This window comes from Trachurus trachurus (assembly GCF_905171665.1).
Source record: "Trachurus trachurus genome assembly, chromosome: 10".
In the NCBI taxonomy this organism is placed as follows: Eukaryota; Metazoa; Chordata; class Actinopteri; order Carangiformes; family Carangidae; genus Trachurus; species Trachurus trachurus.
In genome coordinates, this window is record NC_139894.1 from 6,136,416 (window position 1) to 6,280,594 (window position 144,179).

The window sequence follows — 144,179 nt, forward strand, 5'->3', positions numbered from 1 at the left end:
AATAATACAATTAAAAACCATGACATTTCAACAGAGTAGAACTTTATCAAGTTTTAATTCTTGTATGAACAATTAATTATTCTACTGAACAACAAAAACATGAATGTTGAGTAAAATATTACTAATTACTTATTAAGGGCCAACCTTCAATTTTGTAAATTTCGGATTTATTCCCATATATTCCAGTTAATTCCCATGGAAAGTTACTAACTTTGAAAATTCCCGGATTTTTGCAACCCTATTTCTGTGTCATCGTGTAAGGGAGTGTGTCAAAATGCACTGTAGAAATAATTCAGATGTAAAATTATCATGTAAAAGGTTTAATGCAGGTTTAATTAAGATTTTTTTCTATTTATTGTTTTGGTTCATTTGACCACACAGCAGATATTCATATTGAAGAAGTGAGGTTCTCATTTCACTCTCTCATACTAATAATGTCACTTTGTGCTCTACTGACATTCATTCATTCATTCATTCAGATGATGATGATGATGATGATGATGCGTATATTATTTTTTAGATGTAGATATTTAGCCGACTGACTGGTGCCATAGCTTTTGATTCTTACTAAAGAGAAGCAGAGATTTAAAGAAGCTGTTTGATGATGATGATGATGATGAGAGGTTTCCTCAGCCAACATTTCATCTGTCCACTATCTTCCAAAAAAAAAAAAAAAGATCAGACAAAACTGGACACAACAACCTGCTGTCGTTTCTAACAAAAAACAACAACCTCTGACTGAGAAGTATATAAAATACTTTAAAAAAAAAAGGACTGTACTGTTGTGTCGTTGTGTTGTGTGGGTGTGAGTGTTTGGTCGATTCACCCATGTCACAAAATCATACATTTTTATAATTTGAGCTTCTTCTTAAAGGGATAGTTCAACATTTTGGCAAATTGGCCCATTGCCATAATCCCTATAGTCATTATAGCAGTAGGTTCGTTACCTTTAATTGTCGGTGCAAGGTGTTTTTAGAACGGCGGAGCAGAGCCGTGAGCTGCTCAGAGCTACGCTACGGAGGTTAATGGGATTTCTTGGTTTCCCTCATCAAACTCATCAAATACACAATCCAACAACTCCAAAACGCTCTGGTGGACAAGTTGTGACCTGCACATTCACCACGCTATGAGATAATAACACAACATTACCAGACAGAGTTGTTTTAGAGGTAAATACAGAGACTGATTGATGAAAAACTGTCCCTGAAGGCAACGTGCATCAGCGGTTTTGCATGTATTTCCCTCTAAAACAACTCTGTGTGGTAACGTTGTGTTATTATCTCATAGCGTGGTGAATGTGCAGGTCACAACTTGTCCACCAGAGCGTTGTGGAGTTGTTGGATTGTGTATTTGATGAGTTTGATGAGGGAAACCAAGAAATCCCATAATGAGCCTCCGTAGCGTAGCTCTGAGCAGCTCACGGCTCTGCTCCGCCGTTCTAAAAATAGCTTGCACCGACAAATAAAGGTAACGAACCTACTGCTATGACTATAGGGATCATGGCAATGGGCCAATTTGCCAAAAATGTTGAACTATCCCTTTAAGGAAACATGTAGGCAGGACATTAGCTGCTGCTCTTTTTTTTACTGACAAGCTTAGTTTTTTTGTTCCCAAGTTCCCAGAGCTGCACTCCCGATGCTGTTTTTTTTTATTTTTTACAATTTTTTGTTGGAAGCCATCATGTCGTAGTTATGCAGGTAAAGAGCACGGAGTGTGTGTGTGTGTGTGTGTGTGTGAGAGAGAGAGAGAGAGATGAGTTCATGTATCTGCAGGTGGGAAGTGCACTTCAGCGTTGCAGTATTATGCATCTCTTAAAAGCTTAATGTGAATAACGGACATGGACCTGGTTGAAGCTACTTAATGAGGTGAGGCTGCTCTGTGATAAATGATAATATAGCTACATATATATTTTTTAAAATATAAACAGTGGGTATTGTGAACTAAACGATGACATATTGTGAGGTTGTGTTTTTTGTGAAGGTTGGACTTGTGTACGTTCATAGTTTTTTTTTTTTTTTTTTAAATAAGCTAAAATACTAAGCAGAGTTACTTCATAAACTGACTAGTAGCCTACTCCTTTTGTCTGAAATTGTAACATCATGATGCATTTAGCACTTTAGGATGTTTTGTATAAAAATGAACTTACTATACTATGGAGCTAAATCGGGGTCAAATGTTTTGTTCTTGAAAAAGTTAAATTTGAAACTGAAATTTCAAGTTTTGATCTTGAATTTTGATAAATACATCAACATATTTAAAATAAAAGTAAATGTACATAAAGTTTTTTCAGGTTAAATCAGTTCAGTTGCATGTTTTATCCTTTCAGATTCAGATCTTAGTTTTTTTTTTTTTTACAGTTTCAAATCTTTTTTTCAGTTTCAGATCTTTCTTTTTCAGTTTACCCGATTTAGCTCCATACTGTCCCTGTTAACACTTTTCTTTATTATTATTTTGGGCTGAACAGACAAAAAATACATGAACACAGGGATTTTCCTTCAGCAGCACAACCGAGACTACAGCGTTTTTTTTTTTTTTTTTTAATTCAGCTGAACAGACTTTCTTCTGTCAAGTTGTTTCTTTTTCTTTCTTTTTTTTTTTTAAGCAGACAGAAGTTTGAACAGGTCCACCGACTGTGTTGTTCATTTTCCATCCAGTCTGGAGTGAGCATGCAGTGGCTTCTCAGTTCACATGTTGGTTTGATGAAGAAACATGTAACTTAACCTTAGAAAAGTTTTATCATTATACAAAGTAACATCTGCCATTAACTGAAAAACAAACAAACATCTGGTTTGTCAAATAAATATTAGCACAAAAATAAGAAATAAAACATGATATATTTTAAGGGCAGTGGGAAACTTTCTTTCTAACCGTGCACACTGTAGCCTACATCCGACCTACAGCATCCCATAACTATGATATTGACTTAAATTAATTATTATTTCACACTAGTTTGATGATCAATATCTAAATAATAATTCCAGGCATGATGTCAGTTTTGTGGGACGTGTTTCCATTTACTTCACCTCCTCTTGTTATCTCTTCCTTTGTGGATTCAGATCAATAAGACAAAACGTCAATGAATGAATTGGCTTGTTATTATATCTAGAAGACTTTATTGGTCCCTAGGAGGAAATTGACTTGCTATAGTGTATAAAGTCAATTACATTTAGCTCCATCTTGAGCAGCTGCAACAATAGTGATGATGTTGCATCAAATGAATTCATCAGCAATCAATTAAAGGAGAATTCCGGTCATTTTTAACCCGTAAATCGTTGTCCTGATGGTCACCCAGTGTTGCGGGGAGAAAAAAACCAGATGCAACCATCTTTCAACCACAACAAACACTCAAAAAACAATCAAATATCTATGGTACATGACTCGAATCCTTAGAGACACCACTGAACTCATATAGTGTACAGTATAAACAGTATAAACGTTGTGTTTTTAGCTAACGATAGCCGAACTCTGAAACATCCTGGAAAGGCATTACTATCCGATCGCAGAGCGCCTGCTCTCCCCGCCACAGAAACTAACACTTTTTCCTTGTTGTGATGATTTCTTTACTAAAATAAACGGTGGAGCAGTGCAGTGGTAATGTCCAAAATATCTCAGACCGTTTATTTTTCATCACAACAAGGAAAAAGTGTGTGTTTCTGTGGCGGGGAGAGCAGACGCTCTGCGATCGAATAGTAATGTCTTTCCAGGATGTTTCAGAGTTCGGCTGAGGTGAGTGACTACATGCAAAAACACAAAGTTTATACTGTTTATACTGAATATTTACCCCATATACATTTAATTTGGTAAATAAAGTGGAATATACAAGGTTATGTAGGTCTACAGTATATTTAACCCAAGTATACATGACAATGCCGGTGGTGTCCACTAGAGGGCGGTAACCACTCTGAGATCACATTTCCTTAGACCTACTGGGACAGTCTATGACTGGGACAGAATAAAACAAACAAAACACTAAAACCCTAATGCACTGAATTTTACTTCTGATTATCAGCAGTGTTTTTGCGTTGTAGGATTTTTATTTTTTTATTTTTCAGGTGAAAGATAAACCAGTGTACTGGCAAACACAAATAATGGCTACAGCAGGTTAAAAGAAACTTTAAATCCGTCTGCACACTGGCACTACATTACCAGTTTCTATTACTCACCATTACACAAGTGTTATCAATGTTTTTTTTTCTTTTTCTGTTTTACAGTTTATTTATTTAAAGGGCCAATGCAATTTAACATACACTGCTGCCCATAAAGTTGGAATAATTTTTATTCCTATTATAAAGGTTAATTGTGGAAGAGATTTTCCCTTATTAAGAGAGTGCCCTTATTGTGTTCTAACGACAGTCGTACTGTCGTTAGAACACAATAGGGCACTAACGAAGTCGAAACCAACTTCCCACCAACGACTGTCACTCCAACGACTGTCGTTGGCACTTGGAGCACAAAAGGGAACTAGTGACATCATCACCCTTGTGAAACGCCCACACAAGAGGTTAAATAGTGAGTCTCCACACCAGATAGTTGGACCAGTCCCAGCCTGGTCAGCTGCGTACATGAACTGATGAAGCCTCTTGGATGAGAGGTGAAACGTCTTCCTAGACAAATAACTAAGTCCAGTTGCTTTCAATTTAACCTCCTTTGAAATTGCTGGTCAATGTTCAGTCGATTGATTAGATGTTGCAGTTTCTCTTCCGTCTCTGGTTGACTGTGGTTTTTATTGGACTCAAGAACAAGGAGAAATGATGTGGCAAGCTTGTCAATTTTATTTTCATGTGTAAATGTTTGTTACTGATTGTATTTTCTCATCCTTTTTTGTTAATGAAGGAATAACAGAAAAAAGCATTCACAAAGTATGAAAACATTTACAGATACATACAATATATCGATGTGATAAAACACAGACCACCTGGTGGAAAAAAGCAGGAGGAGGAAACAGTTCACAACCCGTTCCCTCTCCTGAAATCCTCCGACGATTCACGGTAAAAAAAATTCAGTGTCAAAGACGTCGTGGGAAAAACGTCGATTCATTCTGCGACTGGAGTTTGTGATTAGAACAGAAATCTAAACACTTGTCGTCGCCACAAAAAATCTGCTTCCTCAGCCCCTGACTTGACTTTACATCAAACTGCTTCCCTCCTGAACAAGTCTTTACAGAAACAAGACCATTATCTCCTTAAAATCTCAAGGCTTATTTATATATTTACTCAAAAATCCCTTCACAGAATTGTAAGATATATCTTTTTCGATCTCTTCTGTCGCTGTTTTGACCAAAAAAACTGATCATTTTTTCCTTCCAGGAGGAGCCGTGTTGACCTACGACGTCTCTGACACTGTGTCTTCATTCACCTGCCTTTGTGAATCCCCCAGGTGTGTGACACCACCATGCAGGTCGGATGGGTTAGAAGTGTGAGATGAAACATACTGTACACCGACAGAAGACAGAACACATTTACAGTTTTACAACGCGTGAACCACATGTGACATTTTACCACTCTGTTGCTGGCACAATGTAAAAACAAAACAAAACAAAAAAAAAACTGAGGCGCAAAACAAATGAAATGTAAAAAAAGAAAAAAAAAGAAAAAACTCAAAAGAAAAGCCCTTCAGAGACCGATGATAGATTATTTCCACTTTTTAAAAGATGATTAAAAACTGGAATGTTTTCTGGTTACGACTCATCCGTCGCTGGCTTTTCAATCCCTGTTCACCTTCTTCGCGTTCAGTTCAACAGATTTATTCATTTATTCATATTTATTTTGGTTTTTCAGCAGCGCCAACATGAACATTATGCTGACAACAGTGGTAAAGAACACAACGTCTGTGTGTCAGGCTGAAAACTGTTCAACTATAGACTTAAAAACAAACAAAAAAAAACAAAAACAACTGTTGTACCTTAAATATTCACACAGTTGATCCAACCCATCATTTATTTATTTACCCATGACCGGATACTGTAAAAACCTCCACGCAAAGTTTTATTATTGCTGCTTCCTCATGGCACAAATAACAGAAACATTACATTATGTTTTCTTTTTTTTGTACTAGTATGTTCTTGTTTTGCCATGCAAGCTCACTACAGTGCTGCTTCTATTTCAACTTATATTACACAGAGCAACAAAAGAAATCGGGTTCATGTTCGATTAGCCACACACAGTGCCAGACTAACTTCTACAGCTGGTTTTACAGTTAGTGAGTAGATACAAAATGATTATTATTATCGTTATTATCACACAAAATAATTGTTATGATAGTAATAGTAATATTTATAATGATAATAAAAAAAAACTAAACAAAAACACATTCTCAGGGCATCACAAATATAATGAACCAAAGGGGGCCAAACGTTATGTTTGAAATAATTTAACATTTCTGACATTCATTCCTTCGGGTGTTTTTTTTTTCTCTTTTTATGTACAGTATATATTTATATTTGTATAGAAGTAGTGCTTCATTTTTAGAAATACAAATGAAAAAACACAAAAGGGCTGCATTCTGTGAATGCTGTGCAAATAACATCTTTTTACATCAAATAACCTCCTTTACCGTCCAGACAGACACGCTGCGCCCCCCTCCCTCCCCCCTCCCTCCCCTCGTTTTGTTCACAAACACAAAAAGTTCAACTTTTAGTCTCATTCAAACCTCGGACCGTCACCTCTGCTGTCCACTGACAGACAAAAAACTGCAGCCAACTGTGATTCTGGCAGGTAAATGTACATCGATACAGTAAGAAAAGCACTTTTTTTTTGTCGTATCTGCCTTCGATAGCTACAACATGCCACGATTTCACCAGGTACTGAGGTTGTGATCACAGAACTTCACCTCCCGATCGGCCGGTTCAATAACTCACCAGCTAAAGCAGAAAATTCAACAACTGAAATTTCTTCATCCCACATTTTTTAAAATCACACTGTGATATCTTTGAATCCGATCTTATACAAGACAACATGGCCTCTGAGAAGAAGAAGAAGAAGAGGAGGAAGAGGAAGAGGAGGAAACATAAAGAGGACAAACTCGTTGGCATGCATCAAACCTCAAAGTGGACTTTCTCCTCCTCTCATTTGACCTGCCAGCAGGAAATGAAACTTCACTGGAGCTGGAGACAGAAACGCAGCTGAGGTTGCTCTTGTGTTCACCTTCTTTGCTGTAAAACATCGACCTCCCTGTGTGGCGGACATGATGCTAAAGCACTTATCAGACGTCCAGCACCGACTCTGTGAAAACACGACTATGAAGAATATGAACTAACCGCAGGCGGAGCTGCTGCTGCTGCTGCTGCGTCTCTGCGTTTATGAATCAGTGCTGGCAGTGTCGGTGGTTGATCGATTTACAAAACAGCCTTTAAAGCTACAAACTTCAACCAGGAACCACAGATTGCAGCTGCACAGCAACTGTCTAAACTGCTCTTCCTTAACCTGATAACCTTGAACTGGTCAGACCACCACCTTCACCTGTAACTAAAATGCTTTTGGTTTTCACAGAAGAGGCAACGTGGAACAGATACTGGCTCATCTCCTCAGCGTTCATCCCTCACCCCCATAATAATCCCTCTCAACCTGACGCAACTAGTGCAGAGTTTTCAAGCCGATTCCTGCAACAAAACTGAATCCACACACACACATCGTCAAGTCTCTAAATCTAAGAAGGTGCTGTTTCCTATGAGCGTCTGCCGTCTAATGCCGCCTTGCCTTCAAGCACTGTCAGAGATGTCAAAAACCACACGCATATGATTTCAAAACACAAGACGTCGGAGCTTTTCAGCGACTTAAAAAGCTGCTGCATTGAGAGTCTCATAGGAAACAAAGTTTTCTTATATTGTAAAGAAGAAAAACACGTAGCGTCACCATGTGCCAACCTGCTGTGCATCTTCCTGACAAAGTTTTGCCAAAATAGAAACAAAAAAAGGAGGGAAAATGGCTGCCGAAGAACAACAGAAACAAATGAAAATGAGAATCGGTCTTTGACAACAGCTCCGGGGGTTTTGCACGGGGAAGAAACTGGATAATGTTTTTTTTTGTCATTTTCTCCTTGGAATACAACAGATAACTCTTTATCATTCAACATGAACAGCAGTGTCTCTCAAACACGAATGAGTACAGTTTCTTTTTTAACAAGAATACACACACACACACACACACGCACAAACTTGTTTTTAAACTTTGTGAATTAATTAATAAAATCGGTCAGAAGCTTTCGGGGACATGAAGACGTTATTTGAAGGTCGACTACGGACTGAATTAAAAATAATCAATCACTTCGCACCAAAGGAGGCGGGAGGCAGAGAGAGAGAGGGGAAACTATTCACACTGGACTGATGTCAACTAAACAAACGTGTGTGTGTGTTGAATGAAGAGCGTCTAAAATGCCAGTCCTCGAGCTGTCCAATCAGATTCCTCATCATGGAGGAAAAAAAGAAAATAAAAAGTGAAGAACAGAAAAGTTCCTGAAATTAAAGTCAATGTTTTTTTTTTTTTTTTTTTAACGTTTCCTCAGAAGTTGAGGAAAATAAACACGAGAAGACGTGTGCAGAGTCTTGGGTCGTGTTGGATGTTGATGATGATGATGATGATGATGAAGCTGAACATTGATGATTCATTTTCTCTGATTTTAACCTGCGGCCACGTCGTTTTTTCGATGATATGAGATTCTGCCGCTGCAGTCATGTCGCGGGGGGAAAATATAAATACCATTTAGATAACGTACAAACCACTGTCACATTTAAGGTCGTCAGTCGTCAAAACTGAGCTTTGGCAAAACACAATCTCGTCCTGATTACTGAATTCAACAATGAAGACAGCCGTTCTCTCCTATAGATTATTATATATATTCTGCTAAATTAACAAAAGTTAAGTTTTAGGTGTTTTTTTTTATTTTTTATCATTGAACGCTAAGAAGGTTTTTTTTTTTTTTAGCTGTAGCACCTGAAACTAATTATATTTACTTTTTGCCACAAGACTCACAAAGATTTGGCAGATCTGAGCGACTTAAGAATTAAAAGCATTTCAAAATGTTTTTGATAAATATTTTACTTGCTACTATTTCTTGTTTTGTCAGGAAGAAGTGAAATTTTCTTTCCATCTTTCTAATACTGATATCATCAAATAACCAGCGTTTGGTTACAACAGTCTGGTGGATGAGCGTCGTCATACAGTACGCCGACGACACGTTTCATCAGAGGAAAAAACCACCACTGTGGTTTTTGTCAGCGGACAGAAACTGCGACTCGATGAGAAGAAAAAGCTTCACCTTGGTTCCCGTCGTCGTCGTGGACGAACAGAAGGCGAGGCGTGGAGGAAGTCGTTCAAAATGTTACTGGGAAGTTTCCTGCGTTCAGGAAGGAAAGTAAAAACTAAAGTGGACTGTAACTCGGAGCCAACACGACGTCTTCTCTCTCTGGGGTTTAAAAAAAAAAGTTTTTCTCCGTGACACGACTGCAGCCGTGGTTACCGGTACTGTTGTTTAGCTGGAGTGTTTGTGAAACCCTCCCAGGTGACGATGATGACGATGGAGTGACAGACAGGTGGACGTCCTGGGCGGGTCGGGGCCTCTCAGCAGCGATGACGGTTCATGTGTGCGTTGTTAGCGGGTGAGTTGAGGGGGTCGGGGGGGTCGGGGGGTCTAGATGGATTTGGAGGAATCCTGTTTGCTGATGAGGACTTCCAGCAGGCGGAGTTTGGCCTTGATCCTCTTGTACTCTCTGTACTCCTCCATCATGGGCACCCGGTCCTCCTTCTGAACGTTTCTGCAGCAGAGAGACAGAGAGAGAGAGAGAGAGAGAGACGACATTCAGACGGTTTTATTTTCAACTGTACTAGCATATTGTAACTTTGTTAAAGGGATAGTTCAACATTTTGGCAAATTGGCCCATTGCCATAATCGCTATAGTCATAGCAGTAGGTTTGTTACCTTTAATTGTTGGTGCAAGCTGTTTTTTAGAACGGTGGAACAGAGCCGTGAGCTGCTCAGAGCTACGCTACGGAGGCTCATGGGATTTCTTGGTTTCTCTCATCAAACTCATCAAATACACAATCCAACAACTCCAAAAGTTGTGACCTGCACATTCACCACGCTATGAGATAATAACAGAACGTTACGAGTTGTTTTCGAGGTAAGTTCATGCAAAACCGCTGATGCACGTTCCCGTTTTTCATCAAGCAGTCTCTGCATTTACCTCTAAAACAACTCTGTCTGGTAACGTTGTGTTATTATCTCATAGTGTGGTGGATGTGCAGGTCACAACTTGTCCACCAGAGCGTTTTGGAGTTGTTGGATTGTGTATTTGATGAGTTTGATGAGGGAAACCAAGAATTCCCATGAGCCTCCGTAGCGTAGCTCTGAGCAGCTCACGGCTCTGCTCCGCTGTTCTAAAGATAGCTTGCACCGACAATTAAAGGTAACGAACCTACTTCTAAACTCATCAAATACACAATCCAACAACTCCAAAACGCTCTGGTGGACAAGTTGTGACCTGCACATTCACCACGCTATGAGATAATAACAGAACGTTACGAGACAGAGTTGTTTTAGAGGGAAATTCATGCAAAACCGCTGATGTGCGTTCCCGTCGAGGGCAGTTTTTCAGCAAGCAGTCTCTGTATTTACCTCTAAAACAATTCAACTAAAAACTCTGGCCTAAAATAAAGTTTATTATTATTTTAAGTATACTCTGGAGCTACTCAGGGGATATTTGGTTTATTTTTTTTTACAAGAAATGGACAATTCAATTCACATACACACAATAATAATAATGATCAGACATGCTTTCGCCCGTCCCTCCCGCCTACCTTCCATTATGCTGATAGAAATCTTCCTCAAACTCTCTGATGGTCTTCCTCAGTTTCTTCTTTTCTGCTCGGGCCTTCCACAGCTGTTCCAGCAGCTCTGGCCTGAAAGGATGAAAGGATGAGAAACATTTAACACTTATATATCACATCTAATCTAACTTCAATCCACATCACAAAGTCAGAGAAAAGGTTTTGGGGCCAAAAGATCTGAGATTATTTAACACAGATCACATTTGTTTTCTCAAGTCTGTGTGAATCAACAGGAACCATTTGCATCTTGACCCTTAAAAAAGTCCATAGGGGAGAGAAGCAGGAAGTGAACTGAGGGATCAGTTGTCTGGATTATTTCCAGGTACAAGACCTGAATGTACAAGCCTGATCTGATAAAGGAGATTAAAGGTGTGTGTGTATGTATGTGTGTATGTATGCGTGTGTGTATGTATGTGTGTGTGTGTGTGTGTGTGTGTGTTAGCTTCGGCTATGAGCTCGGTGACATGTTAAACAGATTACAACCTGTGTTCTCCGCTCGTCTTACATTGTTCCTGCTGCCGTCTGCAAAGTTAAAGATAATCAGAGCGTCCCTCACTCCCACGAGAACAAGGCTGCTGCTAAAACTATATAGTGTGTCTCTGTGTGTGTGTGTGTGTGTGCACAAAAAACAAAGAACACAAACCCGTCCAAACTGGATAACTTAATCACAACGAACACAAAGCCTTTTTTTTCTTTTTGTTTTGTTTTTTAAAGTTGTGCCTCAGCTACACAGTACTGTGTGTATTGTGTTAGACTTGCTGTCAATCACCTGACACCCACAGGAAAAAACAGATGTCTGTCAGAAATAATTTCTTAAATAGCAGTCACCATGGAAACCTCACCATATGCACTGCTTTGTATTTGTGCTGTTGTTCCCCCCCCCCCGAGATTACGTTTTGACATTTTTTGGACAGTTTAATTAAACAGACACTGCAGTTATGAGGTGAATGTCTCTCTCTCTCTCACACACACACACACAGGCTATTTATGAAAAACTTAAAATAGTAAATGCAGCGGATGTGAGGTGGTAAAAATGGTGAAGTCTATTTTTAAGGAGCAGCCCACTATTTTTTTTTTTTTTTTTTTTAAATTCATCTCTATTTGTGGCTTTTTTAAATTCCCCCCTCAACATTTCTGTCGGTTCCCTCGTGTTAGGAAACGTGAATTAAAACAAAGTCTCAGTGTAAGAGAAGCACGAGCCTCGTACTTTTGTAAATCTATATTAATCTTTTCAGAGGGAATTGCCACAGCCAATCAGACAAGCTGCTTGTTCAGTTTATGTTGGTTTGTGTGAAGCTTTATGAATGATCGCTGTTGGTTCAGCCTGACGACGTTATGGTCTTCTAAAAATATATTATTAATAATAATAATAAAAATGAGAATGAGTGCGAAAGATTTCAATTGACCTATGGCTAAGCCACGCCCCCAAACGCGATGAGCCAATCACAGTGCGCAAAGCTAGCCCATACACTCGGACATTCTCTGCTTCCACGTCCATTGAAATGCATTGCAGTTAGTCAGTTTTCATTCGTTTTTATATGTTTTATCTTGACATTTTAAGTTTAAAATTGTCAAACGGTGTTCATGGGGTACATGCAACTCTGACAATAGGTATCCTGAGAGGCTGGGCGACGGGGTGTATTTTTTTAACCCTTTCCCAAGCCACATCTCAACCAAGAGAAGTGTCTGCTCTGGATAAAGTTATGCAGTAGACCACAACACCAACTAAACGTGGATAAACTTAACAAGGATGTCTACATCTGTTCTAAGTTAAGTCAACAACGTATTTGAGGCAACATATTGTCAGAGATGTTTGGATGTTAGCCAGCATCACAACTAAGCATAAAGCCCGCTAGCTTAATGCTAACGTATAATGCAAAACTCCATAGACAGGCTAACAGAAGTTAGCCCGTCGCTATCGGCGTTTCGCGGCAAACGACAGCCATAGCAGTAAAGTTAAGTGAAGTTTTGGTGACTTCCAGATGATATTTAATCTTTCTGTCTCCAAAAACCATCAATTGCCTCCTGTGAAATGTCTGCTACTGTGACAGCTGTTGCCATAGCAACTGTCACCGAATGTTGACTGTTTGTCCGAGTGAGTGGAGGGGGCGGGGCTTAGCCATAGGTCAATTGTTCGCTGAAAGATGTTTGAAATAAATCTTGTAAAAAAAGAGCTGCTCTGTGTGGCGTTGAGCTCTTACATGGACGAGGCGTTGGAGCTGGAGAGTCGCAGGTCGAGCGCCAGCCTCCCCGACCCCTCCTCCATCTTGGCTCTCATCGGACAGTCGCTCTGCCTGTCGGCTTGGCTCCTCATTTGCCTGTCGGTCGGGGTCACGAGGTCGACGGCCATGATGACCTCGGGGCTCTGCATCTCGCCGCCGCTGCTCTCCGCCTCCTCTTCCTCGTCGTCCTCCTCCTCGTCCCTCTCCTCCTCTCTCTCGTCTTCTTCTCCTCCTCCTCCTCCTCCTCCTCCTCCTCCACCTCCTCCCCCTCCTACTCCTCCTCCACCTTTCCGCTCGTCCTCCTCCTCCTCTTTGATCTCCTCCCAGAAATGAGCGGTTTCGCCCTCTATGATTGGCTGGAGGGTCTGACTCCGCCTCTTACTGGAGGGCGACACCTGAGGTAAAACATTAAAGCAGGAAAGACGTTTACAAGAGGTTCACAAACGTTATTTTATGTTGCTTTATTTGCCAGTTTAAGTGCACCTCAATAAAACCGATGCAGTTTAATTTACCCACCACAGTTAATGAGGGTATTAAACACAGAACACACACACACACGCACACATAAACACACACACCTTTCACTACCACAAACTAGACCGTCCAAAATGACGACGCAGCTGAATCAGCACCTCTGAAACAATTTCACCAAAGACTAAACGATGGACTGTTTATTATTCACTCAATTCAATTCACTTAGTTTAATTTAAATTAAAGCGATACTTCACCCAAAATCGATAATTCACCAACTTTCTACTCAAGGAAGGGTTCCTTGGCATGACGGTGAGTAGAAAATTGGTGAATTATCGATTTTGGGAGAAGTATCCCTTTAATTAATTAGTTAATTTAGAGGGAGTATGTAAATTTTAAAGGGAAATGAATGTAAAAAATGTTCCTGTGCACTTACTGTGATGGGTGTGATGCTGACTCTGGTGAGCATCTGTTTGACCAATCTGTAGCGATCGTAGAGAGGCTTCACCACCAGACGCTCCTCTCTGGTCACCTGAGAGACGGAGAGAGAGAGAAAACTGGTTAGAAAAGGTGTGAACTTGTGTTTTTTGATGAAGTGAAAACAGGATGCGTGTTGCTGGCCACTCACCGGTCGGCCATGCAGACCCTCATAGTGCAGCAGGTTCTTCTGCAGGACCGTCTTCTCACAGGACAACTGCTCCTTCGTCATCTTCTACAGAGAGACAGAGACGGACGGTCAATCATGGGACAGTGGAATAAAACTGTGAGCATCATGTAGATGCACAGGGTATATACAGGAATCTTGAAGTTAATTTTAATACCTTTTTAAGACTTTTTCTCAATATTTTTCAATACCTCACCGCCACTTCAAGCTGTAACCATTTACATCAGCGACACTTTCAACTGAACAGTTCTAGTTTGTGATAAAGACTGTAGACCACTATGATACAACATAATTCAAAATAGGCTGGGATAATAAATCAAAAGGCAAAAAAACAAAACAACACATTGCATAAAATGAATAAATTCACACACTTTCACAATGTTTTTTAGGACTCAAACTCTTGGACAGCTAATTTAGAAAAAATACCTTCAAAATTTAAGACTTTATAAAGTCGTGAAAAGACTTTTTAATACTTTTTAAGGGTCTTAATTTTCCCAAAATTGATTTATCACCTTTTAATACTTTTCAAGACCGCGCGGATACCCTGATGCAGATAGACACCATCCTTTCGACTGTGCGTGCAGTAACAAGGGAGATAGAGCTGTATCGCCCGTAATTAGCTTAGCTCAAACACTGAAAGTGTATAGTTAGTGTTAGCCTGACTCCTACCTGAGCCGAAATCAGCAGTCAGAAGCTGATTTCATTTTAGCTCTAAACTCTGTAAATATATCACTTTATCAACATTTCAAACATGTTTAGGTGAGAAAGTAGCCGTTTAGATCAGCAGTGTGTCGTTAATTTGTCTAAATACCAGCTGTTTACAATTTTGTTCGGACGAATTCGCCGCCACTCAAGCTAGCTGTTGTGACCAACGCACTTCCGGTTACTTTCACAAAATAAAACACCCGTTGCCCTTTACATACAGAAAACCATGACGATAGAATTTGTGCTTTTACTTTGAAATAGGAAGCTAACCTACCCTCGATGTAGCTAGCTTGAACCAAAATAAACCGTCTTTGCTTGAACCCTCCGTTTTGACCGATCTCGTCCCGTTACCGGCATTTGACCGCTCAAGATGCCTTACCGGAGAGTTTTGTCAGCTCTGAGACGAAGATCGGTCTGTTTAGAGTTGCTGAAAAGTGTCTCTGGTGACTTTAGGTGGAGGCAGGCTACCATTACCCGTTTCAGCTAAGCTAATTACGGGCGATACAGCTCTATCTCCCTTGTTACTGCACGCACAGTCGAAAGGATGGTGTCTATCTGCTGGTCATGGACTCAGGAGTGAGGCAAGACACGTAAAAAAAAAAAGAAAAAATTGGCGTATCCCTTTAAATGTTTCATGCAAAAAAGAAAAAAAAAATCAACAAGAGTTAATATTGTATGAACTTTGCTACACATATCTGCCTCTCACCTTGATGTCGTCCGGCCAGCCGTCCTCCTGTCTCTTCCCTTTGACCCGGCGCTGGATCAGCTCCAGTGTTTCCTCTCTGGTGGCACGTGGACCTTTGGCGTCGCCCGCTGTGTCGCAGGCGCCTTGGTCCAGCGTGGAGCCGAAGCTCTTGGGCAAGGTGTTGCTCCGGGGACGAGTCTGGGGGCCGAGCTCGCTCTCTGCGCGGTGTTTGGCATCTGAGGACGGGGAGGGACAAAGTGATGAGGACGGAGACGAGGGGGGAAAAAAGGAGCAGATAGAGAAAAAGTAAAGTATAAAAGAAGAAAAAAAAAAGACAGTAGTGCGACAATGCGGAGGAAACCTGAGCACATTAAACATCTCTGATTGGATCGTCAGCCATGCAGGAGTTTTTCTAGACAGATGTGGTTTGTTAAGGCGAGATAATCACAATATGAGGAGGAAGACAAGCACACGCACACACACACAAACACAAACACACACCCTGGACAAAAACACACACCAACGAACAGCCCAAACACAGCAAGCATAAATCAATTCCCTGACGTTTTTCTAACAACATCTGGTGATAAACTTCAAGTCCTGTAGCGTTACACGACACCAGTGCTCTCGCCCTTAAGTGACGACGTAATACAACTTAATACGTTTTATCACAATCAAATCAATACTGTATCTTTTGATCCACATCTAAACACATCATTATCTTGTATTATTATCTATAAACTCCTCAAATACAGTATGTTCTTATTTTGAAATGAAAATCCTCGTTTTCCTCTTCACTGCTTCTCTCACACACACACACGCACACACACACCTGTGGTTAACTATCGGTGCCAACATGCTGATTCAACAGGACAAAACAAAGAAGCAAGATGCTCTGAGTGCCGCCTCATTGTGACTTGTCAGTGATGTATGTAATGTCTACTTACTGAGGGGTTGGTACTTACTGAGGTGAAACGGTCTAGAGCTCAGGCCTGAGTACGGGTGGAGCGGGGGGGTGAGTGTGTGATGGGGAGGTGAGCAGATAGAGGAGGAGGAGGAGGGGGAGGAGGAGGAGGAGGAGGAGGAGGAGGAGGAGGAGGAGGGAGCATGGTGGCGTCTGTGTGAATGGAGCAAAGCCTGGTGCCTCAGCGTGCTTCTGGGTAAAAGGTGGTGCTGGCGTCCTGGGTGGCCGATCGGTCAGTCAATCAATCAATCAATCGGGTCGTTGGGCGATAGGAGGACGAGGACGAGGAGGAGGAGGAGGAGGAGGGAGGAAAGTGGAGAGCGGTTGCTCGCGTTATTGTTGTTTTTTTATTCAATTTTGAATTGAAACAGAGAGAAATGTTTCGGCCACTTGCGTTCTCCAAAAAGGAGAAGCGTCACCTCACAGAGAGGAGGTGGACGAGTGTCGATCAGTACGGTGAAACAATGGAGCGTGTTAGAGGATAAACCACAGAGTAGATTCATATTCATTGTATTAATTCATGTGTTTGGCCTCAGTTTAGAAGAATTAACACCAAGTGGTAAAAAAAAACTTGACAACTTTTGCTTTTACTGAGTGAAAAAAAAAAAATAACTGAAGATTATTTTGTAATTCTGTTATTCATAAATCATATTTTCCACAGTTTCACCTTACTGAGCTCTGCTCAGGTAATGGATGTGGGTTCACAAGGACGCACCAGCACATTGGAGGATGGGAGCCACGCATTATGAGAGCCACGTCAACCCCTGGCATGTGCACGTCTGCTTTATGTGTGTTAAACCAGCAAATACATGCGGTGCCGTTACAAAGGGTCAAAGGTTAGGAGTGGGGAGGGTCAAGCTGTCCAGCGTGGAACAGGATGGCACAACACGGACACTCTAACCCCGACACACACGCACGCACACGCACGAATACACACCAACGCACAAACACACGCACAAACATTAACAGGAGAAAGCGGGTGTGTGGTTCTACCTTTAATCTGCCTGCGGATCTTGGTGAGGTCGGTCATCCACTTGAGGACTTTGGGGTTAGCTGCCTTGTCTCCATGAGAGGGCTGAGGAGAGAGAACGAATAGTTTCAGCAGGTAGTTTTGTTTTTCACAGAAAGATGCAAAATATTTAAAGGTCCAGTGTGTATAAGTGTATAATCGCTATAAAATAAAATTTGTTTGGTTTTCATAGCCTTATAATTATTCTTTTATATTTATAGCAAGGGTCTGGCTTTAGTGAGTGTTGCCGTCTTGCGCCGCCATGTTTGTACAGCGGCCCGAACGGAAAATCCAGCCAGCGAGAGAGCACGTTTCGTGAGTTTCACATTCATAAATGAAACGAAGAAGAAGAAGGCAGAAGGAAAGAAGGAGGAGGAGGAAACAGCAGAGAGAGTGAGTTGGTAGAGAAGTTTTTTTGTCCTCGGAGGCCACCGTCACTTTGCCGATGGGAGGGGTAGAAGCTGAACGCTAGATGTCACGGTTTTCTCCCCATTTTTACACACTGGACCTTTAATTGTTAGGATATACAGTAGAAAACCAATAGACATCAACCTCAGTGTCACCTCAGATGTTCACAGTTGTTTCAAAGCCACTGAGGCACCGCAATTTACTTTTTCAACTATTTTCAGTCCGATTGGAAGTTTATAAAGAGCTAATCATGATTTCTCTAAATCGTTTTACTATTCAGAGATACAAACGATCAATAAACATGTTCCTCAGTTCAGACGTAGTATATATGTATTTTTCACCTTATAGTTCCTCTCCTTCTCAAACTGCTCTTCAAACTGTTTGATTTTCTTCTTCAGGTGTTGTAGCTTCTTTGTGAGTTGGTGAGTCACTGAATCTCCTCCTCTCATCGCCTCTTTGGAGCCAAACGATGCTCGCCGCGGCCTGTTCACAGAGCGCCACAAACAAATTTGATTTGATTTTTATTTGTCTCAAACAAGCACATCAAAAGACAAACAATCTATGTAACAAGAAACAAAACAACAATGATACTGTGCAAGTTTGAGAAGGGGCTGAAAGAAGCAAAGCTTATCAAGTTCAGCCCTCCCTTACATTGTGATTCATGTCATACATCTGTAGTTCCATACAATTCAGAAGATTAAAAACATATTGCTTTAATATGAAATAAGATCATGATTATAAATAAAAAGAGTAAAATTAGCAGTCCAGTTCTTCACCTAAAGACGTAGGTGAGATTACAACATACGTTCAAAAAACACCAAAACCCCACAAACACAAACAGAACCCGCTTCACCACCGTACCTCTGTGCTTTGGTGGGTGAGGTGGCGTCCAGGTCCTGCTGGAGGAACCGCTGGGCGCCGTGCGCTCCGAAGTCGAGGAAGCGTCGAGCCAGGAGGTGAGGGTGGGAGCGAGAAGAGGAAGGGGAGGCTTCTTGCCCTCCCTCCCCCCCCTCCTCGTCCTCGCCTTCCTCCTCCAGGGGCAGCGGGGGGAGAGGGACCATGCGACCAGCCAGCGGGGAGAGCTGCGCCTCGCCGCTCTCGCTGTCGTCCTGCCAGGACTTGAAGGCCGGGATCGGGTCTGGAGAGAGAGGAGGAGAGACACAGAGAGAGAGAGGACGTTAGTCAGAGCAGGTCGATGGAGGTGAGTGGGGGGAGGGGGGGGGGGGCTAATTTAATCCCTGAGTATCAAGAGTGGGTGGTGTACATATCAACACACAAAAGCTGAAGCTGATACATTCAACAACAAATTAATTTTCCTCTTCAGTGCCCTGCTGAGTCACGCACTCATTGCCGGTGCTATGTTATCAAGCTGAGTCGAGGGGAAAAAGAGGGTGAAGGAGGAGAGGGGGGGGGGGGGGGGTCAGAAAGATAACGAGACAGAGAAGCAGAGTCAGGGGGGAAACATGTTTTCATGGAGGAAGTGCGTCCTGATCAGTCTGCCCTGTGAGCCTGCAGCTGGAGGGAAGAGCAAAGTAAAAGCAGCCGGCTCGTCTCAGCTCTGATGGAAGGAAGAGTGTTTTTACATGCAGGGGTTTTAAAGGACAATTCCTGGCAAATTCAAACCTGGGGCTCTAGTTTTGTAATATTTTAGGTCTAAAAGAATGAATCTGAAGATTTTCTTTTTAATTGCTCCTGTTATACAGTAGTTCAGTCTGTCCCTGCTGTTTAGAGAGAGTCTGTTTCCCTTCGAATAAACAATAGCCAGATTTACTAACTGCTACGAAAACGTCATGCCTCCGAGTTGATAAAAACAAAATAAAACAAACGAGAGTGTTTCAGACGAGCTGTAAACATAGTGAGCACGACAACTTGACTCTTTTGTATTTCAGCTCCATTTACAAACCCTTGAGGTAAACAAACCCCTTGGTGCATGTTTGAATAGCCATCCGACATTGTCAAAAAATGCAGTTTTGTGGGATGTAAACAGCGTAAGATCCATCTGCTTCTATTATACACTGCTGTGGTGAATGATGCGGGGACAGACAGAATAAATTAAAAAGAAAATCTTCAAATTAATTCTTTTAGACCTAAAATATTAGGAACCTATATAGCCCCAGGTTGAATTTATCTGGAATTGTCCTTTAATTCAACATCAGTATCACACAAACACACATATACATACACGTATGTTAAGTTAAAACTGTGACAGACTGTGTCCACACCAGCAAGCAACCGTCAGCAAAAGAGGATGAAGGGAGGGATGAGTGGACGGGTGGATGGTCAGGTCGGAGTGAAACTACTTACCTTGACCTTCTTTTTGCAGATGCATACATGAGAAGTCTATGGGAGGGAGGTGGAGATGGGAGGGAGGTGACGCTGTGTGGATGGAGGGAAGAAAGGAGGAGGAGGAGGAGGAGGAAGAGGGAAAGTAGAAGAAGAGGAGGAGGAAGAAGAGGAAGAAGAAGAAGAGGAAGAGGAGGGTAGAGAGAGAGAGAGGCAGCAGAGGAGAAGAGCTGTGAGGTCGATCATTTCTGACAACTTCGCTCACCAACATTCATTCAGTGTGTGTGTGTGTGTGTGTTCGACTGCAAAAAAGTGGTCGAGTGTTTTCCTCACTCATAACAAACATTTAACTGAATTATGGAGAAATGGTGAAGAGTGACAGACCGAAGAGTTTCCTGATGGACTGAAGCTAACAGCTCTTTTTGTCATTGATTAACCTGCCTTGATTCACTGATCAATCATTTAGTCGATATACAGGTAAAAGCCAGTGAATTAGAATATTTTGAAAAACTTGATTTATTTCAGTAATTGCATTCAAAAGGTGTAACTTGTACATTATATTTATTCATTGCACACAGACTGATGCATTCAAATGTTTATTTCATTTAATTTTGATGATTTGAAGTGGCAACAAATGAAAATCCAAAATTCCGTGTGTCACAAAATTAGAATATTACTTAAGGCTAATACAAAAAAGGGATTTTTAGAAATGTTGGCCAACTGAAAAGTATGAAAATGAAAAATATGAGCATGTACAATACTCAATACTTGGTTGGAGCTCCTTTTGCCTCAATTACTGCGTTAATGCGGCTTGGCATGGAGTCTATGAGTTTCTGGCACTGCTCAGGTGTTATGAGAGCCCAGGTTGCTCTGATAGTGGCCTTCAACTCTTCTGCGTTTTTGGGTCTGGCATTCTGCATCTTCCTTTTCACAATACCCCACAGATTTTCTATGGGGCTAAGGTCAGGGGAGTTGGCTGGCCAATTTAGAACAGAAATACCATGGTCCGTAAACCAGGCACGGGTAGATTTTGCGCTGTGTACAGGCGCCAAGTCCTGTTGGAACTTGAAATCTCCATCTCCATAGAGCAGGTCAGCAGCAGGAAGCATGAAGTGCTCTAAAACTTGCTGGTATACGGCTGCGTTGACCCTGGATCTCAGGAAACAGAGTGGGCCGACACCAGCAGATGACATGGCACCCCAAACCATCACTGATGGTGGAAACTTTACACTTTACTTTACACTTTACACTTTCCTGAGATCCAGGGTCAACGCAGCCGTATACCAGCAAGTTTTAGAGCACTTCATGCTTCCTGCTGCTGACCTGCTCTATGGAGATGGAGATTTCAAGTTCCAACAGGACTTGGCGCCTGTACACAGCGCAAAATCTACCCGTGCCTGGTTTACGGACCATGGTATTTCTGTTCTAAATTGGCCAGCCAACTCCCCTGACCTTAGCCCCATAGAAAATCTGTGGGGTATTGTGAAAAGGAAGATGCAGAATGCCAGACCCAAAAACGCAGAAGAGTTGAAGGCCACTATCAGAGCAACCTGGGCTCTCATAAGACCTGAGCAGTGCCAGAAACTCATAGACTCCATGCCAAGCCGCATTAACGCAGTAATTGAGGCAAAAGGAGCTCCAACCAAGTATTGAGTATTGTACATGCTCATATTTTTCATTTTCATACTTTTCAGTTGGCCAACATTTCTAAAAATCCCTTTTTTGTATTAGCCTTAAGTAATATTCTAATTTTGTGACACACGGAATTTTGGATTTTCATTTGTTGCCACTTCAAATCATCAAAATTAAATGAAATAAACATTTGAATGCATCAGTCTGTGTGCAATGAATAAATATAATGTACAAGTTACACCTTTTGAATGCAATTACTGAAATAAATCAAGTTTTTCAAAATATTCTAATTCACTGGCTTTTACCTGTAATTATGAAAACCTTCTACATTGGAAAGTGAGAGTCAGAAACAATATTCACATTACAACAGCTACTGAAGAAGAAAAGCATTCAAATTTAAGTCTCCTGTGAGAAACTGGACAATTTGAAAAGTTTCTTTTTAAATTAAAGCAGAAGTAAGTGATGTATTTGTGTTAATATAAGTCTTAAATAGTTATATCTTCCGACAGCAATCACTTACATAGAGTGTTTGGACTGAAACACGGGTCTCTCAGTCCCTCTGCTCTGCTCTGAGCCGAAGAGAAAACATTTATCGTATCCTACAGTTTTTATCCAATGAGGAGAGAGAACGGCATGCAGGGCTGTGTGTGCAGCCAAGGGACGCCGTGAATGTGGTGACGTAGGGACGAGGACTATTATGGTGCGTTCAAGGCAGCCCGTAACTCGTGTTTTTCCGACCTGTGAAGCCGTACCAGTTCGATCTGGTACGAGTTCACCGGTCGGAAGTTACGAGTGGCCGTTATAGAGACTTTCACCGGTAAAACAGGTCGGAAAAACACGAGTGGGTTGCCTGGAACGCTACTAAGTCGTAAGTCGTGACTTGAAGCTGTAATTTACGGTTTCAAAAGCCTGCCTGGAACGCAGCATTAGCCAAAACGACCGGATCGCTTACTTCTGCTTTAACTAAACTAACTTAAATTAACGAAATTTTGGGATTCGTAAATTGACGATTGTATAAAGCAAAATTATAAAACATTGACAACCACGAGAAATAATTTGTATTATTTTTTTGTTTTTCCCAGTCACACAAGAGAGCGTTGCTGGAGATTCATACCTTCCCACTGGCTGTCAGGAAAGAGTTGGAGGTGGGGGTTGTGGCCAGAGTTTGGTTGGCATGGCGACAGGTGATTCCTGTTGTTGGTCTCGCTGGTGTTGGCGTTCTGATCACAGCGGCAGGAGCTCAAGTCCTGGAGGGAGAAACAGGAAGAAGGAGAGGGATTAAAGGGACGAATCAGAAGAAGAAAATAAGACGATAACTAACTGAAGATATTGATAGAACAGTAGGAAGAAAGAAAGAAAGAGAGAGAGAAAAATGAAAGAAAGAAGGTAGAGAGATGGCGTAGCAGACTGATTTAGTAGTTTTGTCCCCACATGTTGACACTTACACAGCTTATAGTGTCGGTCTGCTCCATGGTGTCACAGGGTTGATTGTCCTGCCTGAAATCACAGATAAGAAACATTAGGATTAGGGATGTCACAATTACTTGTTTTCACAATTAATCGCGGTATTAAAACACCACAATTAATTGATCGTAAAGATTCCTAAATATCGTCACTTTCCAAAAAAAGATTATGTACTATGAACCGTATTGGCAGATGTGCGCCAAAGTAAAGGTAAATGCTCAGATACTGGTCCATACGTAACATCGAATTGGTAGGAATTTAGATGCTAGAGTCAGTGTCATTTGTAATAATAATAAAAAAAGATTAAAATTAACTTAATGACTTATATATTTCAAACACTTAAATAATTGGCCATATTTTAATAGATACTTTGTGTAAATAATTAGTTATGTAATTATATTTGGACTATATTTGATTTTACACATTAACTCATTGAGTGCCAACCACGTAATTTCTCGTTTTTCGTTCCCATGCGTTGAGTGCCGAAAACGTAATTTTACGTTTTTTGCTTTTTTTTTAAATTATGAAAATAGACACTTTAATACACATTATATGTAAATTTGGGGACTCTACGACGAGGAGAACTGAAATAGATGACGATCAAAGTCACATGACAGCTCATGATCTGGAAGTTTTTATCATAACTCGGCTTCTGCAAACGAGTTCTGCATGCAGATGCAGCAGCTGCTCCGCAGCTGCTCTGCTCTCACCCGCGCTGCTGCTCCAGCTGCTCCAGCTGCTCGGAGCTGAACCAGGAAGCTCTCAGCCGACAGTCCGCCCGGTCTTCAGCTGGAGCAACACCGTGTCCTCCCCAAAGTCCTCCCGCGGTAAAATCTGATGGTCTCTGGGCCAAAGCAGACCGGCATCACCGACCCGAACCACAGAAGGACCGCGACCACCGGCGGGACCGGTCTTCCCGAGCCGCGGTGGCCGACTGACCCTCACGCTCCGCGGGGAGAAGCTGTGACACGGCACGGTGCGTCTGTGTTATTGTTGTTTAGTGGCGCCCCCCCCGCCCCCGATGGTGGTTTTGTGAATAGAACAACAACTGTTGTATATATTTATCTTATACGAGCCCTTTGATCCAGAAATGCGAGTGTGAGAAGAGCAACAGACACAAACAGAGCACCTTTCATAAAAGACGCTCTATCTCCTTTTCTAGAAAAAAGGAGGGATTTTGGTGAAACCCAGCCATGTTTAGCTTGACTTTTCTCAGGAACAGAGGCACGTAGAAACAAACGGTTTGTGGCCACTTGAAGCATTAAGGTAAACCTTTCAATTGAGCCACAATATGTGTTGGTGGCAATAATATAGAATACACTGTGGCTCTACATAAAAAGTCAAAAATGGTCTAAATTGCCGGTACACTTGACTAAAACTTTGGAAAGGAGCGCGACCTTTTATAAAATGGTCAGTGCCATGTGCCAGCGTTTTGGGGCATTTTGAGTAATATGTCAAGACCCAGAGAATATTTTGTACTATGACTCTGAAAACACCAAACAGCTCAAAGGAAAGAGGAGACTCTCTATTTAACTAGGGAAAAACCATTTGTTTGTACCTTGTTCCATTCTTGATATATCTTAAGTTGAATAGAGCCTGGTTGCACCAAAAAGACCACTTTTTTTCTAGAAAGCTGAGAAAAATGCATTTTTGTGAAAGAGAGTCTCTCAAGAAAAATAGTGATTTATCCGTTTTAATTTTGGCTTCAAAAACATGTAAGACATCTGAAAATTTCATTTCACATGTTTTTTCAACCCCCCCCCCCCCCCCCCCCCCCACACACACACACACACACACACAAAAGACAAAACAACAACAACTAAAATACAACACTCGTGTGGCAGTTGCTGCCCCCTCAGCCTCTCCTACGCCCCCCTCCACCCCCTCCCCTCCCCTCCCCTCCCCTCTCCTGCTTCTCCTCCTGCTGCATCGTCTCTGAAGTAGGGAGGGAGACGTCGTGGCGTCTTCAGCCTCTCTGCTGGACGCGGCCGCGGCAGCGACGCACCGCGCTGATCTCTCGGTTCGTCGTCACGTCGGTTTACAGCAACTGGTGAATCTCCGCGATCCGCTTTCGCTTCGGCATTTTGGTGCTGATCATCTAGATCAGTTTACCTTTCCTGCCTCCTCCGATCACTTCATGCTGGAGCTATGCTAATAGCATCCGTAGCTAAGCTTTCCTCCAGCTCCACGTTACACTTGTTCCAGGCTCTGCCCGTCGTTTTTCTCTAGAAATAGAAACTTTTTCCGACTTTGTTATCTCTGTACCGATCGCGCTCGTCTTCTCCTCCTTCTTCACTTCTTGCTCTGATCTACAGTCTTCTTCGTTCTACACATCCCAGAAGCCCCAAAATTACTCACAGTGTGCGCGAGAGCGTCCCCATTTACCAGCCGCAGAAAAGTGCATTTGACGTCTATGGACGTCAATGGCACTCAAGCGTTGGATTTTGATTGACGTCCATAGACGTCAATGGCACTCAATGAGTTAATAGTGTTTGAAATTAATGAATGCATAATAATCATGATAATCGTAATACCGTGATTATTTCTCTGACAATAATCCTACCTAGAAAATCTGTAATCGTGACATCCCTAATCAGGATACACTATAAAAAAATAATAATCATGGATCCAAGCTGTCACTACCAATTTTGGAACTTATTACTGTGTGTAGCTGAAATGTTAATTTATCAAGAGTTGAGCAGCGTTCACCAATCTTTGGCTTAGAGATCTTTAAATGAGCTGATGAAGAGTCACACTACAGTCACAGAGAAAAAGCTTCGCCCCGTTATAAATGATTTGTTACGGTGAACGTCAGCTCTCTGTTGTGTCCTGTGATCGATCGCTTTGTCCTGCGCATTAACTTTTGTCTGTTTTTACGTTGAGTGGGAGTGACTCAGGATTAAAACACTTGGCAGCCTGAACCAGTTTTTTTTTTTTTTTTTTTTCTTCAGTTGTGCATTTTCTCTGCTTGTCACAAGCTGGAAGGATCTCACAGTACGACATATGATGTAGCGTCAGGAGGAGCTCGGCCTCAGACGGCATGTCCAAGCGATTTGGGAACGTGAGGTGTCAAGTGATCAGTGCATGACAAAAAAATATTTCACTCTGGGAAATAAGAAAACGCCTCTCTTTATCTTTTCTCTAATCTTGAAAAATGAATCCCGGTATGCATAAAAAACAATCTCTTATACAGAATACTCAGAATAGCAGCTCTGAAGCAAATAACAAGAAATTGGCAAAAATCCATCTCACCTTCTTTTAATAACTGGAAATTAAATGTAAATAATATTTTGGAAATGGAAAAAAATTACATATAGAATCAGAAGTGGATTGATTATATAAATAGATAAAACTGATGAGTCCAGCCCTGAAGAAATGTTTACTAGATCTCCGAAGAGAATACATTTGTGTATGTATGTATATTCTTTCTTTTATTTATTTGTATATACTGTATTTTTGTTCTATCTTATGCTTTTTTTCCCCAACTGTCTTTGTCCCATCTCTTTTCCCTCCCTTTATTATTATTAATATTCCTTTTTATTATTATTATTATTATTTTTTAATTTCTTTTGATATTTTTCACTACAAATATGTAGCATAAATGTTGTAGGAATGCTCCAATGACTAAAAAGATCTGTACTAGAGCATGAACTTGTGCAATCCTGCAATAAAGTATAAAACAAAACAAAACAAAACCAAAACAATCTCACTCTAATGAACTTATTTGCTGGTTTGAGTTACGGCTGAATTCACCGAAGGCTTGAACATTAAAACTTTATGTGTCCTCCCACCTGGCAGTGTTGATGTTGTTCTCAGCATCTCGGACAGCCTCAGCATCCAGGTCCATTCCTAAACTCTCCTCCAGGGCGGCGCCAGAGTCCAGTGAATCCTGGGAGAATCGTCACAAAAAAGAGTTTTTAGATGAAATTTCTCTGCTGTTATAAATGAGAATCTAAATGAAACAAAACTAGCAGAGCATGACTTATAAATAAATAGAAAAAAAGAACAGAAACTGTGTTAATTTTGGATTTTGACCTTAACAGGTGCTTTCCTGTTCTGAGGAACCACATGTAACCTATGAGTGGTTTCATTTCTTTAACATTTTAAAATAGAAAGAACTGGCACAAATAAATAAAACATAAATTTGCCTGACAGAGAGCTGACACTAGATCCATAAAGTCGGGCGCAATAATCGTCCTATTTGTCTTGATTATATGACCCATGTCACTTTGGTGCTGTTACGTAAAGAAAGTCAATGGTGCAGCTGTCCTTCTCGCCGTCTATTTAAAGAATTGGACCCAGGTTTCCCAGGTTTCCCATCAGTCCCAGCAGGACACAGCTCTCCCTGACCGCCACATTAACCGCTGCTGCTCGTCACCGCTCTCCTGTCATCAGGTCACCAAAGTGCTACTTGGGACAAGAGCCACCGTGGCTCAAGGAGGGCAGAGAGGCAACGAGAGGGTTTTTAAATTCCACAGCGACGGACGGACTTACTAAAAATGTTAAGCGATGATCTCTGAGCAGGATTAAGAGGCGCTTCGTTGCCTAATCATATTAGATTCAGACCTGAGTTTGCACCTTTCATCACTGACAAATACTCCCAGACTCACAGACCAGTTGTCCAGACACAGAAAGGTTGATTCATGATTTCCAGTCGGTTTTAGATTCACTTTGACAAACGACTTGTTTTTAAATCAATCAATGGGTTCGGCCCTAAATGAACCTAATAAACCCCCTCAGCTCACTGGGAGTCTGTCTGTGTAATAACAGTCGTGATATTATCAGCGTGTACATGTGCATTTTTAATTCCTATCAAGTTTTAGTTTTCAGATTTAATCAAATTGTAATATTTAATTAGTTTAGTTTGGTTTATTATTTAATTGTACTAGTTTGTCATCATTAATACCATTTTTAACCTAATCATCTAATATTTAGTCAGATCATTTGCTCTACATGAGATAGTTTCAGCTCTGGATTATTCCTGAGTTTATAGGAAAAATCTGCCAATTGGATAATTCATGGTGAGAAAAACATCTTTGGGAACATTTTTGGATGTTTACTATCCCTGGTATCTTTTTTGAACCTTTAGCTTTAAGTGTTTGGGAGTTGCAGCTGTTTCTGGACGGGTCAGTGCTCCCTCTGTGACGCCAGCATGACGACACAACATCTCACAGACCCTGTACCATAAGAGCAGGACATGAAATGTGCCCAAATGTGGACAGTGCGGGGTCAAGAATGTGCAGAGGAGCAGGGACGCCCATTTTTAAGCCTATGTAGTGTATGTACCTCTTGGGAAAACTATGGATTTCACAGAGTTGTGTGAGGAGTTGCCACAGTGCCTCTTAAAAACCTTAAACCTCTTATTTTCATTTTGCCCTTTAGTTAGAACAAAACACAGCCTGTGTTTTCACTGACAATCTGTGTGTTGTTGTTGTTGTTGCTGCTGCTGCTGTCCCGGTAGACTTCTGGCTATTGTGGCAATCAGAGCAGAACAAAGATGGACTGTGCTGATAGTAACAAACATTCAGTCATCGAATGAACCGACACACTGAGACTGGAAGGAGGTCGGTTGTGGCAATTATGCTGCCAGCCCACACAGCAACTGGTCACAGTCTGTGTATTGTGTGTCTGTGTGTGTTTGTGTGTGTGTGTGTGTTTTAGAGAGAAATCTCAATGGTGTGTGTGTGTGTGTGTGTGTGTGCACAATATGCAGGTGTCTGTGTGTCATGCACAAACCTGTGTGTCCGTCTGGCTTTGCTGTAGGTGTTGCTCATTCTCCGACAGCGGGGTCTCCCCCTCTGTGTCGCAGGGACTGTCCTCGGGGTCTGTTTGTTGCTCCTCGTCTCCATGGCAACCCTCTTCAGCTGTCTCACTGGGACTCACCCTGGGAACATAATAGGGGTGGGAGAAAAAATCGATTCACATAGATATCGCGATATCTTTTTTGACGATTTTTAAATCGATTTATTTTTTCAAAAATCGATATTTTTTTTGAATTTTTTTTTTTTTTTTTTGAATTTTTTAAAATATTGTGCAATGTGTATTTGTTAGCCTCTTTTACATACAGAGAGTACAGGCTTTGAAAAGGGTTTAAGTTCACTTTATAATGGAGTATGTTAATTTATAGGCTCCTACAGTATTTGTGTGCAGATAAATGTTAAAAATGCGACAAAAAATCGAGAGAATCGGCAATATCATAGAATCGCAATTTAAATCGAATCGCCATCCAAAAAATCGTAGAAGAATCGAATCGGGAGAAAAGCATATCGTCCCAGCCCTAGAACATAACATTCAAAAAGTGAATGAAACGAGGGAAGTACCTGGATTTTTAAAGCACACACTAATAACGTTGCTATGCAGGCGCGGCTGCAGCAGCTTATTCTAGCGGTTTGGTGTAAAAACCTTCACGGTGTCACGTCTCCTTGATGCTGGAGACAAATTCCTTTACATCTTGTTTTGTCTTGGAGGTGACTGACCGGTGAACAGCTGCAGCTGCTCTCGACAAGAGGCTGTTTGCTTATTAACATCACTGCTCCGTCAACATGTTTACTGGCAACCTGAGCCGTCAGTTTGGCTTCGTGCCTTTGTACACAGTGTTCGCTATGACAAATATGTTTCTCTTTGGTCACCTGATGCCGCTTTTGGCCACTGAGGAATCTGTGTAACGCGCGTTTGTACCGGCAGGTGCAACCTCAAAGTATTTCCAAAGGTGTGTAAGAAGGTGACAAGTGTTGATTCTTGAGTTTAAAGGTCTCAAATAGTACAGAGTGAGATTTCCATGATGATAAAGCAGGTCACACTGTGAAAATATCTAAACTTCAAATAAAACACTGGAAAACTATAAAGGGCTTTTAGCTTCTTCTGTCTGTGTTTGTGTGCACGGCTGCACGCTCACCCCTGGCTGTCGTAGTTGCTGAGGTCTTGGTCGATGGAGGTTTTCAGCTCGAAGAAGTGCTGCTCCACTGCAGCTCTGATGGTTCGCTGGATTATCCTGAGAAAACACATAAAGAATACAAGAACATTAATTTTTTACAGAAATCCCTGTGCTCATTTACTCTCATAGTTTGTTTATTTTTTAGATTTCGTAGTGTTTTCTAACTTCTACACCTTTTTTTTTTTTAGGTGACTGCTAAAAAAGAACATTTATTTAGTTCATATGGGTGTTACCTTTGTACTGTGTGTCCTGTTTCTCTAGTTTGTCGAGTGTTGTCCTGTCCATGTGTGTATTTTGATGATGACCTGATAATCATCTTCACGCTCTGTTTAAAATCATGTTTTATAATAAGTAACAGCGTGAAGATGAACAGCCACAGTTTACTAATGACAAAAGATTCACCTTTACTGGTTGTTCAGTTGTGGGAAAACACAAAAGTTCACTTTTGTTTGGGTTTAATTTTGGGCGCCTGGTTGTACTATATACATCGCAGACACCAGGCTGGTTAATACAGACCTCTGTAAACTCTGCCCAGTTCCATTCAATAAAAGTCTGTAAAACTATTCTGATAAACACGTTGGTAAATGTTGCAAACCCTGAAGCTTAAACTAAATGTGAAATTCAGTGCTAGAAAATTAAAAACAAATTTGGCCTGTAAAATATGTGCCTGCCTCCAGTAATGCTATGAAATTAATATTTTTGACAAAAATATTAATTTGCACAAGTTCTTTGCAAGTGTAACTGGCAGTGTTACCTTATCTGGGGGCAAAAAAACACTAAGTTATATACCCAAAACTAAAATACAGCTACATAACTGTAACAGCAGCAGGAATTGATTTATATTACAGTATAATGTTGAAAACAACTTTCCTCTTGTGTGTTTTGAAAGGTGTTGCATGAGCAAAGCTTATTCTTCTTGAACAACGCCTGATCACTGTAATGTTTGAGCATTAATGTTCAATTATGTGTAATGCTCTGTTGCTAAGTAGCTGAATTGTCTCTACATGAGATAACTTCTTCTTCTGTTCACTTGCGGTGAACACAATAAGCTCAGAGGATTATTCAACCATTTAATTAAGATCTTTAATTTCAGAGTAAGGTTTGCCAGTGCTATTAATGATGTGCAGGTGAACACCTTCACCTCTGTAACCGCATGTAATCCTCCTCACATAATCCTGCCTGTCATCAACCTCTGTTAATGAATAGAAAGAACTCCACCAATCAATTAACAGACAACTGGCTGCAGCTTTCAGTGCCAAACCGGTGTGTTGAGTTTGTTGCCAAATACAGGAAAACATCAGTATGAGACATGTACTTAAGGATTGTAATCTATCAAACATTTATAGCGGCTGATATGTTTTCTTTTCTTCCATTCTGGGCTTTGACGAGTCCTTATTAAGTCAATAACCTGGTCCAGTTGTAAAGGGATTAATAATGATTAAAGTGGAGCTGCAGAGGACATTACAGCCTTTAAAAGGTAACGGCAGCACACACAGTCTGACCTCTGCTGCAACGGTTGATCCACGGGCTCTACTGAGATTTTATTTAGCTTACTTTATTTACTGTACCAAGTGTGTGTATGTGTGTGTGTGTTCATCGTGTCTTCCTTCGTCATTAACTCTGGCTTCTTACGGGCTGTGAGCTTCGTCTCTCCTCCAGCTTGGACAGCAGTGAAGAAGTGGGAAAAGTCTCGGCTCTCACCAACTCCTCATGGACTCTGCTCCATCTGTTGTGATCTAGTTTTTTATTTTTTTCCCCCTGCACATCTCTGTTATGTAATGTTTCTACTCTTTTGTTAAATTTGCTCCATGCCACTTGTACGGTACACTGTCACCAAGGGAGTGACATGATTTTTATATAGAGCCTCGGAGCTGGACCGTAACTGTATTTGGGTTTCACAACTGTGTCCATTTAAGGCAAAAACTCATAAAGGTGCTGGACCCAGCTCAAATAAATGTGTGTGAGAGGTGGACACACACACACACACACACCAGATGACTACATGCCCACTTTCGCCTGCAGCAGCACCGCTGGCTGCAAAAGGCTCCACTAATAATGACTATCCATCACACAGACACACACACGCATGCATGCACACAAGTACAAGTGCAAGTACACACACTGGCCAGAGAAGCATCATGTTTTATTGCTGCTATTGTTGGAGGTTTTGACGAGATACCTCCACACCTCTGCACGCAGGACACATCCTGGACACTGAGACCAGTCCAGACAACCCGAGGTCCTCGCAGCTCAAACTAATGCACTTCTGGAAATGCGCCAACATTTAATGCGCTCGCATGAAACAGAGACGGCGGCGTCGGACATCTGGTGAATGAAACTAAAATAGCACGTCTCCCAATACCGGCTTTTGATTTATGGTGAAAAGCGTCTTGTCTTTTCATGACGTGCTTCATTAGAGTAATGAACCACAGTGTGCACCAGTCACTTTACTGCACTACATCACGTAGGCGTGGGCAACATCTTCAGATATCTTGTCATATAAATCTGTTCAGCGTATGACTGTGATGTTACAAAGAAAGACAGGGGAAAAAAAAAAAAAAATCTGCCATTTTTTTAGTGAAACTTCACTAAAACCAAAAACACAAAATACTTCAGAGTTATTTTTCTGCTTAATCCTTTCAGCTTTAAACTGTTTATCCATTTTCTTAGAATTTCATCTTGCAAAGGCTTTTGTTTATTTAGATGAAATCTGACCATGAAACGTTTATTTTTTAAACACACAAAGAAAAGTGAGCCAGATGTTGAAAAAATATGAAAAAGCCACCGTGATAGAGCGAGGACGTGCTACTGGGCTGGAACAATCAATCAGCAGAATATCAATTTGACAACTGATTATTTAAGAAATTTTTAAAGCAAAAACAATTCCTACGTACATTGAATATCTTGTAATGTATGACTGTCGGTCGAAACAAACTATTTGAAGATGTTACACTGGGCTTTTAAAGATTGCACTGACCATTTTCTTCACTGGCATCTAAGAAACAAAGAGTCTGATCTTATCTCTCAGCACTGAAGGAGCATGTGCTCCCGCCCTGCAGCCTCCAGGTCACTTAACTCACATAAATGTACAGCACCATAGAAAATTATTTTATTCCGTTTGCATGTCATGCAGCAAAGGGGCCGAGTCATGTGATTGTCGAGTGCATGTCCTTGGGGCAGTGAAAGCACCGAGCCATGCAGAACGCTTTAGTTTAGCTTCATAATCAAAACACAAGGTCAGCTCTCCTCCTTATTACTTCCTCTTTAGCTCTTAACTCCTCTCCGCTCAGCGCTGCCTGCTCTTCATCCCTCTTCATTCCTGTTGTTTTATCTGCTTGTGGTGCAGATCGGCCTTTTGTCCAACCTCACACTTCAATAAGTCGATTGTTCTCTCTTTTATTATGTTTTTTTTCCTATCAATCTCGTAATAAAACTTGCATGAGATAATTACTTGCTTTAGGAGATTTTTTCAGATCAGTTTCCTAAGAGGAATTTCAGTTGTGTGTGCATGAGTGTGTATAAACAGAGGATAACCTTTTATGTCGTCTTGAGTGGATACAATTACAGGACTGTGTATGTGTGTGTGTGAACTTACTCAGCAGAGTCAGCGGGCAGGATGGATATAGGGGAGAGGTGGGAGCTGTAGAGACAGAGAGAGGAAGAGAGAGGGAGAGACAGGGAGACAGGGAAAGGACAACGTGGTGAGAACATCGTGTACTCCTCATCTCACTTCCCTCCTGACATGAAGTGACCTTGGAGGATGTGGGTGTCGGACAGAGAGACAGACTAAACAGTGAAGACCGTAACGACAATAACGACGGTGTTACAGCAAAAAAAAACGCAGATCTGTGAATATTATGAGTCACAGAGACAAAGAGAAGATCAAGTCCTGGGTAATACAAGAGAAAGAGAATGAAATCTCCTGGGTCAAATGACAATCTCAAGAAATAAACACACACACACACACACACACACACACACACACACACACACACACACACACACACACACACACACACACACACACAAGTACACAAAGTTTCAGTCGGTGGCGCCACTCTGGGTGGGCAGATTGTTATTTAGGCTACAGAGCTTTGCTAAACCCTGCTGATCAGATAGAAGGGTGTGTGTCATCTCATATTTGTTCTTCGATGTTCCCCTACAGGCAACTGTGTGTTTGTGTGTATCTGTGTGTATGTGTGCGTGCCAGTTACACACATCGCACATTTTTTTTTTACTTTGCACTAAAATCAACACTGCCAATTCTGTTGTATATACCTTTGTACATTACATTCTATTTTATTTGCTATTGCTATTTTATTATGTATAGTTTGTTTTTATAATCTTATTCTTTATATTCTTATACTATATGTTATGTTATCATCACTGTGTGTCTGTGTAATGCTGCTGCTGCACTGTAATTTCCCAGCTTGGGATCAATAAAGTATATCTATCTATCTATCTATCTATCTGTGTGTGTACGAGACTAGGAGATGTGCCCGTGGATTGAGCATGCTGCCGCTGGACTTAGAAACACTCTCAGTGACGGACATACAAGGACTCCAGATTTATATAACACCCCTTCTCTCACAGACACACACACACACACACACACACACACACACACACACACACACACACACACACACACACACACACACACACACACACACACAGAGCAAGGTCATCCAGACTGTGCACAAGAGCACCGGTAAGTCTCTGTGAGCATAAAGTGTGTGTGTGTGTGGTCAAACTCGTCTCATTAGAAAAACAGCAGCTGAGGTTATGCAACTTTAATATGCGCATGTGTGCGTTGACTCTTTGACACAATTACACACACACACAGACAGCTAATGCAGAAAGTCTTCAGGTAGGTCGATACAGACTGAATTATTAACGGCAGATAAAAACGATAATGCCCGCCATCTTTATTCTTCTTCATCCATCTTTTTCCTCTAATTCCTTCTGGTGTTTCGTGCTTTTCAGCTCTCTCTGTCCTCCACGTGGTTTCTGCTCTCCTCTCTCTCTTCATTAGCGTTGTTTACTTTAATCATGCTTGCTCTCTGCACACTCTCACTTCATTGATAACTCTCACCTGCCTCTTTAACTTGATCTCCCCTGTTTTTCACCATCTCTTTCCCTTTTTTTTTGTCATTCCACCTCATCGTCCTTCACACAAAAAATCTTTGTTCATATCATCTCAACCCTTTTTCTTATCCTCGTCTCGGCCTCTCCCCTTCTCTCCCTCATGTTTCTTTCCCCTTGAATCTCCTCCACCTCCGACTCTGCTTCAAACTGGTAACAAGTATTTCACATTCCCTTTCTCACACTGTTATCTTGACCATGGCTTGTGTGTGTGTGTTCGACAAAGAGAGTTACTAGTGTTGCAAAGATCAAACAACAAACTTGTTTAAACCAAATGCTGAAGCTGTTGGAGCAGAAGAGGAGAATTGAAAAGACAAGCACTAAATAAACACTCGTTTGTTCTCTTGTTCTCCCCAGTTAATTCAACTGGATCATTTTGTGATGGCATCTGCAGTTATTTTGTCTCTCTCCAAAGAGACATACGTATACTTTTGTAGTTTAATGTTAGATCCTTTGTCATTTGAGGTTCTCCTCTTTCTTCTACTCCTCGTTAGTTAGTTAAAATGTGCCTTTAAACGGCAACACCCTGCAGGCTCCCTACAGCAGAGACGGTCTCTTTGAAGGCACAGATAACAGCGTATGACAGCGCGCTCCCCTGCTGGGTCCTACAGTGAAGGAACCATGCTGGGTGGCTGCATCACTAACAATAGATGCTTGATAGGACCCTCAAGGACGTTACGTAACATCCATGGGCCTAAAGCAGCGAACATAATATCTGATCTTACACCATTTGGCCCCCGAGGACAAGAACTAAAACCGTTGCTGGGCCCTCTGGGATGTTCTTGCCCTCCTCAAGCTCCCTAAGCAACAAAGATAACATTTCTGTCAGTGTCAGTAGAGGCCTGCAGCACCATGAAAAGACGCCCTTTGTAGAGCCCTTCAGGGTATTTCTCCACTGCCTCGTACTCAATGGAGGGCAGATAGACTCACAGAGAGTTGGAAGCCCCTGATGTAGTGTAGATGTGTTTTTTTTTTTATTTATGTGTCTAAAAATATGGCAACATTCATCATTTTAATGAAGGTCCAAGTTGGATGCATGGTTGAACCATTTAATGGCATTTAAATGTTAAGAATTAATATCTGTTGTAATTTTTGGCCTAAAGCTGCTGCCTGCAGAGCAGCCAATAAAGGCTCGGCTTTCAAAAGTTCTCCAAGTAGGTCGGATTAGATCGGCTCCTGTCCCACAGGCACGGTGGCCAAACACCCAGATAAGAGTGTGTGGCAACGTCTTAAGGAGTCACACACCTGAGGTCGACAGTGTGCTGGCAGTCATACGGTCAAACAAAGTCAACCGCTGCTTGTTGTAATAACGTCACTGACGCTAACAAATACGCAAACTTTTATTCAGCCAATAATAATAATAATAGAGACGATTGATGCCACATTTCACCGAGTTGATTTCTATATAAAGTCAGCCTAAAACATATCAGCTATTTTCATTGCACTAATTACTTAATAATGATCAACTACACCTGGACATCTGAGGTTCTGCCAGCTTCACTCTAATCTAATCTGCTGCTTGCTAACCAGAGCACAGCAGTAAAGATCTCTGCTGCAGCAGGTAACCGGAGGCACATGTGAACCACCCGAGGGATGAATATTGCACCTTTGATTCCAGCTGAACAAAAACAAGACCTCCATAAAAATATCTAGCATCAAAACTCTTGTCTATCTAACCACTCCAGGGTTTTTCCTGGATTAAAATGAGTTGGCAGTGGTTTGAAAAACCTCACTGACTCTTAAAATACTTGTGTTTATTTTGTGTACCGCCCTCAGTTTATTAGGTGGCCAAAATAATCATGTCAGTTCTAGCTGTTGTGCAACCAACCAGTCTAAACAGATGGCCGTACAGTCTGCCTGTCACGAATATAGAGCAAGAGTATCAGTTGCACGTAGCTAAGAGTATAATATACTGCAGAGTTGAAATACTATGCTGTTTATCAGCGGCCTCGTGTCAGCTGACTGAGTGACTAAACAAAAACACTTCTCAGCATGAGCATGGTCCAGTCTGCTGCACTGAAAACAAAGTAGGCGAAGACAGCAGAGACACTTCAGTGCTGATGGTTGAGAGGAAACTAACAGACGGATCAATAAGTCTACAGTACGATCATCACATGACTTACAACAATGGTTCAGACACAGAGGGTGAGGGGTTAGAAGGTGTGTGTAAGGTGAGTTTGAGGTTAGTAATGACTCCGCTGAGATGCTGTTGTCAGCAAATCCAAGTCTGGGAGGTACAGACTGCTGCAGTCTACGCATCCACTCTCTCAAACACACACACACACACACACCAGGCGGCACAAGGAGACACGTTTCACCGCTTTGGCTTGCAAATAACACCAGACACACTTTCTCTCATCCCTCACACACACATACACACACACATAGAAAGCCACTGCAATTCATATAAACACTAATACGAGCACACAGAATCATAAGCGTGGCTTTCCATGTCATAAACAGCTCTTCTTGCTGCCTCTGAAACAGTAAACATTTATAGTCCTTCATGTCGGGGCCAAGAAACTCTCACAGACTCTTGGAGCAGATGTCTGCATTCAAAACATCCACGACTTCAACACAGAGCTGCTGTTTAGTTTTCTGCCTGGATACTGTTCATTGGTTTATTTCCATCAGCTGCTTTGCACTTGGGACTATAAATGACCAACACTGTGCTCCTTCATCTGTTTTCTCTTAATTACCCCCACAGACATTGGCCCATCTGAGTTTAATGATGTGTTTTGTTTAGGTGACTCAACAAATCTACCTCCCCAGCCTCCATTTAATCCATCATTCCTCCGCAGATGACACAAAACTGCTGATGACTTGCATTAAAACTGTGAGACTTTCCAGCGCACGTCGAGTGTGTGTATAACTGCATGGACCTTATAAATAAACCACGTGTGTGCAAAAGATATCACATTCTCTGGTGTCACATAAAGTTCCTGCCATAGTGATAAAAGCTGTACATCTTTTACAAACTCCAGATTGCTGCAATTTAAGATTGTTTTCAATAACGATAAATCAGTGGCTCATCATTTTGACTTGTTCTTTAATTGTTCAAGTCAATAAAATGTAAAAAAAATAAATAATGGTGTTCACTTCAATACTCAGGAATATTTAGAAAAATCTGTTATTTGCCATTGATTTAATGTACAATCTATCATCTTTTTCTGGCACTAGGGGTCTGAAAACCTTAAAAAACCTTTGATTCTCTCATATTGTTCTGTGGAGACACAAACACGTCCCAACTAACTGATCCTCTCAGCTATTTCCTTTAGATAACTTATGATCCATATGTTGAGGTATGTAATAAAATAAAATAAAAGATTTAATAATTATATTGTGAAAATGTTAACACTGGATAAAGACGATGCTGACGCATGCACAAGGGGATATGACACAATTAATACGCAAGCACCAAAACGCAGCAAACCATTAGCATGTCATGATCAAATTCATTCATTTCTCTAGGTTTGAAAACTATTGAAATATTTTCAATAATGTGAGCATGTAATTCAAAAATATATGTTACATAAGTCCAGACATTTCAATACAGAAAGGTTACACAACCTAAATCTAATAAAGCCTTAATTTGAGAATGTGTTTATTTAAGGGGACAACTGCCCAGGTCTTAACCCTCTGTATTTTAAAATGCTGACTAATCCCCCCCTTTGCACGCTTTCTTTACACTTTGATTGCGTAACATGACATCAGCTGTTCAGTAATTTTACGACCCTTTTCTTTTCATCTTCTCCTGCTACTTCTACCTCCCATGTTTCCTGTGAAAAGAAAAGACAGAGATATCCTCTCATCTGTCTCCTGTCTTTCATCTCTCCCTGGCAACAAAGCAGATGAGCAAGACAGACAATCCAACCTCATTTCTTTCCATTCTTATATGATAATAAAAAAGTGGGAGGATAAAATGTTTCGCTACCTTTCACAACTTAATCCTATCTTTTAGCTCTCTCTTTCCTGTTCCTTTTTGTTTTTTTTTGTTAATCACGTCATTTCATTCATTCAATTTGTTGCCCTTTCAAGAGTTTTTCCATGCACTTCTTTCTCCCAACATTCTTCTATTCATATATAACCAACCACATATTTGCCTTCCTCTCCATCCATCCATTCAGCCACCCAATCATTTATTCCAGTCAGACTAGATGGGTTACATAACCCTGATGTTTACCTCTGCAGCAGGATGTCACAGGCCATTCTCATTTTTCCAGCTGTGTTTTTCTCTCTCACTGTGATGATGTGTCCTTTTTGTTGTGTTTTGATTTGGTTTTTGCTGGTTTTGTGTCAGTGGCTCCAGCCTGCAGGTGTGACAGTGTGAGGGATGACTCTTTATGTCTGGTAGGATGTTTCTGTCAGTTTCTCTGTTTGGTCTCTTCTTTTTTTTTTTGCTCTGCGCCGTCAGCGAAGCTTACATGCAGGTAATTCGAGCCGAGTCTGTTATTTTTCTATCGATCATCCAGCAGAGAAGTCGGTCACGTCGACTTTTAACTGAACTCCGTGTGATGATTACTGCCTCTTTCTTCTTTCCTGCCTGTTACCAACTTGACACATTTGTCTCAAGCAGGAGCGGTAGGTATCCAGCTGTTAAACTTGCTCTGTCTGAACTCGGAGTCTCTCCTCTGCTCAGATTTCTTCTCTCTCTCTCAGTATGTGGTCGGTCTTCCTGTCGGCCTCGTATCTATCCACTGTGTGCAGGTTTATCCCAGTTGAGCACTTTGAGGATTCAGCGTCAGCACCAGCAGGTCGAGCAGCAGAGCCAGGGTATCGCCTGGGTGCATTCTGTGTTGTCCTTCCTGAATGTGTGTGTGTGTGTGTGTGTGCTGTTGAAGGAGTGTGTGACAGCGCGTGTGTGTGCCTGTGCCTGTCTGCGCGTGTGTGTGTGTGTGTTTGTATGTGTGAGCGAGTGAGGCTGCCTCACTCTGCACTCTGTCTGTAAAAGTGCTGCAGTAAACATCCAGAGCTCTGCTAAAATATATGAGCTTCTGATGTAACCAGGCAACAACCCCTGGAGGACCAATAGGAGGGGAGGGGCTGAAGTTGCGGGGCCAATCGTAAAGAAGGAATGGCTTCTGTGAGCCAATCAGGAGGCAGAAAGTGGGAGGGCATTTTGATTTTTCTGGTCCACTCAGGACTGATGATAAACTCAGCAGTTATTACAGCCGACCCAGTGGGCTGCGTAATGGCGTGTACACACACACACACAGACATAAATGTACACACACAAGGCCATTAGCACAGTAACACACACACCTCTTTGTCTTTTGTAACAGGAGCCTATCAATAACATTACAATATTTGATATATAATCAAGCGAGAAGGGATAAGAAGTGTTTATAGAGTAACAATGAGGAAGCAGCGTGTGATGATGACAAACAGGGAGAAATGAGGCAGATGTAACAAATGCATTTTAAATGTGTTTGCACTTAGATCTGTGTCTACACTCTCGGTAGACTAAAAAAAACAACACAGATAATCACATCAGTATCAAGGAAACTGGCTCGTTCCTTTTTCATCCTCATCCTCAAAAAACGGTGCATTTCAAACAGGAGCAGACTTCAGATCAACTCCTTTCAAGACAAATCAATCACCAGCTGAGGAAGCCTAAGAACATCTATGCAGCATGTTGTGTCATGGCAGATACTACGTAGATATCATATCATATCAATTCTACACAATGTGACTCATTTTTAAGCAAAACAAAAATGACTTCACTCACAATAAGTAGTATTTTAGATTGCTGGAAGCTCTTGTCTGATCAGGAGCCAGAGTGAGAGCAGGATAATGTGCAGTTCTTTTGTCAGTGAAAGATCAAACTGTAAGGTACTTGAGATAAATAAATAAATAAATAAATAAATAAATAATAAAAATGAAGTGGAAATGGGTCCTGAAGAATAGTTTTTTTGGGGGGGGGGACTGTGGACTTTTGATCAGATGAGATCAGTGAGTTCAGTTTGGGCTCTGACTAAATCCACTGACTATTTCCTGATGTTTTCTTTTACTGAAGACAGAATTAATTTCCTGCGGTTCAGTGACTAAATGGATATATAAAGTGTGCTGTTACTTGACACCTGCACAGCTGTGTCAGACATGCTAATTTACTTCCATCATGGAACAATTTTAAATGAGTCTGACATTGCAATACAAATAAAATTCGCTGTGGTATGTGCATCATATTTCCCGGAAGTCTGTGATATTTCAGAAATTCATCTTGGGAGGAAAATAGGTAACGAAAGAACAAATGTTACGCAACTTTTGGTCACAAACCATTAACACTTAATGCTTTTGCAGTTTGGTGTGAGCTCAAGCCGCCTGGAGCTCTAATCTCCAACTTGAACTTTATCTTCTACAACCAACACAAAGCGACGACAGTGGCAACGTGTGGACACAAAGAGACCTAAGCAGCAGCAGCAGTTTGTGCCGCGACAATCACAGTCAATATTTTTCCGTGATGATTTCGGCACACACACACACACACACACACACACATACACACACACAAGTGCTACTCAGAAAAGCCAGATCTGACAGCTGTCCCAGAACTGAGGGTGAGAACTGATAGCACATGCAGACGAGTGTTGATATCTAGGTCAGTTAGTAAATCAGACACTGTGCCCAGTGCTTGAACGCAGACCTCGACAACTGGGAGGTGAGAGGTGAGGTTGTTCTACTTAAACATTAACTTCTAATGAGTCCAACGGTTACAAAAATGTACATGACATGTCACATCTAAATGTATACGAACGGATGCTTTTCAGGCCATGGGAAAGGTTATGTATCAAGTTATACGGTTTGTTTATGTGCACTGTATTTCCATTGTAATGTATAGTGAAGGCAAGGCCTGTGTTCAAACCTCTGCCTGCAGCTGCATTTGAGACAACCAACCAATATCATCCAAGAATCAATTAAAATCCCACTTTACTTTAAACCACAAGTTTGGGGATTTTTCACAAAAGTTTAAGTTTGATTCAAGGTTTGATTATATTTTCCTTCCTCTGAGCATAAAGATACTTACAAAAATTAATTTAAAGAGGAGGAAATTCAATTTCAATGATCTCATAAATGACACTCACTTTTGTGCATCTTTGATCTGTATTATTGTTGGAATAGAAAAAACAAACCCAAAGATAAGATGATGTGTAAATCTTGTTTTGTTTTTTTGAGTGTCATGTGAGAGTACTGTATGTGATCCATCTGTGAACTAGGTCAAAAGGCCTAAAACAAACAGTTGACACCCATCTACTGACCTATATACTGTATATATGTCTATGTATAGGCCACATAGACATACTGCATTCAACACTAAAGGAAATCCAAACTGAGAACAGGGTCAACAGAGGGAAAACGTACTGTACAACATGATGATCATCAGTACTATGAACTGTGTCAGTACAGGGTGGAATATTATGTAGCATAGGTTGATTTCTACCATCATGTCCCATATACTGTACTACAGTAGTAGAGAAGTGCTGTAAAGCAAAGCAAAGACTGCTGCTGCTTCCAAGAAACTGAAGAGACCACGACTGAACTCTGAGTGATGTCCAGCAACAGCTGATTTGGAGCTCGGACAACGAATCAAACAGGAAGACGTGACATGAAATAAAATACACTTAGTGCCGTCACACTTTTTAAGGCATCATTTTTCGGATTGTAGAAAAAAGAAAACCACATAGAGGCACCAACCTTCCCTCTCTAGAGATCTAAAGACGTATAGTCAGTATCAGCACTGTGACCAAAGCCTATGAATTATTTCACTGCATAACAAAACATAAGATTGGGTGAATGGATGATGCAAACTGATGACGTGCCTCCGCTCTTTCGGGGCTCCAGACTCACTTTTTTTTTTTACTAGGACCACAGTGGCCCATAACTTAAAATTTTAAGAGTGAACACACTGTAAAGTAAATATTCTCATTTCCTTTTGATTCATGATGCTCACACACATTGGCCTGACACCTGTAATGACAAATTTGAGATAATTTGAATCGCCCCTTCCACATTTCCCCAGTGTTAACACAAAAAAAGAATTTTTAAAAATCCAGAAATGTTACTGGTTGCACATATGCAAGTAGATGAAAAAGTTATTTGCACTGTCTTAAAATTTAGGGGCAAAATGCCCCAATTTATGGGCAGTCTGGAGCCCTGTCTGTCATACTTTTCTTATTTACACACATTCATCACATAATCTGACATGCTCCAAATTGATTCTGTGCAGTCTGAAGCTGATTACGACCAAGATTTAGTCAGACAGACTCATCAGATCACTCATCTCATCACGGTGTCATTATTAATAATACACTGGATTTATGTGTCTGTGTGTGTGAAGGTCTGCACGTGCTCCCCATGAAAACAGCTTGTACCTGACTGAAATAGATAGGTGCACGTGTATCTGTGACTATGTATTTTTGTGGTCGTGCACGTGCACATTGTTGACACAAACAAGAGGAACAGAGGGGCATAAATCACAGAAATGACAGGACGATACTCTCGTGAGGGGATTCAGCTTTAAGAGGTACAAAGCTGGTCGTGTGACGCTCCGTGTGACGGTATGACGGTCGTTACTGTGAGGAATGGAAATCGGGAATGGAGTCAAATTGAAGACAAGTGTTTCAGTAATGTGTTTAAATGCTTTCTTCTGGCCTGACCTTTTCCCTCTTCAGGTCTGATATTGCATTTGCACCCAGACTGAAAATCAATAAATCGTTCACAAGTGGGGACGCTCTCCAATTCTCGCAGCCTCTCGTTGGCCCCCCTCCTGACCTTCTCTGACCCGATTCTCAGTTCCCTCCATTTACTCTCCGACCCTCCTTCTTGCCCTTCTCCCGCTCGCCCCGGGGCCAGGAGTGAATCCCGAGCGTCCTCTCTGCCAGTCTGCCAGGACGTTTTCAGCCCCCTCATCAAAAAATACTTTCCATACACAGGGAGAATATAAGCAGCGTGGAGAGGGAAGGAGGGAGGGAAGTAGTGATGGGGGAAGAAGAGAGATCAGAGGAGAAATACCAGGGATTATATATAGATTTGAAATGAGCAGAGGCTGTCAGCAAGGTGTGTGTCTCTGTGTCTGTGTGTGTGCGTTGCCTGTCAGAGTCTATTAAGGGAACAGTGCAACGCAGAGGGCAGACTTCCCTATCTGTCAAGTGCAAGACAAACAACTCCTCCACAGTTGATGTTGAGTCACTAGATGGGAACTTTCTCTGTATTTCTGAGCTGTCACAAGCAGTTACATGTCAAAGACGATCGGACACACACATCCTCAGAAACACACACATACAGTACTATAATGACTCATCAAAAACCTCCAGACACAACTCGAGTTATAATCTCATCGGCAGCATATTGAAGCAGTGAAGGTAAGAAACACTGCGGTGCTGCTGTGTGGGACTGAATTGAAGAACAAATGAAACAAAACGCATCCTTCTATTCTCACTGTTTGTGTGGCTGCGTCGTGTTGGATATTTTTAGCACTTTTTTTAAAACGGAGGCATTGTGTAAAGTTCTGGGTCAACATTGTTTTAAATGGTTTTGTGGCGTGGGCTGTCGACACCATGGGCTAGAAATACAACAATAATCCCCCCCAGACTAGACAGACACTCAGGTTAAACAAGGTCACGGGGATGATGGCTGTGGGTTAACGGAGAATTAAAACTGAAACAGTCAGATAAGACTTTAAGATCAACGGTCTGGCCGGCTTCGATCATTTTAAATAATTTGCTGCACGAGACCCTCCTCCTCTTCATCAGTGATGATTAAAGGGATAGTTCACCCAAAATTCAAATTTCACTCATTATGTACTCGCCCTTGTGTCGACTAAGGGCTGGGAGAAGTTTCAGAGTCCTCCGTGCCTTCTCTGAGTTACAGCGGGGCTCCGTGCAGCACTGCATGTCCATATGACGGTAGCGAACGGAGCTCACTTTTCTTCGTCCAATTGTTCCGAAAAAATTAAATGAGTATATGTTTTAAGCTTTTCTGTAGTGGAAGCTCCCAGCACTGCTCTTCCTGGTCCGTCCAAATCTCGCGCGATTTGCATTGACACCCAGTTCACAGCTCTGCAAATCGCGCAAGATTCCGGCAGAGCAACACTGGGAGCTTTCACTACAAACAAGCTTAAAACATATACTTACTTAATTTTTTTCTGAACAATTTCTCATGTTGGGGCTTCATTACAAGAGGGACATTACAGACGAGCAGCATGGAGGTATTTGGATGTTTTTTCGTGTGTCTTTTTGGACGAAGAAAAGTGAGCTCCGTTCGCAACCGTCATATGGACATGCAGTGCTGCACGGAGCCCCGCTGTAACTCAGAGAAGGCACGGAGGACTCTGAAACTTCTCCCAGCCCTTAGTCCACATGAGGGTGAGTAGATAATGAGTGAAATTTGAATTTTGGGTGAACTATCCCTTTAAAGCTCTGAGCGCAGCATGAACACCTCTGTACAACAGCTGCCACCGAAAATCCTCCATCCTACCAAAGCCACGCACACACACACACACACACACACACACACACACACACACACACACACACACACACACACACACACACACACACACACACACACACACACACACACACACACACACACACACACACACACACACACAAAGAGGATCCGTTGGTGTTGTCCCACAAACAGCATGAACACAAATGACCAACACATGCACAGCAGCCTGAACACGTCCGTTATCCGTAACCTCACGCATCGACACACAACTGTTTACGACCCAAACCTGCAAGTCTGTGAACATTGTATGGTTGGGTTGAAGTCAAGTGAACATGGGTGTGTGTGTGTGTGTGTGTGTGTGCAGTGTAAGAAACTGTGTGTATGTGGATTATGGATTACTGTCTGTAATCATCTTAAAGGCCAGGACGACGAGACTAGCTGGCAGCACGATCCCTACACACACACAGAAACAGCCGTTTAAACGTATGGGATCCACCAGTGTGTTCCCCACAAATACTGTATAGTAAAACAAAGCAACACACACACACACACACACTACCAGTCAGACACAGGAAGGAAGGAAGCTGACCGATGTAATGCAGGACAAACACAACACAAGTCACTGGTTTACACAACCGTGACTCAGGATCTAAACGTGTGACAGAACATGCGGCAAATTTTGAGGAGTTGAAAAAGTTTCAACATGAAACTGTTTTATAAATAAACAGAGACAAGAAGAAGAAGAAGAAAATGAAAGTGGAGGGAGAAGAAATATAATTGGAGTTCCTGCTGAGCTCTGGCATCAGTCAGAGGCTGCCTGAAATATAAACACACACACACACAAACACACACACACACACATCTCGTCTCTCTCTAGCCAGCTAACTGCTAACGTACTGCTGTTTGGGGGCCAACAATACAGACTCCACAAACGGTGCCTGGGGTCAGGTTTGTGTGAAGTAAGTGGGGAGAACAAACATGTGTGTTGTTTTCTGTCTGAACCAATTAAGAGCGACAGAGGTCTGCACATCACGACAATGTTTCTTATATCATGGATGAAACCCGGTTGGATCAAATGTCTGCAATCGAACTCACAACTGTCAAACACAGCTGACATCTAACAGCAATTCAAACAAACTCGACGGTTAAAAATCCACTTACAGAATAAAATGATAACTCTGTGTTTATCGATTGTGGTCTGTCTCTGTCAGCAGTTTTGGCCTTTCAGATCAACCAATTTAATTTACACTGTAAAAAAAAAAAATCAATACTTTCTTATATTAACTTGATTTCATGGAGCTGATGCGTTGCTCTTTGTTTATGTCTTCAAATGTGAATAACTTGGTAAATGTTATTCTCTAAATTAATCTCTGCTCTCTTACTTTGTGTTTTGTGCTGATATGAGTTTGTATGTACAGCAAAAAACACTGTCTCTGAACTGGAGACATACTGAGACAATAATAACTAGAGTCAAACTTTTAAGACTTGAAAAATGCTTCACTCTTCCCACATGTTTTTATTTTTTTCCTATTCACTTTAGATATATACATACTATAGATGAAGAGTCCGTCTATATAATGTGTAGGTGCCTGTATTCAGTGGTCTAGGTGTAGTGCTCAGTAATCAACTTAAAGGAGATCAGCAGATCAGAAGACCCAGAGAAGATTTCCATGTTGCAGCCGGGGGATTGAACTCCGGTCCCTCAGTCTGGAGGGAGGGTCATTATCCTGCGTACGTGAGCGTCTGCATGTGTGTGTCAGATGTTTGGCTGCTGGTTGGTGCATAGCTAATTGTCATCAGCAGGTCATCATCACACGAGCCCCTGGACCTCTCTACATGTTGCGGTGAATGTAAACCGATGCAGAAGCCGTGATATAATTAAAGGGATAGTTCACCCAAAATTGAAATTTCACTCATTATCTACTCACCCTCATGTGGACTAAGGGCTGGGAGAAGTTTCAGAGTCCTCCGTGCAGCTTCTCTGAGTTACAGGGGGTCTCGGCGTAGCAGTGCATGTCCATATGACGGTTGCAAATGGATACCAACTGTCTTCGTAACAAAAAGACACACCAAAAAACATCCAAATACCTCCATGCTGCTCGTATGTAATGTCTGTCTTGTATTGAAGCCCCGAAATGCGAAATTGTCCCGAAAAAAATTAAATAAGTCTATATTTCAAGCTTGTTTGTAACGGAAGCTTCTCTTCCCAGTTCGCCCAAATTTGACGAACCGGGAAGAGGAGCTTCGAGAAGCTTCCGCTACAAAACAAGCTTGAAAAATAGACTCATTTAATTTTTTTCGGAACAATTTCTCATGTTGGGGCTTCAATACAAGACGGACATTACATACGAGCAGCATGGAGGTATTTGGATGTTTTTTGGTGTGTCTTTTTGTTACGAAGACAGTTGGTATCCATTTGCAACCGTTATATGGACATGCACTGCTACGCCGATACCCCCTGTAACTCAGAGAAGCCACGGAGGACTCTGAAACTTCTCCCAGCCCTTAGTCGACATGAGGGTGAGTAGATAATGAGTGAAATTTCAATTTTGGGTGAACTATCCCTTTAAGCAGCAAATGATGTTGAAGCGTGAGCGGCTCAGTCTTTCACATCAGACTCATTTCAAGTGTGGAGACCCTGTTCTGGGGTTGATTTTCTGAGACAATTGATGATGTCTCTCAGCAACAATGACCAATCAGTTTTCAGCCATCATTAACATCTTGTGATCAGTGTGCCAGTAGTTGAACCCAGTCTGGGACATTTGTCACGTGTCAAATCCTACTCTAAACTTTGTAAAATAATTATCTGGTCTAATAATATAGAAAACAGTAGCTTATGTCTCACCTGGCTGCGGGGCTGTCATCGGTGTGTGTGTGTTGTGGTGAGTCGGAGGAGACGGGACCCTCCTCCCCGTCCTGAGGCAGCTCTTCACATTCTGGCTCGCACTTGTCGTCATCCAACAGCTCTGTGATCTGAAGGCAGAGAAACAAAAGGACATGAAAGGTCATGACTAAAAGACTGCACGTTGTTTGTTTATTTGTGGCGCCACAGTTCATAAACATGGATTTCTCTGAAGTCGCTATTTTGGGGATTGCAGCCAAAAATCCTGCATTTGGATTTTGAAGAAAGAAAAACAAAAAAACAAACAAAAAAGAACAGACTCATGCCTCTGCCTAATCGCCATGTTCAGTTTTTCCTTTTAATTACCTCGGCTCTGATGGTCTGCCACAGTTTCCTAATGAAACCGAAATTAACTGAAAAACTTTGCACTTCATAAAAAAATGTGTAACATGGTGTTTTACAGGCTTCAGAGTCGCGTGCAATAGATGTAACAATGGACCGTCTTCTTCTACCGTCATCAGAAACACTGCGAGACACCCAAACACATCAATGAGCTAGTAGTGGTCCTTCACATAACAATTTATAAAGCTTTTACTACTTGATTTGCAGGCCCAACTGCACTGAGTGACCCTCTCTGTACAGTTATTGATCACAATAATGAACCCCCACGGTCCTGACTCAACTCTAAAGCTACGTTAAAAGTTGTGTAGTAATCATAGTGCGTGTATTCTTGAGTTATTGCCAAAAAAAAAAAAAGTTTTATGAGGTCACAGTGACAGTGACCTTTTGACCACCAAATTCTCATCATTACACCCATGAGTCCAAGTGAGAGTTTGTGCCAGATGTAACGATATGACGTCAAAGCTCTCCTGATATATCATGTTCACAAGAATGTGTGGTCTCCACAACCTTGACCGCTGACCAAAATCTAATCAGTTCATCCTTGAGTCCAAGTGTGAGAGTTAAGAGAGTCTTTCAAAGTGGGACTGAGATGTCCTTGAAAACAGAAAACAGGCATAAAAGTTCCCTTATTAGAAGATTTCTGAGATTTGAGCCCATCTAACATCTAGAAAGCCTCTGTGACGTTGGCAGTTGATTCCGACCTTCTATATTTGCAAGGATTATATAACTTGTGGCTAAATATTAATAACTCCTCTTCCCTGTCTTATGTTAATGCATACAGAGGATCATCCAAAGGATAAAAAAAAAAGCAAAGTAAAAAATAAAACTCTCCCTTTTAGTGCGACTTAGTGTCCGGAGATGACCTGTCCAGAACAGACTTTATCAGCAAAAAAAAAATAATAATAATCTGGCAAGAGAGATTCAAAGAAAGGTGTTGATAGTGTGTTTTCAATATCAAATACTCTGTGAACAAGACATCACAGCTTGTTCCATAAGACATCTAAATATAGATGGAGCTAATGAGTGAGACACTGACACCATAGATACAGTAGAAAGGAGTGAGATAAAAAAAAAAAGAAAAAAGAAAAAGAAAGAATGAATATGTCGTATGTTCTTGGAAGGGATGGAAGAGGTGAGCTTGATGATGAGGAGGAGGAAGAGGGAGGGATGGAGGATCTTAAGTAGAGCTCAGTGTCAGAATATCGTTTTCATGTTGACTTTGCAATGTACCAGTGTGTGGCAGTCACATTACAAATTATGCAAGAGGCAAAGCAGCAGATGCTTCATGATACATTAAAAGCTTTGACTTGACACACATTTAAAAATTGATATTACAGAATGACAAAAAATTACGTGACTAATCTTCAAAAAAACTTCCTGGTCCTCAACTGGAGCTGGAAGTTAAAAGGTACTAAAGGACATTTTGTGATGTAACATTGCTCAAAATGTCACAGTATTAGTATCAGCCTAATGTAGTTTAGTCCTGATGTTAAAAGCAGAGGTAAAGGCTTTGGATAAAGAGAGGAGAGAGGGAGTGACAGAAAGTAATGAGTCAGACAGTAAACGTCTAAAAGAAGGAAATAAAAGGAAGATGGAAGGCAATAAATGTTGAAGAGATGAAGGAAGGGGGGGGATATGTGTACAAAAATAACTCATCATAATACAGATAGTTGACAGCGTGTGAACCAACAAACAGGAATCACTGGGCAATAATAAAGTGCTCCTTTGTTTCTTTTTTCTACCAACGTTATTTCAAGAGAAAAACTGATGTTTGCTGTACTGGTTTTACCTCCCACACCCCCATCACAAAGTTATTTTCATGTGCTTCCTTGTGCACCTGACTCAGGAAAACCCTGTTAGACAGACACACGGGGCTGAAAGGTCACGAACCAGATTCATCATCGTGACACCTTCTTTTCCCTCCATGTGACTCTTGTTTGTCGTCTCCCTCCCGCCCGCTCTCCCCCCTTTTTTTTTTCTTCGCCTCTCTAACTCTTCTCAACAGCAACCCCATCTGCTGCTGTCACTGTATCGTCGCTATGGAAACATCTCTTCTCCAAGAGCTACGATTGGCTGTCGGGGAATTCTTGCATCGTCACATGTGCAGATCAGGGAGGATGACTCACACAGGACTCCTCTGTGTGTGTGTGTGTGTGTGTGTGTGTGTGTGTGTGTGTGTGAGAGAGGGAAAGAGATTAGGTAAATAAATCCTACTTCCAGACGGCTTCAGTAATATTTCACAGCTCTTCCTTATTAACCAGAACATTAAAAGCTTCTTGTGGTTCGACGTAGCAGTGAAAATGTTATTTGTGTCGCTGTGCAGTCGAGCAAAACTCATCAGGGGTGTCTATCTCTATGTGTTTGGATGTGGGGAAAAAAAAAAGGAAATATGACAAAATGATTAATAAACACTTACAGACTCCAACTCAAACGGTCTTTTTACAGTTAGTGAATATGGCTTTAAAAACAAGTGCTCTCTCATTACACTCCAGTTGTTTCAGTTAGATTTTAATACAGTAGCTCCCCCTATATTTAGTATATGGGCATTTAATGATGGTTTATAACCCACTTACTGTATAATGTGCTTTAAGGACCATTTTTACATGACACAAATTGCAACATCCCCTCGTTTCCAGCAGTGTGTCACTACATTTCCATATTATTATGCTGTGGGTCACATCAATAGCCCTTAAATCACTATGCAGTGTCCTCCTGTTTTTTTAAACTGTGTAAAACCAAATTAACCCCAGCAGTTTCAAATCTTTAAAGAAGAAAAATAAAAAAGGAAAACATCAATTTGCATTTACAGTTTCAAACTGTAATCCAGATGAGATTGTGATAGAAGCAGCTGGGGATATAACCTTCCCATTCAATCCTACCGACCAATCACTGAAACAACCTCATCATTATCTAAAACAGTCATTAAACAAACAGCTTCACACCATCATCACCTAAATCAGTGTTCTTTGTGTGTGAAATTGTTCCAGGTTCAAATGGTCAGAATAAAAAATCTGCAGGATTTGAGAACATACCAGCACAGAGACTGAAAGCCTGATCTACATTATCATCACATCCCCGTGTGTGCAGAGCCATTAAAATGCAAAGGGGCGGGTGACATAATGAACAATAGACTACAGGTATTTATTCAAACTGCACTGACAGAGAGCAGTGAATATGCTGAAAGCTCTGCTGAGTGAGTTATCACAGAGCCTCGGAGGTGATGTAACAATATTAGGGGATAAGGGTTGTTAAATCCCCCATCAGGATGACCTGGCATGGTCATTCATAGCCCTGGAAATATTATCCCCTTATTCAAGACTGTGGAAAATTTTAATCACATTAAGTCACAAACCAGTGAATTTAAAAAAAGAAAAAAAAAAGGTTGCAGTGGCTCAGCGTGACGATGTCAGCGAGCACATATACACAAGTACATTTCTGTATGGATGGAGTGTGTGTATGTGAGAACCAGTGTGGGTGAAAAGACCCGGGAACAAAGGGTCGCGACCTTGGCCCTAGTTTAAGGGTCCGGTCCAGAGTCTCGGGAACGGATAGCGCCGGAACATTTCAGTGGCGTCGTTTGTTCGGCCGCTGAACTGTTTGTGCGCCAAGAACATAGAACAATCACAACTGATATTAGTCAGTCAAGTCTCAACCTGGTTTTCAAGGCTCCTTTGTGCATCACCTTCATTCTGCCACCAGTTCAGGCAACAACAACAACATTCAACATTCAACACAACAATGGGAGTTTCTGCTTTCTCACAGGTTTGACCATGAATGAATATGAGACCAAGATCACAAAGATAAAACAATTCGATCTCATTTGAAACCTTTTCATCTTGAGTCGATTTCTCTAATTGTGGAGCACAAGCAGAAATTGATTGAAGGCTAGAGTCACAATCTGATAATTCAATTCAACTCTCTGCTTCCATCTTTTTAAAAGAAATGAATGGATCTGAGTGCGACTGAATTATCCAGTGTCCTTGAATGTGTAAAGTGCTGGATTTTGCAGTTTTTGCATTACAAATCCATGTCAATATTATATTCAATCTGCATCTCTTTCATTGTAAAATTATTTGTCAGATATTCAGTCCAGTTCAATCTCCAGATGGACCTGCAACATTAGACATGCTGTGTTTGGTTGATGGAGGAATGTCACTGAAGATGCCCGACAACAAATACAGAAAGAGGCTTGAGATTTACCACATAAACACTGGATAACAGCTGGAGGAGAGATCATGTTTTAAACTAAAGGGTACATGCAAAACAACAAGGCGTCCAATTGCCCGAATATTCGTATTAAAAAAAAACATGTTAGTTACTGTAGTTGTCAAGTTGCAGCATTGAAACACTAAAATATAAAAAGTGTGAAGCTTCAAACTGTTTTTTTTCTTCTTCTCGTCTCAGTGTTTTCTTGACTGTACTGTTTATTTGCACAAGTACCAGTGGAGAAAAGTCCTCTGGCCTAACGTTCCTGCAGTGAGTGGGCCGGGCCGTCTGATGCAGCTTCCACCCTAACCTCCAAATGTACTGGCAACCGATGTACAGACGCTCAGATTCTCTCTGACTACTCATAACATGAAGTCAAAGTAAATACATCAACAGTCTGGGTATGTGTTTGATGGAAAAAAAGAAAAGAAAAAAAAAAGATGTGTGGGAGTGTGTGTTCATGTTATTATTATGTCCCCTTAGAGAGACATTATACATCTCCTCTGCGGTCCAACTAGGCCATCACCTCCTCCTTAAATAACTCCATGTTCCAACTTAAATGGGTTATTGCTCAACAGCTTCTCGCTTTGACACCGGATCATGTAGGTTTATATACACTTCAGCCTATACGAGAATGTCCTCTGCTGCTGAGCATTGTGAAATCTGGTATCTGTAACGTTAGTGCATTCACCCACTTCCCTAATTATGTCAACAGTCCAGGGTACAGTGGTACATTCGCTGTGACATCTGTAACATGGCTCATGTCCAGAAGCACTTGACTAAGTTGGCACAGGCGCAGTTATAGGGCACATCCTGATTCATTTATCCGCTAATGTTAAACTAACAGACCTGGAAAATAAGGCTTTCATTAAGAGACTAATTCATTAAGCAGGCAGACCACAGACAGTCGTGTGTTAACAGGACACTGAAGCTGCGACTGAAGCCCTTTCCAGACATGACATACATAACACTGCAGGCTTCATCTAGCTGTTAGAGCGACAGCTTTTCATCCAGGTAAAGGTGGCTGCAGCATCAGGTTTTTTAAAAATCGTATTCATGTTTGACAGGACATTTACTGAACAAGTTGTGTGATGTTTGGTACCTGTTGTGTGAGAACGTGCAACATCACTGCTTGAAAACAGTAATAAAATTTAAGAAAACAATCCTTCTTTTTCTCACAGGCTGCATCACTGATGTATTTTAAAACTCGCTGTGCACTTGGATTGAATTAATTACTGTATGCACATGGGACACAATCCCTATTTCCACAAAAACCTAATAAATTTCCAGTTAAATGTTCTCATCAGTTTTATAATTTATTTACAGAATTTGAGAACGTGTGCCTGTTTTTTATTATACAATGAGAACAAAATAACAAGAGGTCAGGGCTGTTTTCATTCCTAATTATTACTCACATGTTGCACGTCAACTGTTGGATATTCAGTTTCTGGTTAATGTTCATTTGGCTGTATGTTATACAGAATATGAGCTGAGCTGTTCAGATCACCACTATGACTCTCTCTCTTAGTCAGATGTGACTGACATGTAAAATTGTCATCAAAGTTATGTAAAAAGGCGGAGGGTCATTCAGCGGCCAAATCAAACCTCCAAGTCAAGCTTTGTTATAACACAAGGATACAACCTCAGTCTGCTCACTTTTCATGTTCACTACACACTGGTACTGTTCTGTGGATGGAGGTGGAGTTGTCTGTCAGGGTGGGGGCATTGGAAAGTAAAAAAAAACACTACTTAATAAGTGTACAACATGAACTGACTATGTGCCACGTTGCAGGCAGACAATCATGAGAGGACTTGATGAAGTGCAAAGCATTCCCTGTGGTAAACCTAAAAACAGAAAGGGCAGGTCACACAAAGACAAAAAGAACGAGTCCTGCAGCAAAGACCTCTGGACTGCCAACAGGAAAATAGCCCTGATGATGATGATGATTTCACTGCTGAGGGACGCAGCAGGATAAAAGCAGACTTTGAAAGATGCTTTCTGAGCTCTGATTCAGCCAAAAGGCATCAAAACCCAATGAGCTGCCTTCCATCACATAACAGGGCAACGATCCTAAACAAACAGCTGAAGAGCTTTTGTGGAGAGGTGTGATATCTTCAACCTGCTGAAAACCAAATTAAAGACAAAAGAGACTCCACAGCAACAAAGAACTGAAGTGGTGGCTGCACTCAGCATCCATTACTGTATTCAAGCAGAGCCTGAAGGGGAACAATATCGAACTGTCCAGATACTTACAGTCTGGACTGTATAATGAATGAGAACATAATCGCATGAACATAATGTTGCAAGTCCAAATGTGGCTGATTACAACAACTACACTGTGTTTTCTGCCTGGAGTGCATCCTAAAAAAATGTGTGCCGAGGAATCAGAACTGACTCTCTTGACACTTCAGTCCTTGTTCAGAGCTTTAGCCAAAAACATCCCAGCCGGTCTCATCGCTGAGCGCACAAAGACGGTGAAAGTTTATACTCGTATCTAAAACAAACAACGCAAATTTTCAATTTTAATTTTTTCTTTTTCCCCCATTCAGCAGTGAAAAGACTTTTCAGGCACAGAATCAAAACAAACACACTCACTGGGTCATGATAGCAGCAGCAGCAACAAGCTTCAGCTAAGTTTCACTCTCTCACCTAAACAATAATCCCACTGACTTTCATTTTGGCAACAAACAAGCCAAATTCCAGGTTGGCGCTTCACACCGTTCACTGCTCCATGCCAGCTTTATTGAGTTTCAATGTTTTGCCCAGACACGCCACAAAACGATGCCTGTCCTTAATTTTCACACTCCCTCCGTTTTCACACCATTCTGTGTTAAGAAAACCTTCCCCCCTTCACAGCGTCTCTCCATCTCTTAAAATGTGAATTGTCCATTTCCTGATGTAGTTTATATGAATTTTTCTGACCTCTGCGAGGCGTTTTTTAACTCTTCAGTCTGATTCAAGGCTTAACTCGAAGCATGGAGCGTGTGTGTGTGTGTATGTGGGAGATAATCCCCATCATGAGCGTTTGTTCGCACACAGAGAGCCATTCCCAGTGTAGTCCAGGGGCTGTAGGTGTGAGTTGCATGGTTACATCATCATCGCTGGCTTCTTTTCTTATCCCTCCCCTCCCTCGCCATCTCTCCCTTTTCACTTCTTTCTTCCTCTTCTCCCTCTGCTCTCTCGCCATTTCTCCTCCATCTTCCTGTCTGCTTTTTTCTGCTCTCCCTCTACCTCTCTAAAAGAACCACCTACTTTTTTTGCCCTCTCTCTTACATAAGACAGCAGAGATCTTGCTGCACAGATGATTCGTCTTCACAGATTTTTCCCTCTCTCTCCTCGTTCTGTCTCTGGGTAATGTTATACTCTCGTTCGTTTGACAGGCCAGACGCTGAAATTTACGACGGGGGGGAGACAACCAAGAGAGATAAGGAAATTTAATTTGGAAAATAAGAATGAAATTCAATGAGTTGCATGGAAGAAATTTCTACTTTGGCTTATTTTTGTACTGAACTCTATTTCAATCAATCAACATTAGCAAACCAGAGCTTTTATAAGAGCTTAGATTTTTTAAAGGAGGAAAGAAGACTGACTGAAGTTTATTGCAGTGCTGCAGTACTGAATACAAAAGGAAGAAATCAACAAAGCAGGCAGTCGGACATTAATGAATAGCTGACCTACTGTAGATACTTCCTCTTTCTGACCAGACTTTCACAATGACTGCAGCCTTTCAGTACAAGTCTCCCGCTGTGTTGGACAATGCAACCTCAAATGTGACAGGAATTCAAGTGGAAAGGCGACATGTGATACCGATCAAGAATTGTCATGTAATGATTGTGTTTGTGTATATTTTCTGATACAACAATACAATGTAATCAGGCCGCCGTAAAGTTAAATGTTACCCATGCCACTCTTTGTGCGGTGGGCCCGATGGTGAGGTTGTGTTGCTGGGTAACAGGGGAAATGCCTTTTGAGTTTGTTTAGACTGCCAGTCACGGTCAGTGTGTTCAGTGTTGCTCTAAAGCAACGACTGGAATGTATAATAGGACAAAGCTAAGTAGTTTATTCAGTGTGTACAGTCGGGGTGTGTGTATGTGTGTGTGGGCAGTGTGTTTGGGTGTGGTTCTCCTGGATTTGTGTTTAAAAATATTTTGTTGACAGAGGAACTGTGCACGGTACAGTAATAGCTATGGGAGGTGAGTACAAATGAATATGAAACACAAGCTCCTATTATTCAGCCTAGATGAAGTCATTCTACTCCAGCATTTGTCATTATGTCTGCTAATGCAGCCTGATCCTTTGAATATATAAAAACTACTATAAGCAGTAGCAATTACTAGTAGTTGTTTATTTATTTTAGAGAAGTTAAATTTAACAAATTCCTAGACCAAAGGATGCATCTTAAATATAACAGTTGGTTCTTGAATGGACCCAAAGATATCATAAACCATTTTACGCCACATTACTCAGCTTCATCAGCCGACTCTCTCTGGTACATCTGTTATTACGGGTCTGTCTTTTTTTACCACGAATCACAGTTTGCTGTGTGTTGTTGACAGTCTAATGTCACACCAAAAAATTTAATCTTTCACTTTTTTATAGAAGGATTTGTCCATTTTCTCTCTGCGTTAACCCAGAAGGAATTTCACCCTCGGCCCTGGCAGAGTTAAATGCCACATTCTCCCAGAGAGAAAAAAAAGGACGAAGAGGAGAAAACAAAGAGGATTTTGACGAGTATTGTAATTTCGACTTGTTCACTGTTATGCCAGGAATGTTGACAGTGAATTCATGTATTCAAAGTGCTGCAGTTTTTGTAAACACTATGAAAACAGCCTTCCAACATTATTACATTTTGATCACTACTGTACTGTTTTATTGTGCATTTTACCACATTTTTATTTTATGTGTCAGTTGCTATACCAATGGTTCAAAGACATTTATGGTACAAACTGTAGATAAATAGACTGGGGGAGAAAAGAATAACTACAAAGAAGCGTTTGAGGGGGTTTGAGGGGTCAACAAAAATAGATAAAAACACACATCATTGATCCCTAGGGAGAAATTGAACCTTTACAGCAGGAGGGAGGTGGATATGTAGGGAGAGAAAGCAAAAACTAAAAGCTAAGCTGTAAAAGGGTTCACTCTCTGGGATAAAATGTGTTTTGCCATGACAGCTTAAACAAATTTCCACCTTCAACAGATTTAGAAATTACATAATATTAATAACAATAATGGCAAACGGCCTCTCCAATCACCACCATGATCATTCGTACGCATTCACACGAGGCAAGGTGGGTGCCGTCCCCAATCAGATGATACGTCATACGATACCATGAGTGACAGAAAGGAAAGAGACAAAGGAGAGTGGCCGTACCTGTTCATTAATGGAGCTGTAGTCGTTGGTAGTGGAGACGTCATCGTCCTCTGAGTCGAACAGGCCCTCCTGGTTGTCTAACAGCTCTGCCAAGACTCGGCTGACAGACTCCTGGTCCCGGAGGTCCTCTCCTTCTGATGATAGACTGCAGAAGGAGGACGAGAGAGGGGTTGTATTGGCTGTGCAATGCCACCCAAGGGATGTTGAATAAACCCGGTGGCTGAATAAACTTATGCTGAAGTCCCTGCTATGTGTATGTTTATGTGTTCAGACACACACAGATCCACAGAAGTCTGGATCTGGTTAAAACTGTGTTGAATTACAGATTTCACGCACTTGGGTTCTTCCTTGATCGCAATAAAATGAGGGGAGTTTGGCAATACAGCCGTCCAATCAGTGGCTGCATCATCTGTGGTGTCACATGCAAGGCTGCAGCAAAATCAGTTTTTTACAGAACAGCAATGTTGTTCCCCCCGTTGCTGATGATGCGATGATACGGGTCAATTTGCACTGGATGATTTCATCTCTAATGCTCACCCATAAATTGGAAATTGCTATTTTAGGTGCAAGAAATATGAATGCAAATGGTTCAAAAAGGACACCTGTCTGGATCTTAGTACAAATAAGTATAACTTTATTTTAAGGTTTAAGGTTGCAGCCACAGTGTTGATCGCAGCCCTAAAGAGGGATCTTACTGGAAGATGTCTGGTCCGAAGACGGCGGCCAGCGCCCCAACGTTCCAGCTCTCCTGCTGAAGCGACGCCACACTGGCCAGGAAGCGACACAGGAAACGCAGCAGGCCGTAGTTGAGCTGAGGAAGCTGCTGCAGCAGGTACTTCAGGTTTCTACACAGCTCCTCTTCATTGCTGTAATCTGGGTATGTTTAAAAAAAGAGATTCATGATTAAATGTGTCAGTTAACTTCATAACCACTGTTATTACTATAATCATACAAATATTAGTGGGAAAAGGATGAAGGTTTATAATCAAGTACCGGTATACTTTAGCCATGCTGCACATAGCCCTGCTCCATTACATACTGTGGAGTGAATTATGGGTTATTAAGTCCATCGTGTTCCTTCATAGTTTCCCTTAGAAATTCTTGTTCAGTGAGTTAGTGCAGCAACTGAGAGGTGAAATGGAGTGAAACAGTATAATCCTTTATGTGACAATGAAATGCCACAATAGAACGAGAAATTAACAACATGAAGCGAGAGAGAGGCTGGAACCCCCCCCCCCTCTGCTGTAATCTACGGGACAGCAACAGGAACAACCATCAACCATCATCACCATCATCATCGTGATCATCCCGACAAAGGGATTAGAGCAGATTATCTTTGATAGACACAGATGCAAAATAGGACAGGGCAAAGAGCAGAGACAGAAAAGGAAACTGAGCAAATGTGAAAGTGGAGGTTTATGAAACTGATTAGACGTCCTCCATTAAAACTTATGTAACTCCTGCTCTTTACTTTTTGACAGATTTATCTGATTTTCGTCAGTGAGATTAATGATATTTTCCAAAATACCAGCAAAGAACAAAGAAGGATCATCTTCCCAATCTTTACCAGAAATTGCAAAAACATCTACAACAAAAGAATAAAAAAAAACATTGCAAAACATTTAGAAGCTCTGAGCAACAGGCAAAGACAGACAGTGTAAAGAAAACGGTTCAAATTAATTGAACCTCGAACATGCTGTTCAAATACTTGTTAAGAGAGAGTTTATTTTAGCCCGTTTCTGCTTCATTTAGTGATCTCAGCACTGTACTGTCTATTCACAGCTTTGATAACCAACATCTGCCTCCATGGTCACAGTCATAACAGGTTAACAAAATGTAAACTCAGCTTGGAGGAAATCCAGAACTGGAGGACAATAGTGGGTGTTTTGTAATGAGGGTTGCCTCTCTGTTTGTGCCTTGACGTTGTCTGTCTCAGACTGGATGAAAAGAGGAAGAGCAGAGAAATATCAGGGTCTCTGCAGGTTTCACCAGCTCAAATTTAAGACTTTTTAAGACCTTTTTAAGACCATTATGGATGAAATTTAAGACCTATCATGACAAATAAAAAACGTACAAAAGAAATGCAGAGTCACAAAATTAAAAATTGATTTGCAATATATAAGTTGCGTGTTAGGCTTGTTTGTAGTTGAAAATACATTCGATAAAGCACAATGAAGTGTCGCAGGAGCATTTTATTGAGCATTTGCGGTAGCGAGGGCTCTACCATAACATTTTCCCCAAGGAGCACGCCTAAAGTGAACTATTTGGGGGCACAAAAAGAAATTGGGGAGCGAAATTAAAAATGTTTATGGAACATATTATTTATTTAATTCATTGGCAACCAACGACCAGATGGCTTTAAGCCGTGAATAATGTTAAGGGTCAAACGGGACTGATTTGGGAGCTGGTGGCAGTAAGAAATTTAGCAATGACAGCCGCCACTAACTTGTCTATGTCAGAATGTTACCAATTATTTTGAGATTTGAGACTAATTACAATCATAAAATCCCACTTACCAAGTGTTAACATTAAGACATTTGAAAAATTGATTTAAGACATTTTAATGCCAATTAAGGCCTTGTTTTTAGATTAATGAATTCAATAGACTTTTTAAGGATCCTTAAGAACCCTGATGGAAATATTTCAACTTCTTTAATCAACAGACACGAGCCACAACTTGTTCTGTATTATGACCAACACAATATTTGACACATGAAGTAAATACATTGGCCTTTGGTCACCCCTATATTATGGTATTAAACTACATCTTTTTATTTAACTAGGCTAGTTAAATCACAGTGGCATATACTGATTTGTTGAACTTACAGGCTTGTTACTAAGTATGTGTTAATTATCATGATAAATAAAACTCAACCTGTCACACAGCTCCATGTTGTCTCTGTGTGGTGTTCAGGGACAGGTCAGGTCTCATTTATAAAACTGTGTGTGGGATCGTTACTAAAAGGGTACGTACGCCCAAAAGCCAAGTTTTGCGTGCGCCAAAAAATATTAAGACTTATAAAACCCTGCGTACACACACTTGCAAGCAAACTTCCCTTTATAGATCACAGAGTTCCTACAAGTGTGCGCAAATGTGCCCATTTCTGTGTGACTGACTGGCAGAGATGAGAGGTGGTGAAACGCTGTTTAAAAATTATTATTATTATTATTTAGTGAGAGTCTGTTGGGAACCACTGCCTCTGGTCACTTCAATCTTGATTATTCTGTCTGAACTTTTTTTGTTTAACAAAATTATCAAATGATGTGGCAAAATTTCATTTTTACTTTTACTTTGAAAGTACATTTCAGAGCCTGTACTTTCTTACTTTTACTTGAGTAAAGGAGTTGAATCAGTACTTCCACTTTTACCAGAGTATTTTTTTACACATGTATCTGTACTTCTACTTAAGTACAGAATATGAGTACTTTTGCCACCTCTGGTCGCTGTTGTGAATTAGCTGCAGGTGTGAAAGTGACAACGTGACGTGTTGCTGCAGCTGTTAACGGCGTCAGCGGCACAGAGCGCACGCGGTGTTGTTTTGGTGCTGCCCTCTCTAATGCTGGACCCGGTGCGGCACATGGTTACAATAATGACAACAGTTCTAGTTAATCTGAAACAAGTTATGAACCAGTCACCATCATGGGCCAGACGATCGTTGGTCCCTGAAGACCCTCTCCCTCCTTATTCTCCTCCAGCGGTGCCGCGGTGCAGCATTACGCACGGGGCTCACCGCTGTATTTATATATTTACAGTAATTAGACTGATCGATAAAAAATGTTGAGTCAGTAAGTGGTTTCCTCCATCCTAAAATATATTCTGAAGAATTAACGAACATGACGCTTTTCTTTATGCCGGTTTTCTCTCGGTTTTTGTGATGAACAGCATTAAGTAGGACTGATAACAAGAAAACAGAGTGTAACGATTGTGATTAGTGGCTTCTTCCCAGTCTTTGATATTTAATTGACTCTCGATAGGACCGGATGCTTTATCCCATGCAGCCGCGCCGTCCTCTCCTCCTCCTGCGCTCTGGGAGTGGACAATATGACGGAGAGATGGTGGTGATTAAATATAGAGAAGGAATTTTGATTTTGAATTTTAAGTTAGATTCTAAGAAGATGTTTCTGAAACACCAGTCCGATGCAAAATAACGCTGTTGAATTAAATCACCGTGGCAACATGAATCTAACGCATACGGGTTGAAATTAAATGTGTGACGGCCGATAATAAAAACATAATCGTTCTTCTCACTTACATTTCCTGAGTCTGGCTTCAGTTCAATTCCCCTTTTCCTCCAAACCAGCGTACGCACGGGTCAGAGTTTGCTTAGGGCTGCGCACATTCTCCCGTCAACTTTGTTCCACAGCGACGTGCGCCTGGCGTTTGGTTTTTTTTCCATATCAAGCTCCGGTAGCGACCCAGGTAAAATACGGGAGGACACCGAGCTGAGGCACCGGCCGGTTGCCGAGAAGTGCCTGCTTGCCGAGATCTGCACGCCGCACAACAAATGTGGACCTGGATCATTCATTACGGGGACGGGGATGCAGTATTCGGCACAGCAGTTTTTGGACCTGCCAAGATTTGCATCCCCTGGCTGTTTTAGCCAAATACACTGCTACGCAATTCATGTTCATAACACCCCTAAATACAACGTGCATAACCCCATTTGACCACCAGGTATCTGCAGTGAAACACATGGGGGATGCAGTATTCGGCACAGCTGTTTTTTATTCCACGAGCGACATGCAGATCTCGGCAAGCAGGCACTTTTCAACACATGCCGAGAAGTGCCTGCTCTGCTGGGGTTACGCACATTGTACGGTTTAGGTGTTTATACATATGAACATGCATTTCATACATGTAGCAAGTAGTGTAATTGGCTAAAACAGCCAGGGGATGCAAATCTCGGCAGGTCCAAAAACTGCTGTGCCGAATACTGCGTCCCCGTCCCCGTAATGAATGATCCAGTTCCACATTTGTTGTGCGGCGTGCAGATCTCGGCAAGCAGGCACTTCTCGGCATAACACCGGTCTGAGCTGCGTTCATGGTCCTACTTTAAAACTCTCCAGTCAGTGACCTGGTGGCGGCTGTTTTAGCCGTCGGCATTTCAGCCAGGCAGCGACCGTCCACGGCTTAGTGGTGTTTTATTCTAGGGGGGGGGGGGGGGCAGCAGCGGCTCCACGGTGAGGGGAGGGGGGGCAGCTTCTGCTCACCTGACTCTGTGCAGCTTCTTCATTAAATCCAAACAAACAGTCCGACACAGCGACGCACTGCTCCTCTTTGACTCTAAAGTCTCTGTAGCTCATCAGCGTTTGGCCTCAGACGTGTCTCGGACTTCCAGAGCAGCTACAGCGCAGCGTTGTGACCTCAACCATGGTTGGTGAGAGCAGAAATGTTGTTGTCGTAGTGAAAATGGGCGGGCTCGTGAAGACGCGAATTTACGCAAAATGGTCACGAGTCAAAACGAGCGCTAATTCGCTTATCTCGCGTATCTCGCGTTTGGTTGCGCGTAAAAGCTCGCGCGAAAAAAAAGCGTTCCTCGTGTTTGTGTGGGAAGCCCCTTTGGGTCTTCCCACCAAACACGATGAAATAGACGAAGACGCGAAGGTCCCGTCGCCCAAAAAAAATCCCGTGTATTGCGTCGCAAAAAAAAAAAGTCGCATATACCGCGTCTCGCGCCTAATCGCGTCTTTGCGTCACGGCCTTTTACACCGCAGACGTAACGAATAAACGGTGACGGTGTGAACGGACAACATAGAACAGGACCAGACGTGGCGTTGTTTCCTCTTTTCACCGACAGCTCCACTCTCCCTTACTTACACAACTACTGTTATTGTTGAGAGCAGAGAATTGTGGGATTTGTAGTTTTTGACCAATCGTTTTAGGGGCAAATGCGAGTGAAATGCTCGCCCATGGTGGGCATAAGAAAATTAAGACCTGTCTAAAATTATTTGAAGACTTGAACACAATAATTCAACAAATTTAAGACATTTTAAGGCCTAAAATTTAGATTTTCAAATTTTAGACTTTTTAAAGCAGAAGTGAGTGATCCGGTCGTTTTCGCTAATGCTGCGTTCCAGGCAGGCTTTTGAAATCGTAAATTACAGCTTCAAGTCACAACTTACGACTTTGTAGCCTTCCAGGCAACCCACTCGTGTTTTTCCGACCTGTTTTACCGGTGAAAGTCACTATAACGGCCACTCGTAACTTCCGACCGGTGAACTCGTACCAGATCGAACTGGTACGACTTCACGGTCGGAAAAATACGAGTTTCCTTGAACGCACCATAACAGTCCTCGTCGCTACGTCACCACATTCACGGCGTTCCTTGGCTGCACACACAGCCCTGCATGCCGTTCTCTCTCCTCATTGGATAAAAACTGTAGGATACGAGAAATGTTTTCTCTTCGGCTCAGAGCAGAGCAGAGGGACTGAGAGACCCGTGTTTCAGTCCAAACACTCTATGTAAGTGATTGCTGTCGGAAGATATAACTATTTAAGACTTATATTAACACAAATATATCACTCACTTCTGCTTTAAGACCCCGCGGATACCCTGTTTAAGTGCATACATATTTTATGATGCTGTGTATTTCAGGTGTAGGTTAATATACACACACCTCAGGAGGCCTATCATTGATTGGTTAAAACAAGGTAATCAGTAGATTACCTCCTCACGGATCACCTTCAAACTCTCCTTGTCATGATATTGGAATTAATTATACATCAACACCAGCATCTATACTAAACCAGGTTTCAGCAAGTCAAATTTAAGACTTTTTAATGCCACCTTGAATTAAATTTAAGACCGAAAAAAGAATTTAAAAAATCCTATAAATATTTAAGCTATGGTTGGGGATCCCACTGTACAACCTCATTGACAATCAGTTTACTTATTGTCTGTTATTAATAAACAAGCTGATAATCAATACAAAACTAGAAAAAGCACCAAGGAAGAAAGGAAGGAGTCTGAAATCACTCACACAACTTTTACTCAAGGACAATGGAAAAATGAGCAGTTCTAAGTATTGAAATGAGAACCAGAAGGCTGTAGGAGGGCATACAGGTGCATCTGTATACCTGAAGATGCATACTGTATACCTGCAAACTCAGAAGGGGTGAAAAAGTCACCAAGATTTTGTGATTTTAACACATAAATTGTATTTAAGACCATCTTAGAATTTTCTAATAAGTTTAATACTTTTTAAGGCCTTAATTTTAGATACATGAATTTAAGACTTTTTAAGGATAGCAGCATTATTAGTTTATGTTTATGCCACACACCTTGGTGTAGCTGGAGTATGTGTCCTTGTATCGCTGTTGGTATGACGGGCTCAGGAAGCTCCTGCAGGAAGAGTCGGAGCAGACTGACCGCTGATGCCAGGTCCGCCTCCTTCTCTAGCTCCACCTCCTCACCGCTGTCGTAGCGCTGACGCAGCCAATCCACACGCTCTGCGTTGCCATTAACCAGGAAGAGCCCCTCCAAGTCCAGATGACCTGACGACACAAACGGAAACGATTACATCTACCGGTAGTCATTTATAAACTTACTTAACTGCCTTAAAGATGTAATGTATATTATTCAGGGTCTCTGCAGCTGAAATTAAGAAGTGACTTTTGAAAGAACTCTAAAAATGTTTATGCATCTTAAAATATTAGTTTTTATTTAAAAGACCCAGAGTGTGCACTTGCACAACGCTTTCATATGGACAAGATAAGAACAGAAGTACAAGAAGCTGTGTGTCCATCATGTGGACTCCTCCCTTATCTGTATCAGAAAATAGAAGCATGACCACACAGACTTTTATCAACCCTCCGTGTGACAACATCACAGAGTGTTTCTGATTAAAAGGATAAACTGAGAGCATCTCAGAGTTTTGTCAGAGCTTGAACCAGTTTTATAACATTTTAAAACTAATTATGTTTTATCTCCTTTGAAGAACAAAATATCTTAATAATGTCCTGTTTTTAAAATGCAGAGTATTGTCATATTAATGTGTTAGGAAATATACCACAGTATGGAGTACGTGTACAGTAATGTAATTTGACTATCCTTACTGTGTTTTTAGAAACATTGTTGTTATTAACATGTAAACCCTATTCCATTATTGTTTGTTTCTAGACATTTTATCGTTTTGTAGAGAGTTTCCAGTCGAAGTTTTGTGGTACTTGTACAACGGCAATAAAGTCTATTCTGATTCTGATTAACCTGTAGCTACTCTCGGCTTTACTCGTGCAAACATTTCATGTAACAAGACGAAATGTGTTATGGTCTAGTTGAATTGTTGGTTTTAGAAGAGGACAGGGAAAGTGGACTGTCGTTTTTCTTACCCAGTGCTGTGACACAATATGACGTCCTACGCGCAGAGAAGCAAACCGATTACACTTGTGTGAGTATAACGACATTACTGCCACAATGTCATGCAGCATTGATGGTCAATTATGTCCAACATTAAAACAAGACTCGGCCCAAAATATCTGCCAAAGGACTCAGGTCTCTGCTCAAACAGTGTGAGGAGTTTAATCTGTCACAGATGCCACGGCTTTGGTCCGACACACCTTTAGGTGCTTTCAAATTTTCCATCTCTGCCTTACATCAAATTGCCTTTTTACCTCATATTTTCAACACCCTGCTTGGACTGAAATCTCAAGCATTGCACACAAATTAAATAAGAGAGATTAGGGCCTTTTCACTGGCTGAATAACTTCTGGACTGGCAGCACCGCTCTAATTAATGTGCCAGCAGAGCCCAGGAGGATTAAAGACTTATTACATAACCTCATATGGCAACCAACCCTCAGGTCAAACAAACCACCAGCTTTGCTTCACTGCTCACTCGAGGGGACATGAGGTGAAGCTTCCATCCGATAGTTTAAAAAAAAAAAGTGACTTGACAGGATTTACCAGAAAACGCCTTTTGTGACTGACCACACTCACGGCACAAAAAATTACAAAAGAGGAAGCTTTTACTAGTGTTTAACCTGTCACTGGAAATATGTGCTCAGGTTCCTCCTTGATGTAATGCACTGCTTTGTTTTCACAACGTTGGGGGGAAATAAAAATGTCACTATAACACACTTGGAGTATTTTCTATAATATGCAGATATAACCACTAAATTCAGGATCCTGCTGATCTGCCTTGTAAGCTTTAAATCTGAACATTAATTAGATATGCACTTTATGGGAGGTATTTTATAGCTGTGAAGCAGAAAGTAAATCAGTTCTACAAATGGATATGAATGCATTTTTTCCTGATATGAGCTGTATGGTTATTTAGAACAGTCTATTAAGAGGGGGATTTAATGAAACAAGCTCAGATGAGTCTAAATGCCTCTTATTTATCAGGGTCCTCAGGTTCACACCAACAATCAATGTCCTGAGGGTTGTCTGGTTAGGCGTCTGGCTATGGCTACATGAGCTGTAATACACTACAAAACTGGAATTGACGTCAGTACCTAAACTGGTACCGACGTCAGTACCATTACCGGCCAAATGCAGATAAATTCTGGCTGCGGTTTGTTAGGTTCTGAAAATCTATTTTGGCTGGTGACAGAGGCAAAAATCACCATTTTTATCCCCCTCATCCTTTAGAATAACACGTCTGAAACTGCTGACCTGCACTTAAAAAGAAAATGACATAAGACAGAGGTTCCTGCTCCACGAGGCTTGAAGAGAAATGTTCCGGGGGGGGATATGGGAAAAGCCCGGGGCCAACACTTTGGTAGCTTCCTCTCTCCACAGCTAAGCTCTTCTGTTTTCACAAGTGGATCTGCAGTTGACAGAATGGTTATGTAATGGAGGAGGAAGCGGACCGTGTAGCTGTCTGCCAATGCATTCAGAGTTCATCTTATCACATACACTGGTTCTCCACTAACAACATATTTTGATTTATCGTGATGCAAGGGCAGTCACGGAGAGTCAACAGCAGCAGGGTGCGTGTATGGGAGACTGAAACAACACAGAAGGCAATCAGATCTAACTGATTATGCACTTGGAAGTGTTGAGTGAGCCACAAGCAGCAGAATTCAAAATATGAACACAAAGGCGCAGCGGCAGTTGGCAGCAGACATTAAATATTATTACTTAATCGTTGTATCCAGTTATGTAAGGCTACAGGGGGAAAGTGTTTGAAAACGCCTCCACACTACTGAGGTTGTAATATTTGTATTTTCATTTTATTGCCTAAATATTCAACTGTTTGTTTGGGTGTAAAAGTGAGAAACTTTGTTTTACTGCAAAGTTACATGCACTTGAACAGAATCAACAAATAAAGCTGAATGATCTGTGCAGAGAAAAACATCAATGACACATAATCCTAATAAATGCCTGTTTCTAATCTAAGAGTCAACACAGGACACTGTAAAAAAAAAAAAAAAAAAAAAAAAACACTCCTCAGTGAAAGTTGCCTCCCAACCCAACAACCAAATGAGTCATGTTTGATTCAACATGAAACAGTGAATATTCTCTCCTACTGTACATTTAGCAATTCAGTCACCACTTGACAAACTCCTTCATTCATCAGTCAGCAGTTATATTTAAAACACAGCAAAGATGACAGAGATAGATTTAACACTAAATGTAGTCAAATGGATTCAGCTGAATTTTTGCAAAAAATTGCATCACCATAAACAGATGTATGATAATACATGACACTGAATATGTTGTAAGTTGCATTTAAGAGACAGTGGTGCAATATTTATGTTTCATATTTAAGTCCCATTCTTATTTAAACTGCATATATTGTGTCCATAGTCTGTGTTCTTTCCTTTTTTTCTCTCTCTCTTCTTTAATTTTTACTGTAGTTTAATACTTTTATTCTTGTACTTCTATTGATGATTTTTTTCCCAGTCTGTTTTTCTTCTACTGTACTTTGTATGAATGAGCTGCTGTAATTTGTAATAATAGAATATCTGAAGTTTTATCTTAAATTTACTGACATTGTTGCAATGGCCTCATCATTACTGACTGGTATCCGAATATTTTAGATGGTGAATTTTAATTTTGTGTTGTTGACTACATTTTAATGAACACTTGAATATATTTTAAATTGTGTGTATGTGTGTGCATCCATCACTCACCATGCTCCTCGATGTATTCGACAATGTGTTTCACCAGTGCAGGAACCTCGTGGCCATTGATTGTGTGCGTGCGTGACACCTCCTCCAATGGAACGCCAAAAACCCGTGTGGTGCTGGCTGAGCTCCCGCCCTCATTGCCTGGCAACAGAGACACGCTCTTCCTCATGGCCTCCTCCTCCTCCCCCTCACCACAAACCCGCCAAGACCTCACGTCTTCGAAAAGAAAAAGAAAAGGAAAAATTAGGATTAAAAAAAAGAAAAGAGAGCAGGATGGATGGATTTACAAAACAAGACTTTTCATCTTCTCTCATACTCACGCTGTGATCCAAAGGGTGAAAAAAACACAATCATGTGGACAGATATAGATCCATGGACACAACTAAAAGAAAGATTAAAGGACTGGAGCCAACTCTCTACCTCTGCTGTTCACAAACAAATAAAATGACCACACCAGCCTCAAACTTAAAAGGAGTGGTTGGTTTTTACTCAGTGTCACTGTCTGTGAACCTCCCCTCATGTCATCAGGCCAACACAGAAGGGGTGGAGGGTGGAGGGAGGAGGAGGAGGAGGAGGGGGAGGAGTGGGAGGAGAGAGGAGAGCACTGAGAGCAGCAGCGACACTGACCTGCACAACATGTGTACCGTACACCTGCTTTCTTATGAAAAAGTAAAACTGGTGGAGAAGAAAACTTCATTAGGGATTTTTTTAAATTTTAAATTCAATCAGCCAATCACTTGACAGCAGTGGTGTTTATAAAATCCCATAGATACGGATCAGATGCTTCAGTTAATGTTCACATCACACACAAGAACAGGAAAACCATGTGATCTCTGTGACTTTGATAGAGACATGATTGTTGGTGCCTGTTGGGCTGGTTTGAGCATTTCTGTAATGCATGGACCAGTGTGTGTGCATGTGGACAAAATACAGGTTCTGCATTTTTTTTAAAAAGTATTTTGTCAGCCAAAGCAGGAAGAAAGATACTTATTCTGAGCTAAATAAAACAGTGTATAAATTTGTAGACCAGGCATTCTCCCTGTATAATATCTATGACTTACATCTATTTGTTCCCACAGGGGGTGTTTTAAAGTACATAAACATGATGATTCAGTGTGGGCAAATGACGCAGTCCAGTAGTTCTCCCTTACATAATCATCATTTGAAGTTCATTTTGATTACGTTTATTTCGCCTCCTTCCTGCGTTTGTTACGTCCTCTGTCATCATCGGTCCTGAGTTTTGAGAGCAACGAGCGAGGAAGCGGCAAGATTTCTATTCTAAGTTTGACTTTGATGATGGCGGGTTGGTGGGGAGTAATCTCAATGCAAACAGTGGCAGATGGCGCCCAGGCTAATCATCAGAGAGAAGTGAGAAGTGTTTATCAATTCTAGTCAAACTCAACTTACTATACTGTACAGTAGTGATGACTGATCTTTAAAGATATCTTATTAATCACGACATGAGGCATTGTAAGCACACTGAGCTGTAGATATTTTAAATGTTTTATCTTTTTACAACTAAAAAGTCAAAACGTTGAATTTTTTCTCTCCAAAAGTTGCACTAAATCAAGCAGATGGATGGACAGATGGACGGACGGACAGACAGGTTGACAGACAGATGGACAGACTCTATAATTTGAGGCAGTTGAGCTGGATTTTTGAGTGCGAGACTTGACCGCACTCGTCTGAAGTGGTCAGCTGTTTACGCCTGCTCTCGCTCTGGCTATTGATAACCAGTTTTAAACCAGTTGTTTTACATGTCATGACAAAAACACGTCAGCTCGTGATGAAATTAAGCTATGAAGCTTTTCTTTTTCCAAACGAGGAGTTTATAAGGAGTTAGTTTGACTTTTGTACTCTTCCATGGCCTTCAGAGTGCTTTTGTTCAGTTGTAAATAACTGGTGGAGTTATTTGCATTACTCACACTTTAGGGAACTAATGTGAAGGCTTAAGCTGAATAAACCAAGTGTTTGAACGCCTTGGATATATTCAAAGCACCGTTAGAGCTATTTAAGATTTTTATGTCAATATAATTGCTTTAAATGGTGTTATTTTCTGATTAATGCTTGACAATGTTTCCACCTGTAAATCTAAGTTATAAGACGGGACATTTTCAGCCAGTCACTGTTGATTCTGAGGGGCTGCAATAACAATGGTTCCTGGCAGATTTGCTCAGTTGTGGCTAATTGATGTTAATTCTGTGAGTTGGCCAACGGACAAAATGAAATTCTTGGCTGCGGTCGAGACAATGTGCTCTCTGTACGTCCCAGTCTGGACTGTTGAAGCACTCAAGATGATCAGATGCCACTTCAAAGAAATTGTAGTGATTGATTAGTATTAAAATATAAAAAAGATAGAGTGAACTGTGATGTCTTTCTGTTCATAAAAGGCCAACGGTGTGATGAATAAAGATGACGGCACACCTGTTATCTTAGTAAAGCATCTCACTGTCAGTCTGTGCAGCTGATGTTAGATAAAACAGTTTAACTGTTGCACTTTCCACAAAAGTGCATATTGCGGAGTGTATTGCATGTGCCTGTCTCACCATATGACAGATACGTGTATTTATGTGTTGCAGTGTGGAAGCAAAATAATCGGTTTGTCTACATAACTGAACCCAGAGTGAATTCACATCAGTGTGTGTGTATGTGTGACTGTGCATACTCACCGTGAAGCAGTGAAAGTGTGTCCTATCTTCTCCTCCCCTGACCAGTGAACCACTGAACCATCTATGGCTGCTTCAGGTTGTGGCAGAAGATGAGCCGGTAGTTCCTCATTGACGGACCGCTAATCCCTCTAGCAGGATTCTCTTTTAGCTGCACTGAGGAAAAGACCGAGAGGAAAGGGAGAAGGAGGAGGAGGAAAAGGTCAGGGTGGTTCTTTTTTATTCTAATATAATGCAAGAGATAAGGTCTCCGCATGCACAATGTCTTTAGCATTTGCTAACAACTGTTCTCAAATGTTTTCTGCTTGTAGATTTTGGTACGCACAATTCTCGAGAAGACAGTACAAAAAAGTGTTGAAAGACTTCAGCAACAAGCAGTAATACAAACTTTACGGCTTGAATACACTATCAGGTTGTATTTTTAATGGCTGCACATTGTTGAACCCAGTTAATTGGAGGTAAATGCAACATGAAGGATTAGTACAAAGAATCAAGCAAAAATAAACCATATCATAATTTGATGCAGGTTTCCACTGAGACAAACAAAGGGAAGAAATTGCACAACAAAAAATTAAAACATGGATTCATGAAGTAGAGGCAACCACAACACAACACTAAAACTTATATCAGAATCAAGTCCAAGCAATTAAAAACTTCCTTCAGGAGGTTGAAGGAAGGAAAGATTTGGAAATTTCTGCAGTTTCCATCTTTTCTACACTCTCCCTCCCATCTCCTCTCTCTTTTGTCTTCTTCCCGTCTCCCCCTTTTATTTATTCCCTCACATTTTCACTCTAAATCCATCGTCTTTATTTGGAGATGTCAGGCTGCCCAAGAGTCAGCTGGAGGACTGAACACAATAATTAAACTGACACAGGCTAGAAAGCTGTGCTCTATGTGTGTGTGTGTGTGGTGGACATGTCTGTGCATGTCCATCTGAGGTAATCTGTCACTTTCAATCTGACTATGTGAGGTGTGTGTGCCTATTAACTGCAGCCACTTACGTACATGACAATGTGTGTGCATACGTGTCTTTAGGTTGCCATGCATGTGAACGTCATGAGGTCGCCAACAGTGATTTTCGAGGCACTGGCTCAAAGCAGACGATCATTTGAGAAAAAAAAAATCGCTATCCAGTGTGTGCACTTATATTTGTTTGTGAATGTGTGTGTGTGTGTAGTTCAGATTGTATCTGAGATGAAAAGGGGTGAATTTGTGTTGGTTTGTGTGTCCAAGTGTGTGTAAAGAGAGAAACTGTCCTTTGAGGCATGTCCCCTGTCGACTGCGCTGGTCTATATGGGAGTGTGGTAAAATATTAACAACACAGCTCCACTTTGGAGAGTTTGTTACGGAGCCAGAGAGACACTGAAAAATACAGGAGATGGACAAGGCAACAGAAGCTGAGGGGGTTGTCTAAATGCCATCCAACATCAGCCCTACTTGCGTATCCCTATGCGTATTGTGTAAATGCTTAAAGGGATAGTTCTCCCAAAATTGAAATTTCACTCATTATCTACTCACCCTCATGTCGACTAAGGGCTGGGAGAATTTCCAGAGTCCTCCGTTCCTTCTCTGAGTTACGGGGGTCGGGGGGGTCCGCGCAGCAGTATTTGTCCATATAATGGTTGTAAATGGTGCTCACTTTTCTTCGTCCAAAAAGACACCAAAAAACATCCAAATACCTCCATACTGCTCGTCTGTAATGTCCCTCTTATATTGAAGCCCCAACATGAGAAATTGTTCAGAAAAAAATTAAATAAGTCTATATAAGCTTGTTTGTAGCGGAAGCTCCCAGTGTCTCAGTTCACTGCTTTGCCTGTGTCAGTGCAAATCACCGGCGGAACAATTTCTCATGTCGGGGCTTCAATACAAGAGGGACATTACAGACAAGCACTATGGAGGTATTTGGATGTTCTTTGGTGTGTCTTTTTGAACGAAGAAAAGTGAGCACCATTCACAACCATTATATGGACAAATACTGCTGCGCGGACCCCCCCGTAACTCCGAGAAGGCACGGAGGACTCTGGAAATTCTCCCAGCCCTTAGTCAACATGGAGGGTGAGTAGATAATGAGTGAAATTTGAGTTGTGGGTGAACTATCCCTTTAACAATGTTTAACGACAGATCGGATTATCTAAAACGGTAATTTGATTGGTCTAAATTACTGTTTTAATTTGTCCATTCCATCAAGATGTCTTAAGTCTTGTTGCCCATTTTCTGAGACAAATCACGCAGCACTGAGCTGGAAAGGAACCGTGGTCTTTAATATGCACACTGCACCTGGCTGCTCTGGACGGGTTTTTTGTATTTGTTCTCTTCCCAGAACAACTCCCTTATTCTTGGCTTTTCTGCTTTACACTCTGTGCCGTTACTCACTCTGTTTCCCTTTACCCTCTTGTGTCCCTTCTTTCTTTCTCATTCATTCTTGTGCAGCGTGTTACACAAGCCGTCCGACCTACTTAGCCAGCCTGCATCACCTTCATGTCAAGAGGAGAAGAGGAGCGGAGACGACCAGGAGAAGAGTTAAAAACCCCCACTGAGCTGAGAAACTATCGGTTCTTTTTGTTCCCCTGTGTCGTCTCCTCAGAGGACACGAGGCTCTGACCTGGTGGAAGCATCTGTCTATACTGAAGGAGTTTCATCACCAAATCACAACACCACCCAAGGCTCCTTAAACAATGCTCAATCAGTTAATATGGCCAAGTAACAGCTCCAATTTAATCCTAGCCAATAACAAGCTAACAAGCGCTTTTTAAAAAGGGGTTTTGGCAACTACCAATTGGAAATAAAAGGCTGTGCCATGGTATGAAAGCTATAAAACCTGAAAACTGCAGTCTATGCAATGCCTCAAACATTTCACGGAAAAAAAATATTGCAATTGGGATAACAAACTTTTAACAATCTGTTTTGCACAAATAAAAATAAAAATCCACACTCATACCAGACTGACTTTTACCCCTTGCACTAAAATAAACCTCGTCTTTAAGTTGAAATGAAAAGCTAAATCCTTGCCCTGACCCTGAATGTTATTACTTGTTTGGCAGACGTGACTGTGACGCTGGTTAAAAATAGTTAATTTATCAGAGGGATCATAAAGGTGGCTGTCAGTGTCAAACATTTACAGCCACTGTTTTATATTACACTACATAGCTATAATTGTTATGTAATATGTTACATGTTCAGGTCTAAATCCATTCTTGCTTAAAAATTCACACATTTCTGTAATGAGGTCTGAAACCCCAGCTGTGGTGGTGGTGCAACACAATGACTAAAAAAAAAACATCCAGTTTGACATCCAGAGAGACTTTCACATTAAAAGTCAGAGTGAGCTTCTTAAGAAGGTGATTCACACACAAAATAATGAATAACACACCTCCACCAGTCTGGTTTGTCATGGTCCTGAATTTACAACTGTGTCTTTATGGGGATAAAAGCACATGTGAACTCAGGTGAACCTGAGAGAAATAAGAAACTGCACCTCCCACTGATACAGGTGATTTTATTCAACTCCCATCTGTGCCCTATTGTCCTTTAAAGGATCTCCTTTAACTGTTAATAACTAACTGTTATGTTATATCCAAATCCTCACAGATATTTCCATCTGCAACTTCCATTCATTTTTATCATCACTATATTGTGCTTTTGCTCCTAATGCTGAATCAAAGAGAGAGAGAAAAAAAGGTTCTACTCTAGGATTTGTAATCATTGCTGGCTGAAGAATAAAACTTTATTTTCAGGTTTTTCTTCGACTTTAGCATTAGTAAATCTGGGATTTGTTCCCAAAGAGTGCTGAGTCCTTCAGAAGGCATTGTTCAGCCTCTATTCTTTCCAAAACCTGAACTGAACTGGTGCTAGGGTGTAAGCCTCTTTAAAAGCTAGACAAAAATCCTACTAAGAGCCTTTTACCACTAAAACCAAAAATGTACAACAAACCAGACAATTTTGTTCTCAGCCAATGGAGTCGATAAGAAAAACCACAGCATTTTGTTGAATGCTGTTTACCGTAATGATGAATTATTGCTCTCAACAATCTGAGTTTCCTAAGTAGCACGAGACCACAGTGCTCAACACATCTGAGCTTTATCAGACAGACGAGTACAATGACACCCACAGATTAGTGAACTCAGTGTTCCCAAACCTGGGCCTCGTCTCCCGCCAGGAAAACTGACCCTAAAAGGCCTCTGTAGCGAGGATTTGGTCGGTAATGGAACAGTCTAGAAAAGCTGTGTCTGTGTTTCTTTCTGCCGGTCCGTGTGTCTTAATCCCACATATCATGCCTGACAACCTCCTGCTCAACAATGAAGGACATTGTTGGGAGGAAGAGAGAAAGTTAAGACAGTGCTGATGAGAGAGGGAGAGAGATAGAGAGAACGAGAGAGAGAGAGGTGAATGGGAGCAAAGAAAGGAGGGAAATTAAACAAAAAGATGGCAGAAAGCCACATTCAGACAAAATTCAATGAGAGGGCACTTTGTCAATCAAGAACATGCAAGAGTGAATACAAGTGCATGGTTCTGGTGGATTGGTTTGTAACATGAAGGCTCGTTGGGCTGGCAAGCCTTCAAAGTTGTGGATCTAGTTCGTAAATGGGCCTCATTTGATCAGTGCTTCTATCGTGTACATTTTTCAGAGGCGAAATAATATTGCCGCCGCCGCTCCAGTGTGGCAATTACACGACTCCAGGGAGAAGGAGGGAGCGAAAAATTAAAGAGACAAATGGAGTTACCCAGCTAACAGTGCATTAGATTTTTATTGTCTATCCACTCCGACTGAACTACACTCTCAGGTACAATGAAACCCTCCGCAGTCGTAGCGGCCATCCGGCACGCCGAGACGAAGCCTTGAAAGACGGGAAACTAGGGATGCAAATTATCGAGTAATTCATTAATCGATAGTTGATAGACCTTATCGATCGATGATCGATTAATTGATAAGCGGCGATTTTCCTGAGAACCTAAATTTTAGGGGAAAATTTAAGATCAACATTCCTTATGGACTTACACTAGTATTTGTTAGTTTATTTTAAGAGCACAGCACAATGAAAATGTTTAAGTAGCACGTAGCTCTGAGGTTGAAGTCCTATCATAATGAGATGAGAGACACCGCTGCGTTTCCATTACAGATTTTTGCAAAATAAAAGCGATATTTCTGAAACTTCGAAAAAGTGCAATTGCCATTTGCGGGTGTTTCCATTGAAAGGTATTTTGCTAATGAGCCGTAATGCGTCTTGCGTTTCTATGGTGACGGCACAGCGATCTCAGCTGCCGACAGCTGTTGCTGTTATTGTTTTTAACATTGACAAAAACAGCGCTTGATTGCTGAAAGGCAAAGCCCGTGTGGCGCTGCAGCGGCCACAGATAAGGGCGCACTCACACTAGGGCCAGTTGTTCTGTACCGCGCTGAAGCTCTAATTCCCCCTCCTCTGTCCCCCGCTGTCCCGGACTCACACCACCTCCAACCCAAGCTGCTCAAGCACGGTTTCCTCCGTTGATATAGAGGGACTATTTTACCAACACGGCGGATGTGCGCTTTAACCTGACTGCAGAAAGAACGGAGCCTTTTAAACACCAGCGGTGATGAGGCGCTGACAACAATATAGGTGGTTGTGTCCACACACCCGTACTGGTTTATGTGACTTAAGGTGACATGTCGGCGCAGGAGGGAGTGGGAGTGTGGATGCGAGCCAGTCTCCTTCAACCATGCAACGGAAAAGGGGAATGATAGGAAAGGTTTTTCTAATTTAATGAGAAACAATGCCCAGGTCAGCAATGCATGACAATAAATATGTGGTTCATTTGTCCCCTCAAGTTACATAAACCAACACAGAGTGGACACACGCGCTGTTCTCCGCGGCTCCGCAACGAGCGCTTTTTTTTTCTTTTTCTTTTTTTTTTAAATTAAGCTCCGGTAGCGACCGGCTAAACTACGGAAGGATACTGTAAACCAGCGCGGATCCGGTGTGTTTATCAAAGCTTGGTTGCCGTGCTGCGGCACCGGGTCGGTTTGAGCTGCGTTCAGGCTGCATTACAACTCCTCAGGCAGCTCCGTGTCGGCGGCTTTTTGACTCGTTACTCACTGGTCGTCTCTGTGTTAGCGATGGTACAGCCTGAGTCCCGTAAAGCTACAACAGGTGTTGTTGTCTCTTTTCACCTCCTCTCCCTCTCTCCCTTGAGTGCTGCAGTGCGCTGCGCTGCACACGTTTACACAGAGATCCGCTACATTATGTCGGCTTTGCTTGTTTACATTTCACAGTAAAACTCCCATTGAAAAGAAACGATTAATTGCAAGTAATTTAATTTAATCGATTAAATTCTTATCGACAATTAATCGATAGTCGATTAATTGTTTGCATCCCTACGGGAAACAACAAAAACTTTTTAAAAAACATGGTCGAAATGTGACCACACTAACTGACATGTTTGGAAATCTGCACCTATCGTGTTTCGCAGGAAGTTTTTAAATAATGCCGCCTCTGCCCCAGAGGTAGCAGCAGTGAATTTAAATGAGTGTACTGTATCAGATTTCAGTTTGTTTCTAAAAGCAGCACCTGAACATTTCCACAGATAAAACCGCAGCAGCTGTTTGCAGCGTGGTAGCAGTCAGAGGAAACAGTCATTAACAGAAAGGCCACAGGTTTAATACCTGCAATTCTGTCCGACCTTATAAAGTAAGCTTTAGAGAGGCTTTAACCTAAACACAGGTCCAGTCCTTTTGAATCAGTGAGTGAATTTACTGGATTTGAAACACGTCCATATTCTAAACAATAGAATAAACAAAAAGTGTTTAGGAGAGACAAGGCGTTAAACTCTCTGCTGAAAACAGAAACTAGAAAATCAACACAAACACAGTCTGATGTCCTGAATTACACAAGTTCAGCTGGAAGATCTCTTTCTTTCAATATCAAATATTCATCATTGAAATGGCCACTGCCAATGTAAGCAAAAATGTGCATCAACAAATGGAAGGGCATGTTCATATTTCATGAAGACAATTTTTATATGCAACACGTTTGAGAACAAAAAAAACCCATTATGATTGATCCACGATCCGCCGGAAGCCTCAGTTCCATCAAAACAAAGTGCAGGACCAACAGGAAGATGAAATATTCACAACGTGTCATAAATAAATCAGAAAATTTCCTCAAACTTGCATCATGTTATGAAAGGCCAAAAATAAATGAGATCAAAGCTGTTAAACTTGCATAGTCTGTCATCACTGGCCACAGAGCCAGGGTCAGAGAGAGGGAGAGAGAGGGAGAGAGAGGGAGAGAGGTCGGACAGCAGGAATCCTCTTCAGAAGGTAAAACTGATCAGATTCTTGCGTCAAAGCCGACGAACCCGTGGGGAGTGAAAATAAAAGAGCTTAACAGAATGAATCCTGTCTGATTATATTCACTGCACAAGTTAAAACCTAAAAAGAGAAGAGAAAATATTCTTTGGTCATAAAAGACACCCTGATCTGCGGGCGAGTGAGTCTGTTTGCTTAAAATCTTAGAAGGTAAAACAAGCAGAAAAATACCTCTGAGCAATAGAGGAACCCAGTGAACTCTGCCTTCTGCCCTAAATGTCCACAAAACCATCAGAGAGAAAGTGAACGCCTGCTGCCTCGCCGTGCATTGCACTCTACAGTCGACTTATCCGGTCAATTCCTCACCTGTGGATCTTGACAACGAAACGCACAACTTCTTTATACTCAGCAGTATGGGCACAACCTGTCCCATTCAAATATGCGCACACGCCCACAAAAACAACACAAACACACAGGGACAAACAAAGTGGTATGCAGATATGTTCAAGTGTGGCGTGTGTTCACATGAGCACAGAAACAAACTGATACAAATCTCGTCCATCAATCACTGGACATGTGACTTGCGGCTGTTTTTTTTTTGTCACAGATTAGAAAGAAAAATGACATGTCACATGTTTAAGTCAGATAATAACAATTCATGACCTGACTTGGCTCCCACATGCAGATAAAATCCCACCAACAGAAACAAAGACCTGATTAGGACTGAAACTACTGATTGTTTTCATTGGTGATTAATTGTTTGGTCCATAAAGCAAAAGAAGACGAAAGTTAACAAGTCGGCGATATCTTCAGTTAGCTTGTTTTGCCAAACAACAGCCTAAATCCTTGAGATATCCAATTCATACTTATAAATCACTGATTATATAATCAGAGGTGATTAAACAGTGATTCAAAAAGCTGAAGACTGAACAGGTAATTATATTTGAAAAGGGCGGGTGATATAATATTTGAGGGCTAGACAATAACATATTCGGTGTTGGGTAATGGCTTTGTCTTTGAATGGAGACAGGTGTAACGCCTCTTTTAAAGTTAATCATCCGTCAACATGTTTTGTTGGCCGAGCTGAACCTGCTGCGTCTTACTGCCACTGAGGAATGACAAGTGAAAATATGTTCAGAGCCACGCCCGTAGTTTTATTAGGGAAGGTTTACAACTGTCACAGAGGATGAAAAACCTAAAAGACAAAGAAATGCGGACTAAAAGGGATAGTTCACCCAAAATTCAAATGTCACTCATTATCTACTCACCCTCATGTCGACTAAGGGTTGGGAGAAGTTTCAGAGCCATCCGTGCCTTCTTGGAGTTACAGGGGGGGTCCGCGCAGCACTGCATGTCCATATGGCGGTTTTTTGTGTGTCTTTTTGGACGGCGAAAAGTGAGCCCCGTTCGCAACCGTCATATGGACATGCACTGCTGCGCGGAGCCCCGCTGTAACTCCAAGAAGGCACGGATGGCGCTGAAACTTCTTCCAACCCTTAGTCGACATGAGGATGAGTATACAATAATGAGTGAAATTTGAATGTTGGATGAACTATCCCTTTAAAAATGTAAATTACTGAAGGAAATATTAAATACTTCCACGAAAGTGACAGAGGACCTGAGTGTATAAGTGATACACAAGCTGAAGTGTGTTGTATTGTTCAAAAAAGTATCTTCCTACACACTGGAATATGTTGAAATATGTTGCTGCTCTACAATGCATTCTTCTGATAATGTGTCACCGTGTGGAAATTGTGTTAATTTTCTACCAGCGTTTGGCCTCTCTTTGCCATCTGTGACGTTTAGCCATTTTGCAAGAACCTGTACAACAGGAAATCTAAGAATAAGCCGGCGTTTCATGTTGATCCGAGTGGCTTGAGTGCTCATGGCTGTGCATCAACCCTCCACACAGCTGTATCAGTCTGTTGTATACAAAACACTGGTTGATGATGGGGGATGGGGACTCGAGGCACAAACTGTTCGCAAATGAAAACCTGTGGTCTACAGTCTTCCTTTATGCACATCCTGTTGAAACCCACAAACACACACACACACACACACACACACACACACATTCACCTACCAAACCCTGAGGTAAGGCATATAAGTTGACCTGAAACCTGCCTGTGCACATTTTAAACCGTCTGCTATAATGATTAGACCTGTTGTCAGACAGTCCTCACCCCCGGCTGAAGGACAGAGGTGAGGACTGAGGTGAGCAATGCTGATGCTAAGGTCAACAGTAAGTGTAGCCAACAGGCGTAGTAGCATCAAGAGAGTTACAAGTTAGACCAGTGTTTTTCAACCTTGGGGTCGCCTGGAATGTCTAATAATTGATAAAAGAAATTACTAATAAAAATATTATTTAACGAATTATTATTATTTTTAAATGTATGATTAAAAATGCCACATACAATTTTAAACAACTGTATTCTATACTTTCACTTGAATAAAAATCAAGTCCAAATAAAATGCACTGCAGCATATAAAAATATGCGAGCTGGCGCATCTTGATTGACAGACGTGATCATTTGAAATTTGTGATGTCAAAATGGGGTCATGAGCCAAAAAAGGTTGGGAACCACTGAGTTAGACTGAAGAAAATGTAAACTTTGTAGTTTCCTACTACTAACCAAAACAACCAGTGAGATTTCATAAGTGCTGTTTAAATGGATCCAATAAATCTGATGAGGCCTATGTATTTCAATTATGGCTGCAACTAATCATCATTTTCATGGTTGAATAATGTGCCAATAACCTTTTCTATTAATCAATTAATCACTTCATCTCTAAGGTACTAGATAATATTTGTAAAACTCCTCTTTCTAATGCACCATTAGTATTATCAGAACACATTTTCCTGCTATCACAGAGGATGAAAACAAGCAGCAAATTCTCATATGAAAGGAGAACTCTGCAAGTCTGGTCACTTTCTCACTGTTTTGGTGGCTCTTTTTCTCCACAGAGCTCCCCCTACAGATTCAGAGTGTATATTTTCACTGCCGTCAAAACGGACCACTAACCCTCCGAAGCTGTATAAGGTGTGAATCTTGCATAGTTCCTCTTTAATGAATATGGAAACTAGAACGAGCAGGAGGTGCAAACCAGGATTGACTTGAATATCTTGAACTCTGCTAACCTAACAACTGTATGAGACGAGTCAGAATTCAAGAACGTAGACGCATAACATGAGCGTCCTCCGAATCTGGGTCAATCTATCACAGTCTGTCTGTCTGTCTGCCAGCCAAACAGTTCTTACCTCGCTTGTCTACCTAATTATCTATGTATCTGTCAGTTTACTTAGAGGAGCTGAGTTTCCAAATGTGTTTGGTGATGCAACAGTTCAACCCACATGGCCCCGGCACAACAAACCAAACCAACCATACAAAATGCCACCCAACACCAAAGACCATATATGGAGAAACCGTAACGTCCTGACGAACAGACAGTAGCAGGCGTATTTAAAACATGTACAACCTTTCTCCTGCACCAGTGCACAACTGGGTTGGATGTGCACGATATTATATCTGCTTTTTTGTGTTTACTTAGCTCAACAGTCTCTACTTTCCTTGTAATCTGTCCATTTGCATGTCTATCTGTACCGTTTCCAAAATCCTCTCAGATACATGTAATCTCATCAGTGCTGTCTTATTTGCTTTTAGTCGGTTGCCTGGAACAAACTCACATGTGATAGGCAGTAAGCAGATAGAAAGAGATATTATTGAGCTGCAGAGGATCAGGGCTACAAAATATAATAATTTGTATGCCAAAAACTATGCTTTCTCATCATGAATTAATCATCTGATACACCGATAAATCAATTTGTAATGTTAAATCTTTTTTTTTTAATGTAAATACATAATTCAAGGTAGGATTATGAGAACAAATCAATGGTAGCAATAACACATGGCACCTAATGCAGCATCAACTGCATGAGAAGGAGCCTGTGGCAATAACACAACACAGTCAATAAATACAGTGACTCGATAGTAATACAGTCGAAAACAGTCGCTGTGCTTCCATAACTCTCATTTACTAAAATTACCTCTAATTGAGACATTTAGGCATGAGCAGAATTCATTCTGTCATTTAGTAATAGAAAACAAGGTAATTTCAGATGCAGAGATAGAATGAGGAAACAAATTATGAATTATTATAAATTTTAGCACACAAATTGTCTTTGATACCTTCCTTGATACAGCTCTGAGGGTGAGTGTTTGTTGGTAATAATGGTTGTGTTTTGTGCAGGCAGACTTCAGCAGGTTCGGTCAGGCTGGAAGGCAAGGATGCAGATGGATGGAGGAATAAAGGAGGAGAGGCAACGTAACGGAGGAGAGAATAGCAGAGGAAGATTAAAGCAAAAGCAGCAGGGAGAAAAGAAAGTGAAAGAGAGAGCAAGTCAGGTAAGGAGAGACAGAGCCTGGGAGAAAGAGCAGAAGCTGTGAAGCTGGTGTTTGCCCTTGAATCAGTGACAGCAGTTCAGTGTCCTAGCCTAGTTTAGCTGCTCCTCCCAGCCTTGCCCTGTCGGAGATAAATTAATAAGCACATGTCTTCAGGGGACGTGGGCTTTTTCAGGCCTTGTTATCTCTTACCCTGGCAAAAACTAGCTGAATTTTCCTCTTATTTATTTGGATGGTGCAGGGAGCGGAGCATACAACAAAATGAATGATTTTTTTCACATCACAAGGTGGAAGTTGAAAAGGAACAAAAGGGAAAAGGGGGGCTTGTCAAACCACTGGGTCATCCTTTCAACAGGATTATTCTATGAAACTCAGACTGGAGCTGAAAAACAATTAATTAGCCGATCAGCAGAAAATGAAATTGCAATTATTTTAATAATTAAGTAATAGTTTGCATTTTTAATGAAAACTGTCAAACATTAATCCTAGATTCTTGGCGGATGAGATTTCCTTCCTTTAGTTGTATTTTTTAAATTGAATCGAGTTGAGTCTGAGGTTTGGCTCTGTTGGCTGGACAGAAAATGCAACATGACTAAAATAAATTAAATTAAAAAAACACACTCACAGTGAAGATCTCCACAAAAGCAAATGTCAGACAACACGCACCAGACTTCAGAGGTAAAAAAAGAAAAAAAAGAAATTCAAATTCATAGATGCTGAGCTGGATGTGCCCTAAAGCTGAATGCCTTCCTTCCTGGCTCTTGCCCCATCCATCAACTAATGCTCATGCAAATCAGTTCAGTTCTTTTTGCATAATCCTCATCATAACAAATAAACAAAGTAACCAACAAACAAACATGGTTTACTGGTGATTGATCACAAAAAAAGTTAGCAATAAAAAAATCTGTTGTTATAGTCTCTCTTTTAAAAAAACAAAACAAAACCCTGAAGTGTATTCAGCTAAAGCGAAATACTGTATGTCATGCGACCTACACTCTACCCAGTAACACACACCGTTTCAGCCTGGTACAACCACAGCTAATGGTTAACTGCTACTACGCACCTCCACCGCCTCGGTTAAGTGCCCTCCTGAATAGCATCTGCTGAAGGAGGAGGAGGGAGTTTCCCTGAACTGGTGATCTTCCAGTCTTAACCCTGCTTCACTATACTCTCCAGGTTATCATAGTCTGCTCAAACCTTTTCATGTCACTCTCCACAACATTCAATACTAGGGGCTTACATGACATCCAAGTGCTGTTAAGGGAGCCAGCAGCACAATAAGATCCATTCTCTGCCAGCCTGAGGGGCTGTGACACTGCAAAAAGCTTCAACGCCTACAGTGGAAACACAAGTGCAGCTCTGTGCTGGCAAACTGTGGGAGTGGAGGCAAAGCAGCATTTTGTCTGAGGCATTTGCATAAAGTTTGCTCGGTTTCCATCTGGGTGAGCAGTCCTATATGTGTTCTACTTTCTACAAAGTTTTTTATCCGCTTACGACTCAAACAATGAAACTGAGACTGTCCCGAATACCAAAGAATAGACAGTTTTGATCACAACAGCTCCTCATATGAAACCCCTTATGAAAATTCTGGTTAATACACTTTATTTGCATGTGGACCTCACAATTGACCAAACAGCCTTTTTTAGACAGCATTTGACCTTTAAATAAAGTCCTTATCCTCGTGTAAATATCACTCCATTAGCAATGTTGAAGTTCAACGCAGTGAAACATCTAAGACAAAGTAGATTGTATAACACACGCTCTGTTATCTTGAGTGTCCTTCTCTAATCTTTTTGACATTTAAATGTTTTTTGTTGACAGGACTTACCCTGTAATTGACTCCATATAACTGTTTTTATGTTCAATGACGAATATGTGGCCCTTGTCTTCATTTTTAACCTTCACACTGTTATTGTGTTGAATAGATTTAATCGAATCGTCACAGCTTTGAGATTCATTGTGAAAAGTTTCTGTGATTTTGAAAATGCCAGAAATGAATTAAAAAAAAGTCTATAGATGGAAGAATCACATGAAGATCCAATAATACTACATACAGTAACAGTTTCATCTCACTGATTTGCAGAACTGCCCCCAGCAAACACCTTGAGATGTTAAAAGGAAGAACAACCACAGTATAAGTGCCGTGACAAACTTATCATCATCGTATCGTCCAACTCTCTCATCTATTTGTTATTATTAGTGATAGACTCTGCTGTTGAACTACTGTTTTTTTTATAGGTTGTCTTGGTCAAAGAAAAAAAGTCTGCCTGTGTGTGATGCTAATGTTACTGTAACATAAGATATTTAACCTCAGTAACGGCCTTGCTGCTCGGCTTGGAAAGCAGTGACAGTCATGCATAGAGTGTTTAAGAAATGACATTCTTCAAATGCCATCACTGCTTGTTGTAGGTTTCGGTTAAAATAAAATGCTGGCAACAACAACAACGATATTGATAAACTCAGATGCAGAGGATTTCAATGATGTGTATCATTTAGAATGAAATTCCTAGTTCCCATCCCTCACTGTGACTGTAAATCTCTGTAGTCCTCCTTAGGCCTAAAATGTGCAAAAGGGGGTTTTCACTGCCTCACAGTGATACACAACAAGGAGCTCAAATTCACAGCAGCATCAGTGCATCGTGGATTAACTGGGATCCCAACCTCAGCAAGGCAACGACATTGAGCTTTATTGATTTAGTATTGATCTGTTACCACCTCACCCTCTCGCTGCGTCTCCTACTGATGGAAATTTCCAGACCACAGCGCGTTGCCATACCAGCCAGAACACTTCTGCCTTTTTTTTTGTATTCACAGATGATCTGCCATCTTCACACTCGGCACAGTAGACGCCCGACAGCTCTATGAAAGCAGCGATGCAGCAATGAGGAAGTGAGACGACAATGAATCAATGAGGAAATCCCAAGCATGCAACAATTATATAAACAGTCTTTGCTCTATAAAAAGACTAAGAGTTAATTAACATAGAACAAATAGCTTTCATGGGATAGTACGAGTCCTGCCGATTCCATCTGTGTGTGTGTGCCGTTGTGTAAACAATACATCAAAACACCAGCTGTGAGAGTCCACTGACAAATGAGCTACAGAAGAGCACACAAACAGTGACCAAGCTAACTGACGGTGCAGTGGGAAAGACTGCCTCACCGAATATACAGGAGGTGACCGGTTATCAAAGCTTTATGTTGCCATCCTTTACTTTCACAAGTATTTCCAAATGTATGCCTATTAACAAATGGTAGAAGGTCAGAGATGTGTGTTTGAGGCCTATAGGTCCAGGGCAGGCAGTAAAACAATCACTCAAGAGTTGAAGCAGACAAATGACTGAGATCACTGAGGATTTGCTGCTCAATTTCTCTGTGGCCAAGAGTCAAATGCCTCTTACCACATGCACCTTAAACTGTAAAAAGCTCTGGAAAATGTCAGAGTCAGCGTCATGTGAGGAACACGCAGCAGATTTTCTGTTTCAGATACCCCTGTTAAGAGTTCCTCCTTCTTTTATTAAACCGCCACTCCACTGGGGACGAAAGCAGCTGAATATGCCGGTAAAGTCCGTGTTTACAGCAGCCACCAAACTGAAACCATTTCTTAGATTTAACTCTGAGAACCAACACAAAGTGACATCACCTGATACACAACAATATTGTTGCAGGTTTTAGGTCTAACACTAACTGAAGACTTGGGTGGGCATCAATCTGATGTTATCGTTTGTGAATTTTGACAGGAATTATATTGTGATAAAACCAAAGATTATTAATATTCAGTTCACTCCAATGTATAACAAAGTCCTAACAGAGGCTGAGATCAGAGCATGTTTGTATTTTTGTTTGAAATAGCTGCATTAATCTAGCATATTTCCATAAACTAATTAAGTAATCAACTAATTGTTCCGGCCACAAAAGCCACAAAGCCCATTATGTAGGTTCCTAATTTCCATGATTAAAAAAAACACCCATAATTTGAGATGAAAGATGAACCTTGCTGCAGATAAAACTAATTTAATTAAACCTCTGTGACCTGTAACATGTACTCAACAACGTTTGTCCCAAATGTGTCAATATGAAAATAAATTAAAATGCCCTTGTATTCTATTACGATTTGGTTCTACACAGAAGTCAGAGATGACCTATTGAGCGTAGCTCCGCAAAAGCACTACTTTATTGTAATTCATCTAAGTGAGCAATGACTCGCTGTCTAACGTGACCTAAATGGCTCCAGAGCAGCATTGGCTGGTTTTGATCACTGGGTCTGCTGCCAGAAAACAGACTTTATTACTTCACTGTCCAATCCAAGCCGAGCTCTGCCAAGCTCCAGCCAGCAAAGCTCAACGCAGAGGTCAAGGTCAAATTAATCTATTAGCCGATGTATCTGCAAATCACTGGTCTACCTGACAACAGGCGAGCAGGAATCGGTGCGATCTGAGGTGGTGATGATTGCCTGACTGACTGACTGATCTCAGTTTGACTTCTAGAAAATAGAATTCAACCCAGGCTGAATCCAATAAGATATATATTTTTTGGGGGGGGATTTTCCACCCAGCTTTCTGCTCACACCTTCACCATCATCAAACAGATATTGACAGATTTCATGTGATACTAAGTGAGGAAATGGTGTCTGAGGTTATCGATAGAGGCCACGGCAGGTTGTCATCCTGTATTTACAGTCATGGGACTTTCATCACTGTGCAATCGGTGTTGTGGCTCGACACTTTGAGCAGATGCTGTACACTTAGAGCTCTGGCTTTAAACCTACTGAGAGACATGTTGTCACCTCCCGATTACTTCATCCCAAACCAGCTGCTCAGCATAGGATTTCTCCATCTGCTTCTTCAGCCTATGTTAAACTATACAGCAACATGAGAGCATGTTTAACGAAACACCTGATCAATAACCAGTAGTGACAAGTATCATTATGTCAACAACTGTGCCTAGAGTCTTGTTCATCTAACTAAAAAGTCTGGTTTTGGGTTAATACAGTGGATTACATACCTGAAAATCAAAGCATCTCTGTAAAGTGATGCCAAATCCTTAAATCCAATATCGCTTAAATGCACTCTTTCCAACTGATTTGCTCTGCACCATCATCTGAAATGACCTAAGACAACCTGAGATTAAAAGCAAACAAACAAACCCAGAGCTTTCTTGGCAGAAAAGGGGATAGTAACATTTTTAATGGATGACAAATCTCCAAACCCCTCCCCCCAAGTGCATATCCTCATATTGCCGTACACTAATATGGATTAACCACCAGAATATTAGTCCACTAAGCAAAATGTCTGCAGAGCTCCTCTCACGAGCTGCTGAATAGACAGAAATATGCAAATACATTTTTAGTGCTCAGTGAGCACTAAAAATGTACATTATACTGTAAATACAGTAGTATCGAAATTAAGAGAAAATTTCCTTTTCAACTCTGTGAGTTTTGGTTTTTAAATAAAGGGTCACTCCCTTTTATGAAAATATATTTCACAGAGCTGAAACGACTGGTTGTTTTCCCCTTCTGACAAATATATAAATTATTTTTCATTATAAATTAATAGTTAAAGTCACTTTTTTACACTAAAACAATGTTTTTGTTCCAACTTAAAAATTTTGAGAATGCGTTGCAATAACAAACATCTGTGGAGTATTATTGTAACATGGTTTATCTATCAGTGTTCAAACTCATCTTCAACTTCAAACACCAGAATAAGAAGGGAAATACCCGTGTTCTTTTCTCAGATATTCTTGCGGGGGAAAAACGCATAAAAACACATGAATAACAAGATGATTATTTTCTGTAGAAGTCTTTGTTATTTCAGCCTCCTAATGGATCATCTCCAATTACACAGTCTTTGGACCAGGTCAGAGGCGGTCTGTGCAAAACCGCCTTCAGCCTTTTTGGTTTAATGTACAGCAGGAGACGATGCTCAGGGTTCCCACAAGCTCCTCGCTGATACCGAGTTATCTATTCCACTGCTTTGATTCCTCCTGAACATCACTGCAGTTTCTAAATGCCATCTCTGGATTCCTGTGACTCACAAAATACACAATACTTAACCGAGTAAAAAAGCTATTTTAAATAATAAAGGAGGCGGTTTCAGAACAACGTTTCTCATACAGGTGTGAAGATAAGCAGACTGGGATTAGTCGCATTAAATCTGGTAAATTTCTGGCAGAGTGAGTCCAGCTTTAGAGAGATTTGGACCGCATTTGGTTTAACTTGGCCCCCATCCACAGAGTCTAAAACAACCACTCACTGACCTGGCTACAACAATCCCACACTGCAGGCAGCTGTGTGGTTATGACACTGCTGTGTGCTTGCGTATTTTCCTTCCATATAAAAACTATGGGTCGTCTTACGTACACACTCTTATCTCACACTCCGGGAGCATGGAGATTTGACACTGTCGGTATGTGCATACGTGAGGTCCTTCACATAAATGGTTGTAGGTTCAGCTGAGGTGGACTTAATGAAAATGAACTCTACACATGTCACTACTTAGCTATATCTGTGAGTATCAATACTGACCTAGAGTAACTTCAGCACTCAAAAATCTTTCTGCTGAATGACCTGAACAAGGCAGCTAATCTTTCATATGTGAAGATTTGCTGCTAAATTTATCAGTAAATTGAGTTCCTTTGGTTGTCTGTGTGTTTGTCAGCGTAAACTTGCAAATTCACTTGAAAAAACAAATTAATCAACACATCACAAATTATTGCAATCTAATGTCAAAGCTCTGCAATTATTCCTACTGCATGTTCCGCTTTGGTTGAAATTAGGGCTGCACAATATTGGAAAAAAAATGACATTGCGATATTTTCATTTTCTGCTATACATAATGCGATATTAAAAAATAAGGACTGACATTTAGTCTTAGGTGCTCCTGTATTGATATCAAACTTCTTAAGCGCCCGTGCTCTGTGACTGACAGGCAGATATTTGCAAACGTGCAGTGCGCAACACGTTACGTTTCACTTTCATGACACGGTCTACAGGCTCCGTTCAGCTGGATGCACCCCACAGCACCTCACACAGGGTGAGAAACAACCACAGACGTGCGAAAAAGTCAGTTTACATTTATGCTGCTTTCGCTCGGTCTGTGCATGGGGAGGAGGGGCGACGCCACTGCCTGCTCAGTCAAGTGAGGGAGAGAGGGAGAGAGCGGCGCAAGGAGCTGGTTCAGAGTTTTTCAGAAGCGAAACCAAAGTTGAAATGTTAAAATAGAGAGAGAAAACATTGCACATCCTGCGATGTGGTTATCGCACATGCACACATTGCGATGTGCGATGTAAAACGATATATCGCGCAGTTGAAATTGTTTCAAAAAGAGGCATTGACTTCAACTTTCTAGTAATTTTTGGAAGTTGCCATGATATGGTCGCATTTTCTACCTCTTACATATCAATGAGCTTCAGTAAAAAAAACGAATGGAAATATCAGCTAGCAGTATGTCACCCAGTTTGACACCGCCACAATCTGCAGCCTCCAGAATGACCATGAAGTTTAATCAACGCACCACTAAAAGGGTTTCAACAAAAAACTGAACCGTATGACCTCCATCAGGTTTTTCTCAGGGCTGTTTTATAAGATTGAATTTATTCTAGCAATGTGCAACAATATTGGAAACTAAGAGCAAAGTTGACAGTGTCAATCCAAAGTGTATTACAGCAGCTGACTCAACAACCATCCTAGTAACATTTCTCCAACATCAGTACCACTCCACACAGTTGACCTTTAATCCAGACTGTTTACAGATATACCTGCTGCGTTTTACACAATAACCACGCTGTTTTGCTAAGAGGTTAAACTTCACTGAAATATAGGACTTCATTTGCACAAGGCCTTCAGATAACACCATATATCATGTATCTACATCTCACTTGTTTGTGTTGTTATAGTTGCCAGAAACCTAAAAACACATTTCCACAGACTGTGACAGCTTAACATTTCTTTAGCTTATTTACCAGAGTTTTGAGAATTTTCCTGTCAGTATTTACAGTGCGTTAGTGTATTGTTATATTTAGCAAGCTCAAAACCACACACACTAGTCAGCATGAGCAAGTAACAAGGAGAACTTCATTTACATACTTTAAATAAATAACTTCCTCTACTTTTATGTCAGGCTTGAAGCTGCTTATCTTTGCACTGACAGCAAGCTTGGAAACATAATACTCTTTCAAATCCCTTTAAAAAAAAAAAAAAACATCTGCATAGCTACTAACAATATTGTTGGTATGCTGGACTGTAGAACAGATTCAATTACGGCTGCCACTCATGAAACACCCATCACATCTTACCAGAGCCGAACAAAAACATAATTTTAATAATAATAAAAAATATAAAGACAAGCAGCAATTATTCATATTTTAAAAAAAGACTGCCTATATTTGGCATGTTTCCAATAATGTGTAAAAAAAAAAAAAGAAAGAAAAAAAAAAGGCATTTATTATCATTTAGCCATGAATTTACTAACTCTAGATTTCAAATTGAATTAGGCTATGCTTTATGCTTGTTTTATATGAGTAACAGTACACATTTTAGAGATTAGCTGATGAAAAGAATATGTATAACTATTTTTAGAATATGTTAATAATAGTAGCTTTTCATGATTTCCTTGACATGCGTATTCATTAAATTTGCAATACATACATATGTGAGTGTGTATGATATGTCATTGATATGATATTGTTAAGTGATAAACTTTCCCATCATAAATAGCTGCCCGGCCACGGATATTATAGCTGGAAAATTACCTGCATGTTCCATCCACAATCAATGCAGTGTCACTGAACTAATCAATTGATAGTTTCAGTTCAACAGTGCTTGAACTTTGTACTGCTCATGCAACTAACTATGTCAGTGTTTGCCTGTATGTTGTGCTGCACACTAATATCCTGCAGTGTAGCTACATCTGTAAATACATGACGGCTCCTCCTCCACTTATTCCTATAAGACACCATATGGTGCGGCCAATCCGTCCTAATTCAGGGCAACGGCTACGGATACGATTATGCAATTGGTAGCCTGCCTATACCATGCAAAAGGATTTCAGGGGGCACCAGAAATGAAAGTCAGCCTTGCTTGCACGAACGACGCTGTTGTTCAATCTATTATTACACACAATAAACTATTAATCAAGGGAAACCAAGGGCAGCCAAACTAGTTTTAATGGCTGTGTCGCCACGGTGCCACAAAAAAACACCAGAACATTCCAGCACAGTCGCCTCCACCACCAGCACCGTGTAGACTTACGGTACTAGAGCATCAGTGTAAAAGCAAAAAAAGATGAAGCTTTCTAACAACACTCAGACCAGAAAACGAAACCAATGTGATCCACACAGCTCGAAAGAAAGAAAGAAAAGAAAGCGAACTCTAAAAACAAAACAACAACACAGGATGTAGGTTTCTGAATCTGAACGCTGTGTGTGTGTGTGTGGACGGACCCAGGTGATTCTCAATTATCATCTTTACATTCCTGATAACAGGAGCAAAAAAAACAAACTACTGTAACTGTAACAACTGTGGAATGAAACTGAAAACAAGAGACACTGTTAAGCTCATGAAAATACTTAAATATATCTCCAAATATTTAATTATTTAACACAGTTTTCTTCTTTCTCTTGGTGCGAAGGAGCCACAGATGTGATGGAACTAACCGTTAGCCGTTAGCTGCACCAAATGAGCAAGAAATTTAAAAATCCACCAACGGTTTTTTTGTTTTGTTTTGTTTTTTAACAACCGCCGCACACTTCATTATTAGCCTCTAAAATAGACACACAACATGCACGACACATAAAACAAAGTCATAAACCACCTGTGAGTGAATTATTAATTAAAAACAAGACAACACAAAAGCGTCTGGCACAGTTAGCTTCGCTTAGCTTAGCTGACTAGCCTAGCCTAGCATTAGCATTAAGCTACCTAAGATAAGATGCTGAGTGAACCAGAGGGAGAAGAAGCTGTTAGCCGGAGGAAGCTAAGCTAATAGGCTAATCAGTCGCTTCCCGGCGGCAGCAGCAGCGGCAGCAGCAGTTTCCTTACCAGGTCAAAACAAACAGCACCGCGGAGCAAGATGCATTAATTTCTTGTTTGGTCGTTGTGTGGCCGACGTCTGGAGAGACGGCAACTTCGACGGGATCAAAGCAGGCGGTGGAGAAATATCGTCGGGAACATAGCAAAAAAAAAAAAAAAAAGACACCCGAAGAAAATAATGTGGTTCCTGTTTTTCTTTCTTTTTTTTGCTCGGACTGGTTCTGGCTCGGATGCCCGTTTCTCAGTCGCAGGTCGTTGCTTAGCGAGTCTCAGACACGCACACACACATACACATACAGATACACACACCCTCCAGGGACGAACCTGCCAAATACTGACCCCGCCTCTTTCACTCTGAGCACAGCGGGAGACAGCTGCCAAATACTGACCCCGCCTTGCAGACAGCAGGCAGAGACAGCAATACTTACTACAGCACAGCCGGATAACAATATAGGCCTAGATAAGATAGATAATATATAGTTTTTGATTTCTTCGATCTCTATTTTTTAAGTCAGCAACCAACCAACCAATCAAGTTTCACTATCACACTGTCAGAGTTTATTTGTGTACCTAACCTTACTTTTTGTGCTCACAGCATTTTAGCTTTTTTGGAAGCAATTTTACACACATTCTAATAGACACTTTATTTATATGATTACACATTACAATGTATGCATGTTGTAGACAAACATCTGAGGCCTCATTAATAAGAAAAAGTGGTGACAAGACATTTGTAGAGGTGCATTAAATTTACTAATCTTACTTTTGTCAGTCCTAAGTACACTTTTTTGGTGTTGCATTTACTTAAACTCAAATAAATCATGTTAGATTTCTTCTGCATGCTTTTCCCCTACATTTAGGTCTTCATAGCGACTGACGTTAGACATTTGCAAAGCCAGCATTGAAATTTTGAACCACTTGGTAATTTTGATTTATTACAAGTAGGCTAATAAAAAATGATCTTATAAAATGTACATGTGAGTTTTAACTGTGACTTATTTTATCTACACTGTCTCCATATATGTGTGAATCAATGTGTTTATGTGCCTATTATATTACCACCTAGAGTTGGCCTGACAACAGTCAGCTGGTATATAACGCCACCTGGTGGACTGCTTCACTCGCAGCACTTTACTTTGAAGGAGCTCTCTTTGTCTTCCTTCCCCTTTACACATCTGCTTCAACAGAGTTTTTTTTTCCTCCTTTGTCTCAGTTTTGATTGCAATAGATAATCCAATGAATGAAATGCAGACATGAGCTGCTCTAGACATTTATTGCTGCGTTTATTGTTTTATACTCAGTGGAACGTCTACCTGTGTGTTTGGTGGGCCAGTCCAAACACTCACGCTCCAAATATCTGTTACCAAACCAAGATTTAAATAAACAAAAGCAAAAACAACTACAATGCAGTAATACAATATGCCACTATAAAGTCTTAAGGTGAATTCATTCTCACTAACATATAGGCTATACTGGTCCATTTACAAAATGCTTCTTTATATATATTTATATATAAGATATAAAACAAGAGTAATGCACATTCTTCAAAAGGTAAAAGAAAATGTGTTGTTTTTGTATATATGCAGATATATTTGTGTGTGAGTTCTGTTTGGTGGCAACAAAACAACACCCAACAGTTATTATTACAAAGTGTATCCACAGCATACAAAGTAATAACACAATTGACAGTATTGTTCAGGAGATCTACAGGAAGAGAGATCATAAAAGAGCAGAGTATCAAAACCCGTGTCGGGCTGTAGGAGACAGTGAAATGATCATTAGCAGCACAAATGAATAGCCTGTAATATGTCTAAATGTACACTGGGATGTCATTTATGAGGGCTGTTTTATATGCAGACACAGGGAGTATAATTTGAATCTTCAAATTGTCTCTTTTCAGAGCTTAAAAAAGAAAAAAAAATTGTTACCTGTGAAATGTGGACCTGTACTTATTTTCATAACATGACAGTCTATAGACATTTTTAAAGAATAAACTTGATAATATAATGCACTTTTTTTCTTATTGTCAACAAATCAAATGCAAAAAACAAAACCATCAATTAATCAACCGTACTAGTAAGTATAGTCTGTGTATGAAAAACCTGATAGTTTCCTCCTCTGTGTCATAGTCGTTCAGTTGTTGTCAGTGGGTGTCACTGTTGCACTGGCTGATATGGTTCCTTATTAACACTACATGGGCACTGTAGTTTAAAATGCACTAGTCACTGTGCTGCTATAAACACTCAGTAAGGAGCCCAATGTGTGCAAATCCACAGCTAAAATAGTAAGAAAAAACCCTGTTTGAGTTCTGCTGACTAAAAACTACAGTGCCTACCTGTTTAAAGTATAAACATTTAAAAAAAATTAAGACTTCAGCAGGAATGAATGGGTTATTTTTACTGGATGCTGGTTCGCAAAAAACAAAAACAAAAATACAATATTATCAGTTTTATCCTTTAAAGAAGCTCTCATAGCTCAGTACCATGGTAATGTAGGCAGTTTGTATTGTTTCATTTGTTTCAACAGGTGGAACAAAAAATGTCAGAGTATATAAAAGTTAATATATATCTTCTCATGTTGATGTAAACTGCAGACAGTCTTGTTTTTTTTGCTTTTTTTTTAGTGTTTTAATCATCACTCCAATCTACAGACTGTAAAATGTATGTAGCAATGGCACATACTGTACGAACTATTTGTATTCTTTAATATCTACTGAAACTGCAACCTGCAGGTTTAGTGAGATAGTATTTTACAAAGTGTGTGCTGCAGAGTGGTGTGTTTGTTTTGACACGTAGAACTAGCATGGACCTGATAAACACACACACACGCACACACACACAGTGGTAGATCTCCTCTATCTGACTGAACAATAGAAACTGATGTATGCGATGTGTAACCACCTCCTCTCCTCTACAGACTCACCGAGAGCCTTCGTCGCAGCTCTTCTACTGTACTACAACCTCTTAAACACAGGTACACCAGATCCTAAAGGTTGGCATTGTACAAATATCACACCTGTCATGTTGAATACAGAGTAGTGAAAACAGAAACATCTACACTGCATCTGTGTAAGGAAGGTTTCCTTGCAAAACGACACATTCTTCATTTTGATAGAAGCCTAAAAAACCCGAAGCAAAAGAGAAATCCCTTTAAATTGTATCTGGACAAACCTACAACTGTTTGAAACACGGACAGTGTTGTGCGTTGACAAGAGTAACAACTACAGTTGTAAAGACTGGAGCGGTGAGTGGCTGTAACTACATTGATGGCCGACTAAAAAATGAGCCCACCAGCTTCTATACGAACTAAAGATATCTCTTAATGCGTTTGACAGATCTCAGGCAGAAGAGGGAGAAGTACAGTTTGATTGTAGATTACATCTTGCACTTCATAAAAAGAGTCCTGGTGGTGGTGATGTTGTTTTGTTTTGTCTCACTTGATCCACGTGTGCTGGAGGAGCCGGCGTTTTAAGCTTCGTACACCCTGAAGAAGAAACAAACGTAGGGTTAACTTTTGCTGTGATTTCAAACATGCACTGCAAAAACTCAAAATCTTTCCAAGAATATTTGTCTTATTTCTTGTGAAAATGTCTCATTTCTGGTCAAAACTAATCTCTTTCCACTTAAAATAAGACACATCACCTAAAAATGAACTTGTTTTTAGTTAATTTTCACTTGTTTCAAACAAATTTTCACTTGAAATAAGTAGAAAAATCTGCCAGTGAAAGCAAGTTTTTTGTGCTTGTAATAAGAAAGAAAAACTTGCTCCACTATCTACTAGGATTTCAAGTTAATATATGCTTGAAAGAAGTAAAACGTGTCAAAAACAAGCTACTTTTTAATGTGATGAGTCTTATTTTAAGTATAATGAGATTTGTTTTGACTAGAAATAAGACAAATGTTCTTGATAAGATTTTGAGTTTTTGCAGTGTGTATCCATTTCTTTCTTAAAGATTTAAGATTCTGTGGCTGCATTCACTTCACATTTAAGTTTTCTGTCAGTTTTCTGTATTTTTTTCCCTCCCTGGTCTCTGGACAAACAGAGATCAAATGTTTCTTGTATTGAACGCACCGGCCCTGTGGCTGTGAGGGGAAGGTCAGAGGTTTAATCACTCTCTAATCTACAGTTTCTGTAGAAATGCGCCTGTGTACGACTGCATTGCCCCAGAGCTTCTGTCCGTGGACGTCCCTGACCTTTGACCTCCCTGAGGTAGAGACACTGAGTGGATGAGTTTCAACAAACCAAAATCAATAAAGCTCTCAGGATGTTTGGATGCATGCTTGTGTTAGGTGGGTGAGGGCTGTATGCCATAATTACTTAGGAGTATTCAAGGTTTGTATCTTAATCAAATGGAAAACATTTAATTTTGATATTGATAATAGTTTCATTAATTTTTAGGTTCAGGTCAGCAGATTTTTGCACAACCATGCTAAGAGTTTCCTTATGTTTGCAGTCTTTAAGTGAAGGAAAAACAACCATCTGTTGGCTGTAGCTTCAAAATAAGAGTTTCTCATCTAGATCTCCACCAGGAAGCAAAGAAGCTCATTCTCCACAATGTTGAAGTGGTCATAAAACCAAATGATTACAAGATTGATATTAATCAGAGGAGCCAAAATAGTCAATAGTATGTGTCAAAATAGTACATCTTCTACATCAATAATGTTCATTAACTCTTTTGGCCTAAGCTCACAACAAATCTGCGAATAAATATCATCATCTGAGACTGAGAGTGTTGTTTAATCGCAGTTAGAAAACTGTAACTATTAAATTGCTGCAATTATTTAAAAATGTTTAATAGATTGGACGTAGAACCCAAACCGAGTGCATTGCAACCACATAGTCAGTCTTCTAAACCCAGACGTCTAACTCTGACCCTTTATCAGAGGTTTATTACCTGTGCTTGTCCTTCCAGATGCGGAACCATTTGACCAGATTCTTGGTGCTCTGAAGTTTGGGATGAAGACAGTACTCCTGCCCCTTGAACCGAGCCACGTTCTCCATTGTCACGCTGAGCAAGGGAGCAGAGGAGAAACACATTATTGAACCTAAAAGCTCTAATGTTACTGCCACAACCGTTTGGTTTCACCACTCTGATGAAAGCCTGGGAGCTCAAAATGCGATGTGAACATTTCTGAAAGAAGAAATTAACGAAACATTTGACAGAATAATTCAACCAATTCATTTCTCACCTCCCTTTGACCTCCCAGTGCAATCACATGGCTCAATATAGTTTGATCAAGCTGCACAATATATTTGGAGACCAAGATGTTCAGTAGTTTGAGAGAGAGGGTTGAGATCAAATACAAGAGCCACCTTGTACTATGTTGCTTTAAAATGAACTTCAGAGGAGCTGAATGAAGTAAAAAAACGACGATTTGAACTATTTCAAACCATCTGAAAGCTTGTCTGAATCGGGTGAATGGAAACTTGTCAAGTTGTGTCATGGTTGACATGTTTTTGCCCCAAACCTCAGCTGCTATTCTTTGCTTCCCTCAATAACATTTCCGCAGTTTAATGCCCTCCCGATTCAAAAGATCAGCTCGCACTCGGAGGCCAGTTCCTGAGCAATGAAGCAATATTATGAAGGTGCCTCTTATAGATGTGACATGTAAGCTCAGTGAATCAGCCGGTCTGTCTGTAACCCTCCGCTTCAGGCAACGGCAGAGACAGTCTGCCTGCATGTGGCATATTCAGGCCAAACAAGAGAAATGTGGGAAAAACACCCACCGTGCCATGGGGCCTTTCCATCCAGTGACACACTCAAAGGCTCACGAAAATCATGAATGTTCAATGAGCTGACTGAGAAAGAAAAGACTTGACTCTCGATAAAATGTTGCATTCAGTAATTATAGGGATTAGATTAAAGTGTTTTGCATCTATTTTCCTGCCCATTCATTTGTCACTTTGTTTGGCTATTGAGGTTTAGTTGGGCGGCTCTAAATGCTTTGTAATGGAAGAACTGAGCACTGTGTTTGATAGAGAGAACATGAAAGTGCTTTTTGTATGCGTGCATGCATGCCAATGGTCTCATATCTGTGGGGCTGTAATAAACCCACCTTCAGTGTTCATCCATGGCTGCTTAGCAGGGGTTAAATTTTACCTAATTACTGTGTTAATCTGCGCTTTAGTTCCTCCTCATTATCATTCACCTGGGCAGCTGAAGTGCAGCCACTGGCTCTAAAAGCTCATATGGTCCGCAACATGTTTCATGAGCACAGAGGGAGAAGAGACATTAAGAGCAAGCCAGAGAGGAACACGAGAGCCTGAACTGATGAAGGCATAAAACAGGGCTGAAGAAAAGAAGCAGCGAAACAAAAAACACAGACGTGATGGAGAGGGCTGAAGGGCATGCAATTAAAAACATTATATTTAAGAGCAAGAATTAGATAAAGTTGTAAAAGGAAAACAAAAGGGAAATACAAAGAAATGAAACCAAAAACAAAACATAACATAAAAATAAGGCAACAGAAGGGACATTTCACGGCTCTCAGCTCGTCTGTGTTGTGGTTAGGAGTGGTCGCCCAGAATGCCAAGCTGAGTGTCGCAAGCCAAATGGCCACAACAAAGGCCAGAGGGGGGACTCTCTCACTCATTTCTCTCCTGCTCTCTTTCTTTTTGTGGCTTTCCGGAGCCCGCTGAGGCTCGTTTTTCACTGGGCACCAGCGGCTGGTGGCCCCCATCTCATGCTAATAGAGCGGCCTTAAATAATAGTTACGTAGTGGGTAACACCCACCACAGACCTGTGAGGGTCCACAAAAGAGGGAGTCTGATCTCTGGCACGCACGCACATGTAGCCTACGTGCACACGCACTTACACAATTACCACATGGTTAACGGTTATCTCACAAACACTACTTTTTACTCTTACTCATCTACCTTTATATATAGACTCCTAAGATGTTATCTGTGAATATTAAGGTTTTGCTGTCTCATCATATGTTGATTATTGTTTGATATAGATTATTATTGTTTTGTGTGACCAACCAACAATCCAATATCTGAATATTTATAATACATAATATAAATTGACATAATAAGTACATTTTGTACATTAGAGCAATTGGTTTTCATGTCTTTTTTTTTTTTTTTAATTATGAAGCAGAAACTTCTCTATAACACTGTAAGTATGTGTGCAGGCCCTAGAAGTAGTTGTCAGGACTTCTGTGGTCTTCTATTATTTCTAATTCAATTCAATCCCTCAGAGAGAGGCCAATCAGAAGAGAGACACAGAGCCTCCTCTCTTCTGATTGGTTCCTTTACCTCTTGTCGGGTACAGCTCCAGAGAGAAGCCTGAGAGAGGGGATATAAAAGTACGACTGCTCTGCCACAACTAAATATCATAATTTGAAGAGTATAAAAAGAAGGCACAGCGCCTCTGTGTGATTTATAGGATATTTTATATTATACCTGCATTTTGTTTTCATTCATGGCTTGTTGCTGTTACTCGGCTCTTTCCCTGTGTCATATTGTGATTTGCCAGCAGGGGGCAGCAGAGTTTGTGCCTTTCACACAAAACTGGCTGGAGGGAGGCTGATATAACATTCCCATCTGTTGTTGCCCCTTCATGTATAACTTCGGCATGTAAGTTAAATTCCACACAGAAATCACATCTCACATTTCCAACTCTGGGTGAGACTCGACATCCTCTCACCCCACACAAACAAGTGAGGTTATTTATTTAGGACTGGAAGAATGTCAGGCCGAGCACCACAGGTCATTTCAAGTCTGTCTGGATCTCTGGAGTAGCTAGAGGAGGCCTCACCATCATCAGAGAGGTTCCTGCTGCACTGCATGATAGCTCCAATTGAACATAATAGCTTTCTGTCTGTGCAAGCTGTGACTTAATGGGTCAAAGGTCAGATGGCAGGGGGACAGAGGGGGTGGAGGATCAAATGGACAGTCTGTCTATAAACCTTTTAGTAAGGCTTCAGGGCTTAATGCTTTCATTTATTGTCAGAAGTCTGGAAAGCTGCTGTGCTTGGTCCCCTCACCCACCCCCTCACACTCACTCCCCACCACTTATTCAATTAATAAATCACATTTACCTTCTGGCTGTGGGGTGCAATTAAATCATCACACTGTGAACCCTGCCAGGAGCTTGAAACGCAGATGACAGGATGTTTTGATAATGTCTGTAAAGCTGCCAGATGTTTTTATGGTACCTCGGAGTGCAGTCAGGGTATAGTTACAACTGTATATCTATCTGTTGGACAGCTTCAAATATATCTTATATCTTCTTTTAGGGAAGAAGAAATGGAAGACATGAAGAGGGGATGTTAAAAGGTGGAAAAAAGCTTACAGGGAGAAAAAAAATCGGCTCTAGCAAAAAGAAAAAGAGAGAAAAGGAGTGATAGTTGAAGAGAAAGAAAAGAAAAAAAAAAGTCTCACTCACAATATCATCTTCTCTTGGCAGTACGGGTGTTTGGGTTTGATCTCCAGCTTCTGGACGTCCTTGTACCTGATCTTTGGTCCTTTTCTGGTGCACCTGCACTTGTAGGCTGTTGTTGAGAAAACAAACACATTGCACATTCATCAAACTGTCTTCAGTCCTCAGTGTTTTCTCAGAACAGTAACACAATCTACTTATAGTTTTGGACCTTTAAAAGGTACAATGATATTACAATGAAGCTGTGTTGTGACAGATTAAGTAAAGTCTTCCAGTGAACTGATAGAAAAGTTAATTCTGTGTGATTTACAAACAAATTGGCTTTCAATCAACATGAAATCCGCAGCGTATATTTAATAAACACTCATGAGGAGGATTAGTAGTGCTTAAGTCTGGTGCCTCACTTACTTCAATTTAAACTCTCAATTCAATAACTGTTTAAATAAAAAACGGGTTGATTGGTAAGCATTTCTAAAAATTTAAACTTCTGGGTTGATAGTAAAAGATCCAATGATTTTATGAAAACAAATCAAAGGAACAAATTATGCAGGAATCACACCTGGCTTCAAATGTCCTGCAGAAAACTGACTTTTTATTCATTTAGTTACTTTATTTTCATTTGCAAACAACAGGTGCTGATGTAACTATTTTAATCCAACATCTTCCCCAGGCTCAGTTATCAAGCCTTTTTTGTTGTTGTTGTTGCTGCTGTTGAGGAAATGAGTTTTGCTGGGTTGTATATTTATGATTGCGAGGTGATGACCTGGAGGGTCCCAAGGTTTCCATTCATCCATCACTCGCTCGCTATATGTCCTCCTGACCACCTGCCTCTAAATCTGTCACCAGCCCTCACGGCACAGACACACAGGACAACAAAGGCCAATAAAAGTGAGGAAACACAGAGGATCAGAAAAACAGCTCCAACACAGTCCGATAGAAGGAGATGGGCTCTACTTTCTACTTCTACTTTCTTCTTACTTCTCTTCTAGCATAGGATGTTACTAATCAGCTGTTTTATAAACCATTACATGAGTGAATATATGGAGAAAAGAAAAGACAACCATTGGTGCCGGTGAATGTAGTGCAAAATACAATGTACTCAATATAATGATGTCTGTAACAACTTTTTTTTTTTTGATTAGAAAAAAAAGGCATTTGGTTCCATTAATTTTCACCATTTTCTCCCATCATCCCTTCCACATGGCTCCATGGATATTGGCTTTCAACCATTGCAACTACATATGGTGAGCTTCACTTGGCTTGCCAAACACACACAGTCCCAGAGTGGAGTTCAGGGTGCGAAAAGGCTTGAGAGCGCCAACTTAAGATTCATGATGAGATCAGATTGTATTTGCAGTCTGGCTTTTAGAGGGACCCAGTGTGTTGTTAAAAGTAAAATTCATACAGCTGGTGCATGGTATGTTGGTGATGTCAGCATAGAGTCATTTCATGAACCATGCCAGTACATGCATCACTGGAGCACTTAAAGCTGTTGTTTTCATAACATACAGGAAATCAGAGGATCTTGATTCAAACTAACTTTTGATAGAGTGTTTCTGCACTAATGCTCTTCATGCTCTCCTCTTACACACACGACAAACCAAATGAAGCGTCACAAACATGTATGTTTCCTACTTATTGTTATTCACTAACATCTTCTCCAAAGAGACAAAAAAAGGACAAACTCCAACTAAAGCTAAACAAATGGAGAAAAAGTATTTTTCTTTTTACCTTCTGCGCTCAGGAGGTACAAGGCCACCACTAACAAAAGTAGCACCGCTGTGCACCGATGCATGTCTGCACAAATAGGAACGAAAGATGGATTTTTCTTCTTCTTCTTCAATCAGGCGTCTAAAAAATCCGAGCTCTCCAAACGGTCTGTGCGAGTAAACGCGCCAAAAAATATCAACAACAAAAACAACAACAAAAAAAAGAAAGTCTTTTCGAAGTGCAAATAATATCCACTTGCAGGGTGTTGGACGGCGGAACTGAAGGAGCGCTGAGGGGGTTTCAGCTTTTTGGAGTCTCTTTGGAGCGCTGATTGTGCAACTCCGTCTGTGCGTCCTGAGCGCTTGGATGAATCTCCAATCACTCGCGTCTCTCTCTCTCTCTCTTTCTCTCTCTGCTGCTCTCTCTCTCTCTCTCTCTCTCTCGCTGTGGAGAGGCTGGCAGCAGCTCTTTTAAAAAGCAGCCCGCTGTCCCCCCTCTCATTAATATGCACGGCCAGACAGCGAATCAAACACTTGTGGCCTGCGAGGGAAAAGTGGAGAACGTGGAGAGGGAGGGCGAGAAATTAGAAAGAAAAAAAAACAGAGAGAGAGAGAGAGACACACACACATTAAAATCCATATATTGTCCAGTAAAACGAGGGAGGCTCTGATGGACTGTGGTGACTTCTCTCTGTTGGACCTCTGACCGGATCATAACACACTTTAAGGAGCAGGCTCTGTCTATAAGATCCTTCACACTGGTTTTGTGTTTGAGTCTCTGAGCTGACTCGAAGTTACTGAGAAGTTCTCAGCTCATATCTGGTCTCGCTGCTTCTTCTGACAGCTGTATATAAGAAAACACATCATATAGAGCATTTAGGCAACACAATTAGCAGTCTACAAAAAGTCAAACAAGATAGGTTGGTGAGGGAAGAGGGTAGCAGTCAACTGCACTCACAGTGAAGTAAATCTCTGTGGTTGTTGTGAAGCCAGTTCACATTTTGCATGTGGCTTCCTATCTGCTTTATCTGCCGGTTGCTGGCATTTGCATAAGCATGTCTGATAAACACAAAAGAAAAACAATATCACACATGAACTGGATTTACTTGTGAACTTATTACCTGCATGGTTACACTAAAGTGGACATGGTATACGGTAAAACTGACAGTCTGGATGTTGAGGATAATAAGGACACGACCTCAAAGACTCAACTACATTTGTTATATGAAAACCATGAGGCTTGATTTGAAAGCACACAAAGCTGGCAAGACAATATTATTCTTATAGTTCCTATACGTGTGTTTAACATTGTTACCACTGGCTGCTGACATCCTGGTTATGTTTTTCTCAGTGGTGCATGGAAACAGCAATGATGAGTAAAAAAAAAAATTGGACTAGGGTTATCTTAGGATAGGGATTTATTTATTTAAAAAAAGGACAATGCAAAAATAAACATGAATCTCATAGGACAAGAAAAGATGTCTTGAGCCAGGTTAAAGCAGCATTTGCTAATTTCCAGGTTGCAGGCTGGTGTTTTTGCATTGGACTGTCACTGGTGGGACACACCGGTATCGCTGCAGGAACAATCCAGACAAACTTCACTTGCAATAACTGATTTTCTTTGGCCACTAGGGGGCAAGTTGTGAACAAAACATCCACATTTTAAGGTGATATTCTACATTTTAGCAAACAGAGAGAGAGCAACATCTATTAATCATTTGGAGTTGTGTTTCTGGATTCTCATTGAATGGAAAACCAATATTAATTTTCTTCTAGCAGCTCTTTAGCCACTAATCAGGCACGTGCACACATAGGGCCCAAAGGGTGCTTGAGCCCCTGCCCTTTGTGCCTCGTATTAAAAAGTGCCCTTTTTTTATGCTTTTTTTTTTTTTTTTTTTCAATAAATGCATTCCTGTTGTGCATGAGGATGTAAACAACCGCGCTGTAAAAATGCCACGGTTATCTACGTACGCGTTCCCTTGTAATACACACGGTATTGTGTATGTACGTTGGTGTGTGTGTTGTCCGCTGCTGCTCCGCTCTGTCCCTCACTGAGGGGCGGGAGGGGGCTGCCCCGCGGTGCGCGCTCCCTCACATGCACGTCCAGCACGTCCAGAGAGAGAGAGAGAGAGAGAGAGAGAGAAGCTGCTGCCTCATCGATAACCCGCACATATATGAGACGTGACAGTGGAGCGACTTGTGTCGAATCTCGTGAGTTATAAATCCACCAACATAACTTCCTTGTCGGTTCTGACAAGTCGCCGTCCACTTATTCAACGAGCTTAATAAGAGTCATATTTAAGAAAAGCGCCCATTTGTGTTTGTTTAGCTGACTGCTTACTGAGTTAAGCCCCACCCCGTCCTCTGTCTAACATCACCTGAATGTAGTGAACAGCAGCAGCAACAGATATTGAGTTACTGTAATTGTGACGTTGCTGTGGTAAATATTGCTGCTGTTGGTAAATATGCACAGTAGCAGTCACAGTAGTCATTTCTTGGTTTTGTGTGTGTAGCCTGTAGGCTTAGCCTACTTTTTTTTTCTTCTGCAAACCATGTTAATGTGCACCCAATACCATATTAGCCTTAGCCACCAGTTCAGAAGTCATGACTCTGTTTCGGGAAGTTGGGAAATTGGTCCAGCATGTTGACTGCAGTCCTGAAGGCGTGCAGGCTTTCTTTACCGACTAAATAGTAACTGTAATTTATTTTAATTTATTTATTTTTATATTAAGGCCTGAAAAAATTGTACACTGCCCTTTTCTGATGTTGAGCCCCTGCCCCTCTATAGTCATGTGCACGTCCCTGCCACTAATTGCTCCACTCTGTTCACTAACTACTGTAGTCTCTAGCTGCGAGTGCCTGCTGGGCAGGTATTGTGCACTGCATTATAGAAGCTCTCTGTTTTGTTTTGTTTTTAATCTGAAAATGTCCGCCTGCTGTGACCAAAAATCACAATGCAAAAGTGGTGAGAATGAACCAAAGCAGTAAGGGGGCACTGGGCAGCTACACAATGAGCTGAAAGGTGCTTTAAAGCTCCATAAAGCCAAGTGGAGCGTATTCCCTATAGGTTCATCACTAGGACTGACTCCTTTCACATTCATTGTTTTTAAATAGTCACTGTCACATTCAGCCATATTGTTATTTCAAAAGCAAAGATTACAACTGCTATATGTCCTAAAAAAAAAAACAGAGACAGAGCAGTTGCCTTGAATCTATCATGTCTTTTGAATGTTGTCACAAACTGCAACTTTGCATTTTAGGTTAATTCAGTTGAGTTTTTTTGTGTCGAAGTATCATTTCATTTAAAATCTTTATAATTCAGTCGTGGTTCTACTTCTGTGGAGGCAGTGGTTTAAGTCTAACCCTCTGTTCTTTCCTCTGCATATGAATAAATGCAGCCATTGTATCTGTGGATGAACCTTTGGCCTGTAAGAGATAGCCCTGAGAAGAAGGTCTGACCCCTCCCACCTGGGACACTCTGACCATAGGATTAAACAGCATTCATCACCGTCCGCCATCATCAGGGATTTGTTTGTTGTGTGTGTGTGTGTGTGTGTGTGTGTGTGTGTGTGTGTGTGTGCTTGTGTGTGTGTGTGTATGTGTATTCACTCTGCTCTCTCGCTATGTGTGTACGTGTGTGTTTGCGTTCACCTCCCTGGCCTGAACACTGATGCAATCAGCTCCTGCCATCACTCAAACCAGCGGCCATGAAATGTCTGTCTGCAGCATGAACCACTCACCATGCACGTGGGTGTGTGTGTGTGTGTGTGTGTGTACAGTTTGATCATGCATGCATGCCCGTATCTGTGTTTGTATCTACATGGTTACAAGCATGTAGCCTACATCTGGAATCTAATCTAATCTAATGCGTGATTTCACGGTTTACATGCATGTGCAGCCTGAAACAGCTGTGATTGATCTAAATGTCATTTCAGGGCAGTGTGTGTGTGTGTGTGTGTGTGTGTACATGTAGCAACCAGTGTTGGATTTGATGGGCAGCTCTGAGCAGCAGCAAGAGATCACAGCTTTAGCCCCATGAAGCCACAAATCTTGGTTTCCACCTCGACAAAGAAAAAAACCCCGAAGTCTGAGCCACATTCAGACAGTAATCTAAATCCATCCTCTGGTCCCTGTAGCCATGAACAACAGTCAAGACGTGATGCCAGCTATCATTTACAGACAACTGTGACAAGATTACGATGTACACGACCGCTGCAGGACACTGATGCTGTGTGAATCCATCTCACGCCTTTTTGATCTCAGGATAAAAGACATGGGTGAGTTGTCTTTGTCAGTCTTCATCTGAAGTGACTGATAATCAGTCGGACAGCCGTTGTCTTCACCCATTAGGTCACTTTAGCTTCAGCGGATACCAAAAGGAAACAAAGCAGTAAAAGGAGTTCAGAAAATATGGTTGATTTCAGCCTAAAGGAATCTGACTCGACTTTTAAGATTGCGACTCACAACCAAAGTGAGGACACTGGGAACATGCCGGCAATAAATATGGTTGTATTTATATATTCTTTAGTCCTACAGCAGCTCTTACAGCAAAATAAAGAGCATAGTAACGGACAATGTAATTAGCTGACTTGTACCTCAATGTTTACCAGATGCTACCGTGACGTTGGTGCCAATATCTCAGACAATGGTAATGAAATTTGGCAAGCCCCGGGGCAGCTGTGCTGGCTCTGTGTATGTGTTTTTATTAACTGATGAACTCCAGTACCTCATCTTCTACATGCATCCATGTTCCTAACATACAGTAGTCTTTTGTACCCAACACTGAACTACAATGATGTATGGATGTTAATGTTGTTCTGCTTTAGTCCAGATTGCCATGATGTCATGTTTGTACATTCCTGGTCTGTGGCTTTGTTGACCCTGTCATTTAACCTTTAGTGCTGCCATGAGGTTAATATTCATGTCTTTAGTGAAATATCTTGACAATGGTTGAATGGTTTTTTCATGTTGTTTCATTTAAGAGGCTTAAAACAGTTCCATATCTCATAAGAAAATCAAACAGAACTGAAGATAACACATTTTTGAGATACATTTTGTCTTGAATCATGAATCAAAATGTACCAAACTGGCTAACTGTTTGTTTCAGCATAAAGGGATGTTTCCTTTAGTCAGCCTGAGGCATCAGTATGAATTTCAAAAGATCACTGTCGCTGTCAAAAACCTGAAAAAAAACACACACTCTTGAAAATTATAGCACAATAAGTGATAAAGTCAGACTGATGTTTTGCGCCTCTGGACAACCTGACTTCATCACAAAGAGAAGAACTACTGTAAACCTGGACCACTAAATAGACCGTAAACTCCATTTGTCCTGGTGAGCTAACGTGCACTGCATCTAATGGCTTTTAGTGGACTTGGCAACTGGTCAAGCGCTGATCTAATTCACTGGGAAACTGTACAGTTTACTCGAAAGTCAAACATGGCTGAGGGTGTGTGAAGGGTTGCCGGGGATGTTTAGTTTGGGATGATATGTGGTAAAACCGGAGAGGAGACACAGAGAAAAGAACAGGCAGAACTTCAGTGTCTTGATATTTAAACACAGTCTGCAACCAAAACACCTGAAGGTTGATCATTCCCATCAGTGGATAAATATTCAACTACTACACCTCCTTAAAGGGATAGTTCAACATTTTGGCAAACTGGCCCATTGCCATAATCCCTATAGTCATAGCAGTAGGTTTGTTACCTTTAATTGTCGGTGCAAGCTGTTTTTAGAACGGCCGAGCCGAGCGGTGAGCAGCTCAGAGCTACGCTACGGAGGTTAATGGGATTTCTTGGTTTCCCTCATCAAACTCATCAAATACACAATCCAACAACTCCACAACGCTCTGGTGGACAAGTTGTGACTTGCACATTCACCACGCTATGAGATAATAACAGAACGTTACCAGACAGAGTTGTTTTAGAGGTAAATACAGAGACTGCTTAATGAAAAACTGCCACCAGAGCGTTTTGGAGTTGTTGGATTGTGTATTTGATGAGTTTGATGAGGGAAACCAAGAAATCCCATGAGCCTCTGTAGCGTAGCTCTGAGCAGCTCGCGGCTCTGCTCCGCCGTTCTAAAAATAGCCTGCACCGACAATTAAAGGTAGCGAACCTACTGCTATGACTATAGGGATTATAGCAATGAAATGTTGAACTATCCCTTTAAGTGTGACAACATACAGTACATCTTCATATCTACAGGGGAAACTGTGAATATATGAGATTACAGCCGAGAGAACAGGCAAGCTCGTACAGTACAGGCTGCCAGTGTCGGGTTATGAAAGGTTTATTGAGGATGATAAAACATGTCAGAGGAGATTTCTCTGTTACTGACGGGAAGCTGAAAACCGTGACCTCTTTCACCACTGGAAAAACTGCACCTGCTCAGTGTACTGTGTCAGAAACACTCTAATAGACCTTAGTCCTGATTTTTGAGAACCTAGTGGTACACGGTGTAGTGAAATCAGACATTGACTGATTCAATCCTACAAAACCTCTAAACTGAATACTGTGCATGTTTCAATTATTTTTTTAGTCGAAACTTTTCATGTTGGACATTAAAGGAAATTACTATTTATGGTGATGGAATAGTTTTAAACCAAAGAGTGACCACTAAAGAAAGAAAAACAATCATTCTGTTTTAACATATTTCTAGCCACTTATCTTCAGCTGGATGCAGTACATGTTTTGTAGATTATATTTTGCATTTATCTTATTTGCATGCTCTCCTGGAGTTTGTTTCCTGCAGGTGCTCCTGTTTCCTGCTGCAACACAAAGACATAAACGAACTGAGAGAGAGAGACAACATGGAGATTTGCATGTGTACGGGTCAGCAGGTAGACACACATGTAAACAGACAGATACTGTACTGTAGGTAGATGCTAAAGGTAAGTAAAGTACAGGAACTAATGATAATGTCTTTGTGTTGGGTAATACAGGCGTGTAGGGACAGATGCTGGGAAGTAATAATAGGTGGCTAAGAGGTGGGTATGTGCTGTTGTTTCCCTGCAAAAAAACCTCCCACTATTCACTCTGAAGACATAAACATTTGGTTACTGTTCTGTGTGAGTTTGATTTTGAATGGAGGCCAGAGGGCAGACTGACAGAGAGGTATGCAAAAAGCGTCGTGCATGTGCTTAAAGAGGCAGACAGGTGTGTAAGGAGAATTCATTTCAGGTGACTGAGGTGGGGTGAAGGGCGAGACTAACTGCCCTGGGCAGAGATGTAATTGCTGTTTCAACTGTCATGTTCGCATTAAGCTCTTTTCAGAAGTTCACAGCCATCAGCCTAAATAACAGTGTCGGCAGGATGGGGGTGATGACTGGAGGTGTGAGTTTCCCTCCTGTTGTTGTCATTACGCATAAACCATTTAACTCATGTTGAATATTTATTCCACCTCAGATGAGATGTTTTAGTTTTATCCTCTTCATATCATCTCAGACAGAGTTTTATTTTATTACAGCTTCCGTATAGGCACCATAACTACATCAAAGCTGCATTTTTAGAGACTCAAGCAACTTTTCAGCTCCTTTACGGTGGAAAAGTGTGTCTACAATAATGCATTAATCAGACATTTCGGCCTCAGACTGAGCTCTCAGAATCATTATTATTACCAACTTGCACATTTGCATCTTCAGCTAAATTTGCCCCAGCTACAGTGAATTCACCCACACACATCTGCACTGACAGTACAGTACATGCAGGCTCCATAATTCACATTGTATAACTAAAACAATTCCAGTCTACATGGAGCTGAAAGACACAAAATAAATTCAAATGATATTTAATATATAACCCTAAAGCCGAGATCTCCTCCTAAACACCAATTTATTTAATGCACCTACTGTCCAAACTAAAAGAGACAATTCTTCCTTATACAGTCCTGAGTCTATTCTCACACAGGGATATAAAATGGCCTAAGAGCAGAGAAGACAAACACACCATCATTTGTAGTTTGTTTGGATTTGCATGGTTTCAGAAAGAGAGTGATAGCTTGTCTCTCTCTCTCTCTGTGTGTGTGTGTGTGTGTGTGTGTGTGTGTGTGTTTCCTACTTGAAATCCTTCATATCTATGTCAGTTAGCACATAAACAGACAGGCCATTAGTGCTGAGCAGAGAGTCTGTGTCGATCTGTTTCGACATGCATCACTGTTAAAAAGTATTTGAGTGCACACCATGTCCACACAACAGAACATACATGAGAGCACGCACCACGGAGAAACCAAAAAAACAGAGCATTTTAAATATAAATGTGTGGAAAGACAGTGAGACAGGACCTGGTTAGCAAAGAGGAGGAAGTAAAAAAAAAAAAAAAAAAAATCAAGACTGTTTCTAAGGCTGAGGGCATTTTAGGCTGAGTAACTCTCAGTGGAGTTAATGTTATTCTGTGAGCACAGCCCAGGTGTAAAGTCTGTGGTGTATTGAACTTAACAGAGTGGAAGAAGGGGAACTGGATTTAAAAAAAAAAAGTGAGAATGAAGAGAAATGAGAATAAAGTGCAAAAAATTTTGAGCGAATTTGAGTTGTCAGCTAAAAGAATAGTTTGACATTTTGGGAACTGAACTTATTCACTTTGTTGCCAAGAGTGAGACGAGGAGCTTGATCCCCTTGTGTCTGTCTATTAAACATGAAGCTACAGCCACCAACCTGTAAGCTTAGCATAGCATAAGGAGTGGAAACATGGGAAACTGACTAAATCCTCCTACGAGCTCATCTGAAGCTCGCTAATCAGCATATTACATTACAACTTATTAGTTCAATCCATATAAAACTGTCATGTAACGCTCAGGGAAAAGGTGCATTTAGCTAAAATGTTACTGTCTACTCTGTACATGTACACAGAAGACCATGATCCCAAAGAAACCTTTACACTCTCACAATCCTGCAAGTGTATAAACATGTGTTGACGTCCCTGGTGATGGGGCTGTTAGGTCACCTGGAAAAACCAACCAAACCACGATGCTCTGGCTCTGACTGACATCCAATTCACCATGAAAGCAGCATATGTTCAGTCCCAGAACATGCCCTATTTTGAGCTATTTCATGACACTGATCCTGGCTTATGTTGATGTTATGCAATTTTATTTTTTATTTTTTTTACACCATATTAAAGCTGATTCTGAAAAGTGACAGCTCATTCCACTCACATCTAGGTTACGTAGGACACAGATGACTGGACATGGATATTCATAGAATTAAATCAGAACAGAACAACATCAAAGGAATGAAAAACAATGGAAACAAGACTGATTTATTTTTACTAAAGTTTGCATGGCATCATTAACTGGATGATTTTGAATTATCTTCATAATCAAATAGTAAAACAAAAGTATGATGTGTTTGCAAGTGGCGTCATCTTTTTTGCACCCTATACCCCAAAGATCTTTCCATGTGAAGCTCATTACCAGTTGCCTTCATTCACTGCAACATTGTGTTCATGTTTGATTTCTGTTTGGCATTGGCGGTTATTTTATTATTTGGTAATCTTAACTTTTTCCACAAACAAAGAAGCTGTGGTGGAGAAGACTTGCATGGGACAGTTTGGACAAAGACTGAACATAAACATCAGTCAGTCTCATTCACAGTGTCTGACATTTCTGTCAATGTTTTTTTTTTCATGGTTGTGGCTTTTCTCCTTTGCTCTGGCACAGGATGAAGACTTTCCCTTTCTAAATCCCACCTGCAGCTCCGAGTGGTCTGGCATGGTGATTGGTTTCTCTGCACAACAATACCAAAGCTGAACAAAATCTGAGATACGTACTGGTGGCTGTGATTCAGAAGCCAGGATCCAGCCTCACTTATCAGTAGCAGTGTTGTACTGTATATCCAGCACAGGTGAATCCAGCAATTAAACTTTAACTATACTTCCTTGTAGGACTGAGTGTAAATCTCACGCCGACACCACTTTAAAAGTCAGTTTATCTCCATATCAGGGCAGTTTGCAGTAGGGGTGTACAGCCAGTGCACTATTTGGATTCGGATTTGGATTCAGGCTTTTAAAAAAAACTTCGGTTTCGGATTCATATTCAGGAAGAAACCGGAAGTGGGCGCACTGACTTCAGCCGAGAGCGAAAGCGGAAGTTAGCCGGCTAGCTCGGCGTAGCACTAGCTTGGCTTAAGTCAGTGCGCCCACTAGCACTAACTAGAACGGGAATAAAATAATTTAATCGTGCGGCTCTTCTAGACTTTCCAAATGTAATCGGACTGAATGGATCAAATTCTGGTAGTGAAACAAGTCGTTTTGCGGGGGTTGTGACATTCAAAAAAAATTATCCACTGTTTTATAGCCGTTTCTTTTCCCATTATTGTCTATGAGAAAAATGCTAAGTTGTTGAACGGTGACCCTGGAAGTATCGGTGAGCACTTCCTGTCTACTGTAATGCAATGCATGCAGGGAGTTGCTGTTTTTTAGCAATCCTAACATGAACACAAATGAAACAGGGCGACTCCAGTCACGGCAGCTGGCAGTGCTGTCTGCTCGTGTTTACTCGTGTTGTGCTTCTATGGCGGGCGCACCATCGTTAAGGTGCATTAGCGCCACCTACTGTGTTGGAGTGTGAACCAGAATCACCTGGTTATGTGCTGTTGCTGATCCAAACGTTTCTTTTTCTTTAGAAAAAAGCTCCCGAATAATGAGGAGAAACTTCGGACAGCAAAACTATTTGGGATCAAAGCATTATTTGTGTACTTCCAAATAACGTATTCGGGTTCGGGTACACCCCTAGTTTGCAGAGTACTTGACATCTTGACCAGCAGACAAAGAGACTGACAACTAAATCCTTATAGGCACTGTCACCAGTGACAAGACAAAGAGGACACATTTTTGTCACAGTCCTTTGCAATGCACAGTCACATTTTTAACCAGGTCCACCCACACACACACACACACACCAACATAACATATGGAGGACTCTGCCTCTCAGCAACACTCAGAGTGATTTGTTGTTACTATCCCAGTCATTACTTTGTAAAACCCCGAGCAGTCATATTTCATCTTTTGGCTTGTAGCTGATTTGGAATCGGTTCAGGCTCGATGTTTTCCAGGTTTCAATCAGGACTCGCAACATTTCCAAAAAGCAACACGTCTTATACCCTAGACACAGTCAAAACAGGAAGCTGGTTTTGTCCTGAGCTGCAACGTAGAGGACGAATAATAATCTTAGCAGAACCTTCGAGGGATGAACTGAGTTGACCTGACCATGGGATCTGGACCCCGGCTGAAGTAAAATATGCAAGACTGCTTTATTCAATTGAGTCTCGGCTTTGCTCTTGAAAAACACAATAAAAGGTTCAATCCGGCCCCGGGGCTATACCTCAGAAATCAACATCACAACAATCATTTTAACCTTCCTAACGACTCAGAAAGCCAAAGATCTACTTCCAATAAATGGAGTTTGGCTTCAACCAGATCATGCTGGTGAGTTAGCGTAATGCTACTGCTAAAAACATCAACCCCTGGTCAAAACCTGGTACCTACGTTATCCAACGTGACGACCAACAGCTCGGACACTGATTTGGATGTGTTTTGCTACATCACCTGGGGCAATTTATCAAATTTCCCGGAGCTCCCTCTGGAGCCCCAAAAGGCTTTATTATACGACTGTTTTTCACATATGCAGTGACGCTTCCCCGACACCTGTGAACACACTGTGGAAAACCAGTGGAGTTGTTTTTAGAGCAATAGTTCTCTGCTGGTTGCCTGGAAACTTCACAGCGAGGGCAAGACTCGAGGAAGTCGCAGCCTCGGGCCAAGAACAAGTCGGGCACATAACCCCCTGTGTAGCCATGAAGTGGCATTTCTAGAAAAAGAAAGTGAATCAATGAGTTTCCCAAAATGTTGAGCTCTTGCTTTCAACTTGATAACTTTGCTTTTTTTTAATAGATTGAGTGACAGTTTTAATGCTTTGGCCAAAATCTGTTTCCTCTTTTGATACATTTTGCAAACATCTGAGTCAGGATTGATGATATGAGTTGATGATATCTCTCTGCTGGCATCAGCTTTTTTTTTTTTTTTTTTTTTTGTCATTGTGCTACAATTCATCAGGATTTCATCTCCCTGAGACAGGAACCAAGAATATTACAAGAATATGACCAAGTGTGACATGCAACAAACACAAACAGCTGATATAACCCTGATGACACCACTGGGATTGTTTTCTCACACTTTTCAAACCTTGTCACGAGCCCCAGCTCATACAGCTGTTTTCACAGCTCTCATATGAACACTGCTCCAATCAATTTCACACAATGACTCCAATATGTAAAAACCGATGCACTTCCCCTTTAACTCCAAACCTTCATCAAAGTTTATCTGCATGCAGGCAGCTCTGGTGCTATGTGATATAAATCTCTACGTCTTATCTTTAGAAGAAAAAACAAGTCCATGCAAAGTGTGAAGATACACGACTTGCGCTGATACGGCGTGATGTATGAATCTGATCGCAATCGCAGCCAAAGGTGCAAAACGCTGCCCGTGTTTGTGAGAAAGTACAGCCCACGAGAGCTGCCATGACTCGCCCAGAAGTTTGAATTATACTCAGCTGCAAGCACGACGGCAGCTGAAGTTATTCAAGCAAGATGTTTGTGTCCTCAGTGTTGATCGGAGGAGAGACAGAGGCAGCATTACATTGTGCGCTTGTAAGTGGAAAGCAAGAGAAAAGAGTATTTTAGAGCTGCAGACAACACTGTCAGGCTGTTCCTCTGTTCAGTTTTATATCACAGTGGTCTCCAGGACACAGTTTTCAGCACAGCAGGTAAAATACTACACCAATGTATTAACACAAGCTCTCTTCAGTCGATCTTCACTCAGGTCGTGTGATCTCCCCTGGATGCAAAACAACAACTGATCTGGCAGAAATTTGACAAAAATTGAAAAATGAACCCGGTCGACCAGTTGAAGGTGTTAATCAAAAGTCTTACACTGCGTATGAGTTAAAAAAGATACATCATGTAATACACAGATTATTTCATAAACCTGTTTTCCTTCTGGGTCAAATTGACCCAATCTGTTCACTTCCTCCATCCTTCCTTCTTTCCTTCCTTCCTTTCTCCCTTCCTTCTTTCCTAAATCCTTTTCCCCTTGCTTCTTTCCTTCCTTCCTTCCCTTCGTCCTTACTTCTTCTTCCTTCCTCTTTTGATCCAGTTGACCTGGTCTGTTCCCTCCCTCCATCTTTCTTTCCTTCGTTTTTCCCTTCCTTCTTTCCTCCCATTGTTCCCTTTGTCCTTCCTTCTTTCCACGATCCTTTTTTGCCTCCCTCCCTTCCTTCCCTTCGTCCTTACTTCTTCCTTCTTTTTTGACCCAATCTGTTCCCTTCCTCCATCTTTCTTTCCTTCGTTTTTCCCTTCCTTCTTTCCTCCCATCGTTCCCTTTGTCCTTCCTTCCTTCTTTCTTTCTTTCCCTTCGTCCTTCCTTCCTTGACCCAGGAGGACAGCAGGAGGGTTAAACTCATTTCTAGTATCTGCATTAGAGATGCCGCTGTAACTGCACTAGATCTGATCTTTTTTTGATGGTTATTATTACTGTAATAGTAATTTAATGGAAAATGGCAGATTTTCAACCTGAGAGTAACCACACAGTTAAAAGGCACGAACGCTACAGAATACCAAAGAGGTAAAGCTTCAAGTCCATGCACACCTTTGCATAAATATAAACTTCAGTCTATGAATATTTATAACATCTTTCAGTATCCGCCACATTCTTTACCTCAGTCCACCTTTCCTCGTTCCCTCTCCTCTCCTCCCGTTCGTCTCTGTTGCTGCCAACAAGTCAGATGGAAGATTTCAGGGAACAGATGCAGAGATGTTATCCGTTTGTTCCCTGTGCAATAAGAAAAAGCTCAGAGTTAAATCCAGAAACCTGTGCTGTCCAAACATGAATCCTGTTGCTCACCAAAACACGTGGACGAGACATTTCAGGGGAAAATGTAATGTAATGTGTTTTGTTGATAAACTATGTCTTGTAAATAAGATGTGTTGTTTGACTTTGTAGGTTTTTTGTCTTTCAAATTCAATTTTTACCAGGATCTTAACCTTTTGAACTCTTCCGTATACATAAACAGTGGAAAATCTGAGCCAAACATGTCTCTTCTTGATTTGAAATGGATATCAATCTCCTTATCTGACTATGGATGAAAAGGCAAATCCAAACTGTTGCTGGATTATCAAAATAGGATTTGTTCTCGATACTGAGATGAAGAAAAGACGGCGAAAAGGAGAGATTGACAGAGAGGTAAATTACTTACTTACTTACTTAAATGGGTAAAAGGCCAAAGACAGAGATAAGAAACAGAAACAGAAACAGAGGCAGGGCTAAAAATGTAAATGGCTGAAACTGGAGTGGAAACGGCAGTAATCCAGATCGCATGTGTCATGAGATCAACAGTGCTCATTTTATGGAAATCAAACACACACACACACACACACACACTGAGGATGGTTTCCTCTGCCAAGAACACTGCACTGTCCAACTCCAGTCTAAATAAACAGCAGCTGATGCTAATGAACCTGCGGAGCTGCCACAATGCTAATGTCCCCCCTGAATGTGGGGGAACAACAGAACCACAACTTTTCAGCTCCTCTTTTTTCATCCACCTTTTTTTTTGGTTCATCATGTTCATTTGCCACATTACTTTATAAAAGGGGAACTCGGTGATTAACAGTTTTTATTAACCTCTACTGGTGCCCAGTGGGTATTGCAACAACGTAAAGACGACTGATGACCTGTAAAAACAGAACTTTTATATTTTTAGTTGATTACAGCAACAAGTGAACAAACCGGTTGTTTTCAAATATTTTTACATCAAGGACCCCTAAATTGACACAGTTAGAACACGGACCCCCATTGGACAAAATTTTGAAGCAAACACCAAAAATACACAAATATTTGTTCTGAGACTGAAGAACATTACTTTTTTAGTCAATGTAAGTTAAAATTAGGGCCAATGGAGTGAATTTGTGGAAAAGTTGTAGAGAAATTTCTGGAAAAAAAATGGTAAGATTTCTCCAAAAATGTTTAAACATTTCGAGAAAGATTTATTTATTTAAAATAAAATAAAAAAATTCTAGAATTTTTTTTTTTTACTCTAGAAAGAAAAAAAGTTTAAAAATCCTAGAAAAAAGTGGTAAAATTTCAAGAAAAGTTGGGGACCCCCTTGAACCCTCTCAAGGACCCCTGGGAGTCCCCGGACCCCACTTTCAGAACCCCTGTTAAAAACCACAGGATAATGATTGTATCCATTATGGTAACGCAGGTATTGTTGTAAAAATGTATATTCTTGTCTGTTAAAGCAGATATCAGTGGAATGTTTTTGTTAATATAAGTCCTAAATAGTCCTATTTTCCGTCAGCAATCACTTACATGAAGTATTTCAGCCTAAACACGAGTCTCTCCGTCACTCTGCTCTGCTGTAACCCGAGGAGAAAATTTTCCTTGTGGGATACAAGTGTTATCCAATGAGGAGAGAGAACGGCATGAAGGGCTGTGTGTGCAGCCAAGGGATGCGCGTGAATGTGGTGACGTAGCACGAGGACCAATTGATGCCTGACAAGGGCGGGGGCTGCTAACTCATGGTGCGTTCAAAGAAACTCGTACTTTGTGTTTTTCCTTCCTGTGAAGTCATACCAGTTCGATCTGGTACGAGTTCACGGGTCGGAAGTTACGAGTGGCCGTTATAGGGAACTTTCACAGACAACAGGATGGTAAAAACACGAGCTACGGGTTACCTGGAACGCTACCAAGTCGTAGTTGTGACTTGAAGCTGTAACTTACGGTTTCAAAAGCCTGCCTTGAACGCAGCATTAGCCGAAACGGCCGTGAAGCTGATATCTGCTTTAACTTCTGTCTTCTCTTCTTGGTGAATAAAAAAGATGAACAACAGTATTTTACAAAAACTTCTCCTCCCTGTTACTGATGATAAAAACAAAACAAAATGACACTGATCTCTTCCATTCTCCTTCAGTTTCCTCAGGTTTATTATCTCAGTTTGACTCAAGTCCATCGCTGTCAACGATTACCATGAATTCTCAACTGCCCTCATCACCACAGTTCATTATTACCCTCTCATTTCTCCAATCATCTAAAATTACTTCAGTCAGTACAATGTCCGGGCCAGGTCAAACAAATGTCTCTCTGTCTCGCTGTTTTCATTCTCATGTTTTTTTTTTTCTCCTTTCCAATAAAAACCACATGCGTCCAACAATGACCAGAGCCTGTTCTCATTACGGCTTATTAGAAAGTCGTCTCCATGAAGTCATCTCAACAAAATGATTTCATATTTTTTAATGTTCTCTGTGAGTCAGTGAGTAAAAACCAGGAGGTTCCTGTCCCACAGTGAAATGTCACAACAGCAGCTGTGTCCACTTTGCTCATGATAGTTAACAAAAAGGTCACGAATCATCCCTGAGCACTTGTTTGTAGCAATAAATCTTCAAGAGTAAAACCTTAGATCGGTCACTTCATACACTTGGTAATGTATTCTACATGCATTTCATCACTTATCCATCAGTACCTTTAGGTGTTTTATGTAAAATACTTTGGAACGAACACAACTTGAACATTTCAATTTCAATTGACTGATTTTACTCTTGAACTCCAATGTATCATTTTAAATATTGATAAAATATCTATATATCTTTGCCTGAGATTTAAAGAGACACATTAGGCTTCATCACCATGCTACACCTTTTTTTTTTTTTTTTTAACCCTCCTGCTGTCCTCCTGGGTCAAGGAAGAAAGGAAGGAAGGACGAAAGGAAAGAAGTAACTAAGGAAGGAAGGACAAAGGGAAAGATGGGAGAAAAGAAGGAAGGGGAAAAGGAAGGAAAGATAGAAGGAGGGAGGGAACAGATCGGGTCAATAAGGAAGGAAGAAGTAAGGACAAAGGGAAGGAGGGAAAGGATTGTGGAAAGAAGGAAGGGAGAAAGGAAGGAAAGAAGGAAGGATGGAGGAAGGGAACAGATTGGATCAATTTGACCCAGAAGGAAAACAGGAGGGTTAATACAATATTTTATTTTCTTCTTATCATCCAGTTACAGGAAAAATGATCATCTTCAATGTTTGCTAAAATTGCAGAACTTAGTCGATTGGTTCAACAGGATTTTCCATCCTAAGACTGAAGCTCTTTGGTGCGGTCTGGTATTTGAGATGCTTGAATCATGGATCATCATAAGTTTTCTCTGCTGCTCATTGTGGTTTCTTGCCACAGGAGTTAATGATTGTTGCCTGACAACAGCTTCAGCCATTGTTGTCTAAATACAATACAAAGTGTTAGATAATAGATGCTCAGAGCAGCTCTGAACCTCAGAGCAGATTGGACTGGGCCTGGTTAGCACGATGACTTTAGCAAAAAACAAGATGTGATGTAGACGAGAGGGAACATTGGTGTTGCTTTCCACCAGACAACTCTTGATGAATGAATGAAGAGATGCTGAACTTGCAATGTTTTGTTTTTACTAATGTTCTTGGCAAGTAAACAGCTGTTATTGGTTACACTAGCTCTTACAGTAGTTCTTTGGAAATGTTTCAGAAGCACTATGACTGGGAAAATGACCTTTTTCATTTAACTACATGGATCAAAATATCTCTGTTGCTTTTGTTAGAGGCACTTGAATGTCGAGACACTCGGATGTCATAAGTCAGAAGCTCAAGCAGCTGAGTTCAGCTGTTAAACTGCTCTCAGGAGGTTTGGTGAAACATCACAATACATCAGTTTGCACTTGGTTTGTTATTATACAGTCAGTGGGGGAACTGCAGCAGTGTGAAAAGAAAAGGGTGTGGTAACAAACTGTCCAGTTAGCATGAAAGCAGTTGCCGAGGAGGGTGAATGTGAAAACATTGCGTGTGCGTGATCACTTCGGCCTCGTTAGATCTGTAGAGAGCAGAGGCAGAAACCAAACAAAACCTTCAAATCTTTCCAAATGCAAACTGATTCTCATGCTCGCACTAGAAATTATTGATTTTAAAAGGAAGTCTTCGCTCCACTTTGTTCTACATACGTTTTAAATTTCTTAATTCAACAGTTCAGTGTTTTTTGAAAATATGCTTCACATTCCTGCAGAGTTACATGAGACCCACAAAACAGTTTGTATAAACGACAGCTGTGCGATTCTTCTGAACCAACTCTCAGCAAAAGACTTAAACGTGTGTCTCAAAAACATTAGCTATGTCTTAAAGGGATAGTTCACCCAAAATTCAAAGACACTGGGAGCTTCCGCTACAAACAAGCTTAAAATATAGACTTATTTAATATTTTTCGGAACAATTTCTCATGTCGGGGCTTCAATACAAGAGGGACATTACAGACGAGCACTATGGAGGTATTTAGATGTTTTGATGTGTCTGTGAAACTTCTCCCAGCCCTTAGTCGACATGAGGGTGAGTAGATAATGAATGATGAATTTGAATTTTGGGTGAACTATCCCTTTAAAAGGGGTATTTTAGGGTAACGCCATAAGGGAACTGCTAAATGACTGTGTGTAATATGTCATAAACAACCTCACTCAACTGGGAATTACTATTAAACTCTTTGACGACTTTCCTGACATGAACAAAGCTGCTCTGCTCTGCGTTGGCTGTCATTCAGTGTTTGTGCAGTTTTCATCAGTGACACCATTTACCATCATGAAAGGAAAGAAAACACAGCGTTGTGTACATGTTACAACAATGTGGCAACGAGAGACAAAATATATCATCTGATCCAACATGTTCTCATCTGTGGCAGGAGAACGACGACAGTGACAGATTTATTTTCGTCCCAGTCGGAACATGTCAACATAAAAAGGCTGAGAACGCGATATAGGTCACCAAGCCAATACTGGCACTGAAACGAGGTGCACACCCACGGAAACGTGACCGGACTCACTGCATAATTCACGTGCCATGTAAAGGGATAGCTGCGAGCTCACGCGCACAGAAAGGCCACTCGTAGTGAGAGCTGGAGGATATACGAGGTGTTGGTACAGATGAGGACATTGAAGCTGAATGAAAAGACGGACCTACATTACAGTCGACCGATCTAAAGCAGGGGTTAATATCCGATGTTCTGACATGAGAGTGTTATTTGTAAACTACAGTGCAGGCTCATGTGGTGTTTGCAGTCTCTAACACTAAGGTAGGGATGGGACTCATATTGTCACAATACTGAAGTCATGACACAGTATCATTGTGATTTCAAACATTTTGTGATATCCTGATTATAATATGTTAATGTATTGTGATACACTGTGATTTATAATAAATTATGCCCCCCCCCCCAAAAAAAAAAAAAAAAAAACTCTGTTTAATGAAATAAGATAAAGTTATCAGTTTAAAAAAAAATCTCATTTCAGTCTTTTTTTTTAAACAATATATTTGTTAAAATTTTCTTACATACACAATACACTTGTATTTACATATATGTAGTTATATCAAATATGTAGATCTGTGCTCCATTAATGAAGGCACCTGTGTAAACAGAACAAAACGGAACAGACAAACATTACACATCACAAACATCCACTTCTCAGCCATAAAACATTTTGTGCATAATTTAAGGGCTTAATAATTTTAAAATTGCGGGTATTTGAACTTCATTTTCATTTGCTAAATCGATACCATTAACAAACACATTACAAACGGTTTCCATATCTCTTCGAATATACCTTGCCTTCCTTTTCGTATGTATGTCACTCTCTCCAAAGGATTTCAGTCATTTTTATTCTTGCAAAATGGGGACTGTCAAGCAAATAGACTGACGAACACAGTCATAAAAAATACTCTTATACTCCTGTATTAAAAACTTTGTACTGTATTTGCAATTTACATAATTAAAAATTGATGCGTGGCGTGCATCGATATAATCGTGTTGCACAAAACATCGCAATACTACCGTCAGTTGTTTTCCCATCCCTACACTCAGGTGATAACGAAAGGAAGATAAAAGCCTCAACATGGATTAATCTTCTTCTTCTCACCAATTATTGAGTTAGATTAATTATTGTCTAAGGTTCAGAGTGTGAAAGTCCCATTCTCCCATTTACAAGATGAACAGTTATCAAAATCCATTGGTTGATTGAGTTTTTGTAATCAGTTTGACAAGTACTGAAAATTCAAAACTTCCCTTGCAGGAGAAATTGATCTTATACTAGGAATCAGGTCAATATGAAACATAAGGACATTTACTTAATGAAATAAGATCATAAATGTCAAGGTCCTATTGACAAGAGGGACACAGGTGGAGCAGACAGAAAGAAAAACAAAGTTTAAAACATATATATCTGCATCTGTTTAACTAACAGTTGTTGGTTTTGCCACAGAAAGTCTGCCATCATAAGCCTGTGTTAAATGTTTGAGGGACATCCTGCTGATCTGCATGGTGTTCATTAGGTATTGATGAGGCTGGTTAATTATTTACCAGATTGTGCTCATTAACTCTGACCACTGTGACCTTAAGGTATATGAACCATGCTTCATAATCATGTCACTCAGGATGTATTAAGCACGTGCAAAGCACACACACACACACACACACAGACTAAACATGCACGAGACTGCAGGTAAGCAGACTCGGTCATGGAAAGATTCATGCACACAGACTGACACCTGAGACTTCCTGCTATTGTGACTGTCCCAAAGATGGAAAAAGGTGATTAACTCTGTCATCCATCTACTCAAAACTTCAACTACGAGACGGAGCATCACGGCCTACGGTATCTGTTTTCACCTATACACACAGGCACATGGCCATTCATCTTCTTCCACTCACACAAACACACGGCAGCATGAATGAACTGGTTCACACAGGCCTGGAAAAGAGGACATCACCCCCTGTTTCCTACATTTCTTGTCTGTAAATGAGGTCTCTCTATTTTCAGTCTTCATTAATTAGTACTTTATTTTCAGAATATCTGACTACAATAAGACATTTGCAGCTCAAATGTTGGTTCACAATTGTTTTCTCATTCTTATTTCTAATAATATGATTGTAAACAATGACTCAAATAGCAACTGTCCCCAGTCTCATCATAATCCAACAGTGCTATACTTAACCATTTAATCAAGTGTTTATTTTTAGGAAGTTTGGTTTTAATTATGTATTTTAAGCAAACTAACAACTGATTAATTAATACAGAAATAATTGTTAGTTGCTGCCTCATATGACATTGTTGTATATCAGGGTGTAAGGCTGATTAACTACTTTTGAAATGTTGGGGTATTCTAGCTGCAAATTGTTAAAAATGGAGCTGGATCAATAAATTGAGCCACACTTTGTAAATGAATCAGTTCTGAAATAAAAGTTATGTTAGTGAACAGTTTTAGAGGATATTAAAATCTTATACAGTACCTTGCCAATCGGTACTGAGCTGCAGGAGCTGAGGGAAACTCACACCCTCACCTCCTTCTGACCCAGAGCAAGGAGCTGAATTTGAATCTCACATTCTCTCTCTCTATCTCTCTCTCTCCATCTATCTGTCTCCCTCTTTCTTTTTTTATTGTACACAAGCACATGCACACAATCCAGACTGCACAAACATACAAGCAGACGGTTGCTTACAACGCTGCCTTTGCAATGAGGCTGAAAACACTTGCTGTGCCGTTATTTTTACTATGGCAAAAAAAACAAAAAAAACACAAAAAACACAGCCACCTTCAACCTAGACTAAAGTGTGTGTGTGAGAGAGAGGGAGTGAGAAACTGTGTATGTGTGTGTGTGTGTGTGTGTGTGTGTGTGTGTGTGTGTGTGTGTGTGTGTGTGTGTGGACACAAGCTTCACCAGCATCCAAGCAACTGCTATTGACCTGAGGTGGAAACTATTTGTGAATGAGACACAGAGTCCTATGACACAGATACATGCACATTTGCACTTGTTCACTGGAGAGGAATCCCTCGCACATAGACGCACTGATACAAATTTGGACACACACACACACACACACACACACACATACACACATACACATAATTTGTGACAACATTATGTTTTAAGAGAACACACGCACATGCAAACACACATACACACAGACCCTTGTCCTCAGACAGCCCCCTCAGTGGGGAATGGGACAATTTTGCTCTCTTGCGTCTAAAAAGGCTGCTTTGTGTCCTGACTATCTGCTAAGCACACACACACACACATACACACACACACATGCACACACACACAAACACACCTAATGACTGCTTTGTGTCCACATTTAAAGGCAAGGACACACTCACACATCCACACAGAGACCAGCTGCTTTGCACCCTCATTATGTAGCTGTTAGGCTCAGGCTACTTGGGATTGCAAACACGGGCCAGGCAGATGTCCACTGGCCTAATAATGCTGACGGCAGCCACACACACACGTTGTGTAAAGACACACTCTCCTCTCTCTCTCTAAGACACTCTTCATAGGAAGGGGTGGATTCTACATTTCCAGTAAGGAGTGAGACTTTTTTTTTTGGTGAATCGCAGTAATCTCCACCACAACAATGTGTACTGTTTGATTGACAACTGACCATCGGGAGTTATAAAGTAAAAGCCCACAGGTATGACAACAGCTCTGTTGATGATCTTTGTGACGGCAATTTTATATTCTCTTGTGCATGAAGCTTTGAAACGATGAAATACTGTTCAGCATCTCTACAACAACAGACATGGCGACACTTGAGATGCTCATAATATTGTAGCTATTAGAAAAAGTGGAGTCAAATGGTGCTGGTCTGTTTGGCCATTCAATATATCACAAACCTCGCCTATGCAAAATGTCGGTATTCATTATCTAACATTGACTGTAAATAATCCATTAAGTGCACCACATGGTTGGAGAGATAAACCAGTGCAAGTAAAATTCACAAAAAACATGAAATTCTTTATCAAACTATCGCTGTATGGAGACATTTGACTCTACAATATAAATGCCATCCCCATGCTGGCGCTACATGGACAGTCAGTTTGATTCATGAGCACGAAAGCTTTCATAATAATCCATTGAATGTAAAGTGAGGCAAAAAATGACGTTATATGTAAATGAATCTTAAAAGACTCAGATTAAGGTTTTTTATATTATATTATATTTAGTCTTTTCTGTGTTTCTTCCCCCCCGGTATGTACCATATCAGCCTGACGCTCTGTAGAGTGTAGCCTGAGTCACATGAGATACAGAGGAAGGTAGGTGACAAGACGTTTAAAATCACAATCAAGACTGAGATAGATCCGTGCGTATTCAGCGCCCGATAATGCTAGACTTTCGTCCAACGCTTACGTTCATCATCATGTTTGATCATGAGTCATGGGAGGGTCAAAGAGGAGCATAAAGAGTCTGAAGAATGGGAACCAAGTACAAAACGATTCAGCTATTGTGCGATTGTGTGAGTCAGTGCGCTGTTGTTTTTTTTAATTCAGCATATGATGAGTGAATGTGAATGTCTATTAACTCTGAGTCACTCCGAGGCTTTTATGTGGCGTCTGACTGGATGGGAAACGGCTTGACGTTGAACAAAGCGTCCTTTTCTCTGCCCTGCAACGACTGTGTAAAGCGATTGACGTACTTCAGAATCGGTCCACGCCTCCTCTGCACGCATAGTTTTTCATGACACGCTTTTAGCTGCTCACCCAGTCTTGAGTGGGATTCATGGCTGCGCAGCACCATCTAATCTTTATTATCATCTCTGTGACATATTTCGCAAGCGGACAGTCAATGAATTGACTGAAAGAAAGGAAGTCAACCCACATGAGCATGTGGTTTTGACATAACCGGACAAAACCCTGCAGAGAGTTCTTGTATTTCAGTGTTTTTGGGGCAGGGTGGGCTGTAAAATACCAGATAAAGGCCAGCGTCAGCCCACTGAGGACCTGAGATCGGGAAAATCTTGGAAACTGGAATGAGAGTTTGTCATAATGGGATGTTGTTGTAAACAGCTGACTACTTCCATATTTCTCTGCACATGTTGTACTCAGTTGCACCCGGTGCCGAGGGGTTATCGCTAGCCAAGGTCAGAGAAGGTAGCGTTTTCTGTGCTACTACAGGAAGCGGTTGAGGAAATGCATTTTAAACAGCTGAGAATGACTCATGGTAAGTTTGATGAGCCGATGCATCACACATTCCTCTTCTCAGTTAGCATATCAAAGAGATCGGCAGTGACACTTCCTCTGTGCAATTGCATTTCGCAGTGTCTCAGCTGTCTAACGTGATTGGCGCCATGAATCCTCACAGAAAGTTGCACTAACAGAAAGTTGGACTATACCTAATTTCACCAACACCACAAGCGTCTCCGGGGTGACAAAACAAGGTGAGTGGAGACGGCAGGTAGCGAGGAGACAACTCGATCCATCCATCCCAGGCTGCTGTGCCATGAAAGGGCACCACGGGCTGCTGCTGGAGCCAGACGGGACCTGATGTGAAGCTCTCTCAGTTGCCTCAGGGAGCTGCAGCGTGGACAGACTCGGTGATGAGGAGAGGACTATACTCTGCTCTTCATTTCACAGTCTCCCCATGTGAATTTAGAGTGATGAAAAAAATCCTGTAGATATGATGACATTGATTCAAAGTCAGTGTAAAAATACATACAATACATATTTAATAGAAAATAAAAACAATAGTCGTATCATATTAAAGGATAATTAGCGTTTTTTACATTCTGGACCTTATTTCTAGCATAAAATACGATCATTTACTCACCCAGATAACTTTGGTGTCATTACAAGTCGTTCCGATGAAATTAGCTCCAGCCGAGAGGCGCGTATATCCGTATAATGCGAGTCTATAGGGCAGCGCAATGCAGCCTCTAAATAACACATTATCCGCCGCAAAACTCGTTCATTTCACCAATATTTTGTTACAATATGCTAGTGCTATTCCCCTCTGAGTCCGGGGTTAGCTGTTATCAACATCCGGGGTCTGTAGGTTGACCTACTGACCTCTGACCTGGATGATGTCATCTCTGAGCACCGCCCGACTCATTCTGATAATAATCATTCTGCTTCTGCATTCGGGTTCATTTTTAGCTCAACTAGCCGGAGCTTTAGTGAGTCCAGGTTGAGGAGAGGAAGCCTGTGGAAGCTGAACTTCGTCCAGCTGCTCATTTTGTTCTGACAAGTCGGAAACATGCAGAAACAAACGTAGCATTAGCATTAGCGGTAGCAACAAGCTGCGCCGCACCGTGGTCGGAGATGACATCATCCAGGTCAGAGGTTAGTAGGTCAACCTACAGATGCCGGATGTTGATAACATGCCACCACGGGCTCGGAGGGGAATAGCACTAGTGTATCATAACAAAATATTGGTGAAATGAACATGTTTTGCGGCGGATAATGTGTTATTTAGAGGCTGCATTGCGCTGCCCCGTGTTCTCGCATTATACGGATATACGCGGCTCTCGGCTGGATCTAATTTCATCGGAACGACTTGTAATAACACCAAAGTTATCTGGGTGAGTAAATGATCGTATTTTCTGCTAGAAATAAGGTCCAGATTGTAAAAAACGGTAATTATCCTTTAATAGATACATGCCCAATTATTACTATGTTTTCAATGATTTGTTGAGTACATAGTGTTACTATAATAAAAAATATATTCTAACAGATGGTTTTAATGGACAAGGACTCTGTAATATCCCACAACAGTTGATCAATGTAGTTTTAAGCAAATTCGACTCAAACAGAAATAAATAATGAATTTGTTCAGGGACTATTTTAAATTGTGGATTAACACACATTTGGCATTCAATGCCGTATTTAAATCAGTTGGACTTTGTGTCTATTGACTTAAAATTGACCACAGTGCCCATGTTCATTGTATTAAAAGAACATGTCGACCAGTGCAACAGTGTGGCTCCCTGATGTGTTTCTGAACCAGCATGTGGCACAGAGGATTAAATTACACCGGCGGCTCTGGCTACTCAGAAAATACTTGTTCAAAAACAATTAAAGCCCCAATAAGGAATTAGAAAATAAGTGTGGGTGCTCAGCTCAGTCTAGTTGAGTGGTTTATATGAAACTTTTTCCTTAAGCTGTCTCATTCAGTCCACACAGGTTTTTCAATTCAGTATTTATAAGAAAAAGATTGGAGGATATTCACATCCTGAAGTCATCCTGTGCCCTGAGAGGACGAACGACAGAGGGATTTATGAGCATACTGTGCATTCCCCAGCAGTGATTCCCAGATATCCGAGTCTTCTCCCAAGTAATCCTCTTAGTGATGAGATCTGAGACTTCATTTCCTGACAGAGTACCAGGGAAAAAAACTGTTCACCATTATGTATGCTGTCAGCGCTCGGTATCTGACGTACATTGGACTTCTTATTTGACCAAGTATTTCACTTTTGAGATGTGTGGAAATAAAAAAAAACATTATTTCAAAGTCTAAAGTCTAAGGTTTAAATAATAATTTACTGTGGCTACACTAAAGATTACAGACATTTTAAAGCAATTTGATCACAGTCAGAAATTAAAGCATCAGTATGTAACTTTTCTTTTTAATATTTGCACTTGAAATATGTTGAAAAACATATTCTAATTGAACATCATGGGAGTAGTGAAGATGTATTTCACTTTAAAGTTTAAGTCTTGACATCCTGATAAATTGGACAAGACCAACATGAGGGGTTGGAGTTTATAGCTGTCAATCAATATGTGATTAGCTTGTGATTGGTGTCATCAGCCCTCCCTGTGTATGTGGTGTGTGGCAGATATTGTATCTCTTCATTAGTAGAACCATTTATCATTCTATGCACATAATCTCGAGGAGACAAGGCATTGGATTTCACTTGTATGTAAAGAAAATAATTAATATCTATCCCACAAAAGACTTGCATCTATTTTAGTGAATATAGAAAAGTGGGTAACACTTTACTTGACGCCTATCTCTATAACACATTATAACCATACTTATAATGAGGTATAATGCAGTTATAGCACTGTATAACTATAGTCATAAACACTCATAAATGATCATGATGCTTTATAACAATAATCGTAACGCACTATAAAGCATTTTATCTTGACTTATAAGGTCAGGTATTATAATACATTATAATTGTTAGTAACTCACTGACAATGCCCACATTTATAATGCATTATAAATATAGTTATAATGCGTTATAATTGTCTTATAAACGTGTATGACTATCATTATAAACACTCATAAATCACATAAGACTTTATAACAATAAGCATAACACATTATAGTGCGTTATAACTCTATTATAATACTAAGACCTTATAAGCCATTATAAAATGCTCTATAATGTGTTATGCTTATTGTTATAAAGCCTTATGATAATTAATCAGTGTTTATAATGATAGTTATACACGTTTATAAGCCAATTATAACACATTATAACTATATTTATAATGCATTATCGATGTGGTCATTGTCAGTGAGTTACTAACAATTACAATGTATTATAATACCCGACCTTATAAGTCATGATAAAATGCTTTATAGTGTGTTATGCTTATTATTATAAAGCATTATGATAATTTATGAGTGTTTCTAACTATAGTTATACAGTGCTATAACTGCATTATAAGTATGGTTATAATGTGTTATAGAGATAGGCGTCAAGTAAAGTGTTACCAAAAAGTGATATTGGGAAGTTCAGACTGAGTAAGAAGGGCCTCAGAGAGAGACAGTTTTGCAAAGAGCAAAGACAGTGTTTGCATGGCAGCAGCCCTGCAAGCAGAACCTGAGACGTGTGTTTTGCAATGGAAAACACCCACCCAGCAGTCAGGGTGTCTGTGGGGAAATGTGACATAATGATAGTGATTAACATGATTTTCACTTTGCAAAAATGCATTGTTTGTCATTCGTAGGTGGAGACACAAGAACATTTGAGAGGGACAGTAAAAATGAAAAAATAAAAAACAAGATCCAGAAGTTCACATAAGACTAAACATGTTTTAGTGTCATCTAACTTCTATAAAAATGTCTGAAGGTGCTGCTTATTTTAATTATCACAGCTTTGTTTGCAGAAAGTGCACATTAGTTGTGTTGGTGTTTGAAAGGCGCTAGACGACGAGACTACGATCCCCATTCCTGACACACCATTCAGTTGAGAATAAAACAGAGAAAAAGTTACAGGCTGTGCTCAGCTGAAACATCTCAAAACACTAAACCAGGCTGCATCAGCTGCACATGTTTGTGTGCCAGGGGTTATTTTCAAAGATTCCACATGCAGAAGGACACATCCACTGTGCTATTTGTAGTTTTCCTGAAAAGTCTTACACAAGTGGACGTGTCGCACACAATGCCACTGATTAATGGTTATATTTTCTTCACCTTCTCATTTACAGCAGTGTCACAACGCTAAATATCTTCTGGGAACGGCTGTTGTTCATGTTGAGTTTTCTTGTTGCTAAAGTAGGTGGCTGGGGTGAAGCTGTGGAATAGCCCACCAGAGGACCTCAAACAAAGCAAAAACATAACACAGGTTAAAAAGAAATTGCTATAAACATCAATCGATTATTTGGGATTTGACTACAACTTCAATGCTGTTTATTTATTTGACTTAATCTGTTGATTATACGATTTCTGCTACTTTCTGTTACACTGAAACTATAAAAGGCTCCAAAGGTTTAACTGAAATGAAGAATTAAAGGGTAGACACGTATAAGCTGAATAGCTTCAGCCTACACCTTTTCGATCTATGTAACATTTATGAATTAAGTTTGAATTAAGGAATGCATTTTTGAATGTTGATTGATGCCTGACTGTAACAATTTGTGGACAAGATTGAAAAAAACTACTACTACAATGGGTTCGCTGGCTAAATCATAAAAAGTCTGGAGGCAAAAAAACTTAGAGATGAAGCTAAATAACAAACCCTGACAAATCCTCCTCCTCATTCTTAAACTTATTATACTTACTTATTATAATTATTGATTATTAACAAATATCGTCAGTGTTTACAGGCTATAGATGACAAAACAGAAGCACTGCCGTATCACGCTGCTGCCACTATGCTGATGTGCAGTTTCATCTCTTTCCTCATGCTCTCCATCAGTAAACTCTGGGTTGTGTGAAGGGCGTCCTGTCTGGGTTCTCAGAGGACGTCTGAAGCTTTTCAACCTGACCAGTGGGGTCTCGGTCGCGCCCCCCTCCCCCTCCCCCCCTCAGAGCAAGGCCTTTCTTCACAGATTTGACCAGATGTGCAGCTACAAACTTTTCCCATGTCACAGTGATGGAGCTCACATCAGTTGCTGTAAACACCGCAAGCTTTGGAAAAGTTTCATAACCTTGTCCATTATATTTACATAATTTCACCATATGTGTCCACTGAAGGTTCACTGGACTTCCCTTTTGTATACAGACAGGTTTATGCCTTTGTAAATCATTTGCCAGATTTAGAGTTTTAGAAGTATCTGGAGAAGAGTAAAAGCAAAGTGGATGCACCTGAGCTCAATGTAAAGCGCCACATCAAAGGGTGTGTGAATGAATACTTCCATAAATAAGAGATTTCTTTTATATTTTCAACATTTGAAAGAAGTTGTCTCTTTGTTGGCGCTGTTGTGTGTGTACGTAGATACGGGGCCAACTATGTAAGTTCAAAAGGTGAAGGAGTATAGATTCTGGCACATTTATCCATATTGCTGCAGTATATTATACATAAATCTGTCAAACGCATTCCCATTTCCTTCCAGCTTGATGCAGAGCAGGACTCTCATTCCTCTCCTTTCTCCATCTTTTCCTCTCTTCTACTTGTCTCCATTAAACACACACACACAGACAGAGTCCACCTCACGTGCAGCCACACTCATCAGCTTCTCCTTTGTCCCAGGAGGACTCTGCTTTGCGTGCACCATCATCATCATCGTCGTCATCGGGCTCACATGCTCACGCGGCGGCCCTCTTCCCCCTGCCTGCACACACAGTTTATAGATTATTTCCTGCAAACGTGTTCATCATCTCCGAGCGCAGTCCCACGTGCACACTGCTGAGCCTGTCCTCTCCTGTACCCCGGTTCCCCCCCACCACCACCCACCCCCATCTCCCTCAGAGCGTCTTGGCATCAACACAATTATTCCACTAACGCTTCATACAGTGATCATTTTCCTCTGCTTATTGTTTTCTCTTCCTCTCTGTTACTGTGCTCTCAGTAAATCTTCTCTCCTCTGTCTCTCCTCTGTTAAATCCAGGACATCTCAGATCGGCGAGGTGTCCACCGAAAAAGGCTGGCTAATGTCCCTGTGGCGTGCATTTCATCATCTGGGGATTTGCTGTCCCTGTTTTGTTCTCATTTTGTGGCATTGTTTGTTTTTTTGTTTTGTCTGCAGGGCTGTTGTAGAACCACTTATTTGTGCACCTGGTAAAAATGAAGACAGGGCTGTGTATTGGTGGAATTTATTTTATCCTACTGCCAATGACTATGTTTGTTCTAGTGTTAAAACTATACCTTTAATGAATACAAAATGTGTAGCCTCAGCGCTGTGAGGTCACCAACTGTGCAAGAGCAGGAAACAAACAAACAATGGACACCAAGTCTGAGGAGGTTGTGCAAGAAGGTTTACCATCACCCTCACTACTAAAACAAAAGTCAATAAGTATACAGCAGACAATGAAGCTCTGCTTCTTTTTGAAAGGATGTCGTCATTTTGATTTGATTTGCAGTGGAATATGTCGACAGAAAACAACTGTAGATGTCAGTAAGTTAGATGGATGTGGCCTCTGTGACATTACTCGTACTTTTCTGAAGAATAGTTTTGAAACTGAGAATGGGTTGCTCCGCCATCGCCATCTTGGCACTGCCTGACACCGCCCAGCTCCCAGGTAATCACAAAATGTGTGTGTGTGTATGTGGAGAAAAGGCTATACTTCATACCAGCATATAGTACTCTGTCACATCCGCAAGCGAGTCTAAGCGAGGACAGGACTCTGAATCTAACCAGACCTTCAATGCTGACTTTTAACTGCCTAACACGTCAGTTGAAGAACTCCCACTGGTGTTCATTTGGACTGAGATCTGGCGGCTGCCAAGGCCACAACATGGGATTCACATCATGTTCATGTCCATCAAACCACTGAGCTCTTATGTTCTGTGGTTGGAGGCATTTTTCCATCCTGTTTCTCCATTTATTCGTTCAGGTGTTTCCTTTAAAGGGGACATATTATGGAAATATCACTTTTTTAAGGCCCATTACCATATATTTGGGTGTTTATCTTGCCTTCCCGCCCCCCAAATGGGGGGAACTGACAAAAAAAATTGTAATGTGCAGGCTCCCTAGGTTGAAATCCATGTGGTTTTACAAGCTGTTCCCTCAGTTGTCTTCTGGTGATGTAACTAGGATTCAAATTTGCATAATACCACCGCTACCTGGGACCGGTAGCAGGGGCGGGGCAAGCAGTGGGTCATTTGCATTTAAAGGGACAGGCACTGAAACTAGCCGTTCTGAACAGGGCTGTTTTGAGAGGATGAAAAGAGCTGTGATGTTTGATCCTTGGGGTATTTTGACCACAGCATGTCATAGATTTGTCTTTAAGACACATGGGGACTATTTTAATTTGTGGAAAGGGGGCATAATATGTCTCCTTTAATTTATCGCCTGCTTTATTTCCACAGCGCATGGAGAAGGGAAAAAGTCTGAAGAGGTCAAACTCACACAAGTCCGACAAAGACACAACTCTATTGTGAGACCAGAGCATCAGAGCGTTTGTTCCTCATCACAGTGGACAATGCGATGTGACAGATTGCCTTTTACACTTAGATTAATTAAAAGGTTTAATTACCGTCATGGTTGGCTGATCAAGACGAATGTCACAACGTTGCATGTTTGATGTCTTTCATGTGGGCGGACCTACCTTAGAAACAAGGGTTTCCTTTAATTTTGGTGATCATTTGTACACATCAGTGTGTTAAGAAAGAGTGAACAAACTCCAAGAGAACAGAGCACATCAGATGATCAGTGACATGTCCAGTCTGGGTGGATAATGGAAACACTGAAACGAGCTGCTTTCATGCCTCATAGGTCAGATGGAGGTGATCTGTGAATTGAAGAAACCATTCAGCACTTGTTCTGGTTTTCTGAGCAGCCAGAGAAAGTCTTTGAAGAAGTTATCCAAGAGTCAGAGTCCCCCGTGCATCAAAGCATCTGGGCCCTGCTGCCTTACGAGCCTGACACAGCTTGTTTTCTCAGGTCTATTAGGATCTGATTGGACGCAGCTTCAGCTTACACTGGCCTACTGGCTCATGTGGAGCATCTGCCTTTCTGGATCGTTTCTGTATCCGCTGTCACTCAGCCACTAAACAAGATGCAATGTGCCGTAGATGGGTTTTCCATAAAGTAATCAGAATATGCCCTGTTAAATACACAAAATCTGCCAAAGATGCTGTTTTGGACACTGCAGTTTTGACGCTGTGTGGATCCTGTTTTTTTGTCTTGGCTGCTGCGGTTGTGTAGAGATGCACTGCAGTGAACTGATGACCTGTTTTTAGTGTGTACTTTGCTTATAACTGTTGTTATGGTGCAAACGGTGGGCACCCTGGTAGCATAAAGAGTACAGAGTATACTGACGACAGTTTAAACCCTGGCTGAGGGGGGAGGCTGTTGCCTATGTCATACACCCTCTCCCCCCTGTTTACCTCAACAATGAAATAATAAAGGCACAATGACTGCTGTATTATGGCATTTTCTTTGTTCTAAATATTACATTTAGGGACTTGCGTCATTTGGTTACATTCAAGGAAAAAACAAAGTCTGGTTTCATTGTTTTAGTGCTTTCTCTTTTGTGGGAACTGAAGAGTCTCGCAGTCAGTACTAAAGTGAGGGTTTGGCCCTGACTATACTGTATGAGGTGTTGAAGACAATGTAAAATAATATAAGTGGGTGGTATAGAAATAAGATTAAACCAAATTCAATTAATACAGAAAAAACATTTGGCAAAATGTAACTAGAGAATGATTCAGTGATATATGAATGCAGTTTCTCTGCGACAAGGCTGTTAATGGGCATTAGCAATAATGTGAATGCAGAAAACTGCCATTGACAGATTTATTTGCTTCAGCTAACGGTTGACAAAACGGTTGTGTCAATAAGAACAGTGTACTGAAATGACTTAGACACAGGCAAAGCGACAAAAAAAGCCTGTGAGAAACACTGTGAAACAGAGACAGAAGAAGAGAAAATGAGCGGAAACAAAGACAGGGAAGAGATGATAGTTACACAACGTATCGTGCGAGCGAACCATCAGTAGACAGTCCTGTCTGGTTAGATTTGTCTGGAAAGCAATTTTACAAAACAGGTTTGTCATAACTGAAAGCTACACATATAAACACACTGTAGTGCATGAATGTGCCTCTTTGTCAGTGTTTAGTTTAGTTTCTTTGGTTTAACCTTAAACCATCACGGACCTGAGCTGAAGTATAATTACCTCAAGGAAAAAAAACACACAGCTGCAGAGTTGGTGGGTTGTTTTCCTCGTTCCTCTGAAGGAGATGTTTTCTACTGGCTAAACTTGGTGTTTTTTGAGTTTGAGCTTTTTTTGAGTTCACCACTTGTGGTCCAATTACAATTGAGAAATCACACAAGTGGTAGAAATTAAGCTAGTTGAGCTACTTTAGCTCCAGATGGGTAATAACCCTGAGACTGCAGACCCCGATGTTCATTGTGGGAATATTTTATTCTGGAGAATCATCACACTCCTCCTGTGCCGCGGAGTGACAGCTACACTCAGCATCGTGTATTATGATCATAGGAAGACGCCGTGGTTCTGACTTGCCAAGCAGGTTGGAATAATCAAAGTTTCTGCAGATAAGAGGATGCCATTCCTATTAGATTAAAGTGAATTCTTTGCTCTTTAGGAGGATGTTAGTCTGAGACCTACTCAATCATCATACCAGTAATCAGTAATGAGATATTTCTCCTTGTTCAGAAAACAGCCTCCGAGCATATTTCTCCTGTTCTGTCACTGTTTTTTTTTGCAAAAATAACCCTGAAGTGTTGTGAAATGAATGAAAGCAGCACTGATAAGCAGGAGGGAGGAGGAGGAGGAGGAGGAGAGGGCTGTGTGACGGGCTGAGACTGAAGATCTGAGATACATCATCCTTTATTGAAGGTGGTGACATGTTCATGGCCCGTTGAAAATTGCAGCGATACTCCGAGATTTTGAAACATCAGCCCTTTTTTTCTCTCCCTCATGTTCCCAGGCTCTCAGAGACACACTGTGTGGTCAAACTGTCCGACCGACCGACAGCACGCCCGCATTGGGATCACGTGAAAATAGACGACATGCAAAATAATCTAGGAAAAATATTGCAAATGAAGGTGGAGGTGGATTCGTCAGCTCATGAACGGAAACCTCTCAGTGCAGCCCTTGACAGCAGCTCTGCAATTCATCAGCAAACTTCAAAGCTTGTCCTAAGTTGTAAAAAAAATCCCTCTCCTTTTCCCTTTTCCTCCACCGGGGTTAAAGCCGGGAGCCCCACCTTTTCCCAAAGTGAATGAAAACACCCGGGAGTAGGCAGGCAGAGGCCAAAACAGGAGCTCAATAACACTTTTGCATTACTTGGTTTTCCCAGCTCCTCATTTTTCATCAACTAATCCTGTTGGTGTCACTCAAGATTCAAAAACACACACGAGACTAAAGATAAAAGCAGCCAGACATGGAACCAATAAATATGTAGAAATACCGGTAAGAAGTGGTGCTGATAAACCCGAGGATTTGTGTCATCATTTGGCTATAAACCCCCCCAAGAAAGTGACATCAGCCCCTCTGTTAAAAATACTTAGAAGTGAAGAGCAGCACTTATGTAATTCATCATCGAACTTCAAAGGTGGGGGTTTTGATGTGACACTAACCCTCTTCCCATACCGGGTAAATGTTACAAGAATAACCCTCTTTGGAAAACTATTTGGGGAAAAGAAAATGAGTCTTTCCTGGAACTCCTCAAGATGTTCAAGAGTAAACTTTCAATAAAAGTAATCAAACTTCTACAGTTTGTTTGTGCATAGTCAACAAGTCCTAACTGAACATTTCATTAGATTTATAGTTATAGATAACATGTAGCAACAGTATTGCATGTGGTAAACATGTGATTAAAGGGATAGTTCAACATTTAATCCCTATAGTCATAGCAGTAGGTTCATTACCTTTAATTGTCGGTGTAAGCTATTTTTAGAACGGCAGAGCAGAGCCGCGAGCTGCTCAGAGCTACACTACGGAGACTAATGGGATTTCTTGGTTTCCCTCATCAAACTCATCAAATACACAATCCAACAACTCCAAAACGCTCTGGTTGTGACCTGCACATTCACCATGCTATGAGATAATAACACAACGTTACCAGACAGAGTTGTTTTAGAGGGAAATTCATGCAAAACCGCGTTTCTGTCGGGGGCAGTTTTTCTCTTCATTTGCCTCGAAAACAACTCTGTCTCGTAGCTTTCCGTTATTATCTCATAGCATGATGAATGTGCAGGTCACAACTTGTCCACCAGAGCGTTTTGGAGTTGTTGGATTGTGTATTTGATGAGTTTAATGAGGGAAACCAAGAAATCCCATGAGCCTCCGTAGCGTAGCTCTGAGCAGCTCGCGGCTCTGCTGGGCCAATTTGCTAAAATGTTGAACTATCCCTTTAAGATTGTGGGACAGTCATGGTTAAAAGAAAACCGTGATTATCAATTTTACATGCAACAAACAGCATTTCAAAGTCCTATTGACTTTGTATTGCAATATACTACATTACAAAAACAAAAACTATGGGTGTCCCTTAGCAATATAACGATGAGTTGTTAGAAGATCTTTACTTGTGGTGGATGTTCTTTCTCCACCATGAATGGCAAATAGCTCCAGTTGTAATACAGATGCTTCTGGGTTTAAGACTCTATCTGTAACTCACGCTCTCTCATTGAGACTTATCTGTGTTTTTGAAAAATGAAACATTTTCCCGGGATTGTGAAGATGTAACTGCAGCACTTGCTTTAAGAAGTAGCTACCATTACTACCACAAATACAACATCAATTGACCCGATGCTAAATAAACAATGACTTAACTGTTTTTTTTTTAAACAATTACTATTATTATCCTACAGACTGCTGATCATGTACTCAATTGTTTAATTAACACATTTATTTACTTTATTGGTTGTTTCTGTTGTATTTTCCATAAAAATACATGGGGTACAATCCCTCAAGCGACCCTGCCAGAGCGATGATGAATTTAAATGGATGTAGTTGGAGTAAAAGCGCCTCAGGTGTAAATACAAATATGTGTATGTGGCTCCTCCACCATCAGTCAGACAGCAGTTAATAAGAAACCAGTTACACCTGCAGCTGCAAATGTTTAACTTGCTCCATGTTGTGTCGCAATTGATTTTTTATTTTTATTTTACAAAGGTTATTAAAACTGTCTGTGGTGGTGGATTTTTACAAATATCTGTGATTTATTAGCGTTTATTTGCTTTTCTTCTTCTGGAATAAAACATAGACGTTCCAGTTTCACTTCCCATGAAGCTCATCAGTTTCTCATGGTGTGTGTGTGTGTGTGTGTTTCCCATGAGGAGACAACACATCCTCTTCCCCACTTCTTGATACGACCCATATGAGTGTTGAGTGAATTAGCGCCCTTCAAGCAGGAGGAGGTCTGCTACAGATAAACTGGTACAAATCTCTTTAAAAAAATAAACGACTAACGTAAGACTCAAGACACCAAAAACATCTCAGTTAGGTTTTTAAAGATGGTTTGCGGTCTGGGTTGAATTAAGTGCTTTGCAAAGGTTGGAGAACGTTAATCGTCATGGTTGGTTACAATAATAAATGGATGGTTGAACTTACATGATTGTGCTTAAAAGAAATGACGCAGATTGCAGGCTAACCCTTTACTTTATCATTTTTTTTTTAAATGATTGTACTTGCTTTCCTTGAAGCTGTGACCAATATGCTGTTCTTCTATGTGTCTGCTCAATGTACTTTAAATTCTGACATTACCAACTTATACTGTGTAATTTGTTTATAATTGTGTTTTCTTTTTTATCTTATAATCAGGGCGTCGTTGAAAAAGAGAGCTTGCTCTCAACTGGCTTCCTTGAATAAATAAAGGTTTGAAATGAAATGAAATTTACAAGAAGTTGATTACGTGAATGATAATGTCAAGAGATAGCCAAGAAATAACAATTAATTGTGTCATAATGTCTAGACATAGCCTAGAAATAATGGTCAATTTCATAGTACTGTCAAGAAATAATGATTGATTGCGTAGAAATAGCCCAGAAATAACGGTCAATTGCAAGGACTTGGTGGAGAAAATTTCTTCTTTCCCAAAAATTCAAAGCATGAAAAGCATGTACTGTATATTCTTTTGTCTTTATGAAAAACATGGCATTACTATGAAATTGACCATTATTTCTAGGATATTTCTTGACATTATCATCTTAATTAATGGCCTGTAAATTAAAGAGTTACCGATTGCAGCAGATCCCCACTACTGTACATGCCTCAACTTCCTATAAGCACCTGTTGAGAGTTTGGTCACTTGAACGTAAACTTTGCTGTTTTTCAGGATTCCTCCTCGAAACTGCTCCCCTCAACAAAACCGACATTGTGTGTTGTTCTTCTATCATCTGAGTTACATTGGAGAGCAGCTATTTAATCCTGGTGTTGTGAGAAGGTCGTAACGTTTATCCACTCTCTCCGCTGGGAGTACAGCCAACTGGGCAGTAACACACACACACACACACACACACCATAGCCCTCCATCAGTGACAAGAACGGAGCAAAATAATGTACTCTGGTTTCACAATTGAGATCCATGCTCTCTCTCTCTCTCCCACACACACACACACACACACACACACACACACACACACACACACACACACACACACACACACACACACACACACACACACACACACACACACACACACACACACACACACACACACACACACACACACACACACACGCTACAATAGGTCTTGTCTGTGCTGTGGGCACATAGCACCGTAATTAGGTCTGTTTTGAGCTGATAGAGGAACAGTAATATGATACACACACATGCTTCTGTGATTAAAGACAAAGCCAACGGCAAAAAGAGAGGACGGACCAGAAGAGGAGAAGAAGGGAGCAGGGAAACAAACAAACAAACAAACAAACAAATAAATCTGCACTCGTTGCCATATCTGATCTACATCATTTCATTCGGGAAGAAAAAAATAAGAAGCCAAAGAATATTTGATATTTTTTGGTTTTGTAAACAAAGGAAATGCTATACTCTTTGTTTGCTAATAAACCTCGCCCCGAGGGAATGTAGATGTAAACTGTAAGATGTTACACAAGACAGATTTAGTTCATAAAATACAATATGGGAACAAAGATGCAAGAGAATCAGTTGCAAGAGAATCAGTTGTGGTGTGGTTGTGGAGGGATGGGAGGGCCAGATGGCAGAGCCCTGGGGTGAGAGAGGAAGAGACAGCGACAGAGAGACAGCAAGACAGAGAGAAAGAGAGAGAGAGAGAGATGCCATTTCATTTCACGCTTTTAACTTCTATCACTGCTCAGATCGCCTCCTTTTTACATTCCTCCCAATTACTGTGTAACCGATACAACACAAATGAGCACGAAGAATTTGATATTTTCAAAGTACTAAGATAGTGAGAAAAGAAGAGTCTAATGTGTGCACTGCAAATCAGCAGTGTGTCCTATGGTGTCAAGATTAATGTTTGGATTCCCTTTTATCACTATAAAAAACACATTGGCAATCAAAAATAATTCAACTAAATTTTTTTTAAAAAGAACAAAATACTGTATGAAATGGCGAAAGCAACAAAAGGCAGAAAACATCGTTGAAAAATCCTCATTTAAACTCAGAGAACATATAGCCTAAACCAAATAAACAACATAATTCAATATGACAGTATTTTTCTTTTAGTTTTACAGTGTGCTTCGGAATGACTCTATATGAACACAACAAAGACCAAGATGTTGGACTGTGTTAAAGGTTTGATGCATGTACTGTTTGCTCATAGAGCATGCATGAGAAGCAGATTACCGTGACTCATCAAAGAGTTCAGTTTGTTACATATGGCCCCTGAGGTTTCCCTGTGTGATTGATAGGAACTTAACTGCCTTCAAATATGCAGTGATTTGAGGACAGCTGCGTGTATGAACCGACACAAACATGTCGCGTTTGATCTGAGCAGCAAAAAACAGGTGAACCTGAGGTGAATGGTAATTTAGGAACTTAGGATGTGTTTCTACTGCTTACTGTATGTCTGTGGTTAAAGGGCTGGGTGGCTTTGACAAAGTCTTTTCATGTCTATCTTCATGTACATATTAAAGGTACATTGTGTAGGAATTCCTCCCATCTAGCGTTGTGGTTGTATATCGCAAGCAACTCAATCGTATTTTTCATGCTGCATTCACATGAAATTGAGCAGACGGCAGAGGGACGACAACCGCTGCACGTAACGACATAAACAAGCCTCTATGTAAACAAGTGGTCCGTCGGCACGAGGCAAAACAATACACGTGACAATATGTTGTCATGGTGATGTGGTATTGTTTACCTGATCCACGTTTTACCGTCTTTCTCTGGACTTCTGTGACTAAAATGACATCTGGTTTGTTAGCGACGGCCGTCTGCCGGACTGCAGGTGAATGCAGCATCAGTGTAACGCTCCATTCCTCCTCACTGCGTTACCACGGCGACTTTTCACAGACACCACCTCGACCTGAGCCGACAGCTCCGGTGTCTCCGCTGAGTTTCCGTGATTTCCTACTTCAGTTTGTTGATGGGGGGGATTACTGGTTAATGAAAAACATACTTTTGAACCAAATAATCGATTTTCGTGAATAGATAACAGGAGAAGTTACACAATGTCCCTTTAAGAGAATAATATGACACAACAGAAAAACAGCAACAATGATTAAACATCACACTAAAAATCAACATGATCAACAAACTGTAGGCTATTTAGATGAACAATATGTTTTCCTCGTTACCCTCTATGCTCACTAGACTGGTTGTGCAGATTAGAGTAAATAGATACATTTATCATAAATGACTAA

At 40.9% G+C, this 144,179-nt stretch overlaps 2 protein-coding genes across 6 annotated transcripts; both read right to left on the reverse strand.

Annotated features, from left to right (window-relative positions):
* Positions 1 to 5,963: 5,963 nt before the first annotated feature.
* On the reverse strand, positions 5,964 to 94,394 carry fam13b (family with sequence similarity 13 member B). Of its 5 annotated transcripts, none has more exons than XM_083980671.1 (24): positions 94,137 to 94,394; positions 72,420 to 72,567; positions 69,754 to 69,966; positions 65,960 to 66,172; positions 59,373 to 59,550; positions 58,678 to 58,822; positions 48,701 to 48,828; positions 33,857 to 33,901; positions 30,223 to 30,318; positions 29,064 to 29,211; positions 27,119 to 27,216; positions 23,309 to 23,360; positions 22,978 to 23,110; positions 20,253 to 20,324; positions 18,810 to 19,086; positions 18,290 to 18,431; positions 17,525 to 17,606; positions 16,533 to 16,748; positions 15,589 to 15,803; positions 14,142 to 14,225; positions 13,950 to 14,045; positions 13,022 to 13,437; positions 10,791 to 10,892; positions 5,964 to 9,748 (listed from the first exon to the last, which is right to left on the reverse strand). In XM_083980671.1, the coding sequence occupies exons 3-24, from the start codon at positions 69,917 to 69,919 to the stop codon at positions 9,625 to 9,627; spliced, it is 3,228 nt and encodes a 1,075-aa protein (XP_083836797.1). In that variant the 5' UTR covers positions 69,920 to 69,966; positions 72,420 to 72,567; positions 94,137 to 94,394; the 3' UTR covers positions 5,964 to 9,624. The 5 variants fall into 5 exon arrangements, with proteins under 5 accessions (XP_083836797.1, XP_083836798.1, XP_083836799.1 ...); XM_083980672.1 differs by having other exon boundaries at positions 72,420 to 72,572; XM_083980673.1 differs by lacking the exon at positions 94,137 to 94,394 and adding an exon at positions 85,162 to 85,250.
* A 2,335-nt stretch (positions 94,395 to 96,729) lies between these two features.
* Positions 96,730 to 104,656, reverse strand: cxcl14 (chemokine (C-X-C motif) ligand 14). The gene is made up of 4 exons (XM_083981009.1): positions 104,245 to 104,656; positions 102,520 to 102,625; positions 99,022 to 99,135; positions 96,730 to 97,610 (listed from the first exon to the last, which is right to left on the reverse strand). The coding sequence occupies exons 1-4, from the start codon at positions 104,306 to 104,308 to the stop codon at positions 97,595 to 97,597; spliced, it is 300 nt and encodes a 99-aa protein (XP_083837135.1). The 5' UTR covers positions 104,309 to 104,656; the 3' UTR covers positions 96,730 to 97,594.
* Between the last annotated feature and the right edge of the window lie 39,523 nt (positions 104,657 to 144,179).

Coding starts and splice junctions, on each gene's coding strand:
- fam13b (XM_083980671.1), bottom strand. CDS start 69,919: ATGAGGAAGAGCGTGTCTCTGTTGCCAGGCAATGAGGGCGGGAGCTCA. Junction 23,111..23,308: donor AGACCGACACTATAAGCTGT/GTAAGTGTCAAC, acceptor TTCTCCCTCCAG/GACTTGAGCTCCTGCCGCTG. Junction 15,804..16,532: donor CTCTAGACCGTTTCACCTCA/GTAAGTACCAAC, acceptor CCCCGTCCTCAG/ATGCCAAACACCGCGCAGAG.
- cxcl14 (XM_083981009.1), bottom strand. CDS start 104,308: ATGCATCGGTGCACAGCGGTGCTACTTTTGTTAGTGGTGGCCTTGTAC. Junction 102,626..104,244: donor GTACCTCCTGAGCGCAGAAG/GTAAAAAGAAAA, acceptor TCTCAACAACAG/CCTACAAGTGCAGGTGCACC. Junction 99,136..102,519: donor TGCCAAGAGAAGATGATATT/GTGAGTGAGACT, acceptor TCCCTTGCTCAG/CGTGACAATGGAGAACGTGG.